This window comes from Nomascus leucogenys, chromosome 12 (assembly GCF_006542625.1).
Source record: "Nomascus leucogenys isolate Asia chromosome 12, Asia_NLE_v1, whole genome shotgun sequence".
In the NCBI taxonomy this organism is placed as follows: Eukaryota; Metazoa; Chordata; class Mammalia; order Primates; family Hylobatidae; genus Nomascus; species Nomascus leucogenys.
In genome coordinates this window covers 75,729,225-75,873,403 of record NC_044392.1, presented here as the reverse complement: position 1 = coordinate 75,873,403, position 144,179 = coordinate 75,729,225, and positions in this window count along the sequence as shown.

Sequence of the window (144,179 nt, the reverse complement as noted above, 5' to 3'; positions counted from 1 at the left end):
TGTTATTCATTTTTAAATTCTTGAGCTGATTGATTTGTTTATACTTTGCTTAATAATGAGGACATCCAATATTAAAATATTTTCTCTGAGAAATGCTTTTTGTTCTATCCCATAACTTTAACTCTTGAATTTTAGAAAAGCTTGAACCTACACAGAAGTAGAACAGTGTCATGACCCTTCCTGTGCATCGATTACCCAATTGGAGCTATATCAATTGATAGCCAATCTTCTTTCCTGTATAGGTCTCCAGATAGATCTCCCACCATTGGATCATTTTGAAGTGAGACATTGTATCATTTTATGTAACGAGTCTTATCTTCTTACGTAGGTTGTTATGTCTTTTAAATATACTCTACAGCTCTCTCTCTCTCTCTCTGTCTCTCCCCCTGCCTTTCCTCTCTGTGTCTCTTTCCCTCCCTCCTCCCCTTTTTTATTGAAGAAAAACTTATTCTATTATTCAGTAGCATTTCCCTCAGTGCAGATTCTGATGATTATTTCCTTTTGGTGTCAACTTATTCTATTATTCAATAGCATTTCCCACAGTATAGATTCTGATGATGATTTTTTGTGTGTGTGTCATTTGCTAAGTTTTCTCTGTTTCTTATTTCACTGTAAATTGGTTTTTATGTTGAGAAGCTTAAGCATATTCATTTCATAGGTGGAGTAATATGCTTTCATCAAGAGATACATAACATGTTGATTATGTTTTTACCATATTAGCAGCCATTAATGATTACTGCCTAGATTGTTTACATTAGATTTACATTAGAAGTTGCAGAATGGCCATTTGCAATTTTATCATTCTTTATTTATTAGCTGCAAAATTTCCACAAAAGACAAACTTTCACTCATCAATTATTTGATTATTCTGAGATATAGTCCCTATGGGAAAAGCAGGTTGATTTATTCCTTTTGCTTATTTTTTTCAAAATATTGTGTTGCTTCCTTAGTGTTTTCATAGGTATCCAAGGAATATTTTGGGGAGTTGGAGAGGCACTTCACCTTATAGATTCAGGGATTTAATTATATATGATTTGTTTCTATCCAGAGCAGATATTATTATTATTGCTCAAAACACTCATCTTTGTCCAGTGGAGACCTCTTCATGTTTACTCCTGAGTCATTCTGATATGAAATTTGCATACTATGAGAGCTTCCTTACTTTCTGTTATGACAAATGTTCCAGACTTATATTATGAATTTCCTCACCCAGACCTGAAATTAGTTTTCTTCAGTGAGTCCTTGTCCTAAAGGTGGAAAATGACATTGAGATACCATAATCACAGTACTGAGGTAATATCTCATAAGTTTTAGTGGAAACTCCTTATCATTGTTTTCTAAATAATCTGCAATTACAACTTTAATTTCTTCTTTGACCTAAAAAGTATATTTTAAATTTTTTCAGTTTGTTTGAAGTATCTATTTTCGTTTTTGTTACTGTTTTCTTGATCAAAGAAAACCATTTTTACACATTTTTGCTTTTGTGGTTTAATGAGTTTCTTATGACCTAACATATTTTAAAATATTTTATCAGCTGTTGAAGAGAACGTGTTGTATCTGTTGTAGGATCCTTAAGTTGTTTTATATCAGTTAAACAAATTTACACCTATATTATTGAAAGGCTGATTCTTTGCAGTTTATCTATACACCTATGTGATAGTAAGACCCCAAAATAAAAGTATCTTAAACAAGTCCAACATTTCTTTCTCTCTGTCTTTCTTTCTTTCTGCAATAACCCCAGAATAAGCAATTCAAGGTTAATGTGGAGGTCTTTTCATCTTATTGCTCTGACATTTCCAGAATGTTGCCTTATCCACATCAAGGAGGGCTCCCCACCATGCTCACATCTCAGCCAGCTGGAAGGGGAAAGAGAGCAAAGTGGTAGATACACTTCTTCCCATTAGGGGAATGGGAATGGACTAGAAGCCATGTACAAATTCTGCTTATATCATTGGACCAGAACTTGATCACATGGCCACACTGAGACACAAGGGAGGCTGAGAAAGGGAATCCTTACTTTAGGTAGCTCTGTTAAAATATTCTTACCACAAAAGAAGATGACAGGAGGTATTTGGAGCAGGGGGGTGAGGAGAAGGGGGAGGTGTCAATTAGCAGCCTCTAATATGACCGAAAAGATGCTTTGTCCTTGAAATTAAAATTTTTCTAACAATTGTAGAAGGGGTTTGGTCTCTTTCATTAATTTTGGCTTTTGAAACATAATGATTTTCTTTGCTATAGATACAGGTTTTATTCTGAATCAGGTAAATTTTCTTCTGTATCAGGTAAATTTTCTTCTGTTTCACATGTACAGTTCTTTTCTTCAGGCTCATTTATTTCTCTAAGATCTGGACCTCTTAAGTTCAGATGACAAGCACCTAAGTGCATAGTTACAAAGAACATCATTTCTCTCAGTGGAGGGATTCTGGCTGGATGATTTTTATGGGTGAAGAGGAATCTCTAAGTCTTGGTAGAAGCTTTGACCGATGACTTCTGAGAATCTTCTCAACTTTAGGATTCTGACACTATAAGATGTTCATACAATGTTGAGCTTGTTTTCTCTTTTGTGTGCTTCATAAGGAGCTTATAGACCCTGTGAAACCTACAAAGCGCTCTAAAAGAAGTCAAAGCTGCAATGACCAAATCAAGGTGCAGGTGTATATTTGCAGGGAAATATTTGCCTGCATAGAGCATTTGATCTTGACTGAAGTACTTACGAGTCCTCTGGAGCATCATAGGACAAAGTCTCCTGGCCTCCTATCCCTTTTCTTTTCCAAGGTGGTGTCTCATGAACACATGTTTGGATGTCCCTTAGTGTGGAGAGATTTGAATCAGGTATATACTCATTCCTATTTGGCTGTGTCCTTACCACATCCAGACTCTGTGTTGTAAAACAAAGCTATAAAAGACTTGTCTGTGTCCTTGTGGATCTTATGGCCTAGAGACCATGATCTAGGCATCTGATTAGAAAATTTATCTTGAAAAATGTTTTACCGCTGACTGCATATGTACTATAAATAGCTGTGAACAGTAGAAAAGTATTAGTTCTGATAAAGTGTTAAAAGTTAGCTATCGCCAGATGTGGTGGCTCATGCCCATAATCCCAGCACTTTGGGAGGCTGAGACAAGTGGATTATTTGAGCCCAGGAGTTCTAGACCAGCCTGAGCAATATGGCAAAATCTCATCTCTACCAAAAAAAAAAAAAAAAAAGTTAGCTATTGGTGAAGCACAAAAGTAACGTTTACATAAACCAGTGTTAACGTTAGTTCAGCTTACTGAGGAAATAAGGTATCCTAAGATCATCCTGAGTTACCGATTAAATAGATGAATCACCAATAAATCAGTCTCCAGAATTTTGGAAGAAAATAATACATTATAATTTTTAAAAGTGGTCTTTATGTAGATATGGAATTATAGGGGTACAATAGTTTAACACCTATCTAACATATACAGATCACTAGATTTTTCCCTTCACTGTTTTGGAAAGAAATTATATAACAGTTCCAATGCTCTTTCTAAGGAAAAAATCAGAGGCGAATTTTCAAATTGAGTGAAAGTATTAGTTCCATAAATCATGTGATTTTATTTTTGCAATATATAAGTGGTTATTTGAGTACTGCTTTGTGAGATTTCACACAAAAGACATTTATTGAGACATAAAAATGCCCTAGGTCTTAAAGAAAAACTTAGTAAAGCACTCACAGTCCATGCCCAGTGGGCATGCAACCTAATTAGACTGATAGACCTAATGTAATCCTAGGAACTCACACTACATTAACAAATCAGTTAGTTACATTTTAAAACTGGGCCGACAGTGTTAAAATCACATGAGGTTTATTCTGCCTTAATGCAAACTGGGCATCTCTAAAATTGTAAATAACTTGAGAAAATGAAGACTACTGACCACAATTTGTATACTACAATGCGGATCCAGACACCTTTTCACCTGCCAAAGGATATATCTCTATTATGCTTGTTTGCATCAACTGCTCAGTTAGCCTCAATCAAAAGCTTTCGCAGCCACTTGGTGGTGGTGGTTCTGCTTTATGGGCTATGACAAGCTCATCTAATCCTATGTACATCACTAAGTTAGGTCAGTTCTTAAATGGAAAACTCCAGGGGAGATTAAAGACCTTTTACAGCACAAGCTGGGAATATAGGATTTGTATCATACCTGACATGTACATGTGGCTATCACACCAAACACCAAGTGTGATATGGAGAGATAAATCAGCTGCACTGAGTCCTAGGTCAAGCGCTGTTTAAACAACTCTACCTCAAAGAGGACATAGCCTCAGAGCATGTTCCTTCTGACCTCCTCTTGGAATCTTAGGCAGAATAAGAGCCTTAGATAAAACTCTCAAGTCACTCTTAACTCCCACATGCCATGGAAAAGTCTTGGAAAATACCACATGCCCACAGAGCTGGGTGAATGTGGGGATATAGAGATAGTTGGGAGTCCAGCTATGGTAACTGCCGGAGTTCCACAGTGATCTGGCAGGCACTGAGTGATCTAGGAGTCAAGTACAATACCCTGCAGTCACACCCAAGCCCTCTAAGCACCAGTAAGTAAAGGTAAGCTTGAGTCAAGAGGGGAGGATCTCTGGGCCCTGGTCAGATCCAGGAGGATGCAATACATTCCCCAGGCACAAACGTTAGCATGGTACACCAGCAGACAGCGAGACTTGTGAGTGGAGCAGACTTTTTCTCAACCACTATGGGCTATGTAACCCTCCCCGTTTTGCAATCTGAGACCCACTTGAACATACCAGAGGGACAGATGGGAACCCTGAAAGATGCAGAATTTACCTAAATAAGATAGTCATCTGTAAAACAAAGTTTAAATTGTTGGATCTATATAAATTACTGAATTAAACTAAATTATATTTTCTCTGCTCTCCAGCATTGTTGGTGAGGGTGGCAGGGAGGTGGTCTTAAAGAAGGATTACATCAGTTATTGCAAGTAAGCCACATTTTCTGTGGATGTAAATTTGTGGCTCTTTTACAAACACAAACACTGATTAGTGCACAATCAAGTTGCTATGTCTTTGTTACCAATTGCCTTGTGGAGTTTATCGATGTTAGGACAGTCAAGAGTCAAATATAAAAATCCAACTGTCAAGTCTGAAGAGGTGTCAGGAAACTCTACTATGTTCAAAAATTCCAAAGATCTGAATTTGATATTAACTATCTAGGCATATCTGAAGCAGGTTGCTGAATCACAAAATAGTCATTCATTAATTATGAGAGCAGTAATTTCTGTTTTGTCTACTAATGTATCTACAGAAGCTACAATATAACCTGGAATATAATCGATGCCCAATAAATAACTATTGAATAAATGACTGAAGAATGAAATATGGATGTTGAAATTATAAATACAGAATTCAGGTTCATATGCTAGCCATGATACATAGTAGTAGGCCAATCATCAACTGGAAGTAAAGTTATGAAAGATTAAATGTCTGGCTACTCATAGCTGTTTTTCTTCTGCTTGTTTTTACTGGGAGGTAAATCCCTGAGTTTGGTTTACTGACTTTCTTTCTGGTCCTAATTGGTGGTCTAAAAAGATTCCATAGCAAAACATGGGTAAAACTGTGGCAGTGAGTTGACTCAGGGCTGCAAGGATCCACCTCTATTGTCCCATGGGTATAAGATAACTTCTCTACACACCTAGACCAGATATTACTACCCTTTAAAAAAGTGTAGAGTTCTTCTTCATTGTGACATAATCCAGCAGAGAATTTATCTTTGACCTAGTTGTTTTAACTAGTGGTTGAATAACCTGGAGATAAACAAAGTTCCCCACAAGGCAGGAAAATGTTGAAAATAACAGAATATTCTTGCAAAATTAAAGACTGTGTCTCAAAAAATGCTGTACATATTATCTTATTCGCAATTCTCTATATTTAAAAACATACAATTTAATGAAAAATATTAACAAAATAATTACAAAAGCACAGAATAATGGAAAAGTTTATAACAACAATGGAAAGTAAATGTTAAGCTAGTTTCAAACTCTTGCAAGAATTTTTAATTGCAAGATCAGTGAAACTGAATTGAGGAGCAAATCATGACTTAGATTTGCTTTGCCTTCAGAAACAAAATAGATTTCTCAGTAGACGCTCCCCCTGTCAGACACATTCTGATTTGTATGTACCAGCAAATGTCCCTGATTTTTAATACATCTTCTGCAAAAGACTAAAAAATGATCCATTTGTTCATCTTTTGGATTATAATGGGACAAATGCACAAATAAATATGTAAAAGAATATTCATCTTAGCATACATTTTAATACTAGAACGAATTTAAATGCTGATTATAGGGAATGGACATATAAATGAAGATACAACCATACAATGGACTACCTCAATTAAAAATGTTGATGTCTATATGTGTTAACACAATTTTTTTGTTTTGTTTGTTTGTTTGTTTGTTTTTGAGACAGAGTCTCACTCTTGTCCCCCAGTCTGGAGTTCAGTGGTGCAATCTCGGCTCACTGCAATTTCCACCTCCTGGGTTCAAGCGATTCTCCTGCCTCAGCCTCCCGAGTAGCTGGGATTACAGGCACCTGCCACTATGCCCAGCTAATTTTGTATTTTTAGCAGAGACAGGGTTTCACCACGTTGGCCAGGCTGGTCTTGAACTCCTGGCCTGAGGTGATCTGCCCGCCTTGGCCTCCCAAAGTGCTGGGATTACAGGCATGAGCCACTGCGCCCCACCTAGATTTTTTCCAATGATATATTATTAAGAAAAAAAAAAGACACATTCTTAAACATTAGTGAGTGCTTTAAAAGTGGATGTAAAACTTTACCTTTTCTAAGGTATGTGTGATTATAACAGAAAAAGCCCTAAGAGATTACCACCAAAATATTAAAGGAATTGCCTCTTGGAAGTAGAATCACCAAAGATTTTCGTTTTCTTTTCCTTGTTTAAGTATTTTACCATTTTTTGCAAGGACTTGTCTTATATTCTTTTAAAATCAAGGCAGTTTTTTAGGGAAAAATCCTTAATGTTTGCATATAACTGTGAAGAAATGATCAAGCACTATTATCATAAAATATAAAAGGGAAGTAGTCACATAGTCAAAAGTTAAATAGTAACACACAGAGTTCTTTCTCCACACTGTAGGAAAGACAGAAATATGATGTTCATTAATCAACAGGCTCTCCTTCCATTATAATTGTGAGTAGTCACATCCTTGGCTGAGTGCGTTGAATTTAGCTGTTGTTGAAGAGCACAGTTATTCCTTCTCATAGCTATAGAGGGTTAGAGACTTTTGCAATATTGTTGAGAAAAGAGCAGCAATTATTTCAATAATGAGAGTTAATTTATATGAAATCATTTAGTCTCCACGACAATTCAGTTAGAGAGTTTGGGCCACTAACCACAAGTAAACACTGTCTTTTTCCAGTAAACCAAATATTTTCTCATATTTCCACGTCTTCCTTTACTCATCTCTATTGCAGGAGTGACTGATAAAATGAGGTATATTTATTGTATATTTATTGGGGATAGAGATGTTCTATTAAAGTGTGGACAATGAGTAATTCGTCTCTTTCCTCTAACTTTATCTTTTAGTTTAATCTAAATTTTGTAAACTTCAAAAAATACTTTAACTTCATTTAATCATCAATACCCTCATCTGTATAACTTGGAAATAAGCATGCCTACCTTTAAATCTCTAGGCATAATATCTGGCACCTTGTAAATGCTTGATAAATGTCCATTGTTACAATTAATATTATTGTTGTTGCTTTAGACAAGAGAAGAGAAGAAGAGAAAATTTTGAGAAATAAGTAAAATTTTAAAAGCTCAGCTGGGCGTGGCTGACAGAAGTAGAGGAACAGAGAGAAATAGAACACTCTGGGGAAGTGCCAAAAAGATGGCAAAGAGCAGAATTTGGGATGACATGTAAGGAACCTAGGGATTGAAGCTCTACCAACTCCAAAATTCCAAAAAGGCAGTATTGGGCGAAGTACACAAAGGAAGGAAACATTTGTCCTCTCTTAATCCACTGAGGCACAAGCTTTGTAAAAATCAATAGCTGCTTCAGTTCAAGAATCTCCCGAAGGAAAATCTCCAGCTAAGGCAATTGTGATGCAGAGACAAGGGAAAGAGCCCTCTAAGGCACAGGATTCCTAAGCCCAAGGAATTCTAGAGGGGGAGGCAGTAGCAGCAGACAAATGGCACACTGCTAAAAATGCCTCTAGATATTTTTGTGGTTGAAGAAATCCAGAAAAAAAAAGCAGAAGATTGACATTGTGGAGAATACAATGCAATGAATTCTGGAGGATAGACTCTTTAAATGTGGGACGCTCAGCTCTCCAGAGGAAGAAGAGGTTGTATCCCTAGGCAGCATGCTCACCCTTCAGCATCCACAAGCCAGAATCATAAGGCTCCGAGGAGATATGGAAATGAAAAAATGTGAAATGAATATGAAATGAAAGAAAAGAGCTTCAAATAAGGCCTGAAGGCTGGTGAGGCCATCACAACAAATTTATATGTATATATTATTGCAAAATGAAAGAATGCAATAAATGTAGAAGCAATGCCATAATTAACTTCTTAATTAAAATATTCTCATACTTAAATTTAAGTTCATAGGTTAAATATTCAATAAACTAGCCTAGATTATTTGGCATTCTGCTAAAGCTGAATTCAAATCTATTCTCTTCTGGTATTCTATGGTTCAATGCTGGCAATTGCAATATTGCATTATATTATAAACAGGAATAACTGCTTTGGGAGAATTGAAATTATTTTGTCTATTCTAAATCGCATGGGTGAGGGCCGCAGCTGAGATCATCATATGTATCCTATTGACTTTTTGGATTCTTTGTCTGATGGCATGTCACACATGATGTGCCTTGAAATTGAGCGACTTGAAATTGGAGTAATTAAATTTTGAAGTTGCTACACTTATTCTCATGGAAAAGGGCCAATCTGCTTCTGAAAGAGCCCAGATTCCACATGAGTGAAATTGTTCTGGCCGAAAACAGAAAACCATTGGATAGAAAAGATTTTAGATTTTAATTTCTTTAAAATCTAATGAATTTTAATCCGATTTTGTTTTGGGTTCACAATTTCTCTCTGAGAATATAATAATACAGGGAACTCCATGTGATTTAAGTTGGAATCAACTATAAAGTTATACTGTATTATTGGAGGTATTTTTGTTCGAATATTTTTGGTATGTTCTCTAATAAGAACTATGTGACAATATGGCTGGACATAACTTAAAGTTGGAAATTGAATAGAGAATGAGCTGTTGGCTAAAAGTGCATTGTACCCTGCGAGTTACATCAGTTAATGGTTTATTCTGAGCTGTATTAGAAATTTCTGGGAACAAAAATGAAACTATGCACTAATGTCCCAGAAGGAGGTCCAGAGGGGCAGTGGTAGGGAGTGAAAAGAGGCTTCCCAAATAGGGAGTGGGGCTCCTCTGATACCCTGCTAGTCACGCCTCTGAAGAGTTACAGCCACAACCTTGCTCGACCATATGCTTGGTTGTGGTCAAAGGTTAAGGAAACAAAAAGTTTGAGAGTGTTCAGGAAGAAAGCTCATTTCCTGCCTTCTTTTTCTATTATTCTTTATAGAGAGGGGAGTTTGAACATAGTCACATAGGAGCAGAGGTAAAATATCTAACTGGTGAGTTCTTGAAGAGCTTAATATCCGTGAGCCACACTGGAAGGCAGGGGGTCACTAGTTGAAATGCTGCATTGCTAAGGGTGTTCCTTTTCCCTCCCTCATTCCAAAAATCCATTTACCCTCAAGTGCTAAGGGCCTGACTTGTACTTCCTTCATCCTTCTGTAACCAAACCAAAAAAGTCCCCTGGCAAGCCCAGCTTGTCCTCTGCTCTCGCCTGTGACTGGGTGAATACATCCCTAAAAGCTAGGTAGCCTTAGTTCAGAAGAGAGCATAGGAAGCGCCAATCTGGCCTCAAATCTATACAGGTCTCTCTGTCTAGCTTTACCAATAATAAAGTTAGCGCTGAAATTTGTTCTTTATTTAGTCTCTTGATTCTATTTCTCAATTAGCTAGAACCAGGAGTTATACAACACATATGCCCGTTTTAATTGAAATATTGCTATTTTAGTTCTCAAAGAACCATTTTCAAAATTAAACCAAAGAGAGAAAGGGATTTAAGAAAGAATTTTTAAATTAAGATTATTAAAACAAGACAAAGAACTTTAAAATGTAGGAAATTATATAACAAGCACAACCACATGGGCAAATAATTCTGTTTCTGTCTTCAGAGGGAAGAAATAAAGGCAGTCTCTGAATATGTATAAAACATATACATGTATGTTTATATAGCTGGATGACTGGACAGATGCAGAGAAGACTTTAAATTTTAAGGAGAATTTAAGCTTTTTATCCTATTATAAGTCAAATTACCCTGGCTACACAGAAAAATCCAACCTCTGAAAAAAATCTAATTTCCTATCAAAGCACCCCCACCCTAACTCCGCATACCCGGCCATAAATGATTCTGAGATTACCCAAGAAATGTCTCATATAACAAGACCTAATTCAGCATCGATGCTGCTCCTCTGACTGTATGCTCCATATGGTGCTTCGTTGATTCAGCTTCTCTGCTAGTGGTCTTTGCAGTTCCAGAGTGTGTCAGAGGCTACTTGCTGATCACTACACAGCTTGTTGGTTATGAGACACTCTCCTCTTGCTTGTCTGGGCACCCAAGGTGTCTGAATGCCCACACTAAGGCCTCAGTTACAACAAAGCTGGATGTGGCCTGTGAAAGGATTTGAGAGCTGTCCTGTTTCCCTTCAAATATTTTTTAAATAGGTTTTTGTTACAGTGGTGAAAATTAGTGTCGCCTGTGCCACAAAGTGTTTACACTTTGTGTAAACACAGCAAGCAGCCTCTGACACGCCCTGAAATTGCAAAGACCACTAGTAGAGAAGCTGCTGCATCAAGGAAGCATCATACAGTACTTTACAGTGTTTAGTGAAAAAAAAAACAAAAATTTTCCCGTTTTAACGTTTAGATCCATGAAGCTGAGCCTAGAAGGAAATCATGCAACAGCCAAGACGTTGTATCCAGAGTTCCTTCTCCTCTGATGGCTTTGTTGTTGGGTCGGGACCATTTGCCTGGTTCCTTCGAATGAGTTCCCTAGAGCTCTTAATCTCTTGCTCACGATCAGACTTCTTTGGGGCCAACTCACCAGTTCATCAGACAGGATCAGATATATCTGAAACTCAGCAGAGGACACAGCTTGTATTCTTTTGTAGAAAGCTCCTTAGTCATGAAAAAATTTCTAATAAATCTGTTCTACAACTTATGTAACCTTAACTAAGCCCTAGCAGTGGACAATGAGAAGACAATAGTTTATTCTGAGATTCCTCCAACACTATTTATAATTATTTAAAAGCAGAATATGGAATCATGTGGCTAAAGGGACTCAGGTAGCAGCACCGCAATATCTCATTAACTGCTAGCAGTGTCACCAAGACATGTTTTTTGTTTTGTTTTGTTTTGTTGAGATGGAGTCTCGCTCTGCTCTGTCGCCAAGGCTGGAGTGCAGTGACATGATCTGGGCTCACTGCAAGCTCCACCTTCCGGGTTCACGCCATCCTCCTGCCTCAGCCTCCAGGATAGCTGGGACTACAGGCGCCCACCACCACGCCCGGCTAGTTTTTTGTATTTTTAGTAGAGACGGGGTTTCACCGTGTTAGCCAGGATGGTCTCGATCTCCTGACCTTGTGATCCGCCCGCCTCGGCCTTCCAAAGTGCTGGGATTACAGGCGTGAGCCACAGTGCCGGGCACGACATGTTTTTATAAATTCATGTACCAGGGAATTCAATTGCCTGCTTGTAGACCCTTATTGCTCTTTAGTTTCTAAATCAATGGTATTCCCACAAGCACAGCTGCAGGTACAATACTAAACTGTAGTACTCATAACCTTCAGTTCAAGTAATTACTATTTTGATGTGGTGCTATGATAGGCAAAATCCCAGAAGTATTAATCACTTTGATTGTCCAAAGTGTATGAGGACTGTCAACTCTTAAGTTGATTTAGGAACAAGTTGGATAATTCTGTATCTGTGAAAATGATCTTGAATTACATTGATTATTAAAGACCTTCTATTTTAAAGCATTTAAAAATGGTGTGGTTCTATGACCCTTTTCTCTAGGGAAAATAACTTTTAAATTTCTGGAAAATTAAACTCATACATAAAATATAACTTTCTATCAGAGTGGAATAATTATACCTAAGAGTTGCTTTGGGATCCTAGACTGAGTGAAAATGGGTGGTAAGAGGGGAAATACCATTGATGCAGAAACAAGTAGAGCCTGGTCCAAAGGAAAGAGGATTCACAGAAAGAAAGAATGATGAAAATTATTCAAATAAAATTTGAAGATGTAAGGGACTTTGAAATCAGCTACTGATAAAACTCCCATGAATCCACAGAATAATGCTTAGAGCCTGTGGTGAATAAGACAATGTAGGATTGTTGAAAGCTTAATACTTCTGTATTTCAATGATAAGAAGGCTATGAAAGCATTAACTGTGAAAGCAAGTGCTCTTCCTTTATTTGGCAGCATAGACTAACAAAGGATTGTGAACATATTGATGAAAGAAAAAGATATTCGAATTTGGAAGTTGTCTAAAAGTAAAGGAAACAAAAAGACAGTATAGATCAAAGGCTTAAAAAATTTAGAGAGTAAATATAAGAAATAAACATATCCAAAAAATAGAAATTGACACCTCTTCCACCTACAGAATGACTGTGATGAAAATACAAACAAAAAATGCCGAGTAACTGGACTTGTCATTAATTGCTGGTGGGAATGAAAATCTGTGCAATTACTTTGGAAAATGGTTTGGCAGTATCTTCTAAAGTTGAACATATGCGTGTCTTATGGCCTAGCAATTCTACTTCATATCTCCAAATAGCATGCACTAGAATGTTCATAGCAGCACTATCAGTAATAGTTCCAAACTGGAAATTACCCACATGTCCATCAACAGTAAAATGTGTAGGAAGAAAGAGTAATTTTTCCTCTACCCTTCTGAGTTCTTGGCTGGGATATCTGCAACAAAAGACAGATTAACAAAGGAAAAGCAAATGGAAGCTTATTAACATGTATATTTCACATATACATGTGACATGCCCAAGAAATGAGTAATTCTCAAAGAGATGAACTAGAATTTTAGTTTATATAACATCTTTAGTTCAAAGAAAGAGGGAGGCAAGTTACAGGAAACTAATGGTAGGTAAAGTCTAGTTAATAAAGGTTTGTTTTGTTGATTCCTCTGGTTCTGTCTCCTGGCTTATAAGAGTCTAAATTTATCTCTGGTGATCAATCTTTGTTTTTCCTGGTAGAGGTGGAAGGAAAGACATCTTTATAAATGTATGCCCTGCTTTTAGGCAAATGTGGGAGGACAGAAAGTTTTTCTTGTATCTGCTTCTTTTCAATTGCCTTCAATTCAAAATAACCCTTATGCCAAAATGGCATATTTTGGGGTGACATACTTTGCTACCCTTCAAATGAGTAAATTAATTTTGATAGACTCACTGATTGAATGCTGTAACAGCAATGAGATTAACAAATTATAGCTGCATGCAACAAGATGGAAAAATCTTAAAATATGGAAAGATGGGAGTGAAAGACACAAAAAATTATGATTCCAGTTACAGAAATTACAAAACAAGACAACACAAAACATCCCAACAAAACATATCTACCTATGCCGTTAAAAGTGAGTGTAGTGGTGGTCCTTATAAGAAGAGAGGGAGCGCCTCTGCCCAGCCCCCATACCGTCTGGGAAGTGAGGAGCCCTTCTGCCAGGCCGCCCCACAGTCTGGAAAGAGAGGAGCCCCTCTGCCTGGCTGCTGTGCAACCCTCCAAGTGTGAAGTGGCAGTCTTGTGGGTGATCTTTCTGCCCTCCCCGAGTTTGCATTTTTGACATTAAAGTTTACTTTTAAATTAGGAGTTTTAAATTGGAAAAAAAAAAAAAAGAGAGGGTGATCATGCCTGGAGAAGTGAGGGGGGTTCAAGAGTACTGGCAAGACTTTCAAACTGTAATGACGCTCTCCTCTTTGCTCCTCTCCTTCTAGCTGCCATTACCTTTTACCTAAACCATGAAGACAGCGTCTTAACCAGTTTTCTTCTGTTCTTTGCCTATTCACAAACTATTTTCCACTTCATGACCAGGGTGACCTTTTTACATATAAATAAAATTATGTCACTATCTTGTTTTAAACCCCTTCTGTGGCTTCTCTTTACACTCCAGATATTTCCCAAAGCTCCTCATGAACTGAATGGTCCTGCATGATCTGGTCTCTGCCCACCTCTTCAAGATCACTGCCTACCATCAAAGCTCCACCATACTGGCTTTTCATTTGCTTCCCAAGCATGCCTGTTTTTCTTCTGTCTTTGCACTAGTTATTTGCCCTGCCTAAAATCCTCTTCGTCCCTAGATCTTTCTGTGACTGATCCCTCCATACTATTTACCTCTCAACTCAAATATTACCTCCTCAAAGAGACTATTTCTAATCTATTGTTCCAAAAGTAGTCCCATCATACCCATATCATCAGTGTATTTCCACCATATTATGTATATGCATATGTATATGTATGTATATGTATGTATATGTATATGTATATGTATTTCCACCATATTATATCCTGTTGTCTTTTTCAGAGCACTTGTCATTATCTGAAATTTTGCTAATTTCTGTGTTTTCATATACGTTGTCTCTCTTCATTCATATAATATGAGGTCCACAAGAGCTAAGACTCTGTCTTTTTGTCTTGTCTACTGCTTTATCTCCAGCTCCAAATACAGTGGCAGGCACATAGAAGATGTTCAGTAATTATAGAATAAATGGAAAGCCTTAAGAAACTTTAAGGGTTTAAAAGCTCAAAATGTTGAACAGAAATTTTCTGGGAAAGAGGTGATGGAATGAATGTTAAGTTGGAGAAAACTGAACAGGCAGGGAACTTAGGGTAGAAAGAAGGTTGGGGTTTGAGCAACTTGGAGAACTATAAAGCTTAAAGAGAAATAGTAGAGTGGTCCAAGGTAGCTCGGAAGTGTTGGCAAACTATTAAGGTCCATTATAAATAATTTGGATTTTATCTTTCATCTTAAGGAAAGAGTGTAAGGTTTTAAGCCCTAACGCATTCCTATTACTTTTAACAGATTACTTTTAACAGATTACTTGGCTTTTAACAGATTTTAACAGATTACTTGGTTGCTGGTTGAAAGAGGATACTTTTAACAGATTACTTGGCTGCTGGTTGAAAGAGGAAGATCAACTTGAAAGATGGGCCTTAATGAAAGATGATGGCAGCTTGAATTAGAGGCTCATAAGAAATATGGAGAGACCTGGATGGATTCATGACCTGTATCACAGGGAAAATATTTAAATTTGCTGATAAATTGTATGTATGTAGGGTGTATGGTTAATGGAGAGGAAGAAGTCAATTATTTTTAAATTTCTCATTTGGGCTATTGGGTAAATGCAGCAAAACTGAAGTAAAAATATATCTCAGACTTTATATCCCTGGAGTTTTGTGGGTTGCATAAAGCAGTTAACAAACATAGGTCAAAGGAGTAAGTGAATAAATAAATGAATGAATGAAAAGTGCAATTCAGAGAGAGAGAGTAAGATGTAACTACTATCTTATACTGTTTAAGGGAAGCATATCACTATACAGGGTCCTATGGCAGGTATTATATTTTATTACATTTTCACATAGTTAACACATTCACACATATGTAATGTAATGGTTATACTTATGAACTTAAATACTTTTAATATATGAAAAAAGTTAGCCTTGGCGGTCTCCAGATTCCATGAAGATTAGTAGTACTATTCCTCCCAGATCCCTCTTAAAACAAAAGAACTTTGGGTATGTGTAGCAAACAAACAGGAAGCCTCCGAAATGTAGAAGGAAGATGTTCTGCCTAGGGATCTCAGGACTTGAGGGAAGACATAGCAGTGGGTCCACTGGATTTCTTAGTGCCTTCCATATATCCTGGACAGGGAGATCCAGAAGCCTCCAACCCCAAACCTCCAATAGGCATGGACACAAAGCTCCAAAGAAAACCTGTCCCTTTAGCCAAGAGACATGAAAAAAGATTGCCCGACAGCAGATTTTTTTTTTTTTTTGCAATATCCTCCCTAGTCCAGCTAAACACCAATAAAAAATCTCATTCATCCCAAAGAAGTAGGGAACAAATTTTCACTCCCCCATAAGGTGGTGTTGGAGTGTAAAGCACAGTCTGACAGAACCAGATGGTGCCCTGATTCCCTGCTGGGGTAGTGTTAGCACTAAGCAGGGCTGTGTGTCTCTTTTTCATGCTAGTACCATACTGTTTTGATTAATATAGATTTGCAATAAAGTCTTAAATCAGGAAGTGTGATGCTTCCAACTTTGTTTTTATTTTATGAATTGTTTTGGCTATTTGGGGTATTTTTGGCTCCATATTAATGTTAGGATGGATTTCGTTACTTATATAAAGAATGCCATTGAGATTTTGATAGGGATTGCATGACTCTGTATATTGCTTTGCATAGTATGGATATTTTAATAATATTAATTCTTCCTGTCCATGAGTACAGAATATTTTTCTATTTATTTGTGTCTTCTTCAATTCCTTCCATCAATGCCTTATAGTTTTCAGTCTGTAAGTCTTTGGTTAAATTTGCTCCTCAGTATTTTATATTTCTTGATACTTTTATCAGGAAATATAATGGGATTGTTTTCTTTTTTAAGTAGGTTGTGATTTCTGTATAAAAATTCTCCCGATTTTTGTATGCTAATTTTGAAACATGTAATTTTATTGAATTTAACTATTAGTTCTAACAGTGTGGAATCTTTACGGTTTTTTAACATATAGGATTATATCATATAAAGACAGAGATAATTTTACTTCTTCCTTTCTGATTTGGACAATTTCTTTCCTATACGTATTAAAAATGAATATGTGGAAACTGAAATTAAAGGATCAATACCATGTATAATCTCTCTAAAGAAAATGAGACACTTAGGTATAAATTTAACAAAACATGTACAGGAACTGTATGCTAAAAATTCCAAAATGCTGATGAGAGAAATCAAAGAAGACTTAACTAGATGAAGAGGCATACCATATTTGTGGGTTGGGAGACAGCATAATGAAAACGTCAGTTATCTCCAAACTGATCTATAGGTTTATGCCATTCCTATCAAAATTCCAGCGAGGTTTTTTATAGACACAAACAAATATATTCTAAAATGTATAAGGAAAAGCACCCTAGAATAGCTAAAACAATCTTGAAAAAGAAGAATAAAGTAGAAATAACCACTCCACTTGATATTAAGTTCTACTGTATAGCTATAGCAATCACAACAGTGTGTGGTATCAGTGGAGGGACAGATAAATTGATCAACTGAACACAATAGAGAATTCAGATGTAGACTCACAAAAATATGCCTGCATTCATCTGTTTTGTGTTGCTATAACAGAATACCACAAACTGGGTAATTTATAAAGAAAATAAGTATGTTTCTTACAGTTGTAGAGTCTGGAAGTCTAAGGTGGAGGAGATCACATTTGCTGTTCTTGCTGTCATTTCATGCTAGAAGGTGGAAGGACAAGTGGGCACAAGACTGCAAGGGGGCCAAACGCACTTGAAACAAACCCACTCTGTGATAACTAACCCAATTTTGTGATACTGGTATTAATCTATTGATGAAGGCAGAGCCCTTATGATCTAATCACCTCTTATTAGGCCCACCTCTCAATACTGTTGCATAGAGGATTCAGTTTCCAACATTTGGACTTTGGGGGACACATTCAATCCGTAGCAATACCAAACTTACTTTTGACAAGGGTGCAAACACAATTCAATAAAAGAAAAGTAACCTCTTGCACAAATCATGCTGCAAGCCAATGGACATCCATAGACAGAAAATTTAAACCTTGGCCTAAACTTCACACCTTTCACAAAAATTAACTCCAACTGGATTGTGAATTTATATGTAAAACATAAAGCTATAAAGCTGCTTGAAAAATATAGGAGAAAATATTTGGATCTAGGACTAGACATAAACTTATTAACCTTTACACCAAGAGTATGGCCCATGAAAGAAAAACCTGACCAACTGAACCTCATCAAAACTAAAAACTTTGATCCTGCAAAGACACGGTCAACATGTTGAAAATATTACCACAGACTGAAAGAAAATTGTTTCAAACCATATTACCAACAAAAGACTAATATTCATCACAAATTAATTATCATCAGCATAAATATATTAAGGAATATTAACACATAGATGTTCATTAATATATTAATGAATATTAATATAGAGAACTCTCAAAACTCAATAATAAGAAACCCAATTAGAAAATGGACAAAAGTATGAAGAAACATTTCAATAAAGAAGATATACAAGTGGCAAATAAGCATATGATAAAATATTTAACATCATAACCATTAAGAAAACTGCAAATTAAAACCACAAAGAGGTGTAATCATACATCTATTTAAAGTGCTAGAATCAGAAATAGTGACAACACCAAATGCTGATGGGGTATGGAAAAACTGGGTTTCTCAAGCATTGCTGGAGGGATTGTAAATGTTGAGCTGTTTTGGAAAACTGATAGTTTCTTTTAAAACTAAACATTCAACTACAATGTGGTCCAATCATTGTACTTCTAAGCATTTATTTCAGAGAAATGCACCCTTATGTTCACAAAAAGCCTGTAGATAGATGTTTATAGCAGTTTTATTTGAAATAGACAGAAACTGGAAACAACCCATATGTCTTTCAATGGGTGAATGTTTAAATAAACTGCGGTACATCCAAACCGTGAAATACTATTCAGCAATAGAAAAGAATGAACTACTGTATTGATACATGCAACAACTTTGATGGATCTCCAGGAATTATGCTGAGTGAAAAAAGCTAATTCTAGTGGGTCATATACTATGTGATCCCACTTCTATGACATACTTGGAATGTCAAAATTATAGAAATGAAGAGAAGGTTAGTTGTTGCCACCTGTTGGGGACAGCGTTGGAGAGATGGAAGTGGCTGTGGTTTAAAAGGCAACACAGGGAATCCTTGCAAGGATGGAACTATTCTGTATTGTTCTGTATCTTTACTATACCGATATCAAAATCCTGGTTGTGATATCATACTAGAGTTGTGAAAGATGTTATCTTTGGGAAAAACTAGGTAAAGGGTATTTGGCATCTCTCTGTACTATTTCTTACAACTGGATGTGGGTCTATACTTATACAAAATAAAAAGCTTAATTTTAAAAAGCTAGCACTGGAGGGGGAAAAAAAACAGCTCTCCTAAAGAATATTCCAGAATTCCAGAGTTAAAGGGAGTGCATCTACTTAAGGGAGAAGGGTTCAACACTGGTTCCTGAGTGCACACTAGAAAAAAACTAGATGACAACTGGCAACGTTTGGGGAGAAGATTGTGAACATATGGTTTTAAGAATTATATGTGAATTTGGTATGAATAAAATAGGATGGTAAACAAAAATATTTGGTGTACATTCTGAGAAAACAAATATGCTATCATGTATAAATACATAAAAAAGAAAAAATGACAAGACATCTCATTGAAACAGAAAGAGAAGAAGATATAAGAGGAAAGAATAAAAAATTACTTACTGTGATTATATGAAATGCATTAGCTGAAGCTTAAAGGATAAGAAGTCAGCTACATTGACAAAGGGACAGAAATGAAGAGGGTATATGTTCTAGTTAGAGGAATAACAAATGCAAAGCCCAGGGCTGTGACTGAATATTTGAGGAAATGCCACTAATTGGGTGTGACTGAAGCTGAACATGAGGTGTATTTATAGAGGTTACAGAGGTTCCCAGAGCAAAGAATTGTCTTGTAAACCATGCTAAATAATTGGAAGTCTATCTGTACTTAAAGAGGTAGGAAATTATTGGAGAAATATATCTCTTTGCCTGCTTGCTATCTCTTATTCTCACCCTTCCTGCTTGTTTTACTTTCCTTCCTTCCTCCCTCCCTCCCTCCCTTCCTTCCTTCAATTTCCCTACCCTCTCCCATCCTCCCCTCCTCTCTTTTTCTGCATTCTTCTCATATTATTTTCTACTATTCAGTAATACACTAAACTAGGCACCAAAAGTGCAGAAAAAAATGGCTGCTCTAAGTGCTTATAGTCTAGTAGAAAAAAGTACACATGCAATTAGCTTATTATCTTTGGAATTTTTTTTTCCTTTTGGTGACATAGAAATGAAATATATTAAGCCCTATAATGTTTCAGACTCTGTGCTTAACATTTTGCCTGTGGTATCTCATTTTATCCTCATATTAGGAAAAATTATATGTAAGCATATTAACATATTATATAAATGCTTTTTATAATTAAACTCTGTGGAATTTTGTCCATGAGGTGTTCAAAACAGTCTAGACATCCTTCTGTTGTGAGTACTCCAGTGAAACCTTGAGGGATGCTGTAGCCCTTGACTCAATGAAATTGTCAGTTTCCATCTATTTCAAAAGTTCTATAATCAGATGGAAGTGATAGTGAACTCTTGCACTATTCTTAGATGATTTAAATATGATATATATTTTTTGAAGATAGAAACCAATGTTTTACCATATCTTCTTATTAAAAATGCTATGCCATTCTCTCTGGTGTGGTGGTGGCTATGCTCGTGCCAGGACCAGCTTCCAAAAGAATCATTTTATATGGCTTGCCTAAGTTCCCTAGGAATTTCAGAGGCTTAAGACATTCTTTTGTTCTGGTTTCAGTAGTTGCATAGTTGTATTGGTCATAATTACACGGAAGTTTAAATGGGGTTAAATGTCCATATGTGTATGTATTTACATACATGTATATAAAATTGAATCATCCTATGTCCACAGCAGTCATAGCTAACAAAATAATAGAATTTGAAGAAATCCAAGAGTCCTGCAAATGACTGCTGGTGCCCTGGCACACGAAATTCAGAAAGAAAAGGGCAGTGTTATTAAAGGATTCTTGGACATTTCTAGGACCAAGAAATGTTCCTAAGTGTGAAATGTCATGTTTCTGTTTCCTGAAAACTGTATCCTCAATGGGAAAATTTTGATTCATTTTGCTACAAAATGCTTTACTAAATCAGAGATATTATCTCTAAGCAAAATTCTATTAAATTTTGGTTTATGATTAATTGATGAAAGTCAATACATCATAGAATATATCATTAATATAGAGCAGTGAAAATTAATGTTGTAAATCTTGATATTCTAGTATAACTTTTGTCTCCACTGAACTATTTGGCCTGAAGCAAGTAGCTTTATGCTTGTGGGTCTCTGTTTTCTGCTCTAGAAAATGAGGAAGCTGGAAACATTGACTTTTAAATTGTGTTCGATGTCCCAGGAATCACTGGGTCAGGAAGAGGGTACTGTGTTCAATGGATCCCATTTTCTGAGGTCAGAGACTCTCTAGGCTCTAAAGACCAGAGCCCACTGGGTGGTCAAATGCAAAAGAGAAGTCTGAATAGTAGTCCTGTTCAGGCTTATGATTGTGTCATGGCTGATGAGGGGTTCATATCAGACATAATCTCTAATTTATAAAGAAGCACCTCTAGACCACGCATTTCTGAAAATCAAATCATCCACCCTTTTACGGAAGCAGAAGCAGGAGTGGGAGCAGGAGAAGGAAAAGAAGAAGAGAAGAAGAAGGAGAAGGAGAAGAGAGGATTAAACAAAGGAGTGTCAAAGTTATGCTCATGCATAGTGATCATAAAGGCAGAGATTTTTTTTTCATTCTATGAACTGTCTCATTTTGGGGAATCTTCGGAAACTACTTTGCTATAAGAGATTGAGAAACCAGATCCCTTACACATTGGTGAGATCACCTGATCTGAAAGCATGTTTCAGCCAGGGTGGCTGCTACCTCAGAAATTCAAATATCGTGCAGACCAGAGTTTATTTTAAGAAAATCTGAAAGAAGCTGCCAATCAATCTAGTTTCTATAAATCCCAAAATAGAATTTCAAAAGTCTAGTCAGATTTTTAGGGTAGTGAAACTATTCTGTGTGATGCTTTAATGGCAGATACATAATCATTATATATTTGTCAAAACCTACAGAGTGTATGACACCAAGAGTGTACCACAAAGTTAACTATGGACTTTAGGTAAAAGATGTGTCAATATAGGTTTATTAATTGTAGCAAAGTTCCACTCTGGTGCAAGATGTTAATGGTAGGGAAGCTGTGTGTTGGGGCAAGGGGTTATAGGGCAATTCTACTTTCTGCTCAATTTTGCTGTGAACCTAAACCTGCTCTAAAAAATAAAGTTTAGTTTTTTAAAAACTCTAGCATGACTTCCTCTTTATATACGAACAAATAAAATGTTTTTGTCAACTGAACAAATGCTTATAAAGCACCAACCATGCATAGGTCTGTAAGATCCATGGAGCAGGAACCAATTTCCTCAATGCTATTTCCCTGTCGTTAGAACAGTGTCAGATACAGAGGGAGCATGCATGTATTCAACTGAATGGTGAATAAATGCATGCCTACATACATGTACGAATACAAAGGAACTGTGATAGGTGTTTGAGATACAATGGTGAATGTGAGATCTACTGTCCACACTGTCTTGGCAGAACAGATAGAGGCAAGTTCACTTTTAGTTGTGACCAACAACTTGAATGGAATCAGGTTGTGTGTGTTTGTGTGTGTGTGTGTGTGTGTGTGTGCATGCGAGTACATTTGAGTGACAGATAATCATAATTAGGGCAGGAGTGCATCACAGATGGGCTTCTAATTTTTCAGATGACATCACAGATACCAGGACTGGATACCATGAATTAAGGAAGGCTCTCTACAGTTTAAAAATATCAAATGGAGTTCACTGAGATGAAGACTAGAGTTATTCTTATAACCAAGGCAACTAAATTTCTTTCCATTATCTCTATGTGTTGGGACAACTTATATTGCTGCCCTGGAAATGAGTAATATCTGTCTAATGGTGCCAAATGGGAAAACTGTATCCAAATTAGTGCAAGAGGCCATAAAACTGTCAGACTCTGCTCGAAGTCATTTGTATCTGTGTGACAAATTTCCAGGAGTTAGGTCTTAGTAATGTTGAACTCTATTTAAGCAATCCCAGGTGCACAGTTCCAGTTTTAACAAGCTTATTTGCTTATGCTTCAGCTTAAAATTTCATTTAACATAATTCATAAAAAACTTTAAAACTACCAGGGTGTTAAACATTCCAGTTCTAATAGATATTCTAGCTCTAGTAGAAATTAGAACAGACTCTAATTTCTTTATTGATGCACACAAGGAAACATTCTAGAATGTATTAATTTGTACCTTATTAAGTTCCAACTGTAAACATTACCTTAATATTCTGTACTATTTTTTCTTAACAGTTATATTATTAGCTTTATTTTTCAGCTGAGGAATCTAAGGCAAAGATTGACTCAGCTAGAAACAAACCAAGTGTCATATCCAGAAAGAGACCCAATTTGTGTTAATGTTAGAACTGACAGTCTCTTTGAAGGCAGGAAATATGTCATTTTCTCCAGAGAATCCCTTCATTCCCTAGCAGCATGCTCTGAATTTAATTGACTTGAACAAAGCACCAGATAACACCATAGTCTCAGAATGAAGTAAACAATATTGACCTGGACACTCATGATAAATGATGATAAATGAATTGCTTAGCTGAATTTCTGTAAAAGCCATAAATACCAACCAAACAACAACTATGACTTTTAAAAGTAATTTAAATGTTTCATGTTGTTTTGATTTAACATAAAGATTCGAGAAAATTTATCAAACCAGTGATATGAATACAAAATATAGAAACCTGGAAAAATTATAGAATTTAAGAACGAGGCCGCCAAAGACATTTCCTAATGCTTGTAAGGCTTCCAAGTTCATGTCTGATTAATATTTTATCTGTTATTTAATCATTTCATCATTATTTAAATAAATTATATTTATTGAGTATTTTGGTCACTAATTAATTGTATGTAGTCAGCCACTAATGCATGTTTGAGTTTGTCAGATGCTACGCAGCCTAGTTTGTAAGTGCTTATATCAGAAATGATGTGTTTGAGTCCAGTTTAAATAAGACAGTTTGTTAGTAGTAGAGAAGAAAGTCTGAGTTTCTATATAAAACTTTTCTTCCCCTATCCAAGACCCACCTCTGAACCACTGTGGTTCATTCCTTCACTTAATACTATGCCCTAGGCACTCTTCCAGGCACTAGACATATAACCATGAAAAAGAAAAATTAGAGTCTCTGCCCTTCCATGAAGCTCACATTTACATGGGGGGAAAACAAATAAATAAATAAGAACAAATATCTATATGATGTCAGATGATAATAAGCACTACAAGGAAAAAATTTAAGTAGGATTGGGATCAAAGAATGACAGATATGGTCATTTAGAAAGGACAATGAGGAAAGTGCTATTGTGGGGAAGGTATTGGAACAGGCATCTGGATTAAGTGAGTAAATGAGTTATGTGAATGTCTGGGAAAAGAATTCTCAAGTTAGAGAATGGCAAATCAAAGGCCCTGAGGTGAGAGCTCTCTTGGCATGGTAAACAAATTGCAAAAAGGCCCGGTTTGGCAAGAGAGGAAATTGTAGAAAATGAAATCAGAGAGAGGCTAGGTGATATGGTTTGGATTTGTGCCCATACCCAGATCTCATGTTGAATTGTAATCCCCAGTGTTGGAAGTGGGGCCTGGTGGGAGGCTATTGGATCAGTGGGCAGTACCTCATGAATGGTTTAGCACTGTCCTCTCGGTGCTAAGTTCTCATGAGATCTGGTTGTTTAAAAGTGTGTAGCACGTTTCCCTTCTCTCTATTCCTCCTGCTCCAACCATGTAAGACATACCTGCTTCCACTTTGCCTTCCACCCTGATTGAAAATTTCCCGAGGCCTCCCAGAAGTCGTCATGCTTCTTGTTCAGCCTGTGAAACCCTGGGCCAATTAAACCTTTTTATAAATTACCCAGTCTCAGGTATTTCTTTATAGCAGTGCAAGAACAGAATAGTATACCAGGCGTGGTGGCTCATACTTGTAATCCTGGCAATTTGAGAGGCCAAGGTAGGAGGATTCCTTGAGCCCAGAAGATCAAGACCAGCCTGGGAAACATAGCGAGACTTGGAAAATTCAAGAAAGCAAGCAAGGAAGGAAGGAAGGAAGGAAGGAAGGAAGGAAGGAAGGAAAAAAGAAAAAGAAAAGAAGAGAAAAGGAAAAGAAAAAAAGTCAGAAAAGTAAGCAAGAGCAAAATAATGGAGTCTTGTAAACCATAGTAAAGATTCTGGATTTATTTTTTCTAAGTTACCTGGAAATACCATTAAAGATTATTATTTGCCAGACAAACTATACATGTGTGATAGGTAAGAGAGGAACTGATATGCTGTGGCTGTGTCCCCACCTAAATCTCATCTTGAATTCCCACGTGTTGTGGGAGGGACCTTGTGGGAGGTAACTGAATCATGGGAGCAGGTCTTTTCCATGCTATTCTCGTGATAATGAAGAAGTCTCATGAGATCTGATGGTTTTACAGAAAGGTGCTTCCCTGCACAAGCTCTCTTTTCTTATCTGCCACCATGTAAGACATGCCTTTCACCTTCTGCTATGATTGTGAGTCATCCCCAGCCATGTGGAACTGTAAATCTATTAAGCCTCTTTCTTTTGTAAATTGCCCAGTCTTGGGTATGTCTTTATCACCAGCATGAAAATAGGCTAATAAGTTGGTACCAGCATAGCTGAAAAGATACCAGAAAATGTGGAAGTGACTTTGGAACTGGGTAACATGCAGAGAGGTTGTAACAGTTTGGAGGGCTTAGAAGAACACAGGAAAATGTGGGAAAGTCTGAAGCTTCCTAGAGACTTGTTGAATGGCTTTGACAAAAATGCTGATAGTGATATGAACAATAAGGTCCAGGCTGAGGTGGTCTCAGATGGAGATGAGGAACTTGTTGGGACCTGGAGCAAAGGTGGATCTAGTTATGTTTTAGCAAAAAGCCTGTCAGCATTTTGTTCCTGCCCAAGAGATTTGTGAAATCTTGAACTTGAGAGAGATGATTTAGGGTATCTGGTGGAAGAAATTTCTATGCAGCAAAGCATTTAAGATGTAACTCGGGTGTTGTTGATGGCATTCAGTTTTATAAGGGAAGAAGAGCATGAAAGTTCAAAAAATCTGTAGCCTGACAATGTGATAGAAAAGAAAATCCCATTTTCTGAGGAGAAATTCAAGCCAGCTGTAGAAATTTGCATAAGTAACCAGGAGCCAGGTGTTAATCCCCAAGACAATGGGGAAAATGTCTCCAGGGCATGCCAGAGGGCTTCACAGCAGCCCCTCTCATCACAGGTCTGGAGGCCTAGGAGGAAAAAGGGGTTTTTTTGGACCGGACCCAGGGTCCTTGTGCTGTGTGTAGTCTAGGGACTTGGTGTTCTACACCCCAGCTACTCCAGCCGTAACTAAAAGGGACCAAAGTACAGCTCAGACTGTGGATTCAGGGGGTGCAAACACCAAGCCTTGGCAGCTTCCATGTGGTGTTGAGCCTATAAGAACACAGAAGTCAAGAATGGGGTTTGGGAACCTCTGCCTAGACTTCAGAGGATGTATGGAAATGCCTGGATGTCCAGGAAGGAATTTGCTTCAGAAGCAGGCTCTCATGGAGCACCTCTGCTAGGGCAGTGTGAAAGGAATATGTGGGATTGGAGCTCACACACAGAGTCTCTACTGGCGAACCACCTAATGAAGCTGTGAGAAGAGGGCCAGCATCCTCCAGACCCCAGAATGGTAGATCCACCAACAGCTTGCACTGTGTGCCTGAAAAGCTGCATACACTCCACACCAGCCCATGAAAACAAATGGGAGGGAGGCTATATCCTGCAAAGCCACAGAGGTGGAGCTGCCCAAGACCATGAGAACCCATCTTTTGCATCAGTGTGACCTGGCTGTGAGACATGGAGTCAAGAGAGATAATTTTAGAGCTTTAAGATTTGACTGCCTCGTTGAATTTCAAACTTGCATGGGACGTGTAGCCTCTTCATTTTAGCCAATTTCTCCCATTTGGAATGGCTGTATTTAGACAATGCCTGTACCCCATTGTATCTAGGAAGTAAATAACTTGCTTTTGATTTTACAGGCTCATAGGTGGAAGGGACTTGCCTTGTCTCAGATGAGACTTTGGGGCGTGGACATTTGAATTAATGCTGAAATGAGTTAAGACTTTGGGGGAATGTTGGGAAAGCATGGTTGGTCTTGAAATGTGAGGACATGAGATTTGGGAGGGGCCAGGGGCAGAATGATATGGTTTGGCTGTGTCCCCACCCAAATATAATCTTGAATTCCCATGTATTGTGAGAGGGACCTGGTGGGAGGTAATTGAATCATGGGGGCAGGTCTTTCCCGTGCTCTTCTCATGACGGTAAATAAGCCTCATGAGATCTGATGGTTTAAAAAAATGGGAGTTTCCCTGAACAAGCTTTCTCTTTGCGTATTGCCATCCATAAGACATGACTTGCTTCTCCTTGCCTTCCACCATGATTTTGAGGCCTCCCTAGCCATGTGGAACTCTAAGTAAGTTCATTAGACTTTATTTTATAAATTGCCCAGTTTTGGGTATGTCTTTATCAGCAGCATGAAAATGGACTAGTATAAGAACCAAATAATTTTTTGGCTATTCTGTAATCTTTGGGGAAATGATGGTAATGATGTTGGAATGGAGGTGTAATAAGTGGTTGGATTTGGAATATATTTGTCATCATTAGAAACAGTAACAAGAAAGGTTTATGATATCCATGTTTCTCAAGATGAATTTTCTACTATTAGCTCAGACTTTTAGAGCCAAAAGGCACAAAATTGATCAGTCCCATTGCTGTACTGTAGCAGAAACCATGGTGTATAATATAGAGAGAATTTATATAGAGGAGCAAATCTTAACAAGGAGATAGAAAACTCTTTCTAGTTTACCAAGTAACAAAGCTAGCTCCCATCTACAGAGCAAAGTAGAGGGAAGCAAAACTTACCTAGTTTCTGTTTTTTCTAAAGCTTTTATTTTAGGTTTAGGGGTACATGTGCAGGTTTGTTATACAGGGAAACTCCTGTCACAGGGGCTTGTTGTACAGATTATTTCATCACCCAGGCGCTAAGCCTAGGATACAACCGTTATTTTTCCTAATCCTCTCCCTCCTCCAATCCTCCACCCTCAAGTAGAGCACAGTGTGTGTTGTTCTCTTTCTGTCCATGTGTTCTCATAATTTAGCTTCCATTTGTGAGAACGTGCTGTATTTGGTTTTCTATTTCTGTGTTAGTTTGCTAAGAATCATGGCCTCTAGTTCTGTCCATGTTCCTGTAAAGAACATGATTTCATTCTTTTTTTAATGGCTGTATTGCATTCCAGGGTGTATATGTGCCACATTTTTTTTTAATCCAGTCTACCATTGATGGTCATTTAGGTTGATTCCACGTCTTTGCTACTGTGAATAGTGCTGCAGTGAACATACATATACATGTGTCTTTATGACAGAGCAATTTATACACCTTTGGGTATACATCCAGTAATGGGAATCCTGGGTCAAATAGTAGTTTTGTTTTTAGCACTTTGAGGAATCACCACACTGATTTCCACAATGGTTTAACTAATTTATACTCCCACAAACTGTGTATAAGTGTTTCCTTTTGTCCACAACCTTGCCAGCGTCTGTAATTTTTGACTTTTTAATAATAGCTATACTGACTGGTGTGAGATGGTATCTCTTTGTGGTTTTGATTTGCATTTCTCTAATGATCAGTGATACTGACCATTTTTTTCATATGCTTGTTGGCTGCAGGTATGTTTTCTTTTGCAAAGTGTCTGTTCATGTCCTTTGCCCACTTTTTTAGGGAGTTGTTTGGTTTTTCTCTTGTACATTTGTTTAAGTTCCTTATAGGTACTGGATATTAGACCTTTGTCAGATGCATAGTTTGCAAATATTTTTCCAATTCCATAAGTTGTCTATTTACATTTTTGATCACTTATTTTGCTGTGCAGAAGCTGTTTAGTTAGATCAACTAACCAATTGATTAAATTGTCAATTTTTGCTTTTGTTATGATTGCTTTTGTCATCTTCATTATGAAATCTTCACCAGTTCCAATGTCGAGAAAGGTATTGCCTAGGTTGTCTTCCAAGTTTTTAATAGTTTTGGGTTTTACAGTTAAGTCTTTAATCCATTTTGAACTGATTTTTGTAAAAAGTGTAAGGAAGGGGCCCAGTTTCAATTTTCTGTATATGGCTAGCCAGTTCTCCCAGCACCATATATTGCATAGGGAGTCCTTTCTCCATTGCTTGTTTTCTCAGCTTTGTCAAAGATCACATGGTCATAGGTGTGTGGCCTTATTTCTGAGCTCTTTATTCTGTTCCATTAGTCTATGTGTCTGTTTTTGTACCAGTACCATGCTGTTTGGTTACTATGGCCCTGTAGTACAGTTTGAAGCTGGGTAACATGATGTCTCCAGTTTTGTTCTTTTTGCTTAGGATTACCTTGGCTATTTGGGCTCTTTCGTTATTCCACATGAGTTTTAAAATAGTTTTTTTCTAGTTCTATGAAGAATATTATTGATAGTTTGATATGAATAGCATTGAATCTGTAAGTTGCTTTGGACAGTATGGCCATTTTACTGATATTGATTCTTCCTTTCCATGAGCAGGAAATGCTTTTCCCATTTGTTTTCGTCCTCTCTAATTTCTTTGAGCAGTGTTTTGTAATTCTCATTGTAGATATCTTTCACCTCCCTGGTTATCTGTATTCCTGGTATTTTATTCCTTTTGTGGCAATTGCGAATGAAACGGTGTTCCTGATTTGGCTCTCAGCTTGGCTGTTGTTGGTGTAGAGGAAGGCTAATGAATTTTGTACATTGATTTTTGTATCCTGAAACTTTACTGAAGTTGTTTATCAGCTGAAGGAGCTTTTGGGCTGAGACTATGGGGTTTTCTAGATATAGAAATATGTCATCTGCAAACAAGGATAACCCGAGTTCCTTTCTTCCTATTTGGATATCCTTTATTTCTTTGTCTTGCCTGATTGCCTTGGCCAAAAACTTACCTAGTTTCATTAATAATGAAGGCTTTTCATAAATTTGTTAGTCAATGATCTTGGCTACAAAGAAGAGGAAATGATTCTGACTTGTTTAAGCTGAAAAAGAATTTATTTAAAATGTATTAGATTTTTCACAGTATTTATGACAAAGCTGGAGAAGTAGGCTTTTAATATTGTGCAGAAGCAAAGGAAGATAGCAGCAATAAGAACCTCAGCCAGAATCACAGCACAGAGAAGTCTGGTAGAGATACTGCTGCCACTGCTGCTTTTGGCCACTGGAAGCCACAGCATGTGTTATAACTGCCACTTTCACAAAGGCCAGTGCTGGATACTGGACATTTCCACTGGAGCCATGGTAATAGCCGTTTTTGAAAGGATACTGCTATTTCTACTGCAACCACCATCACAATGTCCATATCTGCTTCTATCTGTTACTGGCTTCTGTCTGAATACCTATAGCATTTGCTTGGTTTAACCTAGATCAATTGTGTGTTGCTGTGCTATAAGAAAGTTTGGAATAAAGATTATGTAACCATGTAGACATTTAAAATGGCTTCACCACTCACCAAGACCAAGACTTATACAGTGGTGAATTCACACAGCACAGGAGGAGAGATCAAATGCAAGGAAAACAAAAATATAGAAAAAAATGTATTGTAGAAAATGGCAAATATATAAGCTAAGGTCAATAATTTTCTTCAAGAACTAGTAAGGTATCTTATGAAAGAACATTTTATTCTAGTGCAAACCTTGACAGGAAAATGGTGACAGTCATTACATTAAAAAAGTAATAAAGAGAACCTGGAAGAAAAACAATTCAGACTGCAGATAATTCCCTGAATTGAGAATTTCTATCAGTTCGTTAAGGAGGAATCAAAAATTTGTGTCTGAATCTCTGGTAAGAACTGAATTATAGCTCCTCGAATTTTATATGTTGAAGTCCTAACTTACAGAAGCTCAGAATGTGACTATATTTGGAGACAGGGTCTTTAAAGAGGTAATTAAGGTAAAATGAGGACATATAGGTAGTCCCAAATTCAATATGACTGGTACCCTTATAAATAAAAGAGGACTAATGCAGACAATACAGACACAGACACAGGGAGAAGATGGACACCCACAAACCAAGGAAAGAGCTCTCAGGAGAAACCAAACCTGCTGACACCTTGATCTTGGACTTCTAGCCTCCAGAACTGGGAAGAAACAAATTTCTGTTGTTTAAGCCCCCCAGTCTGTGGTATTTTGTTATGGCAGCTATAATAAACTAATAAAAGAAGGAGTCAATAATTATTATCCGAATCCCTTCATCTTTTACAATCTAGTCCAAAAATGGCAAATGTACACCATATGAACCTTCACTCCATGTGCTGAGCTAGTTTAGATATTGATAATAAAGAATCATATTCTTTCATGTTGAACCCAATCTTGATTTCAGATTTCTTCTCCACACAATGTTCAGGCAGCCACTGCTAATAGATTAGTGTTGGTGCGTTGGTGGAAATCCATTTTTGTCTCTGTTAGTGGACCTGTTTGGTAAAATGCCTAGTTCCCCCACGAAATTATTTCTGCCTTAATTTCGCTATTTACCTAAGGGACATTCAGGAGCAGATTGTTCAATTTCCATGTAGTTTTGTGGTTTTGAGTGAGTTTCTTAATCCTGAGTTCTAATTTGATTGTACTGTGGTCTGAGAGACTGTTGTGATTTCAGTTCTTTCGCATTTGCTGAGGAGTGTTTTACTTCCAATTGTGTGGTTGATTTTAGAATAAGTGCTATGTGGTGCTGAGAAGAATGCATATTCTGTTGATTTGGGATGGAGAGTCCTGTAGATGTCTATTAGGTCAGCTTCGTCCAGAACTGAGTTCAAGTCCTGAATATCCTTGTTAATTTTCTGTCTTATTGATCTGTCTAATATTGACAGTGGGGTGTTAAAGTCCCCCATTAATATTGTGTGGGAGTCTAAGTCTCTTTGTAGGTCTCTAAGAACTTGCTTTATGAATCTAGGTGATCCTGTGTTGGGTGCATATATATTTAGGATAGTTAGCTCTTCTTGTTGCATTGCTCCCTTTACCATTATGTAATACCTTCTTTTTGTTGTTGTTGTTGTTTTGTTTTGTTTTGTTTTAACTTTGATAGTTTAAAGCCTGTCCTATCAGAGACTAGGATTAAAACCCCTTGCTTTTATTTTTCTTTCCATTTGGTTGGTAAATCGTCCTCCATTCCTTTATTTTGAGCCTATGTGCATCTTTGCACATAAGATGTGTCTCTTGAATACAGCACACCAATGGGTCTTGACTCTTTATCCAATATGCCAGACTGTGTCTTTTAATTGGGGCATTTAGCCCATTTACATTTAAGGTTAATATTGTTATGTGTGAATTTGATCCTGTCATCATGATGCTAGCTGGTTATTTTGCACATTAATTGATGTAGTTTCTTCATAGTGACATTGGTCTTTATATTTTGGTGTGTTTTTGTAGTGGCTGGTACTGGTTTTTCCTTTCCATGTTTAGTGCTTCCTTCAGGAGCTCTTGTAATGCAGGCTTGGTGGTGACAAATCCCTCAGCATTTGCTTGTCTGTAAAGAATTTTATTTCTCCTTCACTTATGAAGCTTAGTTTGAATGAGCGTGAAATTCTGGGTTGAAAATTCTTTTCTTTAAGAATGTTGAATATTTACCCCCACTCTCTTCTGGCTTGTAGGGTTTCTGAAGAGAGATCTGCTGTTAATCTAATGAGCTTTGCTTTGTAGGTAACCTGACCTTTCTCTCCAGCTGTCCTTAACATTTTTTCCTTCATTTCAACCTTGGAGAATCTGGTGATAAGGTTCTTGGAGTTGCTCTTCTCAAGGGGTATGTTAGTGGTGTTCTCTGTATTTCCTGAATTTGAATGTTGGCCCATCTTGCTAGAGTGGGGAAGTTCTCCTGGGTAATATCCTGAAGTGTGTTTTCCAACTTGGTTCCATTCTCCCTGTCACTTTCAGGGACCCCAAACAATCATAGGTTTGGTCTTTTCACACAGTCCAATATTTCTCAGAGGCTTTGTTTGTTCCTTTTTATACTGTTTTCTCTAATCTTACCTTCACACATTATTTTAGTAAGTTGATCTTCAATATCTGATATCCTTCAGTAGAAGGATTACATATCATTCTACTGTAAAGACACGTGTGCACGTATGTATATTACAGCACTATTTACAATAGCAAAGACTTGGAACCAACCCAAACATCCATCAATGATAGACTGCATAAAGAAAATGTGGCACATATATACCATGGAATACTATGCAGCCATTAAAAAAATCAGTTCATGTCCTTTGCAGGGATGTGGATGAAGCTGGAAACCATCATCCTCAGCACACTAACACAGGAACAGAAAACCAAACACTGCATGTTCTCACTCACAAGCGAGAGTTGAACAATGAGAACACATGGACATAGGGAGGGGAACATCACACACTGGGTCCTGTCAGGGGGTAGGGGGAATGGGGAGGGAGAGCATTAGGACAAATACCTAATGCATGCAGGGCTTAAAACTTAGATGATAGGTTGATAGGTACAGCAAATCACCATGGCATGTGTATACCTATGTAACAAACCTACATGTTCAGCACATGTATCCCAGAACTTAAAGTAAAAGAAAAAACAAAAACAAAAAAGCAAACGCAAACTATTCCTGGCCTTATGTTACTATCAATTGTTTCCCTTACTTCTTTTAAATAATCCTTTTTCTAGCTTTGAGTACTTTTCTCAAATGCATGTACTGATCCATACTCAGCTAGATATTCAAAGAGGATCCTCTGCAGATCTCTCTCTCTCTGTCTCTCTCTGTCTCTCTCTCTCTTTACTAATACCCTGCTCCTGGACTCTCAACTTCAATGCTTCAACTCAGAAAGAACATGGGCTGTGCTTAGGTTTCCCCTCTGTTCTGTGGACCCTATGGAACTGCTGGGACAGTCATTTGACTTACCTTATCATTTCATCTCTCTCCTGTATAATTTTCTGGCACTGTCTGATTTCTAATATCTGAAAACTGTTGTTTTACATATTATGTCTGCTTCTTGTTTCATATGGGACTGCAAATACAATTTTTGTTCCTCCATTTGGTCTGATGCAAAATTCCATGTAAGCACTTTAAATAAAATGTGGTATATTTGTAAGTAAATATATTATAAAATATTTCATATATATATACTTTAAGTTCTGGGATACACGTGCAGAATGTGCAGATTTGATACATAGGTATACACATGCCATGGTGGTTTGCTGTACCCATCAATCCATCATCTACATTAGGTATTTCTCCTAATGCTATCCCTTCCCTAGCCCCCCATTCCCCATTAGGCTCTGATGTGTGATGTTCCCCTCCCTGTGTCCACGTGCTCTCATTGTTCAACTCCCACTTATGAGTGAGAACATGCAGTGTTTGGTTTTCTATTCCTGTGTTAGTTTGCTGAGAATGATGGTTTCCAGCTTCATCAATGTCCCTGTAAAGGACATGAATTCATTCTTTTTTATGGCTGCATAGTATTCCATGGTGTATATATGCTGGAAATAGGAATGGTTTTACACTGTTGGTGGGAGTGTAAATTAGTTCAACCATTGTGGAAGATAGTGTGGTGATTCCTCAAGGATTTAGAACCAGAAATCCCATTTGACCCAGCAATCCGTTACTGGGAATGGACCCACAGAATTATAAGTCATTCTACTATAAAGACAGATGCACACATATGTTTATTGCAGCACCATTCACAATATCAGAGCCTTGGAACCAACCCAAATGCCCATCAATGATACACTGGATAAAGTAAATGTGGTACATATGTAAAATAGTTCTAAAAGCAGAAAAACTTTTCCTGGAAAAGGAATTCTTAGATGGTAAAGCATTTGACATCTTTTCCAAATTTGTAAGATTTTAGGTAAAAATTGTTGTTATCTCATTCAACTTATACCTAAAGGAGTAAATTTGGACCTCTCTTCCTTTGGAATTGTTTCTTAAATTTTTCAGAAATTAAGCCCCAATATGAGAAGTAAATATTTCTGACATTCAGCAACACATAAAAATTAGAATTAAGGATGCATTTGCATAAAATTGGTTTTACTACTGAGGAAAGCTCCTCTTTAAGTCTCAAAATAATCTACATATAATTCATGTTTATAATTTTTTAATTAAATAAAATTAGAATCCCAAAAAATTGACATTAACTAATAACTATAGAATTAGCAGAAGGTAATTTACATGTTTTATTTGGGTTCATTAATGTGTATCATTGGTATAAAATATTACCTTACATTCTCAAAAACATTTTCCAGGAACCCAGTATATATTAATTATGCAAAATATAAATTTTAATAAGCAATTACTATATATTCACTACTGTATTCCACATAGAAAATACACTAGAACATGAGTCAGGGCATTGCTGGGGCACACAATTTTGAGGCAGGAATTTCTATCATTTTACTAACAAATATTATTTGCAAGTTATAGTATCAATGAACTTTGACCACTACTATTATTATAAGTTCCACAGTTTCATAGCTTAGATTTCCATAAGGAAATGGTTGAGAGTCTGCTGAGAAAGCAATAATACGTTCAACAAAATTTGGTTTGGGTCCCGGGCATGCACTAACTTTGCTACTCAGTTTTCACTCCTCTCTTCCTATAGCTTCTCTTTTTATGACTAATAACAAATCTTACATCAGATTGGACTTGGTTTCCAGATCTTTAAATATTAGTTCACTCCTTCACATCAAATCATGTGTCTTAGTTAAAGCACTTTGGTTTTAAGCAACAGAAATTAAATCATACAAACTGAAAAAAAGATGATTATGATACAGATTTTTAAATTTAACCCACAAACAGCAAGTACATTTTGCTTTTACAAATAAATGGAACCAGAAATTGGAAAACTTACAGAAAGCAAAGCAACTGTACTCACAGTCTTTTTCACTCCTACCTTTTCAAATTTCTCTGATTCATTTTGGAATTAGCTGACCATGAATCCCATAATTTCTGACTGTGCTTGTCCTCAATTCAGGTAATAATCAGAGGTCAATTTTCGTTTTTGAATGTCAACTCAAAATTACCTAAAGCCATAAACTGACTGGTTCACTTTGAATCGAATAGCAACACCTGGTACAATCACCTGATCAAAAGAGCAAGATTACAAAAAACAAATACAGCCCCCAGGACTTGCCACTATAGGTCCTGCTCATTTAAATGACTTGTCTGTGAAGTTATCTTTTACATTAGATTGCAGACTCCTTGAGTGCAGAACTGTTCAATTTGTAATATCTAGAAAGGATTATAACATGAAAGTTATTTATTTTGAATAAATAAAAAAAGTAACTAACACTAAGGAGAACCAAATATGTATCAGGCATGTTGATAAGTACATTACATAAAATAATTTATTTATTCCTTACAACAGTCCTCTGTGGTAGCCACTATAATTATTTTCATTTTACAGATGTGAAAACGGAGTCTCAGAGAGAGATTGCAGTAACTTCCTAAGCTTTCACTTCTATTGAGATGAATTTGAATCTAAGACTCTAACTCCCAAATTATCGACAAATCAAAACTTATTCTGTACCAAGTGATCCCAGGTTTCCCAGGGATCTTGAGCATCTCAACTTAGCGGTCTTCCTCTCTAACGCACTGCCCTTTCATCATTTGTATTAGTATTTAGTAGTCTCATTTAAATTTACAGCTATTTTTCTTCTCTAAAAAATGAACTGAGTAAAAGCAAGCATTCATCACTATACAGAAATCCAGCTACTTATACAGAACTTGACAGATTGCCTTTCTTTGGTGAAGTAGATTTTACAAGGTGTCCCATTACGTCTTTCATCAGAATGAAGAAAAACTTTTGTGTGGAGGTTGTTTTTTTAATAATTGTTTTTTAACTGGCCAATTTTTATAGAGATTTAAAGGCCAAATCTTCTAAACATTTCTGCTCTTATTATTTCTCTGGGAAGTTAGCAATGATAACATCAAGTCATCTTGTGATGAATATAAGAATCACAGCAGGGTGTTACTGGGTCCAGGAGTTGTGATTGGGTGGAAGGCCTGTTGTCAGAAGTTGTCTTCATACATGATTGAAAAAGCAATAAGCCTGCTGTGGAAGATGCCTTAGTGGAGTCCGAATGCTACCTGAAGGGAGTGAATGTAAATTGCTAGGTTACCAAAGCAATTCAAATTGTCTGATGGAAAGAGTATTGTATATGGCAACAACACTGCTCTTTGATGCTTTGAAAGTAAATTTTGAAAAATGTCTTTCCTCTAAAGATAAAAAGAAACATGAGAGAAAGAGGTGAAGGATCAGTAGGAGTCACAAATCATTTTCAAGAGCCAACTGAGTTTAAAATGTGTCAGATGGAATATAAATAAGATAAATATCCTATTGTCTTATAGTAAAATAGAATAGAAAGCACTATCTACTTATTCGTGGTGAATTTTTGAGACAGTATGTGTTCTAGTTACCTAGTAAGTTGAATAAACATAAGACAAATTCAAACACATAAAAGTAGTCTGTTGGAAATGTTGCTCCATTTCCTCATTTATTTTCTTTGCTTACACATTCCTCTATTTTGACAGTTTTGAGGAATTAAGATATGTAAGATTTTTCTGGCAGAGAATACAGAGACAATTTGACTTAAGACTTAGTTTTAAAGAGAAGGTTGGGATTTAATATAAGCCATGAAAAGATATATTGGCCTCAGGCAACTGTCAGTAGTTGTTTGCCATCTTAGGTATATATTTTTTCTCCTAATCAACTGTACCCCTAGCGCCTGGTACTATACCATGCATTAGTAGATACCTGGTTATGTTTATTTTGGGGAATGATGGCACCCACTAATCTATAGTATTCATGACATTTAGGTATAGTCACTTGCTCATTCCACAAATATTTATTATGTGGTGCTAATGAAACTTGGGCATAGGACTAAAATAATTAATACTGTTTAGCAATTTAACCCATGTTAAAAATAGGAGGGAAAAAGATGGATTTTAAAAATATTATCAAATTATAAAAACTTGCATAAAAAGTATATATTTCTTAGTTTGGGAATTATCCCATATGAAGAAACTGTGTTATAATATTCAAATCACTATATGATCTGAATAATAATTTTTAAATATCCAGAAGTGAATAGAAATTATGTGGGCATTTCATTCATACAGACATACAGAGTGTTAAGTAATTAAAGAGTTGTTATTTTTAAGAGATAATACTTTTCAAGAAGAAGCCAGAAACTTGGTCATAAAAATGGAGATGAGAAAGAGATAAGACTAAATGGAGAATGACTAAAATTTTTTAAATGTAAACAGGAAATGCTGAGAGTGTAGATCACCTATACTCTATATAATAGCACTATTAATGGTTTCAGTATTAGAATGCTACCTAATACTGAAAATATTTCTTAGCACACAACTTTCTTAAAGTTGGTTCTAAGCTTGAAGTTTTTGTTATCTTTAACTTCTCTATTCTCTTTCCTAGGTACTTAATCATTGAGTGACTATTGATAGTTCCCTTAGAAACAACATCTTAGATGCATCATTTCCTCTTTATATACTATGCCGCTTAATAGTTTAGGATTTTATCACTACAAAAGTTAATTAATAAAATATTGTTCTATGTGGTCTCCCTATACCAGACTTCACTTCACAGAAAAGAATCTGGAATACCACCACCACTCTAATTTTTATAAAAAATATCCCACCAATAAAATTACTTTCAGGGACTTGAAGTGGAGCAAGTTGGTGGAATAGAATTCTCCACTGAGAAATTCCCCCACCTCAAGGACACCAATTTAACAACTATCTACACAAAAAAAGAATCGGAAAAAAAAAAGAGGCCGGGGTGGTGGCTCATGCCTGTAATCCTAGCACTTTGGGAAGCCTAGGCGGGTGGATTACCAGAGGTCAGGAGTTAGAGATCAGCCTGGCCAACATGGTGAAACCCCAGCTCTACTAAAAAAATGCAAAAGTTAACGAGGTATGGTGGCACATGCCTATAATCCCAGCTACTTGGGAGGCTGAGGCAGGAGAATTGCTTGATCCTGGGAGACAGAGGTCGCAGTGAGCCAAGATCCCACCACTGCACTCTAGCCTGGCCAACAGAGTGAGACTCCGTCTCAAAAAAAAACCAACAACGAAAACAATTTTTGTCCTTCATAAGAACCAAAAAATCTTAGTGAGCACGCACAGTACCTGGTTTTAACTTCATATAATTGAAAAAGACACTGAAGAGATAGGAAAAACAGTCTTGAATTGCCAGTGCCACCCCTCTCCTTCTCCCGGCAGTGACAGAGTGGGGTGGAGAGCATTTCTGTGTTCCGGGGAGAGGGAGAGCACAGCAATTTTGAGGCCTTAAACTCAGCGCTCCCCTATTATAAAAGAAACAAACTGGACCATACTCCACTGATGCCCAGCCACAGAGACAGTATTTAAATCAGCCCTAGCCAGAGGTGAGTCACCAATCCCAGTAGCCCAAACTTGAGTTCCTGAACTTGAGTTCCCGAAAGCCTCACCACCATAGGCTAAATTGCTCTGGGGCTCTAAATAAACTTGAAAAGCAGTCCAGACCACAAGGACTGCAACTCCTAGGTGGGTCCTAGTGCCGAACTAGACTCAGAGACAGTGGACTCCGGGGACAAATGACCTACTGAGACACTAGCCAGGGCAGCTAGTAGAGTGCTGGCATCACCCCTCCCCTAACCTCAGGCTGCACGGCTCCAAAAGAGACTTCCTTATACTTGAGGAGAGGAGAGGGAAGAATAGGGAGGACTTAGGCATACATCCTGGATAACAGCTCAGCCACAGAAGGATAGGGCACTGGCTAGAGTCATGAGATCCCCTTTCCAGGCCCTAGAGCCTAGAAGACATTTCTAGACATACTCTGGGCTGAAAGCGAACCCAGTGCCTTAAAGGGAAAGACCCAGTCTGGGAAGGATTCATCACCTGCTAACTGAAGAGCCCTTGGGCCCTGAATACCAGCAGTGATAGGCAGGTACTACGTCGAGGGCCATGGGTGAGACTCTGAGACTTGCTGGCTTCAGGTGAGACTCAGCACATTTCCAGCTGTGGTGGCTAACGGGTGAGACTCTTGCTTGAGAAAAGCAGAGGAAAAAATAAAGAGGACTTTGTCTTGCACCTTAGGACCCAGCTTGGCCACAGTGCGGGTAGAGCACCAACTGGGCTCTTGGGGTCCCTGATTCCAGGACTTGGCTCTTGGACAGCATTCCTGGACTTCCCCTGGGCCAGAGAGAAGCCCTCTACGCTGAAGAGTGAGCCCCAGGCCATACCACAAGCTGACTGAAGAGCCCTTGGGCCTTAAGGGAACCTTGGTGGTAGTCTGAGAGTATTCCCCATGGGTCTGTTGTGTCAGTGGCCATGGGATGAGGCTTCTTTGCCTTTGGAAAGGGGAGGGAGAAGTGAGAAGGGCTGCATCTTGGGTTTGAGTATCAGCTGAGCTGTAGTATAACAGAACACCAGGAAGGCTTCTAAGGTTTATGACTCATCCCTGGCTCCTGGATGATACCACTGAACCCACCTGGGGCCTGGAAGAACTTGCCACCCTGAAAGGAGGGACACAGGCCTGAATGGTTTTGCCACCTGCTGATTATAGACCCCCCCCAGGGCCTTCAGAGAACAAAGGATGTAGCCAGGAAGTGGTTACAGCAGGCCTTGGATGAGACCAAAGCTGCGCTTAGTTCAGATTGGATCCAGTGCAGAGTCCTAGTTGTGGTGGCGATAGGGCTGCTTGTGACACTCCACCCCCAGCTTCAGGTGGCTCAGAACAGAGAGACTCCATTTGTTTGAAATAAAAATAAGAAAAGAGAACAAGAGTCTCTACCTGGTAAACCAGAGAATTTCTCTGGATCTTGTCCAAGACCATCAAAGTGGTACCTTTAAGAGTCTACAAGAACCACAGTGTTACTGGGCTTGGGAGGCCCCCTAAAGCAGATACAGCTTAGATCACAACACCCCCATCCTTTTGAATATCTCAAAATCCTTCCCAAGAAGGACAGGCACAAACAAGTCCAGACTGAGAAGACTACAATAAATGCTTAACTCTTCAATGTTCAGACACAAACATCTACAAGTATCAAAAACATCCAGGAAAACACGATCTCACTAAATGAACTGAATAAGCTACCAAGGACCAATTCTGCAGAAACAGAGATATGTGACCTTCCAGTGAGCCAAGATCGTGACACTGCACTCCAGCCTGGGCAAAAGAGTGAGACTCTGTCTCAAAAAAAAAAAAAATTGCGGAAATAAATGAAATTAAGAGCAAGTGGAGACAGTGCAGGACACAGAAGAAAATTTCAAAAAAAATTTTTTAAGAGACAACATTGTATCTCTAAATCAAGAAAAGAATGAGATGAAAAAGGACAGATCAGGGATTAAGTGCAATTCTTATAAATCACACATTTTACAATTAATTTATTATTTAAAATTCAGTGAGAATGCTGGAAGATAAAACTTAGGAAAATTTTGGAAATCTTTCAGAAAGCAATGAGTTAACAATTAACAATAAAACAACAGAGAATGTGGAATGTGTGTGTGTATATATATAATTTCTCCTTTTTTATATTTATATTTATATTTATACATTGTGTGTATGCATAGGTCTCTGTAACATCTCTTCTATCTCATATATGTGTGATATGGTTTGGCTCTGTGTCCCACCCAAATCTCGTGTTGAAGAGTTCGTGTTGAACTGTAATCCTCATGTGTTGAAGGAGGGGTCGACTGGGAGGTGATCGAGTCATGGGGATGGACTTCACCCTTGCTTTTCTCATGATAGAATTCTCAGGAGATCTGGTTGTTTGATAAGTGTGTGGCACTTCCTCCTTCACTCTCTCTCCTGCTCCACAGTGGGAAGACATGCCTTGCTTCCCCTTCGCCTTCCACCAGGATTGTAACTTTCCTGAGGCCTCCTCAGCCATGAGGAACTGAGTCAATTAAACCTCTTTTCTTCATAAATTACCAAGTCTCAGGTAGTTATTTATAGCAGTGTGAGAATGGACTAATACAATGTGTGATATTCAGGAAGTCCAACACCCAAACTGTTAGAGCTCTAGATGGAGAAAATAGAAAAGTGATGATGAAGTCATTAATAATTGCAAATAATTAGAAAAACTTCAGAATGAAAAAATGTGGAAGAACCCCACTTAAGTGCCCAAAACAATAAATAAAAAAATATACACCAAGACTGATGTTTGTGAAATTTCATAATACCGATAATAACAAGGCCTTGAGATTTAAAACTTATTGAGACTCAGAACGTTGTCTTGGTTGAGCAATTTGCAAGATACAAGAGATGAAGTAATGCTTTATAAATTTTTATTGGAATTATTTTCAACCTAGAATTGTACACCCAGCCAATCCATTAACTAGATGTGCATGTACAATGGAAACTTTAAGACACATTTTCCAGGCACATTGTGGTATGCAGAATAATGGACTTCCTAAACATATCCATGTTCTCATCCCTGGAATCTGTGAATATGTTACTTTAAATGGCAAAGGAAAATTAAGGTTGCAGATGGGATAAAGTTTACTAACAAGCTGTCCTTAAAATATGGAGATTATCCTAGACTATCCAGATGGGCTTGCTGTAATCACAAGGGTCCTTAAAAGTAGAAGTGGGAGTGCAGAAGAGGAGGTCAGATGTAAAGTGAGAAGAATCCAGGCCACCATTGCTGGCTTTGAAGATGGAGGAGAAGGTCACCAGTCAAGGAATGTGGGGAGACTCCAGACACTAGAACAGACAAAAAAAAAGTGATACTCCCCTTGATTTTAGCCCAATGAGATCTAAGACTTCTAAACTACAGGACCACCTGGTAATACATCTGTGTTGTTTAAGCCACTAATTTGCACTAATTTGTTACAGAAAAAAATAAAAAACGAATACATATGCTTTTGTGAGAACGTACAGTAAGATTTTCTCCACTAAAATGGAAGAATAAACCAAGAACAAGAGACCTAGGATACAGGTCAATACAGGCACTATAACACAGGAGAAAGGGAAAGAAAAGGTAATTCCCAAGATGGCTGCAAAAGAAAATTTCAAGACAACTTTTGTGGACCAAACCTAGAGACTGAATAGACCAACCTGAAACAAGGGGATAAAAGACACTTGGATGGAGCTGGAAGCCATTATCCTCAGCAAACACAGGAACAGAAACCCAAACAGCATGTTCTCACTTATAAGTGGGAGCTGAACAATGAGAACACATGGACACAGGGAGGGGAACAACACACACTGGGGCCTTAGGGGTGAGAGGGAGAGCATCAGGATAAATGGCTAATGGATGCTGGGATTAATTCCTAGGTGATTGGTTGATACGTGCAGTGAAACATGATGGCACACGTTCACCTATGTAACAAACATGTACATCTTGCACATGTATCCTGGAACTTAAAAGAAAATTTTTAAAAAGACACTTGAAGGATTCAGAGGAAAAAAGTAATTAATAGATTATTTGATATATTTGATCATGCAGAAAATTGTAGCAAGATATTTTTAACAGAGTGATTAAATTGTGTGTCAAGAGTTAGCCGGATATTTAAAGAAAACTAAGCAAAAAGTTGTGAAAAAAAGGAAGTTCATTCACCCATAGTACAGTACTTGAGTAGAATCTATGCAGTCATAATAATAATAAAGACGTTATATATATTTTGCCAAAAATTGTAATCCATCTGTTATAAGAGAATGGTTAGGAGGAAAATGAGTAGGGGTAAAAGCTAGAGACTTAATTCCCTTAAAAAGAAATCAATAGATAATATTTAACATTTGTAAGTCAAAACATAGCAGTCTACACATATTACTTGGAGAAATATATTAAGTTATTTCATAATAGGGGGATACAGAAGAGGTAAAGTTATTTTATAGTAGGGGGACATAGAATTAGTATACTGTAATTTTTTGTTTTAATTTTCAACACTTTTTTAACCTTTTAAGCTATGTGTGTTAATAGATTAAAAACTAAAATAAATGGTAAAAAGAAAATATATGGTAATTTATAGCTAAAATATTAACAGATAAGTAGCAATATTATAAGGAAAATTATGAGGCCCCATCTGCCATCACCAGACCTCACCCTCATCTCCTGATTTGTTTTTCTCCATAGCATTTATCCACAATTACTACCATAAATACTCTGCTCACTTATTTGCTAATTGTTTTCTCAGATCATTGGAATGTAACATTCATGAGGAGACAGATTACATAATTTCACCACCATTGTATTCCCAGAGCCTAAAACAATGTCTGCTACCTAGAAGGCATTCAAATAGAAATGAATAAATGAAATTTTAAAAACTTTGCTATAGTATTTTTTAAACATTACAAATATTTATTACTTTAAAATTAGAAAAAGAAGTTTCTTTTTTTGTAAGAAAAAGAAAAAGTGCTGTCTAGGAAGAAAACAGGGGAGTGGGGTGGATGATCCAGCAGAGGTTGCTGGTTTTGTCTCATTGCTTTGAGAGACCAAGGACATGGAGCATGGAAAATGCACGTGGGCCTGTGAAAGTCCAGAAGTTGAGCTAACAAAGGAGGGGCCAGGAAACCAGGTTAGAATAGGATTTTATATTCTCACCTACCTAATTAAGTATAGAGTGGATGGAGCTGGTGCAATAGTTGGGAAAGAAGGGACATGCCTGGATTTCCCTTCTTAGTTATGCAAAGTTAGGTAGATTAGTGAATGCTATGCAACATGTTCTTTTTTTAATCCAGTCTCTAGTTTACCCAACTGGGGCATAGGTTAACATCACTGAAAGTAGATCAATAGACCAACAACCTCTGTTCCTACATAACATCAGTCAGAATACCATTTAAACATAATTTAAAACACCTAGTCCCCATTTCTGCCTTCCCCACTTCAGTCCCAACTATTTTCTGTCTCTGCTTAACTGTCTGGATTCGTGGATGTACTCCACAGATAATTTAGCTAGCATCCCCAACTCAGCCTAAAGCATTTTTATCAGTTGTTAGAATCCTTCTAAAGAACATCCATTGCTCCCCAAACACCAGAATTGTTTCAGTTTAGAGAGCAACGTGATTTGGCATTAGAGGTTGTCATTTATCCCGCTGTGCTCCAGTTCTCTTGCTCTATATAATCTCGAGAACTTTCAATAGCAAAATCTCTCATATCTGTGCTTCCCATTGCCAGCCCTATTCAGCTACCTAGGAGCTTCTTCCTGTTTTACTTGTGGTCTAAAATTAAAATTTCAAATTCTTCCCACTGCCGTAATCTTTTTTTTTCCCCCAGATTAGAGAAAAATGATTGGTAGAAATAGCATATTAGATATCTTTTCACACAACCACAAAGAAAGCATTCTCTACAGTCCATCACTTGTAAGTTTGTCTTTAGGTAAATGTTGCTCATGCTAAGGCTAAACTTCTTTGCCATAAATACTAAAAATACTTCATTTTACCTTACTTTCAGATTTTTGCTAAATTTTTTTTCAAAACATAGTTTCTTTTTTTTTTTTTTTTTTTTTTTGAGACGGAGTCTCGCTCTGTCGCCCGGGCTGGAGTGCAGTGGCGCAATCTCGGCTCACTGCAAGCTCCGCCTCCCGGGGTTCACGCCATTCTCCTGCCTCAGCCTCTCCGAGTAGCTGGGACTACAGGTGCCCGCCACCACGCCCGGCTAATTTATTTTTTGGTATTTTTAGTAGAGACGGGGTTTCACCGTGGTCTCGATATCCTGACCTCGTGATCTGCCCGCCTCGGCCTCCCAAAGTGCTGGGATTACAAGCGTGAGCCACCACGCCGGGCCCAAAACATAGTTTCTTAAAAGAGTTTCACTTCCTGTAGTTCTCATTACCCACCCTCCCCTACTATCCTGGTATCGTTGCCTCCCAATACACAAGAGTGCCTTGGATCATTTTCTAGAAGGATACTAGAAAAGTATTGCAATCATAAAAAAGGAGACCGATGCCAAGAAAGTAATTGTAATGACTGAGCACTAAGCTATAATCTTGTTAAAGTCATTGTTGAAAGAAGCTATTACCAATTTAGCATTTATGGCTTAATTAAATTATTAATTTTACTCGTTATACCATGGGAATAACATACATACCATAAAGGTGACATCACTGTAAAAGTGTGTGTGTGATATTTCTGTTTTATATACACTTAAAAAGAAAGGAAATATACAACAGTAGTTTGGGCTGGCCAAACATTTCCAACTTGGTGTCCCTTGATTATTGTTGATGCACTACTATGGATATGTTGCTTATGCACACACAATCTAAAAAAGCCAATATAAGTAATGGATTTATAATTATAATTATACGTTATATAATATATATATTATATAATATATTATATAATTAATTATAAATTATATTATATAATATAATTTATAATATTATATTAAAAAGCCAATATAAGCAATGGTTTTGTAATTATAATTATGTAATTATAATTATATATTATAGTATATATTATATAATATATAATTATATATAATTACAAATAATTATATATTATATAACATATACTATAATATATAAGTATATATTATATACTTATTATATAAGTATATATTATATAACTTATTATATAACTATATATTATATAATATAATATATAAGTATATATTATATAATATATAATCATATATAATTACAAATAATTATATATTATATTACATATTTTATAATATAATTCTATTATATTACATATTATATAATATAATTCTATATTACATTATATTACATATTATATAATATAATTCTATATTATATTAAAAAGTAAATATAAGTAATGGTTTTATAATTATAATTATTATATATATTTATATATATATTTATATTACATATATTTATATATTTATATTATATATATTTATATATATTTTATATTATATATATTTATATATATTTTATATTATATATATTTATATATATTTTATATTATATACAATATACTATTATATTACATATAATATATATTTAATATAATATAATATAATATATAATATATAATATAATATACTATTATAATATATATAATATATAATATATAATATAATATACTATTATAATACATATAATATATAATATAATATACTATTATAATACATATAATATATAATATAATATACTATTATAATATATAATATATATATAATATATATATAATATATAATATAATATACTATTATAATATATAATATATAATATAATATACTATTATAATATATAATATATAATATAATATACTATTATAATATATAATATATAATATAATATACTATTATAATATATAATATATAATATAATTACTATTATAATATATAATATATAATATAATGTACTATTATAATATATAATATATAATATAATGTACTATTATAATATATAATATATAATATAATGTACTATTATAATATATAATATATAATATAATTTACTATTATAATATATAATATATAATATAATTTACTATTATAATATATAATATATAATATAATGTACTATTATAATATAATATATATATATAATATAATGTACTATTATAATATATAATATATAATATAATGTACTATTATAATATATAATATATAATATAATGTACTATTATAATATATAATATATAATATAATGTACTATTATAATATATAATATATAATATAATATATTATATTTAATATAGATTTAATATAATATATTATATTTAATATAGATTTAATATAATATATTATATTTACTATAGATTTAATATAATACACTATATAATATATATTTAATATAATATACTATATAATATATATTTAATATAATATACTATATAATATATATTTAATATAATATACTATATAATATATATTTAATATAATATTATAGTATATATAATATATATTTAGTATAATATTATATATTCTATTATATATTATAATATATAATATATTCTATTATATATTATAATATATAATATATTCTATTATATATTATATAAATAATATATACATTATAAATTATATAAATATAAGTATAAATTATCATTATATAATTGTATTTATAATTATATTATATTTATTATATATAAATATATTATATAATTATAAATATTACATATATATTATACAATTATAAATATTACATATATATTATACTTTAAGTTCTGGGGTGCATGTGCAAAACGTGCAGGTTTGGTACATGGTATACACGTGCCATGGTGGTTTCCTACACCCATCAACTCACCGTCTACATTAGGTATTTCTACTAATGCTATCCCTCCCCTAGCCCTCGACCCGCGGGCAGGCCCCAGTGTGTGATGTTCCCCTCACTGTGTCCATGTGTTCTCATTGTTAAACTCCCACTTATGAGGGAACATGCAGTGTTTGGTTTACTGTTCCTGTTTTAGTTTGCTGAGAATTATGCTTTCCAGCTTCATCCATGTCCCTATAAAGGACATGAACTCATCCTTTTTTTATGACTGCATAATATTCCATGGTGTATATGTGCCACATTTTCTTTATCCAGTCTACCATTGATGGGCATTTGGGTGGGTCCAAGTCTTTGCTATTGTGAATAGTGCTGCAATAAACATACGTGTGCATGTGTCTTTATAGTAGAATGATTTATAATGGTTTGAGTTTATACCCAATAATGTGATTGCTGGGTCAAATGGTATTTCTGGTTCTAGATCCTTGAGGAATTGCTACACTGTCTACCACAATGGTTGAACTAATTTACACTCCCACCAATGCTATAAAAGCGTTCCTATTTCTTCACATCCTCTCCAGCATCTATTGTTTCCTGACTCTTTAATGATTGCCATTCTAACTGACATGAGATGATATCTCATTGTGGTTTTGTTTTGCATTTCTCTAATGACCAGTGATGATGAGCTCTTTTTCATTTGTTTTTGTTGGTCCCCTAAATGTCTTCTTTTGAGAAATGTCTGTTCATATCCTTCACCCATTTTTTGATGGGGTTGTTTGGTTTTTTTCTTGTAAATGTGTTTAAGTTCCTTGTAGATTCTGGATAATAGCCATTGTCAGACAGATAGATTGCCAAAATTTTCTCCCAATCTGTAGATTGCCTGTTCACTCTGATTGTAGTTTCTTTTGCTGTGCAGAAGCTCTTTAGTTTAATTAGATCCCATTTGTCAGTTTTGGCTTTTGTTGCCATTGCTTTTGGTGTTTTATTCATGAAGTCTTTGCCCATGCCTATGTCCTGAATGGTATTGCCTAGGTTTTCTTCTAGGGCTTTTATGGTTTTAGGTCTTACATTTAAAAGTCTTTAATCCATCTTGGGTTAATTTTCATATAAGGTGTAAAGAAGGGGTGCAGTTTCAGTTTTCTCCATATGGCTAGCCAGTTTTCTCAATGCCATTTATTAAATGGGGAATCCTTTCCCCATTGCTTGTTTTTGTCAGATTTGTCAAAGATCAGATGGTTGTAGATGTGTGTTGTTATTTCTGAGGCCTCTGTTCTGTTCCATTGATCTATATATCTGTTCTGGTACCAGTACACATGGTTCTGGTACCATGTGGTTTTGGTTACTGTAGCCTTGTGTAGTTTGAAGTTAGGTAGCATGATGCCTCCAGATTTGTTGTTTTGCTTAGAATTGTCTTGGCTATACAAGTCTTTTTTGGTTCCATGAAGTTTAAAGTAGTTTTTTTCTAATTCTGGGAAGAAAGTCAATGGTAGCTTGATGGGAATAGCATTGAATCTATAAATTACTTTGTACAGTATGGCCATTTTCATGATATTGATTCTTCCTATCCATGAGCATGGAATGTTTTTCCATTTGTTTGTGTCCTCTATTATTTCCTTGAGCAGTGGTTTGTAGTTCTCCTTGAAAAGATCCTGCACATCCCTTGTAAGTTTTATTCCTAGGTATTTTATTCTCTTTGTAGCAATTGTGAATGGGAGTTTACTCATGATTTGGCTCTCTGTTTGGCTATTATTGGTGTATAGGAAGGCTTGTGATTTTTGCACATTGATTTTTGTATCCTGAGACTTTGCTGAAGTTGCTTATCAGCTTAAGGAGATTTTGGGCTGAGACAATGGGGTTTTCTAAATATACTATCATGTCATCTGCAAACAGGGACAATTTGACTTCCTCTCTTCCTATTTGAATACACTTTATTTCTTTCTCTTGCCTGATTGCCCTGGCCAGAACTTCCAATACTATGTTGAATAGGAGTGGTGAGAGAGGGCATCCCTTTCTTGTGCTGGTTTTCAAAGGGAATGCTTCCAGCTTTTGCCCGTTCAGTGAGATATTGGCTGTGGGTTTGTCATTAATAGCTCTTATTATTTAGAGATACATTCTATCAATACCTAGTTTATCGAGAGTTTTTAGCATAAAGGGGTGTTGAATTTTATTGAAGGCCTTTTCTGCATCTATTGAGATAATCATGTGTTTTTTGTCATCGGTTCTGTTTATATGATGGATTACATTTACTGATTTGGGTATGTTGAACCAGCGTTGCATCCCAGGGATGAAACTGACTTGATCATGGTGGATAAGCTTTTGATGTGCTGCTGGATTCGGTTTGCCAGTATTTTATTGAGGATTTTGGCATCGATGTTCATCAGGGATATTGGCCTGAAATTTTCTGTTTTTGTTGGGTCTCTGACAGGTTTTGGTATCAGGATGATGCTAGCCTCATAAAATGAGTTAGGGAGGAGGCCCTCTTTTTCTGTTGTTTGGAATAGTTTCAGAAGGAATGGTACCAGCTCCTCTTTGTACCTCTGGTAGAATTCAGCTGTGAATCCATCTGGTCCTGGGCTTTTTTGTTTGTTTGTTTTTGGTTAGTAGGCTGTTAATGACTGCCTCAATTTCAGAACTTGTTGTTGGCCTATTCAGAGATTCGACTTCTTCCTGGTTTAGTCTTGGAAGGGTGTATGTGTCCCGGAATTTATCAATTTCTTCTAGATTTTCCAGTTCATTTGCATAGAGGTGTATATAGTATTCTCTGATAATAGTTTGTATTTCTTACAATCCTTCATGTACATAATGAGACTGAAAGAAGAGAACACTAGAACTCATAGATCTTGTCATGTGTATGAGGAATGAATGTGAGAGAAGCAAAGTTAAGTGGAGGGAACTGAAACAGGTGAGTGGTGCTGATCTAGGAGAGAGGAGAAAGATCCCAAAGTACTTGACATTAACCTCAGGGTTTGCTGGTTAAATAGGGGTCAATTTTAGCTGTATCATCCAATCAAGTGAAGGTAACATTATGGGGTTTTCAAACAACGCTGAGAAGTTCTGGGATGAGGAAGAGCTTGTGAGAAGAGGGATAGATACTAGAAAACGGGGACAGATAGAAAAAGATGTATCAGTAAGGTAATACGATAATAACTCTGGATCTAAAAAGACATTTGTGCATGATGCAAATACTGCACCTGTGTTCCTAACTACAATGACCATAAAACACTTCAGATGGTAACAAGCCTATGACCTTACATGTTTCTATAGTTAAATCATCAATGTGTGTCAAAAAGGATACATGAAGTATGTATTAAAAGAACAGTATATTTCTTTTGAATAATACATATTCTAATGGTAAATGTCCAGAGCTTTCTTACCTCTACAAAGATGAAGCAGGGAAAAATTGTGTCGCTTCTACTAATCTCTTGGCTTTGATGATTTGGAAACATGTTATCCTGTTGAGATAGGAGGAAAAACACAATGATTTTGTAATCCAGTTTGCACATGGCTACATGCTCTGTGGAAGTTCAATAAATTCTCATTACAAAGCTAACTTTGTCTTTACCGGGAACTGACATCTGGCATCCTGAGTAATTGTTTGAAAACATCAATATCTTCCACTTACATTACATCTAGCATCTACAATGATCCTTCCTTTTTAAATGTTCCCTCTGGCTTGAGAGATCGTCAAACATTTTCACTTCTACCCTAGTGCACACATAATCAGATAACTAACATTTGACTATATCTGTTGGACAGAAACACATTTGACTAGAAACAGTATGTTGGAGTTCACTGGGTACCATGGCAACATCATCCCCTACAGTTCTGCACCTGTCCTTCCCCTAGCCCTATCACAATTTTAAGCATTTTCTTAGATGGCCTTTTATTAAGAAGCTTGTCAATAACCCCTTCAAAGGTATTCCTGCCTCCAAGATTATGGGAAGGAGGGAGAGGTTCTGAAACCTAAGCTGAAGCAAGAACTCAAATTCCAAGGAGTTTCCACATTATCCCCGCTATATAGCTTAAAAATTTCAAAATAAAATCTTAATATGAAATAACTGATTTAGGTATACATGGGTCGAAACAGTAGAATCATCTACACAGAATTATCAATTAATACTTTGATTATAATCCTTATGAAAAAAATACACAAGTAAATAATTTGACCTCCTTTCAAACAGCCAAGTAGGCAAAACCAGAAGAACTTACGTAGTCAAAATTAGATGTCTGTATGGAATCACTAGCTGAGAATGATGTGCAAAAATGAATATGATCCTATAACCCATCAAAACAGAAAACATATATAAATTCCTCTGTAGATGAAACTGAAGTGGTCAGTGTATTAGTCTGCTTTCACAGTGCTAATAAAGACATAACCGAGAATGGGTAATTTATAAAGGAAAGAGGTTTAATGGACTCACAGTTCCACGTGGCTAGGGAGGCCTCACAATCATCATGGAAGGCAAAGGAGAAGCAAAGGGATTTCTTACATGGCAGCAGCAAGAAGTGCATGTGCAGGGGAACTCCCCTTAATAAAGCCATCAGATGTCATGAGATTTATTCACTATCATGAGAACAGCACAGGAAAGACCCGCCCCCATGATTCAATTACCTCCCACCATGTCTCTCCCACAACATGGGGGAATTATGGGGGCTACAATCGAGATTTGGGTGAGGACACAGCCAAACCATATCGGTGAGGAAGTGTAATTTTTTTTCCTGCATTGCAATATCATGACCAGGCCCAAATGTGGATGTATCCCATATTCTAAGTTCAATTTGCTATAAACATTTGAGATCAGCCTCCTTCCTGAGAGAAGCCAAAGCACCACTCTCCTCATAGTTCAGTAGTTCTCAGTAGAATGTCTCCTTTCAGAGAATATTTGGAAATTGTATACAGAAAGTGGGTTTTCATAATGAGTTAGACCCTTTATTGATAGCCAGGCACAATGACCAAGGGTGTTACATGCTCTACAATGTACAGGACAGTTCAACGTGTAGTATAGAATTGTTCCCTCATCCTGTCCTACATTCTAATGTCCAATTATGAAAATATGTCAGTAGTAGTTCAGTTATTGGAATAATAAAAGTATAAAAACATATATGAAAATCCTGGTAATTTAAAAGAAGGCTATAATGCATGGGGAAGCTTAAATGGAAAAGAGTAATGGTTTTGCAATTATAAAAATTATGCTTACATGGAATGTATTTTCACCAAAAATTATTCCCCACTACGTACTTAGTTTAAGAGGTTTTCATTCATGGTGCAGTAATGCAGTTATGGCAAAAGCAAAGAAGTGATCACAGACATGTAATATTTAAAGATGTAAGGTTTTCAAGATATAAGGCTTTTAAAGGATTCATATCTAATCCAACATTATTTAGCTAGTGAAGTTTATGCCATGCATTAGCATGACATTTGAATTTCGTTAATAAAATTCATTTTAAAACATTTTATTTTACTTCTTTATATGTATGCTTTAATTTTTGAGTATAATGATAAGAAATCTGTGTGATGACAATTAGATATCCAAATTATCCATTTATTTTGGGGATGCACCTCTTTTTCAGTTTTACTCTGACACTTTCACTAGAGTCTTAGAAAGAAATGGTAAGGCTGAAGAAATGGGCTCGTGGAAAAGTGGCGTGTATTCCCAGGGACAATTGAACAGAGGGCGAACGGAGCTGTCACATGAGAAAGTAGCTGGACTTTGGGCTTTATTGCTAGCACTATATTAGCGACAGCCACTTTGCCAAGCTACAAATTCCAAGAAGCAACAGAATGCAGGGAGGGAGACTTCAGTGGGGACTGAAGGATTGGAAGAGATGGAGGGGTTTCTGAACTTCCTTGCAAACCACTTTCATATAAGCCTTGGAAGAAAAGTAGAGCTGACTGTGAAGTAGTTCTACAATAAAAGATTAATCCTGACTGACGATGATGAAAAACAAACAAAATGAGAGCCCCAAAAATTTAAGATGAAGGAGAAAAAGGTGGGAGAGAGAGGGAGAAGCTAATGACTGGGACTCTTGCTTCAGCTGTGGGTCATGTAGCCCTTAGACACCTGCTACAGTGCAAGTGTTGTCAGCCCATGTCACCCAGGGCATTCATTCCCGTAGCCTCCCTCTCTTCTCCCTACATGTAACACAATGTAATATTTTACAAAATTAAAAATGTACAGTGAATGAGTGATGAGAAAGGAAATGTGATATTTATTAAACTGGAATGAAAGTAAGGATTGATACTACAAGGGCATATTGCAAACATCATTTTAAATATCTTTAGATCTTAGTATAAGGTATCAGGGACCTCCTTTGAAAATGAAGACATTATTCTTCGGCTCTTGGTGCTGTCTTTTGGAGAGCTGGAGCAAAGGTAAGGGGGAGTTTTTGATAACTTTTGTACACTGATTTGTCATACTGCTCATAAAACTATACATTTTGATCTATTTTTTAAAATTTTGTACCAGTTACCCATGCCTTTGGGATTTAAATAAAATCAAAAGGTGAATAGAAACAGAACATGTCAGCAAGGGCTGAGCTAACCATAAATAAAAGGCCAATGTTGTCTAATGTGTACAATGTTTTAGAACCAAAAAATATTTTTGTACTTTTAAATAGGCCAAGACAAATTACTGCTGGTGTATTTCATTTTGTTGACATACTTTTCAGAAATGGTTCAGGCCTATTTAACTTATTTAATGTATTCCATTATATGTGACAAGGCTAAGACCTAAATAAGCCCATCCTCGAACTTTCATTGCTGTTTGAGAGCCATTGAATTTTCTGAACTTCATTGTTTTTTCACACCGTATATGGGCGGTAGTTACAGACAAATTCTATGATGGTCCTCCTTTTAAGAAGTGAAGCCTAATTCCCCTCCTCTTAACTGTGGCCTGAACTTAGTGACACTTCAAATGGATAACGTATAGCAGAAATGATGGGGTTTAACTTCAGAGACTGGGTCATAGAAAGCACTGTGGCCTTCTGCTCACTGACTCACTCTTAGATTTCTGGGTCTAGAGCATGTCAGCTGCCATGCTGTGAGGAGAGACCCACGTGGCCAGGAATTTTGACTTCCTGCCACAAGCCAGTGAGAAAGTGAGGCCTCCTGCCAATAGTCGCATGAGGAAGGAACCTTGGAAACAGATCCTTCATCCACAGCCAAGCCTTCGGATAACAGCAGCTCCTGCCAATGTCCTGACAGCATCAATGTGAGAGACCCTGAGTCAGACCCACCCAGCTAATCTACTCCCATATACCTGGACCACAATATCTGTGAGATGTTAACTGTATTAACTTAAGCCATCAAATTTTGGGGTAATATTTTGCACAGTAATAGATAACTGCTATAAGTATTGTTGGTGATGCATTATCATATTGGATATCAGTCAAAAAGAAAGTTGTCTTGGTATGTTTTTGGTCAGTTTGTGTTTTGTAAAGAAATAACCATCCTGGGAAGGGGAACACCCAACAGTAATCTTAGAGGTGGTTCCTGTGTTTTACTGTTTGCTCATGATCCACTCACCTATTTACTCCCCAACATACATACTGTCATGTCTGCCTTGAACCTTCTAGTTTGGTCTGAGGTTGTTATCATGGAGGGCACAACTGGCTGACAAATGGCTAGGTTTGAGATGGGGTCAGATGAAAGGCAAACAATGAGGGTAAATCTCAAGTGAACGCGTGCAAAGGAGACAAAACCAGAAAACCGAGTGTTGGCTGTAAATTATTTCTAAACTGACTCATATGGAATCATGCTTTTGTAGGTCAAAGCTGGTTGAATATTGGCACTTTCATCTGGTGCTTTCCTTTGGTTTAAAGACCAATCCTTGTTGACTCTATAGCATTTGAAAAAATAAAAAGTTAAATAGAGCATCTAAAACACCAAAAAAGAAAAAAAATAGACAGGAAAGAAAGTAGAAAGGAAGGAAGGGAAGAAACAGAGAAGTTGGTTGGTAAATTCCTTGCAGCAGGTGCAGTGTCCTATGATTGCCTGAGTCCTAGCTTTATCAATCGCTACAAACCTTGTGCAAGGCATTTAGCCTGCATGGTTCTCAATTTTCTCATCTATTTCATGAGTGTAATAATAACACCTACCACACAAGTTCATGTTGAGGCTCAAATGCAATATTGTGTATGAAGAGGACTTTTTAAAGTACTGTCCACTCCAAATAGTTTGTGAATATGGACCCTGATCCTCCAGACCTGAATTCCCAACCAAATGGATTAATTGCACGCTCCTGTCTCAGAAACTGTTTGAGATATATGTGATAGAAAAGAAAAAAGGGAGACTATATTTTCTAGGTGTTATGAGCTAAATTGTTTTCCTCCAAAATTTTTATGTTGAAGTTCTAACCCCCGGTACCTCAAGATGTGACTATATTTGGAGACAGGGCCTTTAAAGAGGTAATTAAGGTAAAATAAAGCTGTTAAGTTGGGCTTTAATTCAATTTTCTGGTGCCCTTATAAGAAGAGGTGATTAGGACACACGCACATACGTAAAGAAAATCATAGAAAATGACTATCCGCAAGCCAAGAAGAGAGCTCTTGGAAGAAACCCACCTGCTGATGTCTTGATCTCAGATATCCACCCTCTAGAGCTGTGAGAAAATGAACCACTGTTGTGTAAGCAACCCAGTCTGTGGTACTATGTTATGGCAGCCCTAGCAAAGTAATACATTAGGTAATAGCTACCAAGGTGTTAAGAGTGGGGCCTCACATGCTATCTCAGATTGAATACTTGTCTATATACATTTGGTACTAGCTGGTATCTGGGTAGCAGTTTTGTGGTGATAAAAGATGATGAGATTATTGAGGGGAAAATCTTAAGAACTGTTACTAGCTGTGTAACCTTGAGACAATTTCTACATTGCTATAACATAGACAAAAATTTGAAGGAATTATTCAAGTTATTCAAATGTAATTTATTCTGGAAGGTTCTTTTTCCCCACTTAGGGGAAATTTAAAAATTTTTCTCATGGAAAATAATATACACAGAAAAATCTACTTAATTTGCACATAGCTTAACTTGGCAAATTTAAATTCTAGAATCATTTTCCTTGTAGGTGCAAATTGAATGCTAACTAATGTTAATACTAGTCTCAGAAAAACATAATTAGGAAGGTAAATCTGCTGCTTTTCCCATCCCTCAAACCAAATAATGTACCCCATTAGCAATTATTTAGGGGGAAGATCAGAAATTTGCCTTAACTTCACTACATCTATTCACCATTAGTGCAAAAAATTGAGAGGGGAATGGGCAGCATTACTACTTTTATAATATTATTTTGTTCTTAAAGTATGTGATTATCAGCAGAAAAAGTCACATAATGTTTGCAAGGCAAAATTAATGTAATTGTGTTGCACCAGTACTATTTTATTATTGCCAGAGATCCCTACAATAGTATTCTACATTTTATTACCATTTATATATTGTTTTAATACCACCTTCTGTATTAATTGATTTACATTAATTGCCCCCTTGTGTCCCAAGCACTTGCCTAAACATGAACACACCTTCTACAATAAAATAACTGCATTGGTGATTGACTACAGCTTCTATTGAGGAATTTCACAAAAGGAGATTAAAATCTTCAATAACTCCAATAACCTTGTGTGCTCTAGAGGACTGTCATAATGGGTTGTGTCTAATTTCAGAGAATATTTGGCTAGATTATCTTTTCACCAGCCCATAGTAATTAAACTGGTAGCTTATATGATGCATTTTCTTGGAGAGGAGAGCGGAGGGGGAAAACCTAAACATACAAGTTTCCTTCTTGTAAAGTTCTAACCTCGATTTTTAAATTATGAGGTTTTAAAATAGTAAGTGAATGTGTTAGCTTTCCGGCAGGTAAGGAAGCAGCATGTAAAATCCTACTGGTTTCAGAGTGAGAAAAGAAAAGTGACTCAGAGCAGCCCGAGCTCCATGAGGAATGCAGGCCCAGAGAGACAGGAGCATAGGACCTCCGTCATGTCCCCACATGCATGGCTGGGGGCAATTGTTTAAAGTTACTTTGTTCTTGACTATCTTCTTCACCCACGATCTTCATGTTCTTAGAATTTGTGATACAAGGAATGAGGATGGCCAAACAATACTTATGTTATTTTACTGTGAATTCTTGGTAAACAACTTAGGTACTGCCTCCTCTTTTCCCTTAAAAACCTGCATGTAATGGTTGCTAATTGGAGTGTATATTCAAGGCCACTTGAATCTATGCTTCCAGGTTGCAATCGTCAAGCTTGGCCCAAATAAACTCTCTGCTTACATTAATTTTGCCTCAGCTTCTTCCTTTTAGGTTGACAATAGTGAGTCCTTAAATATGACAAAAGTGTTTAAAAACTGACTCTCCCAGGAAAAGGCTATTCCCTTGTTATTCCAACAATTTTGAACATAAAAGTGGATCACTTAGGAAAGGCTTAAAACTTTCATGGCTTTACTTTTCCATTTGTGATGAGTTCAGTATATAAATTAAAGGACTAAATTAGAAGACTAAAATCACAATAGTTTAAACAAAACAAAGAATTGTATTTCCCACTTAGTAAGAGTCCAGGTGTACATAGTCTAGGGCAAGTAAAGCTGCCCAGTTCTGAAGATCTAGGCTTATCCTGTCACATTACTGTGTCATCCCACGGTGTCTCCTTCATCTAAGTAGCCCAGTATGGCTCATTTTCACCAGGTTTGCTTTCTGGGAAAGAAGAATGAGGAAAGGGGTGGGAGGAAAGTGTGTCCTATCCTTTTAAAGATATATGAACATCACTTCCAGATTGGCCAGACCATATTCAGAAGGCCACAGCCAACTACCCGTGAGGCTGAGAAATCTGTCCCACTGAAATTTCTTATATGGAGAAGAAGTTAGGGGATGAGTAAGTTCTTCCACCTGAAAGAATATGTAAATGTCTTTTTTTCTTTGGAAATCTTAATTCAGAACCCAGACATTCCACAAACACCATGTTGGAAACTGAGGCCATGTCCTAAGGCTTTGTGTGATATTCAATAGTCCACTGTAAAATGTGGAGCAGCAGAGCTGATATCCAGCAGTATACCTTGGGTGCTTCATAGTGAATCAGAAAGTCTCCCCGTGCATTTCAGAGCTGTGGTCATGTCATGTAAGAGCTGTGACAGTATGTTTTTCTCTCGGTGGGAACATAAATTGTGAGATAAACATATGCTATAAAACTTTGGAGTGAAAAAAGCACTCTAGGTTGTTACTGATCATTTCCACTTTCTTTTGGTCTAATTGGACTACTCTTAGCTCCTCTAGCAGTATGTTCATTACAGCAGCCTGAATTTACCATTACTAACACAGTTCTAATTTCTATTTTATCAGTTGGAAATAATTACTTTATTTTTTTCTGAATATAAAAGTATTTACTTCTCTTTATAAATGAGTGTAAACAGAAAAAAAGTAAAAATATTGCGTAATTTTTTTTACACAATCCATCCAGAGATAATTCCTGCTAGCATTTTGTCAATGCATAGGGACCATGAACTAGTAAGTTCATTACCACACATTATCTTAAGCACATGCTATCATGCTATTTGGTAACTATGATACTATTTCAAGTTTTAAGGGAAAGTTGCTACAGGGGTTACTTGGAAATCCTCTGGCTTTCTTGGTCCTCTACTTCCTACATGTTCCATCAGAGTCTCATCCCTAACTATCCCATGGTAATCTATCAACTTGGTTTGGGGATGCTCAAAACTTTTATGACTTTACTTATACATCTGTGATGACTTCAATATATTAATTAAAGTCTGTGGAAAGGTTTGCTTTTCTCCAACATTCTGATTTGTAGTAACTGAGAGAATAGGTCTTGTGATGCAACTACTCTGAGTCTTTCTCCCATGGGTCCTGAGTGCTTGTTGCTGGGCTGTTCACCTCTTGGCTGAGAAATATTCCATGTATTATTTATATAGCTACAGTCTCTTAGGCATACTCAAGAAAAGAAAGAAATTTTACTCTCCACTTTTTAACAGAAAAGTAAACCATTTATTAAGGACTTCACTGCCACAAATAGGCTATCAAGGAGTAACATTCATAAGTGTAATTTTAAAAAATGTATATATATTTTTAAATATATATATTTAAGGTGAGAGCGGTGAGAGAGCAGTGGCTCTTACCTGTAATCCCAGCACTCTGGGAGGCCGAGGCAGGTGGATCACAAGATCAGGAGTTCGAGACCAGCCTGACCAAGAAGGTGAAACCCTGTCTCTACTAAAACTACAAAAATTAGCCAGGTGTGGTGGTTGGTGCCTGTAATCCCAGCTACTCGAAGGCTAAGGCAGGAGAATCGCTTGAACCCAGGAGGCAGAAGTTGCAGTGAGCTGAAGTTGCAGTGAGCTGAAGTTGCAGTGAGCTAAAGTTGCACCGCTGCACTCCAGCCTAGGTGAAAAAGTGAGACTCTGTCTCAAAAATAAATAAATAAGTAAAAATAAATAAAATTTTAAAAATATGGTGCTATATTCAACAAAGTAAATGGTACAATCAGGAGAATCTTAGTTTCCATGTTCAGAGAGCAGATTTCTGATGGAATCTCTCCTTCCATGAAGATACAGGAAATGAGAAAAAGGGATAACATGGTAGCAATGCGGATGACACAGCAGAACTCTCTTTATGAAAAAGAAAGAGTGCCTTTAGGAGAAATAAAGTATCTGGCCCGTATATACACGTTAATGTTTGTTAGAATTTTTTGTTTGTTTGTTTTTGTATTTGTATTTTAATCAAATGCTCCCAGGTCAAGCAGGAAATCGTAGAGAGGATGATGAGATCCCAGTTGGTGCCTCCAGGGAGGGATGAGTGGTTTTGCCAGCAGCTGGGAAACCTCATGTAACAGCTGATAGGTCAAGATCACAAATGGATAAATCCACCTCTACTCCTATCCCATAGGATTTTAATTCATTGAGGTCTTAGTTTGTTTCCGACCCAAATAAAATACACAGGACTCTCTTCTTACTTTCTTCCTTCATGTTTTATTTCCTGTCTTTCTTTTATTTCTATGATTCATGTATTCACAATAAAACTGGCTGATTTGAAAAATCCACATACTCCAAAATGTAATTATTCCGTTCAACAACAGTCTTTTCATACATAAAGGCTTACTTCATCTTCCTATTGGGGTCACCCATCTGGCTATCCTGGTGAGAGAAAAAGAAGCTTTAACAAGAAGATTCTCTTTGGTCAGAGTAAATGAAAACCATCAAGAGAAAACTCAAGCAGGGTCAAGTGTAACTGACAGTGCAGTTTCCCTTTTTGATCTTTCCTCCACCCCCCCCCCCCGTAAGCCAATTCATTCTTCCAGGTGTGGAGCACTGAGATGAATCCTAGCACTGATCTGTAGCTCTTCTCTAGAATATCACAAAGTGTTTACAAATTCATTTCCATCCACCCATTGTCTGTTGTCCTTGGACGGTTTTCCTCTTTTCATTTGTTACCCATTGTGCTTGTTTTGTTTCTTGGTTTAATTTTTCTTTTATCAGATTCCATTATGTTTCCGTAACTCCCACTTTATCTCCCATTCCTTTTTAAACAGGCATCTAAGTGGAAATAACTGTGTTTGCTTCTGTAGAATATAATGGTTATATTTATAAGATTTTAAAAGAATAAGTACAAGATCTCTGGTTTAGAAGGCTCTTCAAGAACAATGCTTATCGTAAGGACAGTCCGTAAGTAAGTGTTCTGTAAACATTTGTTGAAAAAAATAAATGAAGCAGACAGAAACTCAGTTTTTCTTTTTCCTCACTGTCAATCTATGCCTTCTGTCTTCAAAACTTAACCCCTTCCAAATGCTATCCAGGCAAAACCCACACAGCTGCATGTATCTCTACTTGACATCCCTTGATACCAAACTTAATGGAGAAAGGATATTAATACTTATCAGGTACCACCTACCAATGTCAGGCTCCAAACTAAGTAGTTTTCACATGACATATTTAAATCCTCTCAAAATTTTCCCTTACAGAGAGAACAAAATAGTGACTCAGAATGGTTAAGGTAAGATTCTCTCAGTTTGTATGTAGAAAATCACAAATAATCATTGCTTCCAACAGAACACCTAATGAAGTTTTTGGAGAGAGTACAAAGAAATTATAATTTTTAATACCCATCAGAGAGATAAGGTGAACAAAAAAGTTAAAGGAACTAAATTTCAGAGCTCTACAAGCTCCTCCTAGGAGAAAAGGCAACTCCTGATAAGTTCATCCATGGAAACATAGTGGGAGAAGATGCAGGCCCAACATAGATGGTGAAATTTACAGGGTAAGGAGAAGCCAGCCAAACTTTTAAAGGGCACACACAGGCTGGCATGACATTAAAATCTTGAGGAGCTCCAGATGCAGAGCAAGTTTGTACCCACCTGCCAATTCTTTCTCAGAGCAGAAGGTCAGAGAAAGATGTATAGAATGATGAAAGCTGGAAATAGGACTGGAGAGCAGAGAAAGTTTCCTGTTAATGTTAAAAGCAATACATATAAAGCACTAAGACATCATAAGATTTTATGAGTGCCTAAATCAGTCAAGTTCTGCTTGAGCGAGAGTCCTAAGAGGGCCCTCAAATTACTTGGAGCAAGTAGTGCCTTGAAATTTACTCAAACTGTAACCCCTCCAGATGCAGCTAAATTATCGATTAGAAAAAAGATCATACTAGACTAGGGGGATAAATATCATTTACTTCAATCTCTATACCATCTCTATTGAGTTGCTTTCAACCAGAAGTCTTCTAATCTAGATCACAAAATGACTGTGGGCAAGATCTGCGTCCTCTAAGTCAATTCCATTCTGTGTAATCCCAATTTGAGGTATCTTCATACAAAAATCCTGACATACATGTGGTCAAAATTGAATGAGATCTACACTGAAAGTCAATTCAGATGGACAGGTGGATAGATGCAAAGACAGATATAGACATAGATGTTCTTTAGAGCCTTTTTGGTTGGATTTTCAACTAGTCAGTGATCCTATGTCCTTTCATTTTCCCTCCCAGATTCCAAATTTACTACTTCTTTGATCCAACAGAGCAGGAGTCTCAAAAATCAAATGTCTTCTGTAACCGGGAAGGCAAACTAACTGTATTGAGCCAAATCAGCTGCTTAATAAGGCAATAGAGAGTAACAAGAAATGCAAACATGTAAAGAGATGCAAAGTAATGCCATGCCAAAATGTGTTCAAATTCGTGTATATTTTTAACAGTCTCCTGACCAAGAAAGATCTGTTTCCTACACCACCAGTTTGTCCTATGAAAAGAGCACAGTGGTTAAAAACCCACAGTTTTTGATGACAGACAAAACTGGTTTCAAAGTCTAGCTCTGCCACTTGCTGACAGTTTTAACACAGGTCCTGTCATTGACCACTATCAGTCTTAGATCCCGTTTTAGTTAAAGGATAGTAATAATAACACCTACTCCATATGTTGTAGTATGGAACAAATAATGAGGGAATGTGTATAAATTGCTTTGAACAGCACCTGATACATAGTGAATCCTCAATATATATGAACTATTATTAGTATGAATGAATCATGCTGAAAACATCTTTGCAAAATTATCACAGTAAGAGAAATCTGACATAGTTGACTCCATCTTGCTTCTAACCTCCAAGCTGTCCTTGGTCGTTCCTGGGCATAGGCCAAGCTCATTTGGAGAGGAATTTAGTTTATAGTTTATCCTTAAAGCAAGGATGACAATAGTGCTTGCCAAAACTAAATCACTTTTGTAAAACTAATAAAAGGCTCAAGGTTAGGATTATGAGAGGAACCTAAATTCTGATAAGATGTAGGTATATTTTCTATTAATTCCTTACTGCTCAGGAGTCATGTGGCCAGAGGTCACAAAATTTGTGACTTCCCCAATTCCTCCTATAGATAACATCACTATTGTAGAGCCTGAGATTAGTCTTTTGAGATTTTTTTTTTAATCAGACTGTGCATTCTTGCAACTAAGGGACCCCACCTGGACACGTGACTCATGACTCAACTGGTCCTGTGGCCCCACCCAGAGGTGGACTTAGTGTACAGAGATAATTTTTCTATGCCCTTATGATTTCATCCCCAACCAATCAGTGGCAGCCATTCCCTACCTCCTTGCCCACCAAATCGTCCATAGAAACCCCAACCTCTGAGACCTTGGGGAGGCTGATTTGAGTGATAAACCAGTCTCCCATGTGGCTAGCCTCGTGTCAATTAAAATCTTTCTCTACTACAATGTCACTGTCTCAGTGAATTGATCATTGTCTGTGGAGCGGACAGGAAGAACCCATTGGGCTATTATTATAACCAAGTTTTCCAAAAAGGTTTTACAGTTAAGTTTTCAAATGTATTCTTAATAGGATCTAGAAAGATTTGTTTTAAATGTTCCTGGGATTTTATTATTATGATTTATGCTTGCAGTTATTCATACAAATATAGTATATATGATCATGCAGGAAACCAGAATATGCCACCCCAAAATATGCCTCTTTGCCATAAGAATTATTTTGAGCTGATTATTTTTAGAAATAGCTAACACATAAGAAGCCCTGAAAAGAGAGTAGAAATTACCCTTTTGTAAGAGCAACTTACATTTATAAAGGAAATCTGCATTTGTAAGGATGTCTCTCTTTCTGTATCAGCAGAAGGATGACTAAATCACCAGAAAATCTTATCAATGGAAAAGTAACCAATTTAAGTCTGCATAACAAACCTTACTCTTGATTTACTCTACTTTTTCTGGTTACCTCCCTAACCAGCCTTCCCTTACCCTCGTTTCTTTGTTTCCTCTGAGGATAGTATTTAAGTCTCAATTCTAAGCTACCTCTTTGAGATTTACTCACTTCTTTGGGTATCTCCCATGTACAGTCATACACCACATAACAACCTTTTAGTAAACAACGAACCAGTATATGACAGTGGTCCTACCTTTGCTGAAAAATTTCCATTGCCTACTGATGTCATAACCGTCATAACATCACAGTGCAACACATTGCTCATGAGGACTAAACTCAGAGTTTTATCTTGCCCAAATTCCTATCTAAGGGGTCTGGGGAGTCATGCCCTACAAATCATAAATTCTCATCAGATGAGTTTTATTTAACCCTATATATCGTGACTTACTTTTCCAACCCAACTCTGGCATAACATTACGAGACAAGGAAGAAAATCAAAATATTTTACCCCAAACATGTTTCTTTGCCATATCTTGAAATGGCTCTGCAAAGCTGTCCTTTGTAGGGGGAAAATCTGCATCTGTAAAGAATCTCTAGTAACATAGCTAGATCTTTTTCTTCCAGGCCCTCCCAGTCCTAAAAAGATTAACTAAAAGTCTAGCACCTTTTAAAGATCTGAAGAGGAAACATTTGTCATCTATTGTCTCTAAGGACAGCCACTATAAGACTTCAAAAGAACCCTGGTCTCCACAATCTTTTATCTTACCCTGAACATTTCCATTCTACCAAACGCCAGTCTTTAGACAAACTCAACCAACTGTCAACAAGAAAATGTTTAAATTTACCTATAGCCTGGAAGCCCCTGCTTTGAGTTGTCCCACCTTTCTAGACCAAGCCAATGTATTTCTTAAATGTATTTGATTGATGTCTCATGCCTCCCTAAAATGTATAAAACCAAGCTGTGCCCCAAACACACTGGGCACATGTTCTCAAGACTTCCTGAGGGCTGTGGCATGGGCCATGGTCATTCATATTTGGCTCAGAATAAATCCTTTCAAATATTTTACAGAGTTTGACTCTTTTCCTTGACACGTACTTGTGGTGATGCTGGTGTAAACAAACCTACTGCATTGTCAGTCATATAAAATTATAGCACATGCAATTAGGTATGATACATAATACTTGATAATAAATGTATTACTGCTCTGTGTATTTACTATACTATACTGTTTATCATTATTTTAGAGTGTACTCTTTCTACTTATTAGAAACATAAGTTCATTGTAAAACAGTCTCAGGCAGTTCTTCAGGAGGTATTCCAGAAGAAGCCATTCATAGGAGATGACAGCTCCATGCATGTTATTGTCCCTGAAGACCTTCCAGTGGGACAGGACATGAAAAGACAGTGATATATATAACCCTGACTCTCTGTAGGCCTAGGCTAATGTGTGTGTTTGTGTCTCAGTTTTTGACAAAAATGTTTAAAAATTAAAAAGTAAAATAAAAAAATTTAAAAGTAGAAAAAAGTTTATAGAATAAGGACATAAAGAAAATAATTTTGGCTGGGTGCAGTGACTCACACCTGTAATCCCAGCATTTTGGGAGGCCAAGGTGGGTGGATCACTTGAGGTCAGGAGTTCAAGACCTGCCTGGCCAATGTGGTGAAATCCTGTCTCTACTAAAAATACAAAAATTAGCTAGGTGTGGTGGTGCACACTTGTAATCCCAGTTACTTGGGAGGCTGAGGCAGGAGAATCACTTGAACCCGGAAGGTGGAAGTTGCAGTGAGCAGAGATCGCACCATTGCACTCCAGCTTGGATGACAAGAGTGAAACTCCATCTAAAAAATTTATATATTTTGCACAGCTGTACACAGTGTTACAGACCCTATCATTAAAACAGATATATTCAATAAAAAAATCTAAATGCAATGACAAGATTTCTTCGGGAAGTAACAAGTGAAATAAAAATGAAGCAGTATTATGGCTCATTTTATGTTATTTTATCCAGCTGTCATGTTAATAAATTGCTGTTGACACAGTAAACCTATGGCTGTTGTTTCAATGGCTAAAACCTATTTATATGCACCCTATCAATGTTTTATGAATAGATTTCCCATCATATTTTGACTTAGAGCAAAATGTGTTACTTTGCTGAAGGATATCTTCTGTGATCACGGTCTCTTGATGACTTTTAAAATAAGGACTTTAGGCCAGGCACAGTGGCTCACACCTATAATGCCAGCACTTTGGGAGGCAGAGGTGGGTGGATCATGAGGTCACAAGTTGATTGATGTCTCATGCCTCCCTAAAGACCAGCCTGGCCAAGATGGTGAAACCCCGTCTCTACTAAAAATACAAAAAATTAGCTGGGCATGGTGGTGGGCACCTATAGTCCCAGCCACTCAAGAGGCCAAGGCACGAGAATGGCTTGAACCTGGGAGTTGGAGGTTGCAGTGAGCTGAGATTGCACCACTGCACTCCAGCCTGGGCAACAGTGCCTCCTGAGTAGCTGGGATTACAGGCACAGGCCACCACGCCCAGCTAATTTTTTGTATATTTAGTAGAGACGGACTATTCTATTTCATTTGTTACTTCCCGAAGAAATCTTGTCATTGCATTTAGATTTTTGTATTGAATATTTATAGTTGTTTTAATAAGAAAGGGTCTGTAAAATAATCAATAATTCTGAAAAATAATATTCCAGGGGTATATATCCAGATTTATTCTCAACCCAGGAGGCAGAGGTTGCAGTGAGCCAGGATCGCGCCACTGCACTCCAGCCTGGGCGACGGAGTGAGACTTGGTCTCCAAACAAAAATAAATAAGTAAATAAATAAAAGGCACAGTAAAAATACTGTATAAAAGATAAAAATGGCACACCTATATAGGGCATTAGGGCATTTACCATGAATGGAGATTGCGGGATTGGAAGTTTCTCTCAGGTAAGTCATTGAGTGAATGCTGAGTGAATGTTAAGACCTAGGACATTACTGTACATTTTGTACAGTATTGGACATTACTGTATAGTAAGCTTCATAAACACTTATTTTTTCAAAAAAAAATGTAAAAAATAAGGACTTTAAGGACTCCTATTATTAAACAGGATTATTTTCTGAAATGTGTATTGATCATTTATATAATAATTTTTCTATGCAAATGTTTCACGTAAACATTTGCTAAGGTCTCATAATATCCCTAAGAAATAATAACAATTCATTTGATAAATTTTTTTTGACAAGCTACTCTGTTCTAGAACCAGACAATACAATGGTAAACAAGATTGACATGGTCCCTGATCTCCTGGAGCTTACTATCTAATGAGAAAGATATTGTTTTATTTTTTAAAATAAGCTTAGTTGCATTCAAATTTTAAAAAGTTTATTTGAGCATTCAGTGATTCATAAATCGGGCAGCACTGGACTGCAAATAGTTTGGCACTCCACTGGAGAAGTGAGAAAGGAAACTGATGAAGTGTTGGCACAAGCAAGACCAACACTTATATAATTGGTTAGAGTGGCAAGTTCCTAGTTAGAGGTTAGTTGATAGTTTCTCAGTGGCTAGAGGTTTGATTTGCTTTGGTAGGAACTTAAAGTGCTAGAGCCATGCCAATCTAATAGCCCCCCAGTTACAATTATTTTTAACAGCATTCTTTAAAAAATAGAATAGTTACATAAAGTTTATTCTCAATTGTGACAAATATTACAAAGCAAAAGCAATTTGTATTTATTACATTCATTCATTTATCAAATGTATATGTCAGGGAATATGCAGGGTGAAAAAAAAACCATGAATATTACAGTTCTTCTATCAATAGCCTAACTTGTTATCTCTAGGAAGATAGATAAATAAAACACAATTAAAGATGATGAGGATAAAATAGAGACCAATAGATAGTAACACAGCATTCTAGAGGAGAGGCTAAGATTCTACCTGGGAAAGCATAAATGAAGGCTTCTCAGAGGAGTTTAAATTCTGTGTAGTTATGGCAGAATAAACAGAATATGGCTGATAGAAAAGTTAGAGAACAGGAATCTAAGTAGAGGATACTTTTAAAAAGGCACTGGTGTACAAAGAATGATATATTCTTTAAAAAACTTGTTGTTTCAATCACAACGTAGGTGGGAACTATTGTATAAAATGCAGAACTGAAAATAAGTCCTCCTTGTCCTTTTGGAGCTCAAAGTCTAGAAGTTGAAGGAAAAAAAGTACAAATAAGTACATGTTATAAAGTGTTTATTGTATTAGAATCCTATGCCACATCTATAATCTGATTTCAAAATATCAGAAAATTATTACTTTTAAATGTAGGAAAATGATCACATAAATATCCATCAAATTAGTGTAGGAAAAGAGCAAGAGGGAATAACGATCTACTTAAATATTTAAAATATAATCTTCAACACCTCTATAATTTAAACAGTTGGGAACTGGTGAATGAATGGACAATTGTAGGCCTATGAATAAAAATAAATGAAGTAATTGAAATGTGGTACTTGGAATCAGTGGGGAAAAGTGTGTTTTAATGACAGATGCTTAGAAAAAAAATAAATCTGAACCCTTACTTTGAGGGATCAGTGAGACTCCTCCCCCTTCCTTCTGAATTTCTCTAAGCACTTCGTGCCTCTCAACACCTCCTCACAGTCATTAATAGATTTGACAGGAAGAACTGGGTTGAGCTCCACCTATTACTCTTTTCTTTCTCCTTGAAATTGGCTTGCCTGCAGAAAGCATGCAATTGATCTACTCTCAAATATGCAGTAAACTGGTAGTAATTGCCTTCTCCCTCCAGTAGGCACCTATACTGTCTTGTGCTTCCTGTGACTGGGTGGGTAAGGCTACCTGAAAGATCAACAAGGTCTGGTATTTAGCTTAAGGAAAGAAAAAAAAAAATATAGACTTCTAGTGTTGTTAGAGGGAATGCTTTCAAGCTTTGCTGAGGCTTGACAAAGTACAGAGCATGTGGGTTTGTGACTCTAGCCATTGTTGCTGGTGTATATCATGCCGTATTTTTCCAGGTATACCAATGGCTGCAGCCTGAGCCAGTGGCTTTAAGCCTTGGACATCAAGCAGGCAAACCAGGCAAGATTTTGACCTTGCTGCATTACTGCAGGTATGGCAGGTTTGCCCAGAGGTGAGTGGCTGCTTTTATATAGAAAGGATTGCGGGCAAGTGGCCTTAACTAAAAAGCATGCAGGGCTCACAGCCCCTAAGCTGCTGCAGCTTATCCTCTTGTCCCCAAAGGGGCAGTCTGCTCTGCCATTGCTGGAGAGGCTGACATAGAATTCAATTTATTTTCATGCATTGGGAGGCAGCATCATAGTTGCTACTTTTAATTGCAAAGAAGCTGGTGTCCCTGTGAATTAGTGAGTTTCTGATTTGAAATTGTTGGTACTAGCCCTAAAGAGTGTTAGAAAACTGCTCCAAATGTCATCCTACACCCATAGTCCTGGGGAGGGACAAATCTTGGATTCATGTGACTGGTTCAGACACTCCAGTATGATGCCCCTGGCATGTGGTCTCCAACTGGTCTGGATTAGTTAATAACACAAGCTCTGACCATGGCTTTAGGGTTACCGAATCCAATGTGTATGGAATCTTGTGGGCACATGGCAGAGGTATTGATTCTTTTCAGGCCCTCAGGGACACAGCTTCAGAAGCATACATAGCAGCAACAATTGGCTGGCACAGTGGCTCACATCCGTAATCCCAGCAGTTAGGGAGGCTAAGGCCAGAGGGTGGCTTGAGCCCAGGAGTTTGATACCAGCGTGGGCAACATAGTGAAACCCTGTCTCTACAAAAAAAAAAGAAAGAAATTAAAAATATTAGCCAGGTGTTGTGGCATGTGCCTACTCAGGAAGCTGAGGCTAAAGGATTGCTCGAGCCCAGGAGTTTGAGGCTGCGGTGAGCTATGACTGCAGCACAAACAAACGAACAAATAAATAAATTTCTAAAAATAGCATCAACAACTTAAGAATCTGAGGAAAGGATTTCTCCATTTAAACAAATGTAGGGATGAAGAGAAAACCTTCCTAGGAGATAGATTTCGGGAGATAGGTCCAAACAGGTGCGTGCAAAAAGCAGTGACAATAGCCATGATGGAAAAAGTCCGCCAAAGCCTGCTCTTGAGGGTGTGTGGATAGATCCTACACCCACAATCAATTCAGTGTGAGGATACCAGAAACTCAGTGTTCAAAAGCAAAATGGAAATTAAGAGATTTTACACAGAGAAATCTATTTTATTTCCCTAGAGATGAGAATTTCATAATGTCAAAATTAACTTCTTGTAGAGGGATTTCTCTCCAGTAAGTTTTATTCCACCGGCCATTGATTCTGGCAAACTGCATAGAATCAGCCTAAAATCAAGATTTGTTTTTATCTATCCCCTTCACCCATATGCCACTGTGCTCCTGCTGCTGTTGTGGCCAACATGAAGTACAAGCAGGTGTCTAGGATCACAGCGTTGCCTGAGTTAACTCTTCAGGGGCTAGAGAGTCACTCATTTGAAATCTGGGAAAGGGGAGCACAGCTATAAAATCTTTCATGTCCTTCTTAAATCTTTGAGCTTCATTAGCATAATGTCGGTGACTAAATAGTTAATTCTGAGACTCTGGAATAATCCCTCATTCCATTAAAATAATCCCCCATTCTGTTAAGAGACAGTCTAGAATGCAGCAGTTGAAGAAACCCCAGATCCACTCAACATGAATTTTCTAGCTGAGAGGGGGCAGAATTAAATGTTTCAGAGGACACATGGAAGACCTTTATTTCCTTGAACATTTTATTCGTAAGACAAGATACTTTGATCAGATTTGAATTCATTTTAGACTTTAATTTTGGATTTATAAAGACAGCCAATCTTTAGAATTAATTTCTCCCAGGAAATGCGGCAATATGACAAAGTTTACAGTAAAAAGTTTTAGCATCTCGAGAATGTTTTCACTGATTATTAGAAGATCTTAATTTCATTGTTATGCTAACCACATGGGTAGTCATATTTTAGAAGAGAACATAAATCAAAAATAAACATTTGGCTTTGAATTTAGCATTAACTTGGATTCAATTTAATTAATTACAATAGTGAGTCACTTCAGAGTCTTCCTGAGTAAAATGTGTACTATCTACCAGGAGGATCTAGAGAGGGGCAGTGGTTGGAATAGAAGGAGGTGGCTTATGAAGGTAGAAGCCGAATTGCCTGACAGGCTGCGGACCTCTGTCTTTGAGGAACTGGTGGCAGAGGCCAGAAAGCCTGCTTCTGCCATCACCTGGCTGCAGTGGGGAGGCGCTGCCCAGGCTGCATGCTTCATGGAGCCAGCGGGAGCCCCGCCCCATCCAAGTTGGGGTGGGAACTTCCTGGGTGCTGCTGCAGCCACCCAAGCTAGGGCTGCAGACCCAGGTCTCCTGCTCCAGGGACCAGGCTGGAGCCCTGCCCTCCTCGGAGGGGCTGCAGCTGCCCAAATTGCAGCTGTGGATCGAGCCTCCTTGTGCTCTTGGGGGCCTGGGAAGGTTCCCACTGTTCTCACAGGCTCAGAAGTGCCTGCTCCCGCTGCCTGGCTTATCCCTGCTGTCGGCACCTGCTCGATATTAGGGCAGAGTCCTGCTGAGTCTGGGCGGTGATGAACAGCAGCAGGAGGCAGACAGATTTCCTGACAGAAGGGGCAGGTCCCTCATGAGGCTCCACCTTCAGGCCAGGGAGGGCCTGAGGCTAGGGTCAGGCTGCCAGTCCTGTGGACCAAAGTGAGAACTTGTGGTGCCTTTTCCAGGCCCCCCACGGCTACTCATGGAGCAATTGGCATCCACTTCCTCCTCTCTGAGGCCCACAGAAGATCCGTGCTCAGCCAGAGCTGAGCAGATAATTGGGTGACCGGCTGCAGAGAGGAGCTCTCTGCTGAGAACTTCAGAGACCTGCAGAGATGATGGGACTACCAGTTCCAGAGAGGAGCTACCCTCTCCAGGGCTTCTTCTCTGCTGAGCGCTGGACACTCATTGGGATGATCTGCCTGCAGAGAGGAGCCTTCTCCTGCTCACTCACTCCAGGGCCTCCACTCCTCCTCTTCCACTCACTCCAGGGCTTCCTCTCTGCTGAGACCTGAACGCTCAACAGGACAACCGGCCTACAGAGAGAAGCTACCCACTGTGTGTCTCTTCCGAGCTGTTTCTAACACTCAGTAAAGCTCCTCTTCACCTTGCTCACCCTCCATTTGTCTGCATATCTCATTCTGCCTGGACACAGGACCAGAACTCAGGCAAAGGTGCCACCGGCCACAGAGGTTTCCGGCCAGAAAAGTGACACCCCAAGGATCCCATAACGGAAATCGCTCCTGCTCCTGCTTGACCTATGCTTAATTGTTAAGTCCAATGTATTAAAAGCACAAAGTGTGTATGTTTGTGAAGAGGGTACACTTCATCTCTAATTTTCTAGTTTCCAGGAGGAGGGATTGTCCTTAAACATGAATAACCTCTTGATTCACTTCCTTGATTCCTCCCACCAAGATAGACTGAGTTACCTGCTGTTTTTGGTTTTTGTTTTCTCACCTGAGTAAACTTAAATTTTCCCAAATCTTAAACCAAGAGCATTTGTTCTTTTACCCTTACCTGCCCTCCACTAAGATAAGTGATTTGGGTGCTAGTGTCTGCTCTGAAGACCCAAAACTTCCCTCCAACTCTAAAGACTACCCTACTAATACTACTCTAAAAATTAGGCTGGGGAGAAGTCAGAGGCTCATTTAGGGCTTAGTAGTGACTAATTATGATATTAATAATTTGCTATTGTCATAATAATGCCACCTAACAAACACTCCAAAATCAGTAGCATACAACAATAGGCATTTAGTCACTTGCTTGCAGATCTGCAGATAGGCTAGGGAAGATATTCCATTGCATGTGTCTCGTTTTGCACCCAGACAGGAGGTACCGCAAAATCCTGAGGTATATTTTCTCATAAGGAAAATCGAAGGCTCCCAGATAGGGTAGTGGGAATAGTTGTTCATAAGGATTAGGTTTGGCACACTCTCACTCTCATCTATTGGGCAGAAGTCCACAGGCCAGGGCAATATCTGGGCTTCAGGTAGTATCTGCTTCCATAGAGGTATTAGGTGTGGGAAGGGAATAAATATTTGTCAAACAATAGCATATCCCACCTGGAAATAATTAAGATATAAGTCACTATTTTTGATGCAATTAATATGAAAAATAATAATTTGTTGCAAAGCTTGCTTTCTTTTATATTTTCCTATGCTGTACACAATAAAAAGATATTTTTTCTTCTTTTATACATGCCTTAGTTTAAGAAAGCTTAATTTGATTGAAATACACCAGAAAGAACTAAGATTGTATATATATCACACAGTTGGGTGTAGAAGTCATTGCATTACATTTTTATCCTCTGAAATTCTCATAATTCTGCCCTCACTTTCTAGAGATCATTTGTTAATTTATGAAAAGGTAATAATATAAGAAATCAATCACAAATTTATGCTGCATATTTTGCTCTTTCAAAAAGCTTATATATTTGTAATCTATTTGACTCTTACATCAATCCTATAAGTATAGATACAGATATAAATATAGATAGAGAGAATGGAAATTTATATGTTTAAAAATAAAGGAAATCCAAGAAGTTCTGAAAATTTAAATGACCAAAGTCATTCCACTAGGCTTAAACTTAAAACTTTTGGCTCTAATCCTACACTTTTCTTCTACTCAGCAATCTTTAAGACAACTCAGTAGATCCAATAACAGGCACAAATTGTATACATATGAAGACTACTTACCGTAATATTGTGAAATTGTAAAAATTACTTTGTTATTCATACAACTTTTCAAAGAAATAAAAATATATTCTATATTTCCAGTTGTGTTTTTCATTGAATTTTCCATGTAGCATTTTTAGAAAATGTTTTGTGAAGTACTTTTGCTCTGAAAAATATAGAAATTGAACTTTGCATCCCTCTATTGAATCCTTTACTGATCTGTATCTTTACCTTGATTCCTCTTTCTGTATCTCTACTCCTCCCCCTACCCATATGTATACCAGTATAGTCTATGGTTTTATTTGCTAAGAAGATTGTGAAGTGCCTGGAGTGGTAACTGTCTATTTAAAATATTAATGGATTAAAAGTGGGAACTTTGCAGTTCTAAATTTCTTTTAAAAAGAGACTGTAGAGAAATGAGAGCAGTTTGGCAACAAGTCAGAAAACCCAGGTGGTAAGTGAATCATTTCAGTAAAATTCGGTAAATGGCAGTTTTTTTGAAGTGTAGTTTCCTGTAACATAGAAGTCTTGGTGGCAAACACTGTAAGATGAAGTGGCAGGACCAATGCAAACGAGTGGTGAGTGGCCATGGAAAACAACACTTCTGAAATCATCACCATCTGCTTTTGAAATGAGGGACAAATAAGGTGATTCTTTGTTTTGAAAAACAGAATTATAAGCAGTTTTTTAAAAACTCTGCCCCAACTAATATTCCACACTACAGCTTCCCCTAAACCTGGGACTTCTGAAGATCACGGATTTGAGAATGTTTGACATTTAAGCCATTCTTGGACCAAAGCTTTTGTACCAAATCAGTTCTATGTTGAGGATAGAAAAAATGAAACAAAAACAAAAAACTAAGAATCCTCTTATTGTTCACCTTCACAAAATAAGTATTTAAGCCAAGAAATGGGATAAATATTTTTTAAAGGTTGTCATATTTTAAAATTTGAATAACTACATTAATAAGCCTCAGCATAATAGCTTATGACTACCACCACAACAACCCATTAAAACCAAGCAGTGCAAGTTGTAATATGCTATCTTTTAAATTGAGTGGGTTATACTGTATTTTTTAAAACTAATTATGTTTTTATATAATTTATAATAAAATGTTCTTTAATCCAGTTTTAATCCAATTTTCTAAAGTACAACAGCCCTCCCTAACCATGGTGCTTTTCATTACAGATGCATGCCTAAAAGGAATCTGCCTCAAGAGAAATTATGTCTTTTATCTACCTCCATCTAATAAAGAAAACCCTGCACTTACGAAGTAAAAAGAAATTTCAAAATACCACTAGGTGATTTCTGACATCTCAGCCATTTTCACACAGTAAACACTGTGCATCCTTATCAACAGAACAGACCAGAGCCTGGAAAATAATGAAACCTAGATTGTAGGAGTCAGATTTACAGAAATTGTATTGTGGGCCAATCCTCTCTTCCTGGATCTAGCAAGAAATAGGAGGAAATGCTCAGAGCTAAACTGGATTTCTTGGAATGGAATGGAAAAAAAAGAAAATGTAATAACAAATATGTGTATTACAGTTTACAGATATAATCTGTACAACAGCATTGTATTTCACCTGGATGGTTGCAATAACCTTCCAACTGGTCCCTCCACTTCTACTCATGACCCTATGCTGTCTATTCTCCATAGAACAACCTTAGTGGTTTCTGTAAAATATGTCATTGTATGTCACTTCTCTGCTCAAAACCCTTCAATGATTTCCCATGTCTCTCATGATAATATCCAAAATCCTCACCACAACCTATAAACTGTACTTGGTCTGTCCTCCCACCCCCCAAATCAACTTCTTCTCTGATGCCATTTTCATCCTTTGGTCACTCTGCTTCAGATATCCTGGCTCCTTAGATTATACCAAGTAATCTCCCATTTCAGAGTGTTTGTATTTGCTATTCCCTTTGCTTGAACTATTCTTACCTTAGAAAACCACACGGCTTGGTGCATCACTTCATTCGAGTCTCTCCTCAAATGCTAACCTTTCAGGGGCCCTCTCCAACTGCTATTTGTAAAAGGACATATACCACTCCACTGGCCTTCAGAACCAAACCACCATTACTCTTTTTCTTTTTTCTTTTTTTTTTTTTTTTGAGACGGAGTCTCGCTCTGTCGCCCAGGCTGGAGTGCAGTGGCGCGATCTCGGCTCACTGCAAGCTCCGCCTCCCGGGTTCACGCCATTCTCCTGCCTCAGCCTCTCCGAGTAGCTGGGACTATAGGCACCCGTCACCACACCTGGCTAATTTTTTGTATTTTTTTAGTAGAGACGGGGTTTCACCGTGGTCTCGATCTCCTGACCTCGTGATCCGCCCGCCTCGGCCTCCCAAAGTGCTGGGATTACAAGCGTGAGCCACCGCGCCCGGCCTCATTACTCTTTTTCATTTTATTGTCCTTATCACCAAGTAGCATGGTTTACATTTTCTATTGTCCCTATTTGCCTCCTGGATGTAAACTCTCCAATGGCAGCCTAGTTAATACAAATCAGCAATTGTCACAAGATCTCTTTGTACATAAGAAAAGTGAAGTTTATAAGCATAAATAGCTTACCAATATCACAATTACATAGCACAATCATAATGGAATTCTGGTTTTCAGACTTCAGGACTTACTCACTTTTCTTCTAACCTCCAGTTATTGTTCTTGAAAAGGGAAAGCATTAATAAAATGTTGGGACACAGAAAATGTGATTTGGGGATGCTGTAGGAAAATTCTTTACATCACTACCTCATCCTTGTGATTGAATTTCATTTACAGTCTCCTTTTACCTGGAGTTGAGTTTCCTCTTTTTGTCATCTATTTAAACCCCTTTCAATGCTTCCCCTTTTGTAAAAACTTCTGCAACCTTCTTGTTTGTTGCGATCGATTGGCTATTTTTTTTAGCAGCAGAGCCCTTTCTTTAAGCTAAGCCTGAAGCAGAAAACAAAAAGCAAAACAAACAAAAATGGAACTTCTCTGCAGAAGCAGATTTGCAGGATTTATTGTGCATCATCTGATCTTTACAATGACTTAGGTACCACCCAGACTTAGAGGAGGGAGAAAAGAAATAATCCAGGTCTTTCTCTTGAGTTAAAGAGATGTATTAGTCCATTCTCAGACTGCTGTAAAGAAATACCTGAGATTGGGTAATTTATAAAGAAAAGGGGTTTAATTGGCTCATGGTTCCACAGGCAGCACAGGAAGTACGGCTAAGGAGGCCTGGGGAAACTCACAATCATGGCGGAAGGCAAAGGGGAACCAGACACGTCTTACATGGCCAGAGCAAAAGGAAGAGATGGTGGGGGGATGGTGCTACACACTTCTAAACAACCAGATCTCATGAGAACTCACTCACTATTACAAGAACAGCAAAGGGGAAATCCACCCTCATGATCCAATCACCTCCCACCAGGCCCTCTTTCAACATTTTGGATTACAATTTGACATGAGATTTGGGCAGGGACACAAATCTAAATCATATCAAGGAACAAGAGATATTCTCTAAGTTTGCAGGTTATCCAGCCTGGCTCCTCTGGGTAGGTAATCAGGTGGTGCAGAAGAAATTAACATTTTCCACAGGAGTTCAGAGAGATATGAATATGATCAGTATTTCTCTTAGGAGTCATATTTTTCAATCCAGAAATGTAATATCTGAAACTTTGCATTAGTATTCTGCTTTTATTTTCCTATTTCTAAAATATACAGCTATAATACAGAGACTGCATAGCCAAAAGATACAGAAGAATTTCATTGCAATTCTGTATTTGTGATCAAGATTGATAGTTGTGTAAAGCAGCTTTAATGGTATTTTATCTTGCTTTTCCCTATCTGACCTTTTAAGCTACTTAATTGTGAAACGTGGTTTGTCTGACCCTTGTAACATGACATCCTTTAAACCAATATATTTCCCAATTGCACATGAAACAAACACTAATAGTAATAGATAACCTCTTGAGCTATTTATCCTGTAGACATTATTTCTGCTTTACTGGAAAAGATGACTGTACTGAATGGAATATCCCCAGAAGCCATGCATGTCTGTTTTCTTCTTCTAACACTCACCATAAATAATCAGTCTTTTGGTAGATACCTGGTCCAAACCAGGCAAATTATATTTTCCCTAGGAATTTGAAATCTAACAAGGAGAGACACTGAGCCTGCATCCTTGGATTTAAGTGACATGATTGCTCAACTCTTTCTAAATTACTGAAGATGTCCAGTGTCTTGTCAATAAATTTTCTCTATCTCCTCCACATCCTCCCCTTTGTTTGCAAATGTAATGCAGTAGTTGTTGGCAACTAAAATAAATTTCATCTATCTATCTATCTATATGTATCTATCTATCTATCTATCTATCTATCTATCATCTATTTTATCCAATAAAGGTACAGTCCAGTCTTCATACTTTGAAATGCTTTATTTTCTTATTGATAGCAGCGTTTAAATTTTACTTAGAATGAATATTATTCCACTCCAACTATAACTCCCACTAGAGAATCAGATTCTTTTTTTCCCTATGTACTAGAACAAATAAACATGTTTATAATAGACTGCCAGACAATACACAGACTCAGACAATAAAACACCAACACTCCTAATTAGCCAGTAGCTTCTTGTTGGTACAGGGCATGATATAGAAACATTTTCTAGCATATGAGCCTCAGTTTCTCCACCTGAGAAATGAGATGGATTCTGAATTTAAACTTACTACTGACAATTCAAACTGACTACTCAAAATAAATTTAGTAAAATTTATTCCCTGAATGTAAGAACCATGTATTGTACTTATTTTTGTATGTATGTATGTATGTGAGAGAGACAGAGTCTTGCTCTATCACCCAGGCACAAGCAATCCTCCTGCCTCAGCCTCCTGAGTAACTGGGACCACAGGCATGCGCCACCATGCCCAACTGTCTTTGCATTTTTTGTAGAGATGTAGTGTCGCTATGTTGCCCAGGTTGGTCTCAAACTTGATCTGCCTGTCTTGGCCTCCCAAAGTGCTGGGATTACAGGCATGAGCCACCAGGCTTGGACTATTATATTTCTTTTAATCTTTATGATCCCTAGTATGTAGAAGGTGTTGAGTTATTATAATTCTGTTGAATGAATTTGAATATTTAAAACAATTGGGAGATTTAAATCAGTATATTAAATTAAAATTTGTAGGTTAGATATAAATGTGAATTTTATACTGGTGAAGCTTTCAAATTTTATATAGCAAAAGAATATACTTAAATGTTAAGCATATTCTGAATAAATATTTTTATACGTAAACATAAGTGTTAGTTTTGAGAAGTAGTAGAAGACATAACATCAACAGAAAGCAGATTGGTGAATGCCAGAGGCTGGGAAGAAGGAAGAATGGGAGTAAATGCTTAATGGGTATGAGATTTTCTTTTGGGGTGACAAAAATGTTTTGAAACTTGATAGAGGTGATCATTGCACAACATTGTGAATACAACAAATGCAACTTAATTCTACCCTTTAAAATGGTTAATTTTGTATTATGTGCATTTCATTTAAAAAATGTTATCAGGAAATAATGTGAAAAAGTCAGACAGGAGGAAAGAATCTTTGCCTTCTTAAATTTTCATTATCTTGAGATTAACGTAAGAAAGCTGCAAATATGTGCCACTCATTGCATAAAATTTCTCCCTTTGCTCTCTCCAAAGGATAAAGATGGCTTATAACGAGAGAAAACAGCAGATGAGAGTTGAGGCAAACAGCGTCGTTTTCATTCATCATAATTACTAGCTAAGAAGATTTTCATGGTCAGAATGAATTATGGATATGCTTTTGTGAGGAAAATTAACAAGATTAACTTGGTAAACTTATAGCAAGTAAATATCTAACATCAGCCAAGTGTATAAAAGAGTTTCGATATATAGAGGATGTATCTGCCTTAAATGCAAAGCACTGTAAAATAAAGCCCTCAAAAATAAAGTAATACCTGGAATTATGGTGTGAGCTTTAAAACTTCATTTAATTTTACGAGGTCACTGTGCAGTGACCAATACAATATATTGTTTTGGAAAGCAGTGTGACATTACTAAATGCACTATCTTACCTATGTAACAAACCTGCACATCCTGCACATGTATTCTTGAACTTAAAATAATTAAAAAAAAAAAAGAAATCACATAGAAAAGACCTTCTTTGACAGAATATTTCCCAATTGCACATGAAACAAACATTTTAGACAGATTTTTTTTTGGCAGAATATTTTGTCATTAAATAAAATCTTTAGCCCAGGTCTAAAGATTATACCATATGTCATTAGGGGATAATTTTATTCTTTCTTAAGGTAGAAGGTACTATAATAATAAACCAGTCTTTTTGTTATAAGAAAAGTCTAATGTGTGGTCATAAACCTCAGTCATTTTAAAGACTGATTTTTATAAATATTGTTTAAAAATCCTTCCTGTCGGTACTCTTCATACTTTCTTATTTAAATTTGTTAAGAACGACAACAAAAATAAATGCCTCATCTTAGTGAAGGGAAACACCATCCTCTAAGGTATAGGTGTCAAAGATGATTACCAGCTCCCTGGTTTGTGACTACACAAACCAGGTTATCATCAAACCAGGTAATCACAAACCAGGTAATCATCTTTGACACCCCTATCTTCCTAAAACCTTCATGCAATATATCACCACATCTGGTTGACTTAACCATCTATACATCTATGCATTTATGTAATATCAAATTTATCTACTTCTTCACAGTCTCACCACCAGCATTCCATTCATCTACCAGAGGTCTTTGTACTATGCAAACCTCTTATCCCTATGAAACCTGCTTTACGCTCTCCCAAACCTATTGAATATATACATGCTAGAAGATCCTTAAAACATGAGAATCTGTTCATGACATTCCCTATGTAGAATCCTTCACTGGCTTTTCACTACTCTTCACATGGTTATGAGAACCTATTAAACCAGGCTTTGCTTGACTCTCCTTCTCCAGCCAGGCATCTAGTACCTCCAGTCACAACAGCCTCCTCTCACTTCCTCAAGTACACCATGCTTCCAACAATCCAGAGGCTTCACCCATGATTCTCTGGAATCAATGCTTTTCCTCCCACCTCTATCCCCTATCTTCTCTTCTTCTCTTCATTCACATTCAACTCAAATGACATTTGAGCACAGAAGTTTTTCCTGATAATAGATTAGACCAGGCCCCTCAAATGTTTTCATAACACATAGAAGTATTTATTTCGTAACAATCATCATAGTTTTAAGTCACAGATTTTGTGTAAATATTTTATCTTTTACTATATCATAAGTTCCATGAGAAGCGGACCAGGTCTTATAGACCAGGTCTATTTTCCTCGATACTATGTTCCAGTTACAAAGAATAAATGAATTTGCAGTTGACAATAACTAAATTAGAAAAAGAATCTGGCAAAGTAACATTAGCTGTTATTTGACAACTAACACTAATACTAATCATCCTCTTCCCCCAGTTCTTATTGATGAGATTATCAAATTTAGCACTTAAATGTACTATAATTAATTTGTGATTTTAGCAATACTTCTAGTTAGCTTGCAAGTTTCTTAGAGAAATAAATATGTCTAATATATCTCCTGTATTCCTCTGGCATCTCACATTGTGAAGAGCACATAGACGGTACTTCATAAATACTACCTGATTAATATCTTTCATTTTTTTATTTTTTATTATACTTTAAGTTCTGGGGTACATGTGCAGAACTTGCAGTTTTGTTGCATAGGTATACACGTGCCATGGTGATTTGCTGCACCCATCAAACCTTCACCTACATTAGGTATTTCTCCTGATGCTATCCCTCCCCTGCCTCCCCACACCCTAACAGGCTCTAGTGTGTGATGTTCCCCTCCCTGTGTCCATCTGTTCTCCTTGCTCAAATACCACTTATGAGTGAGAACATGCGGTGTTTGGTTTTCTGTTCTTGTGACAGTTTACTGACAATGGTGGTTTCCAGCTTCTTCCATGTCCCTGCAAAGGACATGAACTCATCCTTTTTATGGCTGCATAGTATTCCATGGTGCATATGTGCCACATTTTCTTTATCCAGTCTATCAGTGATGGACATCTTGGTTGGTTCCAAGTCTTTGCTATTGTGAATAGTGCATAGTATTTCATAGTGCATATGTGCCACATTTTCTTTATCCAGTCTATAATTGGTGGACATTTGGGTTGGTTCCAAGTCTTTGCTATTGTGAATATTGCTGCAATAAACATACGTGTGCATGTGTCTTTATAGTAGAATGATTTATAATCCTTTGGGTATATACCAAGTAATGGGATTGCTGGGTCAAATGGTATTTTTAGTTCTAGATTCTTGAGGAATCACCACACTGTCTTCCACAATGGTTGAACTAATTTACACTCCTACCAACAGTGTAAAAGTATTCCTACTTCTCCACATCCTCTCCAGCATCTGTTGTTTCCTGACTTTTTAATGATCGCCCTTCTAATTGGCGTGAGATGGTATCTCATTGTGGTTTTGATCTGCGTTTTTCTAATGACCAGTGATGACTAGCATTTTTTCATATGTTTGTTGGCTGCATAAATGTCTTCTTTTGAGAAGTCTCTGTTCATATTCTTCTCCCACTTTTTGATGGGGTTATCTGTTTTTTTCTTGAAAATTCATTTAAGTTCTTTGTGGATTCTGGGTATTAGCCCTTTGTCAGATCGATAGATTGCAAAATTTTTCTCCCTTTCTGTAGGTTGCCTGTTCAGTCTGATGAGAGTTTCTTTTGCTGTGCAGAAGCTCTTTAGTTTAATTAGATCCCAATTGTCAATTTTGGCATTTGTTGCCATTGCTTTTGGTGTTTTAGACATAACGTCTTTGCCCATGCCTATGTCCTGAATGGTATTGCCCAGGTTTTCTTCTAGGATTTTTATGGTTTAGGTCTTATGTTAAAGTTTTTAATTGATCTTGAGTTGATTTTTGTATCAGGTGTAAGGAAGGGGTCCAGTTTCAGTTTTCTGCATATGGCTAGCCAGTTTTCCCAACACTATTTACTAAATAGGGAATCTTTTCCCCATTGCTTGTTTTTGTCAGGTTTGTCAAAGATCAGATGGTTGTAAATGTGTGGTGTTACTTCTGAGGCCCCTGTTCTGTTCCATTTGTCTATATATATGTTTTGGTACCACTACCATGCTATTGTGGTTACTGTAGCCTTGTCGTATAGTTTGAAGTCAGATAGCGTGATGCCTCCAGCTTTGTTCTTTTTGCATAGGATTATCTTGGCAATGTGGGCTCCTTTTTGGTTCCATATGAAGTTTAAAGTAGTTTTTTCTAATTCTGTGAAGAAAGTCAGTGGTAGCTTGATAGGGATAGCATTGTATCTATAAATTACTTTGGGCACTATGGCCATTTTCACAATATTGATTCTTCCTATCCATGAGCATGGAATGTTTTTCTATTTGTTTGTGTCCTCTCTTATTTCCTTGAGCAGAGGTTTGTAGTTCTCCTTGAAGAGGTCCTTCACATCCCTTGTAAGTTGGATTCCTAGGTATTTTATTCTCTTTGTAGCAATTGTGAATGGGAGTTCACTCATGATTTGGCTCTCTGTTTGTCTGTTATTGGTGTATATGAAGGCTTGTGATTTTTGTACAGTGATTTTATATCCTGAGACTTTGCTGAAGTTGCTTACCAGTTTAAGGAGATTTTGGGCTGAGGTGATGGGGTTTTCTAAATATATAATCATGTCTCTGCAAACAGGGACAATTTGACTTCCTCTCTTCCTATCTGAATATCCTTTATTTCTTTCTCTTGCCTGATTGCCCTGGCCAGAACTTCCAGTACTATGTTGAATAGGAGTGGTGAGAGAGGGCAGCCTTGTCTTGTGCCAGTTTTCAAAGGGAATATTTCCAGTTTTTGCCCATTCTGTATGATATTGGCTGTGGGTTTGTCATAAATAGCTCTGATTATTTTGAGATACGTTGCATTGATACTTAGTTTATTGAGAGTTTTTAGCATGAAGGAGTGTTGAATTTTGTTGAAGGACTTTTCTGCATCTGTGGAGATAATCATGTGTTTTTTGTCATTGGTTCTCTTTATGTGATGGATTACATTTATTGAGTTGAGTATATTGAACCAGCCTTGCATCCCAGGGATGAAGCTGACTCGATCATGGTGGATAAGCTTTTTGATGTGCTGCTGGATTTTATTTGCTAGTATTTTATTGAGGATTTTGGCATCAATGTTCATCAGGGATATTGGCCTGAAATTTTTCTTCTTTGTTGTGTTTCTGCCAGGTTTTTGAATCAGGATGATGCTGGCCACATAAAATGAGTTAGGGAGGAGGCCCTCTTTTTCTGTTGTTTGGAGTAGTTTCAGAAGGCATGATATCAGCTCCTCTTTGCACCTCTGGTAGAATTCAGCTGTGAATCCATCTGGTCCTGGACTTTTTTTGGTTGGTAGGCTGTTAATTACTGCCTCAATTTCAGAACTTGGTATTGGTCTATTCAGGGATTCGACTTCTTCTGGTTTAGTCTTGGGAGGCTGTATCTGTCCAGGAATTTATTCATTTCCTCTAGGTTTTCTACTTTATTTGCATAGATAATATATTTATTTTATCTTTTAATATATTATTAAAATAATAATAATATTTATAGTATTCTTTGATGGTAGTTTGTATTTCTGTGTGATCAGTGGTGATATTTCCTATATCATTCTTCATTGCATCTATTTGATTCTTCTGTATTTTCTTCTTTATTAGTCTGCCTAGCAGTCTATCTATTTTGTTGATCTTTTCGAAAAACCAGCTCCTGGATCCACTGATTTTTTGAAGGGGTTTTCGTGTCTCTATCTCCTTCAATTCTGCTCTGATTTTAGTTATTTCTTGTCTTCTGCTAGCTTTTGAATTTGTTTGCTGTTGCTTCTCTAGTTCTTTTAATTTTGATGTTAGGATGTCAATTTTAGATCTTTTCTGCTTTCTCTTGTGGGCATTTAGTACTATAAATTTCCCTCTAAGCACTGCTTTAAATGTGTCCCAGAGACTCTGGTATGTTGTGTTTCAAATAACTTATTTATTTTTGCCTTCATTTCGTTATTTATCCAGTAGTCATTCAGGAGCATGTTGTTCAGTTTCCATGTAGTTGTGCAATTCTGAGTGAGTTTCTTCATCCTGAGTTCTAATTTGATTGAACTATGGTCTGAGAGACTGTTTGTTATGATTTCTGTTCTTTTGCATTTGCTGAGGAGTGTTTTACTTCCCATTATGTGATCAACTTTAGAATAAGTGCGATGAGGTGCTGAGAAGAACATACATTCTGTTGATTTGGGGTGGAGAGTTCTGTAGATGTCTATTAGGTCTGCTTGGTCCAGAGCTGAGTCCAAGTCTTGAATATCCTTTAAAATTTTCCATCTCATTGATCTAATATTGACAGTGGGGTGTTAAAGTCTCCCACTATTATTGTGTGGGAGTCTAAGTCTCTTTGTAGGTGTCTAAGAACTTGCTTTATGAATCTGGGTGCTCCCGTATTGGGTGCATATATATTTTGGATAGTTAGTTCTTCTTGATGCATTGATCCCTTTACCATTATGTAATGGCCTTGTCTCTTTTGATCTTTATTGGTTTAAAGTCTGTTTTATCAGAGATTAAGATTGCAACTCTTGCTTTCTTTTGCTTTCCATTTGCTTGGTAAATATTCCTCTCTCCCTTTATTTTGAACCTGTGTGTGTCTTTGCACATGAGATGGTTCTCCTGAATACAGCACACTGATGAGTCTTGCCTCTTTATCCAATTTGCCAGTCTACGTCTTTTACTTGGGGCATTTAGCCCATTTACATTTAAGGTTAATATTGTTATGTGTGAATTTGATCCTGTTATCATGAGGCTAACTGGTTGTTTTGCCCATTAGTTGATGCAGTTTCTTCCTAGTGTAGACGTTCTCTACAATTTGGTATGTTTTTGCAGTGGCTGGTACTGGTTGTTCCTTTCCATGTTTAGTGCTTCCTTCAGGAGCTCTTGTAAGGCACGCCTGCATTTGCTTGTCTGTAAAGGATTTTATTTCTCTTTTGCTTAAGAAGCTTAGTTTGGCTGGATATGACATTCTGGGTTGGAAATTCTTTTCTTTAAGAATGTTGAGTATTGGCCCCCACTCTCTTCTGGCTTGTAGGGTTTCTGAAGAGAGATCTGCTGTTAGTCTGATGGCTTCCCTTTGTGGATATTCTGATCTTTCTCTCTGGCTGTCCTTAACATTTTTTTCCTTCATTTCAACCTTGGCGAATCTGACAATTATGTGTCTTAGGGTTGCTCTTCTCGAGGAGTATCTTTGTGGTGTTCTCTGTATTTCCTGAATTTGAATGTTGGCCTGCCTTTCTAGATTGGGGAAGTTCTCCTGGATAATATCCTGCAGAGTGTTTTCCAACTTGGTTCCATTCTCCCATCACTTTCAGGTATGCCAATCTATTGTAGGTTTTGTTTTTTCATATAATATTTCTTGGAGCTTTGTTCATTCCTTTTTATTCTTTTTTCTCTAATCTTGTCTTCTCACTTTATTTCATTAAGTTGATCTTCAATCACTGATCTCCCTTCTTCAACTTGATCAATTCAGCTATTGATACTTGTGTACACTTCACAAAATTCTCATGGTGTGTTTTTCAGCTCCATCAGGTCATTTATGTTCTTCTCTAAACTGGTTATTCTAGTTAGCAATTCATTTGACATTTTTTTAAGGTTCTTAGCTTCTTTGCATTGGATGAGAACATGCTCCTTTAGCTCCTTTATTACCCAACTTCTGAAGGCTACTTCTGTGAATTCGTCAAACTCATTCTCTGTCCAGTTTTGTTCTGTTGCTGGGGAGGAGTTATGATCCTTTGGAGGAAAAGAGGCATTCTGGTTTTTGGAATTTTCAGCCTTTTTGCACTGGTTTCTCCCCATCTTTGTGGATTTATCTACCTTTGTTCTTTGATGTTGGTGACCTTCATATGGGGCCTTTGAGCGGTCATGCTATTCCTTTCTGTTTGTTAGTTTTCCTTCTAACAGTCAGGCCCCTCTGCTGCAGGTCTGCTGGAGTTTGCTGGAGGCTCACTCCTGACCCTGTTTGCCTGGGTATCACCAGCAGAGCCTGCAGAACAGCAAAGGTTGCTGCCTGTTCTTTCTTCTGGAAGCTTCGTCCCAGAAAGGCACCTGCCAGATGGCCAGATGCCAGCCAGAGCTCTCCTGTATGAAGTGTCTCTCGGCCCTACTGGGAGATGTCTCACAGTCAGGATACACAGGGTTCAGGGACCCACTTGAGGAGGCAGTCTGACCCTTAGCAGAGCTCGAACGCCATGCTGGGAGGTCCGCTGCTCTCTTCAGGGCCATCAGGCAGGGACTTTTAAGTCTGCTGAAGCTGCACCCACAGCCGCCCTTTTCCCCAGGTGCTCTGTCCCAGGGAGATGGGGGATTTATCTACAAGTCCCTGACTGGGGCTGCTGCCTTTTATTCAGAGATGCCCTGCCCAGAGAGGAGACATCAGGCAGTCTGGCCACAGCAGCCTTGCTGAACTGCAGTGGGCTCCGCCCAATTTGACCTTCTTGGCTGCTTTGTTTACACTGTGAGCATAAAACTGCCTACTCAAACCTCAGCAATGGCGGGTGCCTCTCCCCCCACCAAGTTAGAGCATCCCAGATAGATCTCAGACTGCTGCTGTGCTGGCAACGAGAATTTCAAGCCAGCAGATCTCAGTTTGCTGGGCTTCTTGGAGGTGGGACCTGCCAAGCCAGAACACTTGGCTCCCTGGCTTCAGCACCTCTTTTCAGGGGAGTGAACGGTTCTATCTGCCTGGCATTCCAGGTGCCACTGGCATATGGAAAACAACAACCACAACAACAACGACAAAAACTCCTGCAGCTAATTCAGTGTCTGCCTCAACAGCCGCCCAGTTTTGTGCTTGAAACTGAGGGCCCTGGTGGGGTAGGCACCAGAGGGAATCTCCTGGTCTGTGGGTTGCAAAGAAGACAGTGGGACAAGTGCAGTGTCTGAACCGGAGTGTGCATGGTTCCTCAAGCTCAGTTCCTCACGGCTTCCCTTGGGTAGGAGAGAAAATTCCCCAACCCCCTGTGCTTCCTGGGTAAGGCGATGCCCCAGCCTGTTTCAGCTCGCCCTCCATGGGCTGCGCTCACTGTCCAACCAGTCTCAATGTGATTAACTGGGTACCTCAGTTGATAAAGCAGAAATCAGCCGCCTTCTGCGTCAATCTCACTGGGAGCTGCAAAAAGGAGCTGTTCCTATTCGGCCATCTTGCCAGCAATCTCCATCTTTCATTTTAACAAAATTGTAGCCATAGTATTTTCCTAGAACTCCAGGATATTTAATGATTATATATGGATATTTTATATGTGCATCATACCAAGGAGAGCTGAAGCAAAGTTCATGATTTTCCTCCAAAGCAGCTCCTTCTCTCAACTTCCTAGTCTCTATAAATAGCACTACTGCATGACTGAAGTGATTCTTGAAAAATACTACCTGCTTAAATACTTTCCCACTTAAAATTCTATGAAGTCTTCCCATCAGATGTAGAATAACACCTAAACTCTTTACCATAAACCGAGTTCTCACATGATCTGGCCCTTGCTTATCTTTCCAACTTTATCTAAAAACTTTGCTGCTCTTTGTCCTCCTTGTTCTGGCCACATGATGTTCTTGTAAATCAAAGGTGTCAAGCTCATTCCGATTTTAGACCTTTTGCCTCAATTTCCACTTGCCTAGAAAGCATTTCTTCTGATTTTCACTGACTGAATCCATCTTTGTCATTTGCATATGTATCAGTCCATTCTCACACTGCTATAAATACCTGAGAGTGGGTAATTTATAAAGAAAAGATGTTTAATTGGCTTGTGGTTCCTGCAGGCTGTACAGAAAGTATGGCTGGGGAGACCTCAGGAAACTTACAATCATGGTGGAAAGCCAGTGGGAACCAGATGTGTCTTCACATGGTTGAAGCAGGAGGAAGAGGAGGAGGGCAGAGTTGCTACACACTTTTAAACAACCAGATCTCAGGATAACTCACTGATATGGTTTGGCTCTGTGTTCCCACCGAGAACTGGAACAAAAATGACTCTTGTTATGCTTTAGCAAAGAGATAGGCAGCATTTAGCCCGTGCCCTAGAGATTTGTGGAAATTTGAAGTTGAGAGAGATGACTTAGAGTATCTAGCGGAAGAAATTTCTAAGCAACAAAGCATTCAAGATGTGACTAGGGTGCTGCTAAAGGCATTCAGTTTAAAAGGGAAACAGAGCATAAAAGTTAAGAAAAATCTGCAGCATGACAATGTGATAGAAAAGAAAAACCCATTTTCTGAGGAGAAATTTAAGCTGGCTGCATATATTTTTATAAGTAAGGAGGAGCTGAATGTTAATCCCCAAGACAATGGGGAAAATGTCTCTAGGGCACCTCAGAGCCCTTCATGGCAGTCCCTCCCATCACATGCCTGGAGGCCTAGGAGAAAATGGTTTTGTGGGCCAGGCCCAGGGTCCCCATGCTGTGTGCAGCCTAGTAACTTGGTGCCCTGTGTCCCAGCCTCACCAGCTGTGGTTGAAAGGGGCCAACGTAGAGCTGGGGCCATGGCTTCAGAAGGTGAAAACCCCAAGCCTTGGCAGCTTCCATGTGGTGTTGAGCCTGCAAGTGCACAGAAGTCAAGAACTGAGGTGTGGGAACCTCCGCCTAGATTTCAGATAATGTATAGAAATGCCTGGATACCCAGGCAGAAGTTTGCTGCAGGGGCGGGGCACTCATGGAGAACCTCTGCTAGGACAATGCAGAAGGGAAATGTGGGGTCGGAGCCCCCACACAGAGTTCCTACTAGGGTACTGCTTAGTTGAGCTATGAGAAGAGGGCCACTATCCAGACCCCAGAATAGTAGATCACCAATGGCTTGCACCATTCATCTGGAAAAGCCACAGACACGCAATGCCAGCCCATGAAACTATCTGGGAGGGAGGTTGTATCCTGTAAAGTCACAAGTGCAGAGCTGCCCAAGACCATGGGAATCCATCTGTTGCATCAGTGTGAACTGGATGTGATAAATTGAGTCAAAGGAGATCATTTTGGGACTTTAAAATTTGACTGCCCTGCTGGATTTTGGACTTGCATGGGCCCTGTAACCCCTTTGTTTTGGTCAATGTCTTCTATTTGGAATGGCTGTATTTACCCAATGCCTCTACCCCTATTATATCGAGGAAGTAACTAGCTTGCTTTTGATTTTACAGGCTCATAGGTGGAAGGGACTTGCCTTTCTCAGATGAGACTTTGGAAGGTGGACTTATGGGTTAATGCTGAAATGAGTTAAGACTTTGGGGGACTGTTGTGAAGGCATGATTGGTTTTGAAATGTGAAGACATGAGATCTGGGAGGGCCAAGGGTGGGATGATATGGTTTGTCTCTGTGTCCCTACCCAGATCTCAACTTGAATTGTACTCACATAACTCTCATGTGTTGTGGGAGGGACTCAGTGGGAGATAATTTGAATCATGGGGGCAGTTTTCCCCATACTGTTCTCGTAGTAGTGAGTAAGTCTCATGAGATCTGATGGTTTTATCAGGGGTTTCCACTTTTGCATCTTTCTCATTTTCTCTTGCTGCTGCCATGTAAGAAGTACCTCTCACCTCCCGCCATAATTCTGAGGCCTCCCCAGCCATGTGGAAGTGTAAGTCCAATTAAACCTCTTTTTCTTCCCAGTCTCGGGCATGTCTTTATCAGCAACATGAAAATGGACTAATAACCTCACTCACTATCACAAAAACAGCACCAAAGGGGGAATCCACCCCCATGATCCAATCACTTCCCACCAGGCTCCACCTCCAACATTAGGGATTATAATTTAACATGAAGTTTGGGTGGGGACACAGGCTCAAACCATATCAGCATCTCAGCATAAGTGTCAGCTACATGGAGAAGCCTTTCATAAATTATCCAGTTTAGGGATGTAAATACCCAGTCTGTGTTTATAAATAAAATTGAGATCCAGGAAGAGGACAGATCAATGGGGTGAATGGGGGTAGGGGTGGAGGCTCAAAAAAGGCTTCTCTGAAAATATACTGAGGAAAGACCAAAGAGCAAGCCATGTGGATATCTGGACAACAAACCTTTAAGGTAAAGGGAACAGTTGTGTAAAAGCCATGAGGCAAGATTTGGTGTGCCAAGGAAGCCATGATGGCTGGAGATGAGTGAGCGAGGAGGAGAAAGCAGGGCATGAAGTCAGACAGCAGCAGACCAGATCATGGGCTCGTAGATAGGGGACTTATAGGCCATGATAAGGATTTGGGATTTTACACAGAGAGAGACAGTAAGCCCTCAGATGGTTGTGAGGCGAGACATCATAAAATCAAGCATATATTTGTTTAAAAAATAGCTGAATGGATAAATGAACAAAACTGGAAAATGAATTAGTCCTGAGACACAGGGCTGTAATGATATCTCCTATAGATATGGACAGGGAGAATCTTTTATCAGCATTCATCTAATAAAGCACAGGGGAACTCTGAGATTCAAATGGTGTTGAACCGATTCTTGAAGAGTGGCTGACCAGCCATATACAGTGACCCCTCCTAATTCTGCCTGTGCACCACCCCAACTTTACTCTTTTCTCTTAACTCTTATTTTCTAATATTCCACTTTTTGGTTGATTTATTTTTGTTTGTCTTCTTTCACTAGAATAGCAGCTTCTTGAGGGCAGGCAATTTTGTCTGCCTTAATGAGTGCTTTTTCTTGAGTGTCTAGAACAGCTTTAAGTGTTCAATGGAGAGTTGCTGAGAAAACAAATGAAGAGATGCTGATAGAGTGTAGCCAGCGGGTATCCCATTGTACCTGAGGCCACAACATGAGTGCTATGTGATGCCATCTCCTCTCCCAGACTCACCCTGCACCACCACACTGTGGCTCAGAGACCAGCAACACTGCCTCCCTTTCTCCTCCTTCCATGAAGTTCTATGTCTCCTCTACAGGAATTACTCAATATGAAGTTTCCCTCTGGAACAAAGAGGAGATTCTTCCTTCTTTCATGGTCTAAGAAAACACATTGAGAAAACTCCAGTGGTTGAAAACGAGAGTTTTAGCATTGTTATAAAAAATAAAAATTATTGTGTACCTTGAGATCCAGGAGAGCAGCATATATTTGCAATATCCAAATCCCTAAAACAATGGCAGCTTGGACAATTTTGTAAGTACCTTATTTTCTCAACATATTTTCTGTTTAGGATATTTTTGTCAGGCTGCCAGCATATGGTTAAGATTTATCTTGTTGCGTAGGTCATCTGCTTTTAAATGAAATACACAATACCAATAAGCAATTTCCTGCTGTGACAGAGAAAGATTAGAAAGTACTTATGTCTCAAAAGTACACCCATAATTATTGTTCAGTTTACTTTGAAAGAATGAAAAGAAAAACAATTTGTCTCCCCAAGTAGGTAGATATATGTAAAATAGACAAGTTTAGAAGCATAGTCTCAAAATTTGGGATACGGGTTTCAACTTCATGCTACTTTCAAGGTCATTCATAAACTGTAAAGTCATATTTGTTGCCAGGAGAGACTATAAATGTCATAGAGAGTAGTAACACATGCACATACTGACTGAACCAAATTGTTTCAATGTTTTCATCTTTGCACAATGCTTTGAATTGTAAATTTAAAAATATAAATAGATGTCATTGGTGATTAAAGAAAATAGGTTGGAATTGGCAATGACATCTAGCTGAGAATGATTAAATGCAAAATATCATTTTTTGTGAAAGAAGAAAAATATACTACTTCTTGTGACATTAACATTTATGTTTTGGGTAAGTATATTTGATGCTTGATTAAGCTTAATATTATGGAACATAGGGCAAAACATCCCTGTCAATTCTCATTTTCTGTGATATATATTAATTTTTACATTTGGTGAAGGGGTAGAAAAGAGGTAGACAAACAGAAAGACACACTGAGCTGTTTATTCCTTGTGATTTCATGTATTATGGAAAGAAAATTTCAAATCTGAGATTATCCCAGAAGACACTCTGGTTCAGTGCTTCTTAAATATTAATGTTCTTAAGAATCACATGGGGATTTTGTGAAAATTCAAATTCCGATTCAATAGTTACAAGATGTTTCTTGGGATTCTTCAACATTCCATGCAAGTCCTCAGGAAAAGATGATACAGCTGGTCACAGAATCATACTTTGTAAGTGCTAAGGTCTGTCCCTCACCCAGTGTGAACCTATAAAAAATGTGACTGTTGCAAAGAAAAATCTACTTCCAAAAATAAATATAACCTACTCTGAACCAAGGGAAATGTTTCCGTATCATCTAATATTGTATATTATTTGCATCGAAGTTTACTTCTTATTGTGAAATCAGAGAATAATCAAAAAGTGACTGTATTTGAACATAGAAGCCTTACTTTATTGTATTCCAAAATTTCATTCTAGGTCTGAAATCATATTATTGGTGAGATACTGTTAAAATACTGGCTTTGTAATATAACCATAAACAAAATTATGGAATTAGTAATACATCTCAGAAAACTTTTCTGAAAATTCCTATTAATATAAATATCTTACTCTGAATTTTTATTCTTTTAAACTCTGGATAGTTTGTTTTATGTTTGTTTAAATTTAAGTTAAAGAGAAAACTGGGTTGGGAAGAGTTGCTAGAAGACTCTTCTAGTCCAGGAGAGGTGATGATGGCTTCTCCTGGTTACTGGCAGTGAGCAGTAGAGAAATGGAAGAGCCAGGAGCCAGATCAATAGGCTTTACGTCTGTGCTATTACAGACAATTTCACTTCCTCCTATGAGGCTAGCTAGTTATCTCAATGCTATTTATTGAATAATCTATTTGTCTGCCATTAATTTGAAATGCTACTTTTATCATATACCTTATGAGAAAATTATCCCACATATACTTGATTTATCTCTTACATCTGGCCCTTTCTGTTGATTTTCCCATTCTGAGGCAGTACCACACTGCTTTATTGCTATATACCACATTACTGCTATATTTAAAATTTTCCCCATGCTTACTCTTCCAGATGAACTTTAGAATCATGTAATAGAGTTCCAAACTTTCTGCTGGGATTTTGAGTAGTATTACATTGCATATTTAAATTAATTTAGTAAAATCAACATCTTTCTAATTTAAGAATTTCAAATGAAGAATAGAAGATGTCTCTATTTTCATTCAAATTTTATTTTATACTTCTTAGTAAAGTCTGGCTTATACATATGCATATTGGACAATTTATTTAAAGTTTTTTTCCTTGGAAGTTATCATTGTATTATTATTGTAGATGACATCTCTTTTTCCTTCATTTCCCTCTATCTGGCGGTTGTTGGCCTTACAGAGACTTTTACATTATCTTGTACATTATTTAGATTATTTGGCAATTTAATTTACCAAACTCTCTTATTTGCTTCTATTGGTTTTTCAGTTAATTTCTTGGCATCTCTAGGCATAGCATATAACAATATCATTTAGAGACATTCATGTATTATATTTTCTTTTCTAGTGCACACACATTGTATTTCCTTCTTTAACTTCTAACTCCTTTAACATTTCTCTGACAATATTAAATAACAGAGATGGTAGCAAGTATCTGTGTCTTTCTAGTTCATGACTTTAATAGAATACTTTTATGGCTCACTATATAGCATTTTGCAAACCATGAGATATACCATAGTTACACATTAAAGAGCATTTAATATAATGATACTTTTAAACATAATATCATTTTAGTGTATAAGAAATAGAAATGATATCCATCTTGTGTTTACGATTTTATTTTTCTTTGAGACAAAGTCTCACTCTGTTAACCCCAGGCTGGAGTGCAGTGGCACGGTCCCGGCTCACTGCAACCTCTGCCTCCCGGGTTCAAGCAATTCTCATGACTCAGCCTCCAGAGTAGCTAGGATTACAGGCACCCACCACCACTCGCAGCTAATTTTTGTATTTTAGCAGAGACAGGGTTTCACCTTGTTGGCCAGGCTGGTCTCAAACTCCTGACCCCAGGTGATCCATCCACCTCGGCCTCCCAAAGTGCTGGGATTACAGGTGTGAGCCACCGCACCCAGCCTGTTTATGATTTTTTAAAAAGGAATCATAGTTGAGTTTTAGCAAATCTGTTTTAGCACTCATTGATAAGATGATTTACCTACTCTTGCAACTTCTTAAAATAACTAATAAAATTAATAGATTCTGGATGTTGAACTATTCCTTAATTCCAAGAATAATTCCACTAGGTCATGTACAAAAATATTAAATACATTATGATATTAACCATTTGGGGAATATGCCATATTTTTGCATCAATATTCAAATTTTGTTTTTAAATTATTATTGTTTTACTGGGGTTTTTTATTTGCACAGATTAGAGAAAGATTTGTTTTTTAATTCTATATTATCTCTATCAGATTCCAGTGTATGTGTAATTCTCACTTTGCAAAATAATTGAAAAGATTTCTTTCTTTTTATGAAATCAGGCACAGTTTAAATACCAATGTTTCTATTTCTATTCATGCTTTGAAAGAATATGTCTTTGAAATCATTTTGATTGGAAATATTGTTCAAGGATCTCTTGACAACTTTCTCAAAATATTTTCCAGTTATTGGAACTTGGAAACTATATGTTTCTCTTCTTGTATCAAATTATATAATTTGTATTTTATCAACAAAGCAGTTTATATTGGATTTTAGTTATTATTCATTACATATTATTGAATTTACTATTCATTAGTTGAGAAAATTATGAGTTTCTAATTTCTAAAATATTCCTATCTTTCATGATCTAATTTTCTTGTTATTGTCGGTTTTGTTTTTCTGTTTATTTGGATTATCAAATTTATTGGCAATAGAAGAAAATAGGCTGGAGTTAGCAATGACATCTATCTGAGAATCATTAAATTCAAAATATAGGTTTTTTGTGAAAGAAGAAAGGTATACTACTTCTTGTGACATTAACATTTATGTTTTGGGTAATTATAGTTGATGCTTGATAAAGCTTGATATCTTACTGTTGTTGTTTTTACTGCTGCTGTTTTCCAAGAATCAAACCTGGGGAATTTATGTTTGATTCTGCCTTCCTCTCTTGTTCCAAAATTCATTAATATTCTTATTAAATCATTCCTATTGCTTTCCTCACATATATTTTGGTGATCTTTCCCAATTTCTTGGCTTGGACGCTTAATTAACTGATTTCAATTCTTTCATATTTGGTGGTGAAGCTATTTAAGATACCTGCCATTCTGTGTACATCTCTGATTTCATCTCCTACTATCTTTTTGCCTGTATTTGACTCACACAAAATTAGTCATACTTTAACTAGATTTAGATATGACTCATCCACATAGGATGCATTGTAGTTGGACTTTGTTTCTTTAATAGAGCTGACACCATCTTTTTAAAATTTAGTTCTGTCCTTATGTTATTTTCCAATCAATATTTTTAATAATTATGCATGGTTTCATTTCCCTCATTTATTTAATTATTTTTGCTTGTGTGTTTGTGTGCTTGTTTTTGTGCTCCTTCTGATCCTTTAATAATGTATGTGCTATATGGTCTATGTGCTTTTCCCTAAATAATTTGGAGGGCATAGTCTTTTAAAAATTATATCAATGAATACCTACCAGACTTCTTAAGGCTAATTAGAATTAACGTACAATATGAGTGCTATGGTGGGTATTACTAGTGTTCACCAATGAACAGTTCCCCTGTTCTTCCCTGCATAAAAGAAGCTGTGCTCCCCTAAGACCATATGGTTATATGGGGCCCTCAGACTTGTTCTGGACAATAAAATGTGAGTAGAAGTGACTGCGTCATTGCAGGTGAAGGCACTGAAAAATCTGTGGCACACCCCATTCTCTCTCCCTCTCTTGAAGCACCTGTGAGGTTCCAGAAGGTGGAGCCTCAGTCTTCCTGGGACCTTTAGTGCAGAGCTCCAGTTGTCAACTTGACAGCGTACATGAGTAAGAAATAGACCATGATTACTGTTAAGCCATGGACATTTTAGAGTTAAATTGCTACCACGACAAATCCTAGTCTAGCCTGACTGATCCAAATAGAAAAGAGACTACAAGCACATGCAGTGCAACCTAAAATTAAAGCTAAAATGGTTGGCACTGGCTGAAAATAAACATGCTGATTACAGGAAAGACAGTCTAATAGTAAAAGCACAGGCTTTGAAAGCAACCTTGAGGTTGATTAATGAATTGTATGAGTTTGGCTATTTTCTTAACCTCTGGATGTTTATGTTATTCTTATTTGTAAGATGGGGTTAATAACTACCTTGGAGAATGTCATGGAGAATTATTAACCAAAATTAACAGATGTTAAGCACTTGGAGTCTAGTTGGTCCCAATGAAAACAGATACAATAATTATTATGAGTTTCTTTTATTTATTCAAAGCATATTACAAAACGAAGCATTACTAAAATTTTCTGCTAATAAAATCTTATGAATATTAATGAAATTTGTCAGATAAAGTCAATAAAACTACTGGCCCAACTTTCATTATTTAGTAACTCATTCCATGTCCACAGAAAAGCCCCCAAATCTTGAGGTTCTTCAAAGAAACCATATTCTCACATGTACAATATATTAAATTCTCTTTGTGGACATAATCAGAGCTTGAAATTTGAGTTCTTTATATTGCAAAGTTTATGCTAAGGTATTTTCTTATGAAACGAGTACCCGTGAGATAAACATAAAATACAGGACTTATTTTAAAATATAGAATTAGAAACTTCTATTCCCTCTCCTCAATATCAAATAACTTGAGGAACATTTTAAAAGACAGAAAAGTGTTTTGATATTCCTAGCTTAGATGGCTAAATATCCTTATTGTTTTTTTTTCTCATTTATTTTCCTTCTTTCTTAAAAACAAAACTCTTAGGATCTTGGGTACATGTGCAGGTTAGTTACATAGGTAAACATGTGTCATGGGGATGTGTTGTGCAGATTATTTGTTCACTCCCTCCTCCCACCCCTCACCCTCTGATGGGCCCCAGTGTGCGTTGCGTTGTTCTCCTCTATGTGTTCAGGTGTTCTCACCATTTAGCTCCTACTTATTAAGTGAGAACATGTGGGATCTGGTTTTCTGCTCCCAAGGTACTTTGCTAAGAATAATGGCCTCCAGCTCCATCTAATTTTTTATTTAATTACTGAGAATTTTATTATATTTTAGTCACACTTTGGAGGCAATTGAGTCAATTTTTATTTGTTTAGAAATTAGAAATACATGGATGTAGTGGTAAATATATATACATTTACGTGTGTGTATACATACATATGTGTATCTGTGCATGTTTGTATAAAACAAGATTTTTTTTCTTACATCATTGACAAGGAAATCTTTAACATATTATTATCTACATCAGTCTCTTATTTCTTCTTTATCAAACAGGGCTTTTTAACAGTTTGACCAATAACAAAACTTAAACAAATTCTAAGGGATACATGTTAACTCATATACCCACTCACAGTACAGTTTGGGAAATTTAAGTATTTCTTATCTGACAAAAATAACAAAATGATCTCAATGTTTTAAAAGTTCCTTGAAGCAAAAATTAAAACCACTGAAAATAGGTTTCACAAATATTTTTGCTAAATCTTTTCATAAATATTTGTCTAATTAAAATATTTAGATATCATTTTCTATATCTTTTTTACTTCTAATATCAGAAATAGAATCATACTCAGCAACTTCAATGGATAAATTACTTCAGGAATGTCAACTTGATTTTAGAAATGTGATTCAAAATATATTCACCTAAATTTTAAAATCCAAACATATACCAAAAGACTTCTATTACTAATAATTTAAAGGAAAATAAGGTGGAAATATAAAGGTAATAAAGGTAATTTGTTTAATTTGGGAAACCAGATGCTGTTATCACATCAACTTGAATTTTCTTTCCATTTTTAAAATACATCCCAGAAATAGGTCAAGGAAAAAAAAAAGCATACACATGATAAAATGAAAAAAAATGTAACTATGACTATGGCAACAGGATAGCAATATTTTGCCAAGGAATTTTTTTTTTAACTCAGATATACCAGTTCCAAAGAATACACTCCAGATGTCAAATCCATAGTTTATGTGGGTGATTTTATCTTTACTACCCAAAAGAATCTTGCAGGCTGCCGTCCTGAAACTTACATCTGCTATGAATGAAAGTGATTAAGATTTGAAGTTGTAGCTCTCTTGCTTTCACTTCCTACCTGGTTGACTATCTCTGGCAACCTGGGAGTCAGTTACATTTCCTCGGAATGACTCACAACAAATGTGTTTCTACCTATGAAAGATAGTTACTAGTCAAGGGGTTGAAAGTGATCTTAAACTCGAGATTCCATGTTACACTTCCTGGTGGTAGCCATGATAATGGATGTTCCTAAGGGATAGAGATAGAGATCACACATAAAAGAACCTGGATAGAGACATCTACTGGAGATGGGAAGTGGGTGTATTTGATTGTTTGTTTAATGTAGTACTCAAAACACAAATTCCTGTGGCTGATTTTAATAGTAGTAGTCACATTTGAGGCCTTTTTTAGAGGTTTTACAGCAGAAGAAAAAAATGTGGGCTGTATCATAAAATGGCGAAGAGGATTGACTCTCATTATCAATATCTGTTGGCTCTGTGACTATGAGAAAGTTACTTGGCCTGAAGTCTCAGTAGACTTATCTATAAAACAGAGATAATAATTAACTAGAAGCAGGGTGTGGTGGCTCATGCCTGTAATCCTAGCACTTTAGGAGGCCAAGACGGGCATATCACCTGAGGTTGGGAGTTCAAGATCAGCCTGACCACCATGGAGAAACCCCGTCTCTACTAAAAATACAAAAAATTAGCCAGGCGCAGTGGTGCACGCCTGTAATCCCAGCTACTTGGGAGGCTGAGGCAGGAGAATCGTTTGAACCCGGGAGGTGGAGGTTGCGGTGAGTCGAGATCGCAACATTGCACTCCAGCCTGGCAACAAAAGCAAAACTCCATCTCAAAAATAAATAAATGAATAAATAAATAAACAATAATAATTATCTTGAAAGGTCGTTGTGAAGATCAGAGATAATACTCTTAAATACCTGGTCACCTAGTAGTTACTCAATAGTGAGAGCTATATTAATATCCGTTTTTGTAATTTCAAAGCTTCTCATGCACTATACTAATCTAGCGTAGGATGCTTTGTCTTTCGATGTAGTTATGTAAAAACTGAGTTTCTTCCTTTTCCCTTTCTTTCTTTCCTTTCTTTTGTTTCTCTCTCTCTTCCTACTACCTCACTTTTTAATTCAATTCACCTTCTTAACATAATTTCTGGGTGTGTTTAGTTCCATTGCTAATGGTAAATGACATCAAATGTTGAGATTTCCAAGCCATCTTAACCAGGTTGTCTTCCTGCTTATTTCTCTAGCTTCGTCTCTTTTGACATACACAGGAAGAAAAACTATAGCTGTGAGGCTTTTCAGAAAACATACCATTTGTTTTACTCAGGGTTTATCCCTGTAATAAATTGAGCCTCCAAGCAATAAAACTGCCATGTACAAGTCTTCTTTAAAAGAAATTCTACTTGAAGATGTATCGGGAACTAGAATATTAGAAGAAAGTGACAGGCTTCTGATAGCAAAAGCAACTATTCCCTTTACTAAAGAGAAATAAAATAAATTTCCTAAGTAAATTTATTGTCACTGCATTTAGTGCAATATTGAACTATGCCTCTATGGGGTTTCTCTATGAGCCTAATCAGACACTTGGCCATGGAATCATATTTTGTAAACTAGAGCACTAGAAAAGAACTTAGGGGGCTCAAGGGAAATACTCAGCAATACTGATGGTTCAGAGGAGAGCACTGAACAAGTCATTTAGCCCCTCCTTGAATTACTATTCTCCCTTATGGAGTAGTCGAATTTAGGATTTTCCTTCTTCTTAGGAACAGAAGGTTTCTATACTCTTTTAGTTCCATCAGAACGAAATCAAGATGAAAGGACCTGAGAAAATGATACTTGAGAGATGCTTAGGATAAGATCCAGATTCTTTAACCTGGTCACCAGGATTCTGCCTCCCTGCCAGTCTCATTTAAGGTGCTTCTCCAACCCATGCTTACTTGTAGCCCCAAGACTTTCCCACCAGTAATTTTACTTATTTATTTTAATATTTTATTTTGAGTCAGGGTCTCTACAAAAATAAAAATAATTAGTCAGGCATGGTGTTGCACACCTATAATCCAGCTACTCTGGAGGCTGAGGCAGGAGGATTGCTTGAGCCAGGGAGTTTGAAGCTGCAGTGAGCTATGATTGTGCCACTGTACTCTACCCTGGGCAACACAGCAAGACCCTGTCTCAGAAAACACACACACACACACAGAAAGAACATTAGTAATTTAACTCTCATTTAGCACTTTAATGTATGAATTTCATGGGGTAGTCCATTTAATCCTCAAAATAACATGAATGCTATTATCCCTATTTTATAGATGGGGAAATAGATTTCTGAGAGATAACTAACAGGTTAATATTAGCTGGATATTCCACCTGGTCTTGGAACCCAGGTGTGGGTTCCTTTTCCTATTAGGCCCTACCTCTTCATTCTCTAGCTTGCATCCCAAGTGTAGCTGGAAGAGAAACATGGGTAGAACTTCAGAGCTGTAATATACTTGGGTATGTTATACTAAAGCAAGCTAAATCAGAACTCAAGAGAAAACCTATAGTGAAAGCCAGGAAGATGGAAAAGGGGGATGGTGGTGATAGGAAATAAAGTCACTGAAGGGAACTTCTACCCCTCCCTATTCAGAGAGATAGAAATTAAGAGAGAAGTATATGTAGTTAGAGTGGTGTTCATCTTGTTTTTAGTTGCGGAACTCTTTTACTCTTCTGCAAATAAAACATTTCAGAGAACCTCAAAATGTGAAACATTAAAAAAATTTCGCTGCAACATGCTGAAAAACCAAGTTGTACCTGCTCAGACACTTCTCAGATCCTTCCCCAAAACTTGGAAGCACCTGAGATGCTTCCTGGTCTCTAAGGCATCAAGGAAGCCATTGACAAATAGCTAGGAAACCACTAAGTCAGACAGGTGTGGGTTCCAGTCTCAGCTTTGCATTTACTTTTTATAGGAACTTGAGAAACTTAATTACCCTGATTGATGGTGTCTTTTTATTGTAAAGATAATAAGAGATAATGGCCATAAAACATTAGTACATTACCTGAATAACAGTATAGATGCTCAGTAAATATCTTTGTTGGAAGCACATTAGAAGTTAACATTGAGCTCTTCCTAATAAATTAAATTGATGAGGTTTGAAAATTACTTAAATAGTAAGCTTGTATTTAAAAGATCCTTTGACCACATAAAATTTCATTTGGAAAGAATTGCAAGCTTTTCATATCATCTCTATTTTTAGAGTGGAGATGAGAAGAAAAAAAAAAACACAAGAAAAAAGCACATGGCTAGGACCACTCATTATGATTCAGAAACATGAGTTAGAAAGTGCAGCTGTCTCCCTGCTTTCAGAGCAGATAGCAGCATCATTTTATAAATGAAAGTAGAGATAAAGTCACTGTGATACACATTTCTGCAATAACAAACCAGGGAACATTAGAGACAAATAAATACTCATTGCCAGGGGAATATTTTCTTCTGGGTAAAAGGCATGCATTAACTCTCACAATAGAGTCATCTAATAAATGATTCATCTAGACACTAATATTTAATCAGTTCATGTCTTCAATTGCTCTAAGAACCTTTTAAACACTATAGCATATTTAAGCATATTCAGGTTTATTACTTATTCAAGGTTAATTCCTTAGTCAAACTTGTCTTAAAATGAATAAATGACACAAAAGAAAAGAATATTATCGCTTCATACTAAATGCTAATGTTGTATTATTTTCTTTAGATAAGTAGATTTTTACCTGTAATGTTTTCACTTAGAATTTTTCTGATAAATTTAAAAGTTAATAGGAACTATTTGTTAAGCCATGCAGTTTGCTCTGCTGTTACTTACAAAATGGATTTCAATTTTTCTGTGGAATTGCTTTTTAATTTTGTACAGCACTGCAATGTTTTACCTACTTAATTTCATAATGTGAGTCATCAATAATATATTTCCTACATTCAGTGAAACCAAGTGTGATGCCAGATTGAAAAAATAATGAATTTTCTTTACATTTAGGATTTCTTTTCACATATATGACAATCCTTAGATAAATAAAAATGCTATCCTGGATTATTATACTTTCCCACAAGAGGGCTCTTGAAAGTCAAAAATATTGCCCATGATTAGTAATCTGCTTACATCTATTGGTAAAAACCAGAGAAACAAGATTTTGAAATATTTCCTGGATAATTAAATTAAAAAAATACTTAATTAAAGAGTTAACTAATAGTAATCAAAGCCAAAATTGATTGAATGCTTCCTGTGTGCAGGCCATGTGGTTAGTGCTGGATATATAGCTATTATTATTATTCATTGCACTATAGAGAGTCAGTTATGGTTCAGCATGAAACTTTGGAGATAAGATTACCTGAGTTTGAATCCCAGCTCTGCCATTTGTATTATTTCTTTGACTTTGGGCAAGATACTTGGTATTTAACTTTATCAGTCCTTGGTTCCTTTTCTATAAAATGCGGTTGTTGTAAGGATTAAGGGAATTAAGATACATAAAGCAATTAGAAGAGTGTCTGGCACCTAGTAAGTGCTTTGTAAGTTTTAGCTACTACTATCATCACAGAGGACAAAACTGAGGCACATAGAGATTAAAAGATACGCCCTAAATCGTGCGCCCAGTGTCTGGAAAGATACAAGGTTTTGCCCAACCAGTGTGCTAGAACATGTACTAGCCAATATGCCTCTAATATAAGAGAAGATTGGCGACACCATCTGCTTATTTCTACCCCCACTGACAGCACTGGGGGACCCACCCCTGCTTGACCACACTGCCCACCTGTCCGTGGTCCTGGATTATCCGTACCTCTCAGTGTTACCTCTTATCGTAATAATCATTGACTTATGTATTGAACTCCATCACGAGTCTACTTGAGTTCCAGGACAATATCTTATTTATTTTTGCTTTCCTAGCACATTTTGGTTAGCAAGAATTAACAAGGATGATTTAAAAAAAAAAAAAGGGTGTGCTAATATTTCCAACTGTCCTATAAAACGATTTTTATTAAACCCATTTAACACATGAAGAAATCAAAATTCTAAGATCAAGATCTCACGATTTGAAATAGCCATGCTATTGGAAACCAGATCTGAATCTGAAGCCTGCATTTTCTTCACTATAATGACCCACACACACGCTCAGGGTTGTTTGTGCATTTACTGACTGAAGAGAGACTGTGAAATTTCTACCAAGAGACGTAACGGAGTGTTTTCAATATATAGATGGGCTAAGGGGAGATTCTTTTTGCAATAACTCAAGTATTCAAATGAGGATTGTTCCCTTCAAATAGTTTTGGTCTAACTGTGTGTTTTTTTTCAATAAGGTTAAAATTTTTTCAAATTGATTTTATAACTTCTCTTTTATAATTATTTTTGTGGAAAATTTTTTAAATGTTATGAGCACTAAGAATAACAATATTATACGATGAAAGTGTATAATAAGGAGAATTACCTGGTCAGGGACTGGGTTAAAGCTTCCTTCAAAGGGAGATATCTGAACTGAGAACCAGAGGATGGGTCTGTGTTAACCAGGTGAAAAAGGGGAGTAAAGAATGTTATTCCAGGCAGATGAAACCACTTGCAAAGCCCCTGTCGCAGGGGACACCATCCTAATGAGGAGGAATAAAAAGAATAAAGGTAACAGGAAGCAGAATGGTTCAGGAGGGGGTGAAAAGTAAAAGGCAGACAATTCATTAATTTTGTAAATATTTATGGGAAGCCTACCACACCCCTGCTAGTAATGTAAGTACAGAGGAACAAAAAAGTAATAAAGCATTTTTCTCTCAAGGAAATTCTTAATCTGGCAAAAGATGGCTAAATGCACACACACGCTTACCTCCAGATATAACGCAATGGAAGCGGTATTGTAATAGCAGTAAGAACAAAAGGCTGTGGGAGCACAATTAGAAGGAGAAATTAATTGTGATTAAGGAAATATCAAAAGAAGGGATTGGCCAATATTTTATTGGGTAATTGACATGTGAGCTGATCCTTAAAGGTATTCCAAGCAACAGCATGAAGAGAAGCACCAGGTGTAAATAGTGGCCAGAAGTCTATTAAATAATAATTTATTTGACGGACCTGTTTATTTATTTTAAATCTCAGAGGAGGTTCTATTCTCTGCGGAAAGTAGAATTAAACTAGAAAGCAGTAACAAAAAGATAAACAGAAAAAAACCCTTAATAATTGCTATCATGTATATAGGTGTTAAAACATGCTTGCAAAAACAAGTAATCGCAATGAAAATTAGAAAATGTTTGGAAATAAATGATAACATGGTTGGCATATCAAAATATATAACTAAAGTTATGCGTAGGTAAAATGTGCAGGCTTATGTGCATATGTTAGAAAAGAATATTGAATATCAATACTCTACATATCTATCTGAAGAAGCTATGAGAAAAGCAAATTAATACAACAAAGGTTGAAGAAAAAGATAATGACACAGGCAGAAGCCCAATGAAGAGAAAACAAACATAAAATTAATAAAGAAGACCAAAAGTTGGTCCTTCAAAAATAAAACACAATTTATAAGCCCCAAGATCAAGAAAAAAAGAGAAGTCAAAAAAGTCAGAAATAAAAGCCAGGATATTACTTTAGATTCTATCATTGTTAAAATATAATAGAAAGATATAAACAATGTTATGTCCGTAATTTCAATATTTAAATGAAATAAGCAAATGCCATTAAAATATTATTTTTTAAAATAACGAAATAAGGATAGGAAATCAGAACTGTTCTATATCTTAAGAAAAAAAAGAAATGAAGCGTCTCTTTATAGAGGTAGTTATTCTCTTTTCTTTCTGCTTCCTACTAGCCAGAAGGTAACAATGTTTACTATCTCTCAGCATTTCTCAGTTGCTGCCACTAGGTGGCAAACGTTTCCAAACTATTGCAGGAGGCTGCAGTGAATATCAAGAGTCTGTTGGACCCCATTTTGTGTGCTCTCCAGCAATCAGAAATAGAATATTCTAAAACGGTCTCATTATTGTCATTATAAGCACTCTCACTGTTTTCATGAAACAAAAGATAGCAACAGGAACAAAATTGCACTGAAAAAAATCTAAACACAGGTTTTATAGCAAGAAATTGAAAACCTACTCTAACAATAGAACCTTCCACTTCAGGCTCAGAACAAGGCCAGCGAAGTGGAGCAGGCCTACCACAGATTCCCATCTCCATGACAACCTTTTCAGTTCCATGCACAATTAAAGCTACAGTATCAGTCTTTTTTCAGGAAAAAAAAATCTGAGTCCTGGCTAGTATTCATTTTTTATAATAGATTTGAGAAATTAAATTGATTCTAATTAGTGCAGCTGACTTAGTGGGTAATAATAATTCATTACTCAAGCAGCCCTAACTCTCTTCTCCAAAAGCAAATGAAAATATATATTTTGTGTGGTTTAATGTACTATCATTATCAGTATCCTTTTTAGCTTTCTTTGACAACAGCTCTTTTGTGCCAGGCATTCTCGAAAATCCTGGCTTAATTCCCCTTTAGGCTATACTTGTGGATAAAAAAAAAATCTGTTCATTTCATTAGCAATTAGATTTCAGCCAGATGGTCTGGAAAGTGTTGGGACTCCCTCAGAATCCTGGAATAACCTTTTCTCCAGACACATGCTTGTTTTCATCTTCTGAAGACATTTCAGGAGTTTTTAGTTATTACTGAAAAAATGGGTAGAGCTCAGATTTTTGCTGCCCTGAAAGAGATTGTTCAGAAATTTTGAAGAGTTAAAATATATATATTCAAAGTGTTAAAAAATGCAACTAGTAAAGAAAACTTAGTGGATCAAGAGTTTAGCGTATGGAGAACAAATGATTGGTGGAGGAATTTCTGACAATAACATTTTCAAGTACCATATATATGAAGGTATTTAAAAATAGAGTGACCAGCTATATTTTTCCTTTTTAAAAAATTAGTAAAGATAGAAAAATGGGACGTGAGTTTTCATGTTATTTCATATAAGCAATAACATGAAAGACTAGTTGGATTTAAGACATTTCTGAGATTCCTAAGAATGGAATCAAGGTGGTAATACATTACCAAGCGTTATCATAGAATACTATGCCATGAAAATCATAAACATATATTTTTTTCTTCTTCCTAGAAATGTGCAAGTGTGACTTTTCCTGAAATCAGAGGGCTGAGGCAGGTGGCGCTTCATGAACCCTTTCATTGCTAGCATCCTATGATTTTTATAGGTATGAAATGTAGATACTATGGCACTGTCGCTTCATTCCTTTTAACCATCTCTAACATCCTATGATGATGGCTGGGAGAAATAAAGCAGCCAGTTTGCAATCCAGCTTACTTGTGGATAGATGTTGTCATTGCTTGAAGAAAGTATGATTATTACTACCTTTTTGCGTGGTCAAATTGAGACAAAGAAAAGTTCAGTGTCTTCCCCAGCACTAAGTCCAAGAGAAATGACATATGTTTTATGTCTGTCCAGCATGCCTTTGGTCAATCGCGTTTACTTCATTCTTGCCTGGAAACGAATGGGGCTGGCTCAACAGTGGACATAAAATGGATGCCTAGACAAAGAGAAAGCTCTGTCTCCTCACCAAATGATACATTGAGGAATGGACGTGGGACATAGCTTTGCCAAAGAAATTGTTTCCTCCCAGAGAACTCTGAACCTATTGAGAAAGAGATAATTTCTTCTTTTCTTTTCTTTTCTTTTCTTTCTTTTTTTTTTTTTTTTTTTTTGACTGAATCTTGCTGTGTTGCCTGGCCTGGAGTGCAATGGTGCAATCTTGGCTCACTGCAACCTCTGACTCCCGGGTTCAAATGATTTTCCTGCCTCAGCCCAGCCTCCCGAGTAGCTGGGATTACAGAAGCGTGCCACCACGGCGGGCTAATTTTTTATTTACTTTTTATTTTTTATTTTTAGGAGAGATGAAGTTTCACCATGTTGGCCAGGTTAGTCTCAAACTCCTGACCTCAGGTGATCAACCCGCCTCAGCCTCCCAAAGTGCTGGGATTACAGGCATGAGCCACCACACCTGGCCAGAGATAATTTCTTTTTGCTTGTGGGGCAAACATAAACCTGAAATTATTGTCATCTTATAGGGAGAGCTTTTCAAAATGAAGCCAACACAGATAAAGGGGAGAAAATATAGCTTACGCAAACAATATTTAACATATAGATTTAACACATGGAGACATAGAGGCCTGGTTAGATTTTCAACTGTAAGGTCGAGCAAGAGAAAATACCTCTAATGTTATTGTAGAAGCTCCTTATAGCTAGAACCTGACAAACTCATCCAGATCTTTGTAAGTTGTAAGCATGGGATTTAAAAAATATTAATTTTGCTTTTAAATTATCATGTAGTCACAGACTTTCTTGTACAGGTCTTTGAATTTCGATACTTTTATATATTCAAATAACTACCACCATTATCAGGATATGAAAAGAGTTCCTTCTATCACCTCAGACTCCCTGGTATCATTTCTTTATAATCACAGCACTCCATTCCCCTAATCTTTGGCAACCCCTGATCTCCTGTTCATTTCTTTTATCTTTTTGGGAATTTCATATAAATGGAATCATGTGATATGCAACCTTTTGAGACTAACTTCTTTTTCCCATTATAATACTCTTGAAATTAATTCGAATTCTGATCTGAATCAATAGTTTGTTCTTTTTTATTGCTGAGTAGTATTTCATTGTACTGAGGTATCATAGTTTCTTCCTCCATTACTCACTGAGGGACTTTTGTGCTGTCTCCAGTTTTGGGAATATATTATGAAGACAGCTACTATATTAACATCTGCGTAGAGGTTTTTGTTTGAACACAAGCTTTCATTTCCCAAAAAATCAGAGTTGCTGAGTCATAACTACATGTTTAACTTGATGAGAAACTGTCAAACCATTTTATGTAATAGCTGTACCATTTTTCACTACCACCAGCAATGTATGAGAGGTTTTAGTTGCTCTACATCCTCGTCAGCACTTGGTGTTGTCAGTATTTTTTATTTTCTGCATTCTAATAAGTGTGCAGTGGTATTTCATGAATGCTTAACTTTGCATTTCACCTATGGCTAATGATGTTGAACATTTTTAATATGCTTCTTTGCTATCCTTATAACCTTCTTGGTAAGTGTCCAAGCTTTTGCCCATTTTAAAAATTGATTTCTATGTTTTCTTACAGTTGCATATTGAGTTTTTTGGGTTTTTTTGTTTTGTTTTGTTTTGTTTTTGATGGAGTTTCACTCTGTTGCCCAGGCTGGAGTGCAGTGGCACAATCTCAGCTCACTGCAACCTCTGCCTCCCAGGTTCAAGCGATTCTCCTGCCTCATCCTCCCAAGTAGCTGAGATTATAGATGCCCACCACCATACCTGGATAATTATTTTGCATTTTTAGTAGACACGGGGTTTCTCCATGTTGGCCAGGCTGGTTTTGAACTCCTGACCTCAAGTGATCTGCCCACCTCAACCTCCCAAAGGGCTAGGATTACAAGCATGAGCCACTGTATCTGGCCTGAGTTTTATATATATATTGGATGAGAAATTTATAAAGGAAAGAGCTTTAATTGATTCACAGTTCCACATGGTTGGGGAGGCCTCACAATTATGGCAAAGGAGAATGAGGAGCAAAGTCACATCTTACATGGTGGTAAGCAGGAGAGCATGTGCAGGGGAACTCCCCTTTATAAAACTATCAGATCTCATGAGATTTATTCACTATCATGAGAATAGCATGGGAAAAACCTGTCCCCATGATTCCATTATGTCCCACTGGGTCCCTCCCATGACACGTGGAAATTATGGGAGCTACAATTTAAGATGAGATTTGGGTAGGGACACAGCCAAACCATATCAACATGTATATTTGGTCAACTTATCAAACAGACCTTTGGAAACCTAACTATTTAAAGGACTAAGGAACGTCCAAGAGAAGCTAATTCTAAAACACAGACAGGTAGACACACACATCTAGTAACAAATTTCTGAATTTGAGTAGCGGAAGATTTTTTAGTACAACGTACTGTCACTCAGAATTGTTTCTGATACTGTCCTTCTTTGAATTCTAGGAGAAGGCAGAAAGTCAAAAGTAAAAGATATATTTCACTCAAATATACCTGATTTTATCTTTAATGGAAAAAAAATGAGAGTATATTTTCCCCCCAATTTATTGTAGAGTGCCAGAATCTATTTGCCCTGCATTTGCCCAGTGCATCACCAGCAGCACCCAGTGGAATAGGTGATAGTGTTTAGCTGAGATGGCCCTGCTGATTCCCAGGAAAACCAGCAGTAGCGGTGCCCCTTTGCAGTGGCAAAGTTTGGAGAAGACTGTTGTCCTCAAGAGTAGAAATGGTTATCATGCCTATTGTAAATGACACCTCATAGAAGTGAAAGCAATATGTGACAGCTGCCAACTAAAGCAACTGCCCAGTGGAAAGGCCAAGAAAACAGAAGGCAGGAAGGAGAAAAACATGGCCAAAAGCACAATTGCTCCTCGGATTATTCTGAGAGCTTGGGAGACACAGGGTCCTAGTTTATCATGTCAGTGCAAGGGCCAGTGAATCATAGGTTACTTATTGACACTGAATTTGGTGCCTATTTTAATCACTAATTGCATTGTAATAAGCTGTACATTTGAATAGCTTGTTTCTTTTTAAGTAGTTTAAAGAATAATAAACCAATGGAAGCTGGAGCTTACAACTAATATCTAGGAGTTGATCTTGCCTTTCAAAAGGCCTGTGCCATTTATATGCTTTTAAAAATATTATTTCCCAGGCTCTACTCAGGAACTTCTGTTTCAGTCACTCCAAAGTGCAGCCCATATGTCTGTATTTTTAACAAGCTCCGCAGAGTATTCTGATCCAGAACAAGACTTGAAAACTCTGCTTTGAAATTCAATAAAGAAAATTCAACAGCTTATATGATGATGAAATAACATAGAATTCAAGAAGCATTCAATTTTAGTAACTACTTTTGGAGTACTTTAAGTTAACTTTAAAGACACATTCACAAGTCCTGCAGGTGAACTTGTGTTTTTTTCTGTAGACCTGAAACCCATGCAGATAGAAAGGATGTGAGATGGACTATGGGAATTCTGTAATGGGCCACCCAGATCCCCAATTCAGGAAGGGAGAGTTTACTCCCCCAGCTGCTGCGAGTATGGCCAGGGAATGACCCTCAACTGCCACCCCACTTCAGTGATTGCCTTCGTTGCAGAAAAATGTCTCACCATAAGTTACACACTCTTTCTAGCATGGCTTACATCTAATGACTACTGAATGTCAGGGGAAAACATCTCCTGCCCCAAATTAGAACAGACCTCTAAGGACATTCCAGGTTCCAGGCTGTCTTTCAGGTCAGCTGAGGTCTTCATTGAGATTGCATTACATCTCAACTTCTCCTTCTATCCAATCCTGCTGTCTTCTCTTCCCTTCACAGAAGTTGATCCCAAGAACACGCCTGAGCAAATGTTCTGCATGCCAATCATCATCTCAGAGTTTGCTTCCTAAGGAACTCAGCCTGTGTCAACCCCTTAGCTTGCCAATGGTCAAAACCAAACTAGCTTAAAGTAAAGGGAGAAATTCATCACAAGGATACTGGGCTATCTCAGGTTGAACTACAAAGAGTGGACAGAGCAGAGAGGCAACCCAGCTTAGAAACAACTAAAATGACAGGAGTGAAGACGGCCAGATAGCTCTCTCATGTCCTCTCATTCTCTTATGCTCTCTTCTCTTTCACTTGCTCTTTCTGTAATCCAGCTTCTCTTTGCCTACCTGGTTTATTCTCTCACTGTGGATGGGCTACTTCTACTGGATGAGAAATGAATATTCTGTTTGTCCAGACTTGAGTCAATTTCCAAGGACTGGACCAATCACTTGTTAGGCAGCAGGGCAGGTAATATACCAACTTTCCCTGAAATCACATTGGGAGAGGAAGGAGATAATGTCCCTAAGAATGAAGCTCTTCAATGCAGAAGGGTTTAGGAAATGGTGTGTGTAAGAGTGTATGAAACATATATAAGACTTGCTCTGAGTGGAAGTCTCTACAATATCTCCCTGCACACACACACACACACACAACTATATATTATTATAATAACATACAACAATATGCTTTGTTTGAATGCTTTCCAGTTGAAAAACATCTTACTTGCCTCATTTTTATCTTTACAAGATATTTAAATATATAAGAAAATTAGTCATAAATTATATTCTTGAAAATTACATGCCTATTATGTGTTAGATCTGGAATTCAAACCTGATCTTCTGATTTCAAGTCTAAGTCCAAAAGTTGTCCACTTTTGCACCTACTTACTTATGGCTATTTCTTTTTTGATTTTTAATTTCTGTGGGCACATAGCAGGTGTATATACTTATTAGCATATTTTTTCTAAAAACATGTGAATCCTACTTGGTCCCCCATTAAAGTAAGACACAGTTATCTTTTCCTGAGGTGAGTATGTAATGCAAACAAATGATTTCCAATTGTTTATTGGCCATTTTAGGTGGGTGTGCTTCTTGATGGCTATATTAAAGCCTTGTCAAATAGCTGATGGCTTAGAATGGTGATCATTAAAAAGTCAGGAAACAACAGATGCTGGAGAGGATGTGGAGAAATAGGGATGCTTTTATGCTGTTGGTGGGAGTGTAAATGAGTTCAACCATTGTGAAAGACAGTGTGGTGATTCCTCAAGAATCTAGAACCGTAAATACCATTTGACCCAGCAGTCTCATTACTGGGTACATACTCAAAGAATTATAAATCATTCTACTATAAATACATGCATACGTATGTTTATTGTGGCACTGTTCACAATAGCAAAGACTTGGAACCAACCCAAATGCCCATCAATGGTAGACTGGATAAAGAAAATGTGGCACATATACACCATGGAATACTATGCAGCCATAAAAAGGATGAGTTTATGTCCTTTGCAGGAACATGTGTGTAGCTGGAAATCATCATTCTCAGCAAACTAACACAGGAACAGAAAACCAAACACCACATGTTCTCACTCATAAGTGGGAGTTGAACAATGAGAACACATGGACAGAGGAAGAGGAACATCACACACTGGAGCCTATCAGGGGGTGGGGAGCTAGGGGAAGGAAAGTATTAGGAGAAATACCTAATAGAGATGACGGGTTGATGGGTGCAGCAAACCACCATGGCACGTGTATACCTATGTAACAAACATGCACTTTCTGCACATGTATCCCAGAACTTAAAGTATAATAATAAAAAATGCATTATTTCTTCACAAATATACTCATTAGACCAAAACAGTTTTGTCCAGGAAGTAACCACTTTTATTTTAATTTTCTAGCACTTTTTCCTATATATAAGGAATCATATTATAATACAGTTTAGAATCTTGAATTTGACTTCACGTAATTGTAACCTGAGTATTTTTTATAGTTGTTATTTACATTTTTAACTGAGGCATAACATAGATAAAAAGTATATATGCTTAAATTAAAACCTGAACGATTTTTATATAACTATATCCCCATGCAACCAACACTTAGATCAAGATACAAAACAAAAGTTTCTGTTTGTCCTCTGCCCAGTTTACCCCATCTCAGAAAATAAAGAATATTCTGACTGTTACCATTACTGATTTGTTTTGCCTATTCTTAAAGTTTATAAATTGAATTATACAATACACACTCTCTTATAATTGACTTCTTTCAGGCAGCATAATGTCTCTGAGATTCAACCATATTGTTACATGTGCCATTAGTTCATTTTTTTAACTGCTAGGTAGAATTCATTATATGAACATATCACAATTTATTTCTTCATTCTATTGATGGGCATTAGAGTAGTTTCTAATTTTCAGCTACTATAAATAAAGTTACTAGAAACATTTTTATCTTTAGTGTGTGTATGAGAGAGTGTAAATGTATGCACTCATTTCTTTATTTTATTTTATTATTATTATACTTTAAGTTTTAGGGTACATGTGCACAATGTGCAGGTTTGTTACATATGTATACATGTGCCATGTTGGTGTGCTGCACCCATTAACTCGTCATTTAGCATTAGGTATATCTCCTAATGCTATCCCTCTCCCCTCCCCCCACCCCACAACAGTGCCCGGTGTGTGATGTTCCCCTTCCTGTGTCCATGTGTTCTCATTGTTCAATTCCCACCTATGAGTGAGAACATGCGGTGTTTGGTTTTTTGTCCTTGCAATAGTTTACTGAGAATGATGATTTCCAGTTTCATCCATGTCCCACAAAGGACATGAACTCATCATTTTTTATGGCTGCATAGTATTCCATGGTGTATATGTGCCACATTTTCTTAATCCAGTCTATCGTTGTTGGACATTTGGGTTGGTTCCAAGTCTTTGCTATTGTGAATAGTGCCGCAATAAACATACGTGTGCATGTGTCTTTATAGCAGCATGATTTATAGTCCTTTGGGTATATACCCAGTAATGGGATGGCTGGGTCAAATGGTATTTCTAGTTTTAGATCCCTGAGGAATCGCCACACTGACTTCCACAATGGTTGAACTAGTTTACGGTCCCACCAACAGTGTAAAAGTGTTTCTATTTCTCCACATCCTCTCCAGCACCTGTTGTTTCCTGACTTTTTAATGATGGCCATTCTAACTGGTGTGAGATGGTATCTCATTGTGGTTTTGATTTGCATTTCTCTGATGGCCAGTGATGATGAGCATTTTTTCATGTGTTTTTTGGCTGCATAAATGTCTTCTTTTGAGAAGTGTCTGTTCATGTCCTTCACCCACTTTTTGATGGGGTAGTTTGTTTTTTTCTTGTAAATTTGTTTGAGTTCATTGTAGATTCTGGATATTAGCCCTTTGTCAGAGGAGTAGGTTGCAAAAATTTTCTCCCATTTGTAGGTTGCCTGTTCACTCTGATGGTAGTTTCTTTTGCTGTGCAGAAGCTCTTTAGTTTAATTAGATCCCATTTGTCAATTTTGGCTTTTGTTGCCATTGCTTTTGGTGTTTTAGACATGAAGTCCTTGCCCATGCCTATGTCCTGAAGGGTATTGCCTAGGTTTTCTTCTAGGGTTTTTATGGTTTTAGGTCTAACATGTAAGTCTTTAATCCATCTTGAATTAATTTTTGTATAAGGTGTAAGGAAGGGATCCAGTTTCAGCTTTCTACATATGGCTAGCCAGTTTTCCCAGCACCATTTATTAAATAGGGAATCCTTTCCCCATTGCTTGTTTTTGTCAGGTTTGTCAAAGATCAGATAGTTGTAGATATGCGGGGTTATTTCTGAGGGCTCTGTTCTGTTCCATTGATCTATATCTCTGTTTTGGTACCAGTACCATGTTGTTTTGGTTACTGTAGCCTTGTAGTATAGTTTGAAGTCAGGTAGCGTGATGCCTCCAGCTTTGTTCTTCTGGTTTAAGATTGACTTGGCAATGCGGGCTCTTTTTTGGTTCCATATGAACTTTAAAGTAGTTTTTTCCAATTCTGTGAAGAAAGTCATTGGTAGCTTGATGGGGATGGCATTGAATCTATAAATTACCTTGGGCAGTATGGCCATTTTCATGATATTGATTCTTCCAACCCATGAGCATGGAATGTTCTTCCATTTGTTTGTATCCTCTTTTATTTCATTGAGCAGTGGTTTGTAGTTCTCCTTGAAGAGGTCCTTCAAGGCCTTTGACAAAATTCAACAACCCTTCATTCTAAAAACTCTCAATAAATTAGGTATTGATGGGACGTATCTCAAAATAATAAGAGCTATCTATGACAAACCCACAGCCAATATCATACTGAATGGGCAAAAACAGGAAGCATTCCCTTTGAAAACTGGCACAAGACAGGGATGCCCTCTCTCACCACTCCTATTCAACATAGTGTTGGAAGTTCTGGCCAGGGCAATTAGGCAGGAGAAGGAAATAAAGGGTATTCAATTAGGAAAAGAGGAAGTCAAATTGTCCCTGTTTGCAGATGACATGACTGTATATCTAGAAAACCCCATTGTCTCAGCCCAAAATCTCCTTAAGCTGATAAGCAACTTAGCAAAGTCTCAGGATACACAATCAATGTACAAAAATCACAAGCATTCTTATACACCAATAACAGACAAACAGCCAAATCATGAGTGAACTCCCATTCACAATTGCTTCAAAGAGAATAAAATACCTAGGAATCCAACTTATAAGAGACGTGCACTCATTTCTTCTGAGTGTATGCTCCAGAGTTGAATTGCTGGGTCATAGGAAAGGTTTATGTTTAGATTTAGCAAAAACAGCTAATTTTCTAAAGAACTTATATCATTTCATATTCCCCAAAAGCAAAATATGAGAGTTCTAGTTGCTCATCTTCACCAGCATTGATATAGTCAATCTTTATAAATTTTAACTATTTGGTGTCAGGGGAAATATTACCACTCGTTATGCTAATTTGCATTTCCATGATGAGTAATGATGTTCCTTACCTATTCATATACTTACTGATTATTTAGATATCCTCCTGGGCTAAATGCCTCTTCAACTCATTTGTAGTTTTAAAATTTGTTATTGTCTTTTGCTTATTGATTCGCAGGTTTTCTTTATATATTCTGGACATGTTTTAGATATATGTGTGCAAGTATTTTCTTCTATTCTGTGGCATAATGTTTCCTTTTCTTTATGGTAGTTTTTGATGAACAGAAACTTTACCTTTTACCTTTAGGTACTTACTTTCTCTCAAAACTAATTTTTAAGTGTGGTATATGAAGTAGAGATCAAAGTTCACATTCTCCCCATATAGATATCCAGTTGGCCAACGTTACTTTTTCAAAAGACAACCCTTTTACCCACTGAATATATTGATGTTTTTGTTTTAGATCAAGTGACCAGACATGTATGAGGCCACCACTGGATTTTCTATACTGTTCCATTGATCTCTTTGTCCATCCTTGTTCCTATACTATATTGTCTTATTAGCTGCATCTTTACTGATAGTCCCCAACTTTTTTTGCTCCTTCGAGATTGTACTGTTTCTTTTATATCTTTGACTATTTCATGTAAATCTCAAAATCAACTTGTTAGTTTACACAAAAAACCCTGGTTGAATTTTTATTGAGGTTGCAAGAGTATGTGTGTCAGTTATGAACATGTACATATTTTCATCTATTTGGCCCTTCTATGATTTCTCTAAGCAGTATTTTGTAGTTTCCAGTGCTCACGTCTTGCTGGCACTGACCCTCTCCAGTTGGAAAGCATGGTGATGAGCCAGGCTTGAGAAGAGCCCTCAGGACACAGAGGAGGCCAGAGCTGAGAGGTATGGATGAGCCCCAGGAAAACTAGACTCACCTAGGAATTTAGAATCTTTCTTCACAAGCTCCATTGACATTAACAATATATTTTTCTAATTGAAAAAATAGTATTGTACTACCCAGTCTAATAATCCTCTTTACTTAAGGCCAATTGATTGTAAATATTAATCATATCTACAATATACCTTCACAGCAACACCTCAGTTAAGTGTTTGGTTAAATCACTGGTTACTATAACCTCACCAACTTTACACAGAAAACTAGCCATCATACCAAGAAATGCCAACGGCCCCCAGAAGCAGGAAGAGATAAGGAATGGATGCTTCCATAGGGCTTCTGGAGGGAGTGTGGTTCCGCTGACCCCATTACTTTCAGATTTCTAGTATCCAGAACTGTGAGAGAGTAAATTTCTGTTGTTTCAAACCTCCCAGTGTACGGTAATCTGTTGCGACAACCATAAAAAATTAAAACAGGTAGTTCAGGTCGACAGATTTGGGAGTCATAGGCATAACGGAAGGAGGAAGAAGAATAAGATGGAAGGTGTGGCATCACAAAATTCAAGAGAAAAACATTTCCAGAGGTGATCTAGGCCATCACATGCTAAAGAAAGATCAATAAAATAGAGACTAAAAGATTTTTATTAGATAAGGCTACAAGTATGGCAATGAGAATCTTTGTGAAAACAGTTCAATTTGAAAGATAAAAAGCAAATTTTAATGTCCCAGATGGTAAATGGTTAAATGAGGACTTTACCTCATTTAATGGCTGTTCTAGATACCTCTTTTCTTTCAAAATGTTTGAGTTTGAAGAGAAAGAAATAAGTAGCTCTGTGGTTAAATTGATTTGTAGGGTTAACTTAAGGGTCTTGTTCACTTCCTTAAGGTAAAAAAAAAAAAAAGATTAGACTATCATGTGTTTAAATCTTCTTAAACAATTGAAATATCAAGGAGAAAAATGTTAGCTATACAAGTAAAAGAGTGTCAAACACAGGAAACAGGCAGGTTTAGAATCCTCAACTTTAGACATGGGAAATGGCACCTCTTCCATTGCAAGCACAAGCATCAGGGAAGAATGAGTTCAGGCAAATTGTATATGTGATTTAAGGAAGCTGAAGAAAATCCTGTGTGATGGTTTCTATTTTCTATTTTCCGTGCAAAATTGAAGAATAAGTTATTTCCTAAAAGCAAAGGGTGAAACCTGGAATTAGAAAGTTTTGAAATGAATAAAAAAATTGAAATAGCCAATCTGGACAATGAGAAGACAGCCAGTGAGAAAAAAAAAATAAAACAATAGGATATTTATATGCAGACCTGAATACACATTTTTGGTTAAAAACTATCAATTTATAGTGGCATCAATCTGCAGTTCCCATTATAATGCTCAGATTCCAGGGGAAAAAAAAAGAGGACATTTGGATTGGTCCAGTATTCATATTGAATCAGTCAGGGACAATGGAAGAAGAAATAATTAATGGAGATGAGGACAAGAGCAAAGAACGAGTGAAATAAAGGGAGACATTATATCTAGGCTCAATAGGGTTTTTAAAAATATTTGTTTCCATCCTTTTCCTCCAACACCTCATCTTAACAAATGAGAAGGAATGTTGTCCAAGGAAGAAAAGTAATCATTACAAGAAAGACATATAATCCCAGCACTTTGGGAGGCTGAGGCGCACAAATCACAAGGTCAGGAGTTCGAGACCATCCTGGCCAACATGGAGAAACCCCGTCTCTACTAAAAATACAAAAATTAGCTGGGGGTGGTGGCACGTCCCTGTAATCACAGTTACTCGGGAGGCTGAGGCAGAAGAATCACTTGAACTTGGGAGGTGGAGGTTGCAGTGAGCTGAGATCATGCCACTGCACTCCATCCTGGGTGACAGAGTGAGACTGTAAAAAAAAAAAAAAAGAAAAAAAGAGAAAGAAGGAAGGAAGGAAGGAAGGGAGAAAGAAAGAAGGAAGGAAGGAAGGAAGGAAGGAAAGAAGGAAGAAGGAAGGAAGGAAGGAAGGAAGGAAGGAAGGAAGGAAGGGAGAAAGAAAGAAAGAAGGAAGGAAGGAAGGAAGGAAGGAAGGAAGGAAGGAAGGAAGAAAGAAAAAGAAAGAAAGAAAGAAAGAAAGAAAGAAGAAAGAGAAAGAAAGAAAGAAAGAAGAAAGAGAAAGAAAGAAAGAAAGAAAGAAAGAAAGAAAGAAAGAAAGAAAGAAAGAAGAAAGAACGAATGAACACAGGCCAAAAGGAATCAAAATGGAAAACAAAATGGAGGTGAATTGAGGAGAAAATAAAGTGAAGGGACAGAAGAAAATGATAGATATGATAGTATTTGATTGTGGGGATGGCTATACCATTTGCTTCAGTAAATTTAAATGTTAAAAATGTGATTATTTATGAGGGCTTTTAAGAAATATTTCTAAAGAGCTGGAACAGGAATGGTGGGAGGGAAGTAAAGTCAAGAGAATCTAACAGCGTGAGAAAGCATTCCTAGAAACAGATTTGATGTATCCCCTCTAAGATTACCAAGTGAAATATATGATGCCCCGTGAAATTTGAATTTCAGGTAAACACGATGTAAGTTTTTCCATATAAGTACATTCCAAATATTACATGGAATATACTTAAGCTAAAAAAAGTACTCATTATCTGTCTGAAATTAAAATTTAACTGAATACCTTGTGTTTTCATTTGCTGAATCTGACAACTCTATTACCTGTCCCATCATGGAGATGGCCTATAGTCAATTTTGCCAAGGAGTAGCATTGCACAAGCTGAGAGGGATTAAAGTGCTAGATCTTTTTAAATGTTGTATTTATAATGTCTGTACCATGAAGTTTCTTGAAGAACTACTCAAACAAGATTTGGGTCAGAAGTGTGTATGATAGCAAAGACACGGAATCAACCTAACTGTCTACCAATGATAGATTTGATAAAGAAAATGTGGTATATATAAACACCATGGAATACTATGCAGCCATAAAAAAGAATGTGATTATGTCTTTTGCAGGAACATGGATGGAGCTGGAAGCTATTATCCTTAGCAAACTCACATAGGAACAGAAAACTAAATACCACATGTTCTCACTTATCAGTGGGAGCTAAATGATGAGAACTCATGAACACAAAGAAGGGAAAAACAAACACTAGGGTCTACTTGAGGGTAGAGGGTGGGAGGAGGGAGAGAAGCAGAAAAAGTAACTAAGTGGGCACTAGGCTTAATACCTGGTTGATGAAATAATCTGTATGACAAGCCCACATGACACAAGTTCACCTATATAACAAACCTTCACATGTACCCCCAAACCTCAAATAAAAAATTTTTTAAAAAGTGTCTCTGTATGTGTGTGTGCCCATGCGCTCATGCACAGGTGCACGTGCACGTGTGTGCATGGTGTATTTTATTTTGAAGTATCTTCACTTATTTTCTTTCTAAAAGAAATATTGTATTTGATAGTACATCCCAGAAACAAATTCAATGCTTATTAATGTATAACTGGTTTGAAACTATTTTCAGAGTGACTATTTGCCCTCATCATGGAGATAGCTAAATTAAATGTCTTTCTCTAAGTCACTAATGAGTGAGTACAATGACAATCTTTATGGCAGTCCATGAAAATTTAACCTAGGAGAAAATGTTGAGCATCTGAAACTGAAGATAAAGAGAAAATGCCTAATGAGGTCTTTTAAAATGCCACGAAAAATGACAAAATAGAAATTAATACATTTAGAGTAATTAATCAATATCAGTGTACTAAGTGCTTCACATGTATTAATCTTACCACAATTTTATGGATCAGAAATCATTAATATCCATATTTTGTAAGTGATGAAACTGTGATGTTACATCCAAGATCCCTCAATCAGAAAAGGGCAGAGCAAGGATTTGAACCCAAGCAGCTTAGCACGAGCATCTCTGCTCTTAATCACTGAACTACATTTCGCCAACATATTCAGAAAAGCAATAAGATTAGAAGACATTTAAATACTTTATTTTTACAAAAGAAAAAAGTTCTGTGTAATGACAGCACCTAGCACAGTGCTTAGCTCATATTGTTGGCCAATAAATATTGGTTAATTGATGGTCTGAAATAGTCTTCTATCCTCAGTGCACCCATAGCACTGTTTATATTTCTATCACAGCATTTATAACACTCCACTGAATTTGTTATTTAAGTGTTTTATGTAGTAAACTACAAGCTCCTTTGTGTTAGGGATTAGGTATTTATCTTCCCAATCTTAGCTCCTAGCAGAGTGCCTTGTACATAGCTTTAGCTTGGTAATATTAAATGAAGGCGTAAATGAATGCATACAAAATGATGAATTATAAAGTTAGGATTCAAAGGGTTTTTTGCTGGTTTGGGGGCATAAATTTTCTATAAACATTTCTAAATATGCCATGGAATTGTAGAAAAGAAGGTAGCTTTCCAGTGTGAAATGCTGGATAACTAAAAGCATTGCAGTGATGAATTTCCAGCTTGACATACTTAACATTTATATAGCAAAACTACCTTTAGGGCCTTTTGTAAGTTTCCTGATTTTGGTAATTTTATCTGATTAGTTGTGTCTTAGAAATTGATAGGGTAAGAAAGACTATTTGGGCAAAAATATGATGTTTTTCTTAGTACAAATCGCAGAGGAAATCCTCAATTACTTTTCTAGTATTTCATCTGTAAGTACTAACATGGAAAATTTGCAAAGGGCAAAATACCAAAGGATACCCACCACACTGATAATCATCATTACCTCCAGATAATGATACAACTGGAAGTGGTGAACAAGTAAATCATGAGTTGTAACTATAGCAGAATTCTTTTGTTTGTTTTTAACATAAGTATATTTAGGCCTCATTTATGTAATTAAAATAATTTTTAAGGTCTAATAGTATCTCAGTTATCAATAAGAGAAGCATTATATTTAACATAGGAATGCAAATCCTGGCCAGAGCAATTCAGCAAGAGAAAGATATAAAGGCATCCAAATTGGAAAGGAAGAAGTTAAATTGTCCCTGTTTGCAGACAACATGATGATTTTATATATGGTAAACTCTAAAGATGACACAACACACACACACACACGCGCGTGCACACACACCACTGTTAGAACTAATAAACAAATACAGTAAACTGAAGGATACAAAATTAACACACAAGCATCAGTAGCGTTTCCACACACTAACAACAAACTATCCAAAAAAGACAATTCTAAAAATCCGATTTATAATAGCTACCAACAACAAAAAAGTCTAATGTCATTAAATTATTTGACAATCATGGGAAACAAGTGAAAAACTGATAAATGTTAGCTCTTAAAGACTTAAAAACAGGTTTACGTAAAAATATCTGATTGTAAAATCAACATATACTTATTAAAAATTCCAACAACACAGACAGTAAGGTACACTAAGGTAAAAAGGGAAAGTCTTCCTTATTTGGGAAGTGGAGGGTGGAAAGAGTGTGTAGTATAAAAGGAGAATAAACTTGAGAGGTGTGTTGTAAATATGATTTGGTATTAAAATTCTTACATTTTGGTAGCACTACTTTGACTTGGATGCTTCAAAATGGCCTTATCAAAACTATCTGTCACTTCAAGGTGAATTAAAGCACATGACTGACCTTTCTCTTTTCTAAAGCAAACACATTGTCTAAAACCATTTGTATTTTTTAAACTGATATTATCCTCTGAACTATTCTCTGTACCCAATGAGCACTCTATTTAAATATCTTCTCTTTTTATTGGCATTTAAAACCTGTCATAATGAAGAAATGTCTTTCTGTTGTTTCCAAATTGAATAACTAGAAGCTATTGATGCATATGTATTTCTGCCAAACATCTGGAAAACTAATAATAAGGAGTTCTAAACATATCTTCTCTAAGATTATTTATTGGCATATGTTACTTCTGAATCCAGAGATCACTTTACTGCTATCAAAACACATCATCAAAATTATGGTGACGCACAGCATAACGGCGTTTCAGTCAATGATGGATCACCTATACACGAGTGGTCCCATAAGATTACTATGGAGCTGAAAAATTCTATCGCCTGGTGACATCATGTAGTGCAACGCATTATTCATGTATTTGTGGTGATTCTGGAGTTAACAAACCTACTGTGCCTCCAGTCATATAAAAGTATAGCACATACAATTAGGTACAGTACATAGTACTTGATAATAACACACAACTATGTTACTAGCGATGTATTTACTATACTATACTTTTTATTGTTATTTTATAGTGCACTCCTTCTACATATTAAACCAATAACTAAAACAGCTTCGGGCAGGTTCTTTAGGATGTATTCCAGAAGAGGGCATTTTTATCACAGGAAATGACAGCTCCATGCATATTATTGCCCCTGAAGACCTTCCAGTGGGACCAGATGTGGAGGTGAAAGACAGTGATACTGATGATCCTGACACTGTGTAGGTCTAGGCTGATGTGTGTGTTTGTGTCTTAGTTTTGAATTAAAAAGTTTAAAACGTTTAAAAAATAGAAAAAAATGCTTATAGAATAATGACATAAGAAATAAAATATTTTTGTACAGTTGTACAATGTGTTTGTGTTTTAAGCTAAGTGTTATTACATAAAAGGCAAAAAGTTGGCTGGGTGCTGTAGCTCACACCTGTAATCCCAGCACTTTGGTAGGCCGAGGCGGGCAGATCACGAGGTCAAGAGATCAAGACCATCCTGGCCAACATGGTGAAACCCCGTCTCTACTAAAAATACAAAAATTAGCTGGGCATGGTGGCGCACGCCTGTAATCCCAGCTACTCGGGAGGCTGAGACAGGATAATCGCTTGAACTCAGGAGGCAGAGGTTGCAGTGAGCAGAGATTGCACCACTGCACTCCAGCCTGGTGACAGAGCGAGACCCCATCTTAAAAAAAAAAAAAAGTCAAAAAGCTTGTAAAAATTAAAAAGTTTATAAACTAAAAATTTCAGTAAGCTAAGGTTAATTTAATATTGAAAAATATTGTTTTATAAATTTGGGGTAGCCTAAGTGTACAGTGTTTATAAAGTCTTCGGTAGTGTACAGTAATGCCCTAGGCCCCACCACTCACTACTTACTCATCTGGAGAAGCTTACAGTCCCATAAGTTTCATTCATGGTAAGTGCACTACACAGGTGTACCACCTTTTAAAATCTTTTACATCATCTTTTCACTGTACCTTTTCTATGTTCAGATATGTGTAGCTACATCATGCTTACCATTGTGTTACAATTGCCTGTAGCATTCAGTACCATAACATGCTATAAAGGTTTGCAGTCTAGGAGCAACAGGCTACACCATATCGCCTGGGTGTGTAGTAGGCTCTACCATACAGGTTTGTGTAAGTACACTCTATGATGTTTGTACGGCAATGAAATTGCCCAATGACCCATTTCTCAGAGCATGTCCCCATCATTAGGCGACACAAAATTGTACTTGTTAAATTAAGACAACAAAGGAAGAGCCTATTAATTTGCTTGGTTTAGCAAATCATCTACACTGACTGGGCAGTATAGTCAATGGTTGTTTAGTGAGTGCCTCCTACATGCTTAGTCTTGTTGTATGTCTTGGGGATACAACGGCAAACAAGACAAAGTCTCCATCTAGCTATAACAATCAGAATCATCTTGTGTGGGTATCTAGAGATTGACTGTATGGTAGAATGAGAAGTCTCAAAATCATTCCCTTTATTGGTACTAAGACTTTAAGAAGACCTCTACTAATTGCTATCATTCTTCGAGGTTGAGTCTGGAATTCTTAATGATTTACCTTTTAAAGTCTGCAATCTTAAGATGCAAGTTTTTCAAATTTTTGATCAAGACAAATTCCTCTCCAATAAATTGGAATATATATAAAGAATTATAGTTGTAGTTGTATATATGTAGTTACATGTACAGTTTTTCATACATACACAGTTATATATAGTTATCAGAACCTATGGTCAGTAAATGTTTCTGAATGCTCATCAGTGTTCCAAACATGCACAAAAGTAATCAGCTAAAACTAGCCCATGAACGCATACGTTAACTCTGTAATTGTTGAGCCCCGTGCTAAGGGCTGGGCTGAGTATTGCGTGGTGAACAAATATTTCCAATCCCTGTCCTCCTAAAGCTAACAGTTTAGTAGGAACATTAAAAATATAAATCACCAAGTAAACCCATAACTCTGAGCTGTGAAGATAAACAGATAATAATTGCAGAGAATGACAGTGAAGGCTAATTTAGATTTTGGGGGGAGGGGGCCATAAGAGACTCATATTTTTGCCTGACCTATCTCCGTGATAAGGAAATACTTTTAAAAACCATGGCTGAAACTTACCATGTTAACATTATTACCTGGTTATAGCTTTTAAAATATGTCTCAAATGACACATTCCAATTGTACATTTCACTCTCAAAATTATTTTAAAATATTATGTTTGTCATAATTACATCAAATATGATTTAGCTTTTAAAAATTTCTTTCTCATTAATAAAATGAATGTGAACATGTAACACATCACTCGAGTTAATTAGTGATATGAGGTTGAAATCCAAATGATCACACTTATATGTGCATTAGTAAATGTCTCATAAATTATAATGCCACATAAATCTTACTCTAAAACTGTGTGTAGGGATTACCCTATTAATATATTTCTCCTCTGTCTTCCACAGCTTTCCCCAGGAAAGGATGGACCAGTGTGGAGATTTTAAGCCTGGGCAATTTATATTCCCTTCACTTCGTGTTTGGCAAGAAGTAAAACATAAAGAAGGAGCTAAAATTGTGGACAAAAAATGGTAGATAAGCAGAGATAAAATGGGAGATCAGTGTAAATTCAGGGGCGATTGATCTGTTATGATGTTTGAAAGCTTTTTAGAAGAGTTTTCATAACGTGAAAGGGTTTTTGAGCAATTACAGTAGCTTCTGTTTCTTGTCCACTGGCAATGTGCATAGCACATTGCTTCACAAAGAATGTCTCATTCCATTTTCTTGACAATGCCAGGAGATTAATTATCACTGCTTTACAGACAAGGAAAACCACTCAGAGAGGGAAGTGACTTGCCCAGTGTCACACAGCTCGTAAAATGCAAAAGTCAGGCTTCAAATTTATATCTGTTTGACTCCATGGTGTTTTTGTTATATTGTAGCACCTCTTTGCTGAAGGAAAACTGTTCACAATTTTCCTAGGCTTTCATAACAACATGGAAACTATTTTTGCTGAGCCTAAAAGATGTGGTATAGGTCATAAAATCTTCAAATTGATTTATGCTCAAATCAATGAATTTTGAGCTAATATTCCCCAATGGCTTTTTATAAGGTGCTATGTTCGGTATTTGTAAATCACTATGCTATGCCATACTTTGGGACAGAACAAATAAATGTATGCCTGTGAAAAATACTTATTGAACACACCAGTGGCAACTGAAACTCCAAAATGTTCTTATACTTTCACTGGTGATTCTAAAATAGAGGTTTGTGGGTTTCTTCTGATTTGAATAGGAGCATAAGTATATTACAAAATTCAGCTCTTTCCAATTTATTCTGAGATAAGCAGTAGATGATTACCTAATAATGGAAACTGTTTAATATGAAACGTACAGAGAATACCTAATGGATACTTTTAAAATTAAAAGGAGGAAAAACACCTCCTCCCACTTCTTCTGCTGTTGCAAGTCCTTTGGAGGCACTGAGGGAGGGAAGTAGCATTGAAAATTCAAGCGAGTCCTTTATGAATCTGCAGCAAATCTTCACATCCCAGATGTTTAATGTGCTTTCCTAGGTGTATTAGGTATCTGCTTCTGCATAACAAATTCCTCCAAAGTCTTAAGGCTTAAATCAGCATTTATGATGTCATAGTCTCTGTGGGTTAGGAATTTGGGTACGGCAAATGAGATTCTCTGGCTCAGGGTCTCACACAAGGTGGCAATCTCAGTGTCAGCCAGGGCTGCAGTCATCTCGAGGCTTGACCCAGAATGGATCTGCTTCTGAGTTCAATCACAGGGCTGTTGGCAAGCCTCAGAGGATCCATCCACTTCCAAGCTCACTCACATGGCTACTGGCAGGACTCATATCCTTACTGGCTATTAGATGGAAACTTCATTTTCTTCCTACGTGGGCTTCCCCCAACCAGGACAGCTTGCTTCTTCCAGATCAAGCTCTCCAAGCAGCAGAGGATGAGGAATGGTGGGCAAGATGGAAGCTATAGTCTTTTTGTAATCTAATGTCTGAAGTCACATCTCATCACTTTGCCCTATTCTTTTTGTATTTTTTTAAAAATCATACTTTAAGTTTTAGGGTACATGTACACAACGTGCAGGTATGTTCATAGGTATACATGTGCCATGTTGGTTTGCTGCACCCATCAACTCGTCATTTATATTTGGTATTTTTTTTTAATGCTATCCCTCCCCTGCACTCCAACCCCCAACAGGCCCCGGTGTGTGATGTTCCCCGCCCTGTGTCCAAGTGTTCTCATTGTTCAATTCCCACTTATGAGTGAGAACATGCAGTGTTTCGTTTTCTGTCCTTGTGATTGTTTCTGAGAATGATGGTTTCCAGCTTCATCCATGTCCCTGCAAAGGACATGAACTCATTCTTTTTTATGGTTGCATAGTATTCCATGGTGTATATGTGCCACATTTTCTTAATCCAGTATGTTATTGATGGACATCTGGGTTGGTTCCAAGTCTTTGCTATTGTGAATAGTGCCACAATAAACATATATGTGCATGTGTCTTTACAGTAGCATGATTTATAGTCCTTTGGTTATATACTCTGTAATGTGATCGCAAGGTCAAAAGGTATTTCTAGTTCTAGATCCTTGAAGAATCAGCACACTGTCTTCCACAATGGTTGAAAACTAATTTACACCCCTATCAACAGTGTAAAAGGTTCTCTATTTCTCCGCATCCTCTCCAGCATCCATTGTTTCCTGACTTTTTAATGATCGCCATTCTAACTGGCGTGAGATGATATCTCATTGTGGTTGCGATTTGCATTTCTCTAATGACCAGTGATGATGAGCATTTTGTCATGTGTCTGTTGGCTGCATAAACGTCTTCTTTTGAGAAGTGTCTGTTCATATCCTTTGCCTGCTTTTTGATGGGGTTGTTCGTTTTTTTTCTTGTAAATTTGTTTAAGTTCTTTGTAGATTTTGGTTATTAGCCCTTTGTCAGAAGGATAGATTGCAGAAATCTTTTCCCATTCTGTAGATTGCCTATTCACTCTGATGATAGTTTCTTCTGCCATGCAGAAGCTCTTTAGTTTAATTAGATCCCATTTGTCTACTCTGGCTTTTGTTGCCATTGCTTTGGTGTTTTAGTCATGAAGTCCTTGCCCATGCCTATGTCCTGAATGGTATTGCCTAGGTTTTCTTCTAGGGTTTTCATGGTTTTAAGTCCAACATTTAAGTCTTTAATCCATCTTGAATTAATTTTTGTATAAGGTGTAAGGGCTTTGCCCTATTACTTTAAATTGAGTCACCAGATCCAGCCCATGCTTAGGAGAAATGATTATACAAGGATGTGAATACCAGAAGGCAGAGATCATTGGGGATCCTTTTAGAGGCTGCCTACCACACAAACTAATACTCGCTGAATTATAAGACATACATTAATCTCACATGATTATAGTTATTCAACATTAGTAATGTATACTTGTATAGTAATTTACATTTTTCAAAGTTATAGACAAAGCCTACCACACCAGAGTCTGATGACAAAGATGAGTAGACATAATGGGAATGTGCGAAATCCATCCTCTGGACTAGACTTAACCCTGTGAATATGGCCAATGCTCATGGCCTATGCCTAAAAGTGGGCAGTAAAGGAATAGTGAATCCATACTAACAGGATGTTAATACATGCTGGTGTTCTTGTGCATACGCCTTTGCAATATAGCTGACTTTACTAAAAATAATAATAATAATAATAATGTCTGTGACCTTAGGACTGGATAAAGCCAACGTGAACCTCAAGATGGTTAAGCCAATGACCTTGACCTCTTTAACCCCAACCAACGGGATACTTGATCCTAAGGTTAACAATGCGCAAGTAACATAGTGACTGTAGGTGTCTAAGTCAGTGGTCACTAATATCAAGGAATAAACATGTGGAAATGATAAAGAACACTGCTTATTTTCCCTTTAGGAAAATATTTCCTAAACTATGTTAAAGTGATCTGGACTCTGCTGAACACCTAAATTCTAAATGTCTGAAAAATGAAAATCATCATTCAACGTTGTGTTCTTTTCATCAGCTTCTTGATGAATTCGCTCAATTCCAACTGACAGCAGAAGGATTACTCACACTGATAAAGGAAATTGGCTGAAGCTACCCAGAAGGGCCACACCTCCAAAAGGTTTTTTTTAAGTACTTGAAACATTGATGCACGTGCCTCACCTGGTAAGTAGCTTGTCTGTTACTAGGGTGACATGTTGCATGGGGTATGAGCAAAGGTTTTTGATGCTGAACTCCATCTCTTCCATTTGTTAGCATTGTAACTCTGGGAACGTTTCTCAAACTTTCTGAAATGCAGTTTTCCCTCCTGTGAAATAAAGATGATGCTCAGTGGAGGTCTTGAAACTGTGCTTGCCAGTCCCCTTGGTACAGGAAGTACACATGCTCCTGCTGCTGCTCCTTGAAACACTGGCTGTGTTTGCCCTGAGGCCATGCCTCAGCCAGCGACTGAGTGTGACAAGGATTCTCAGCCCTGTTCCTGGGAGTTGTGAGATTCCTTTGCTGGCAAACTTCAGCTTGAATATTCCCCAGGTGTCTTGCCAAACCTTCTTCAGGCTGCTTGATTCTCTAGAACATTTCCACACAACCTTCTCTCTCTCTCAGGATCAGACTCAGGTCGCAGTCTGTTGGCTCCTTTCTATATTAACCATGTCTTTTTATTTTCTGTATTCTGATGCTTTGGTATCTGGAGTCCACTAAACCTGGAGGGATTCCGCCCTCTTCCCCCAGGGTTAGCCAATTCCCAGAGATAATACAACAGCTTGCTACACTAGCATGATTTTCAGATTCATATCTACCAATTCAAAGCCCTTACACCCAACCACCTACTTTATCTGGCTCTTGCACTCTGGGTCACTATCCACTTGCCCTAATCACCTCAGGACCAGGTACCAGACAACTAAAGACAGCCCTTTTACCCTAGAGCCCACTGACATTATTGAAACAAACCAGCCTGCTCACCCTGCCTCAGCCATTGCTTCCAGCAGAAACCACAATAAAGGGTTTTGCCCACATTTTCCTCTGCTCCCTCTGTCTCCCAACCCAACCTGGTGCTTACCTGGTAAGAACATATGGAAATGATACTTAAAGTTTCTTGGAATCAGGAGGCATGTCACACTGCCCAGGACCCTACAGGGGTGTGCCAGGTTGTGGTAGAAGACAGAAGGAGCATAGAAAACTGTGGGCATAAGCCTTTATTGTAGTTTCTGTGGGAAGGAATGAGTGAGTCGGGGTGAGCAGGTGTAGGATTGGTTTGATTGAATGATTTCAGTGGGATGTAGGGTTTAAAGGTTGTCCTTCATTATCTGGTACCTGGCCCTGGGAGAACACCTTTGTGGAAGGAAATAAAATGTTTTAAGGTGCTCAGGATATATTTTAATCAGGTATGGCAAGGTAGGCAGTCTCCCAAATAACAAACTTGCACATTTAATCCCCTCTTAGCGTTTTCTTCTTGAATAACCTGGACTAATTTAAGCTGCCTGCTCAAAATGGTATTTTTAGGCCGGGCACAGTGGCTCATGCCTATAATCTCAGCACTCTGGGAGGCCAAAGTGGAAGAATCACTTGAGGCCAGGAGTTTGAGACCAGCCTAGGCAACATGGTGAGACCCAGTCTTTACAAAAAAGAAAAAAAAAAAAAAAGCCCGGCCTGGTGGCACACGCCTGTAGTCCCAGCTACTCAGGAGGATAAGGCAGGGGGATCGGTTGAGCCTGGGAGTCCAATGATGCAGTGAGCCTGTTGTGACAGTCTAAGTGACAGAGCAAGACCCTGCCTCTCTTAAAAAAGAAACGTATTCATAAGGGATAAATGAGGGATCACATAGTTTAATCGTTGTTGAATTCCTGGTGCCTAGCCCAGTGCCTGGCACAGGGATGGCACTGAAATGAAATAAATTGTGCAAATACTCTATCACAAAATAGCTCTCTAATACAAGTGACTTTTCTTTCCTGAGAATAAAATATTTTTAAATGATTGATCCTCTTCCTATCTCAGAGAAATGTTTTTCTCCAAGTTTTTCAAGTGACAAGTAAAAATTCTATTCTTTGTTTATATGTTTATAGATGTTTATGCCTTGCAAAACACATTAACACATAATTTTCTGATTTGATCTTTTCAATAACCTTGGGCTTGAAAAATATTACTATCCAATTTGACAGATGAGGAAAGTAACTCAGGTTAAGTAAGTCATCCAAGGTAGCGCAGTAAGCCATGGCAGGATCTAGATTAGAACTTGAGTTTTAAAACTCTTATTCAAGACTGAGCCTGAGAAACAGCCATAATATAAATAAGTATCAAAAGTATTTTAGGATTGCCTAAAACTTGCTTTACGTGTGATATACAACATTTTCTGAACTTGCTTTTTTGTACTATGAAGTCAGTCACAAGAATTTTCTGAGCATATGAAATTGGAAGACCATGTGTATTTTTAAAAAGAGCAGAATTAGCCTCTAAACTCTTAGTGATAGGATAATTTGGATGCCCATACCTTTCCATCAACCCAGGCATTGGTTCAGGCCCTCAGGCCTGACCCCCAGTTTGAGGATCATTTAGAAAACACTTTAATACATCTTACAATATAATGATACATTTGTCACAATTAATGAACTAATACTAATATTTAAGTCATTAAGTATAATTAATACTTTACTCACATTTCTTTAGTTTTTTACTGAATATTTACCTAATTACTAAAAAATAATGCTGAGGAAAATTAAATAATATGTAAATAAATTAGATAGTTGTGTTCATGAATTGAAAGACTCACTACTGTTAAAATGTCAACTCGTTCCAACTTGTTCTGTAGATTCAATACAATCCCAAACAAAATACCAGTAACTATTTAGGAGCTATGGCAAACTAATGTTAAAGTTTATATGAAAAGGCAAAAAACAGTATAGACAAAACAATACCTAGAGAGAACATACTTGGAGGTTTCACACCACCTGATTTCAAGTGTTACTATAAAGTAACAAAAATCAGGTAAAAATCAAGATGATGTACTGGCAAAAGAATAGACACACAGATCAATGGAGCAAAATAGAGAGCTCAGAAGCTGACCTGCACAAATAGAGTCAACTGATCTAAGCTGCAAAGGAAAGGAGATAATCTTTACAAAAAAATAGTAGGGGAACAATTGAACATCTAAATGCAAAAAGCTGAACCTAGATAGAGATCTTACATCTTTCACAAAAATTAAATCAAAGTGTATTGAAGGCTTATATGTAAAATGAAAAACTTTAAAACTTCTGAAGAATACAGGAATCTACATGAATTTGGAATTCAGGGACAAGTTTTAAATACAACACAAAAGCACAATCCATGATAGAAAAGATTGATAAGTTGGACTTTGTTAATTTCATTTTTTATATTTTCGCTCCTGTTTTTATAATTCTATTTTCAACAGGTATAACATAAACTTTATATAGTATGTGTTCTGTGTTTTCTACCATTAGTATATATTTTTCTGTATCATTATAAAAAGAAAACACTGTTAATAATATAAAGAATTTCTTTTTAAAGAATGATATTTTCTGTGAGATGCATTGTTCAGTGGGATACTACTATGGTGGTATATTTCCTTTTTGGGTTTGCCCTACCCAAAGCCACTCCCTATAATATGAGTAATGCTGACCCACCTCTCATTAGAGGGAAGACAAGAAACTTGAGGTTAGTAGGTAACTCTGACCATGGTGGTTGGTTCAGGGAGGGCACATGTACTATGTTAGGTCCCAGGTCATTTTCTGGAGCTATTGGGACTGTTAGCTTCCAGCTTCCAGTAGCCAGTGGACAAGCTACGCCTGAGAATGAAACCAACCAGGAGAAAGCCAAAGTGAAGAAGTTGAGAGTAAGAGTTCAAATCTAACAATAGACTTTTCAGTCATCTAAACCAATACATTTTCCTTATTTGAGAAATGTAGTTTGAATTGGGTTAGTATAGCCTGCCAGCAAAAGAGTAAAAGTTCTGATTAACAAACATTAAATAAATTTGAAGCAAAACTCTCTTTAAAATGTATTATCTGTCTTTGCTAAAAATAAAAATGATTGGTAAGAATCAAGACAAAATCATTACTTGTTTTCTTAACCTCTCTTTTCCTCAGTTTCTATAAGGAGTGAATTTATAAGTCTGTTTGTGCTGCTGTAACAGAATACCACAGACTGAGTAATTTATGAAGAACAGATATTGATTTTCTCATCATTCTGCAGGCTCAGAAGTCCAGGACCAAGGTTCCAGCTGTCTGGCTGCATCCGCATATGGAGGAAGGCAGAAGGTCAAGCTCCCTGCATGGTGCATAAAGCCTCTTTTATAAGACCCTTAATCCCATTCATGAGGAAGGAAACTTCATGGCCTGTCATCTCTCTCTCTCTCCTTCAAATTTGATTTTTTATTTTAGATAGAGGGGGTACATGTGCAGGTTTGTTACATAGGTATATTGCACCCAAATAGTGAGCATAGTACTTAATAGGTAGTTTTTCATCCCATGCCCCATCCCTCCCTCCTCTAGTAGTCCACAGTGTCTGTTGCTCCCATGTTTGTGTCCATGTTATGTACTCAATGTTTAGCCCACACTTATAAGTGAGAATATGTGGTTTTCTGTTCCTATGTTACCTCACTTAGGATTTTGGTCTCCAGCTTCATCCATGTTGCTGCAAAGGACATTATTTTGTTCCTTTTTATGACTGCACAGTATTCCATAGTATATATGTACCATATTTTCTTGATCCAATCCACCACTGATGGGCACCTCGGTTGATTCTATGTCTTTGCCATTGTGAATGGTGTGGTGATAAACATGAATGCATGTGTCTTTTTGGTATAATTATCTATTTCCCTTTGAGTATATACTGAGTAATGGAATTGCTGGGTTGAATGGTAGCTCTGTTTTAAGTTTCTTGAGAAATGTACAAACTGCTTTCCAAAGTGGCTGAACTAATTTTCCTTCTCATCAATAGCATATAAACATTCCCTTTTCTCCATAGCCTCACCAACATCTGGAATAACTGGCTAGCTATATGTAGAAGAACGAAACTAGACCCTTACCTTTCACCATACACAAAAATTAACTCAAGATGGATTAAGTATTTAAATGTGAGACTTCAAACTATAAAAATCCTAGAATAAAACCTAGGAAATACTCTTCTTGACATCTGCCTTGGCAAAGAAGTTTTGGTTAAGTCCCCAATAGCAATTGCAGCAAAAACAAAAATTGACAAGTGGGAGAATGAAACTAAAGAGCTTCTGCACAGCACAGGAAATTATTAACAGAGTAAAACAGATAACCTACAGAATGTGGGGAAATGTTTGCAATCTATGCATTTGACAAAGGCCCAATATCTAGAATCTATAAAGAACTTAAATCAGCAAGCAAAGAAAAAATAATAACCCCATTAAAAAACAGGCAAAGGACATCAACAGACACTTCTCAAAAGACATTCCAGCAGCCAATGAACATATGAAAAAAAGTGCTCATTATGACCAATCATCAGAGAAATGCCAGTCAAAACTACAATGAGATATCATCTCATGCCAGTCAGAATGGCGATTGTTTATAAGTCTAATCACCTCTTAAAAGCCCCACCTCTTAATACGATTACATTGGCAACACCTTAATTTTGGAGGGAACATATTCAAACCACAGCAGGAAATAATAAAAATACTTACCTCGCTGGGTTGTTTTGAGGATTACATGAGTTAATATGTGGCAAGTACCTGGATAAAATTCAATGCTAGTTGTAAATGAGTTAATATGTGGAAAGTATCTGGATAAAATGTAAATGCTAGTTGTGTTTTTTGTAATTGTTTTTGTTGTTATTTTGCTAATCTTGGGACCCAAAAATTAGATTTACATTGAAGTATCACTTAAAAATGGGGATGTGTTCTGGGAAATGCATCCTTAGGAAATTTTGTTGTCATAAAAATATCAGAGTATACCAACACAAACCTAGGTAGTATAGCCTAGTGCACGTAGAGGCGATGTGATAGAGCCTGTTGTTCTTAGGCTACAAACCTGTATAGCTTGTTATGTGCTGAATACTTCAGGCACTTGTAACACAATGTAAGTATTTGTGTAGCTAAACATATCTGAACATAGAAAACGTACAGTAAAAAGATATATAAAAGACAAAATATGGTACATCTGTATAGGGCACTTCCTTGAATGGAGCTTCCAAGACTGTAAGTAGTTTCCCTGGGTAAGTGAGGGAGTTGTGAGTGAATGTGAAGACCTAGGATATTACTATACACTACTATAAACTTTCTTTTCTTTTCTTTTTCTCTCTCTCTCTTTTTTTTTAGACCGTTTCACTCTGTCACCAGACTGTAGTGCAGTGGCGCGATCTCGGCTCACTGCAACCTCCGCCTCCCCAGTTCAAGAGATTCTCCTGCTTCAGCTTCCCGAGTAGTTGGGACTACAGGTGTGTGACCACCATGCCTAGCTAATTTTTGTATTTTTAGTACAGATGGGGTTTCACCATGTTGGCCAGGATGGCCTTGATCTCTTGACCTCATGATCTGCCCACCTCAGCCTCCCAAAGTGCTGGGATTACAAGCGTGAGCCATCGCACCCAGCCCTACTGTAAACTTTATAAACACTGTATACTTAGCCTATACTAAAGTTACAAAACAATATTTTTCAGTAATAAATTAACCTTAGCTTAGTGTAACTTTTTATTTTATAAACATTTTTAAAAGCCTTTTGACTCCTTTGTAATGACACAGATTAAAACACAAACACATTATACAACTATAGAAAAAAATTTCTTTATATAGTTCCTCAATAAGCTTGTTTCTATTTTTAATTTTGTTTCTTTACTTTTTAAACTTTTTGGTTAAAAACTAAGACACAAACACATGCACTGGCCTAGGCCTACGGGTTCAGGATCATCAATATCACTGTCTTCCTCTTCCACATTTGGTCCCACTAGAAGGTCTTCAGGGGCAATAATACACAAGAAGCTGTTATCTCATATACTAGCAGTACCTTCTTCTGGAATACCTCCTGAAGGACTTTCCTGGGGCTGTTTTACAGTTAACTTTTTAATCTATAAGTAGAAAGAGCACACTCTAAAATAAAAATTAAAATTGTAGTATAGTAAATACATAAATCAGTAGCATAGTCATTTATTATCATTATCAACTATTATGTACTGTACATAAATGTATCCACTATACTTTTATACTACTGGCAGTGCAGTAGGTTTGTTGACACCAGCATCACCACAAACACATGAGTAATATGTGTTTGTGACTTTACAATTGCTACAGTGTCACTAGGTGATAGGAATTTTTCAGCTCCGTTACAATCTTATGGGACTATGGTCATATATGGTCCATCACTGACCAAAAGTCCTTATGTGGTACACAACTATACTTTAACATCTTATAGTTGTATATCATTTTACATAATAGAAAATATATACAATCTTATTTAGTTCGCATAGTGATCTGGTGATATGGAAATTATTACACCCATTTTATCATAAAAAACTGAGGTTCACAGAGGTTAGATTCCTGGCTTAAAGCCAAAGACCCAACAGTGCAGAGCCAGAACCAATGTACTGTGATGACAGGGAAAAAAGATCTTTCCCTTTATACCAGTTTACAATCCAGCATGGGTCAATATCTGCTATGGGCTGTTTCTGTTTTTCCAAAATTCATATACTGAAACCCTGATTCCCAATGTGATAGGGTTGGGAGGTGAGACCTTTGGGATGTAACTGATGGATGAGGTCATGGTGGTGAAGTTCCCATGATGAGATTGGTGCCCTTATACAGGGATGAAGAGACCCCCAACTCTCTCCACCATGTGAGGAAACCAGGAAGAAAGCCCTCACCAGAACCTGGCCGCACTGGCACCCTGCTCTTGGACTTTGCAGCCTCCAGAACGATGAGAAATACATATTTGATGTTTAAGCCACCCAGTCTATGGTATTCTTGTTACAGCAGCCTGAACTAAGACAATGTCAAAGCATGAAATATTTTATTTCCTTCTGGATACAGAATCACAACTGTAGGTCCAAGTTTGGAATAGGATTAATAATGTGTTCTGACAACCAGTGAGACTATGGTATATAAGTAGAGCGTAACTGCTTCAGTGAAAATTACGTTAAGAAGAAAAGGCCTTAAACCATTGAATTTATAGGGAACATTCCATTCTCTTCGCTATAATGCAATTTTTGCCCATATCTACCTGCTCTGATTAATGATAAGGCTTATGAAATGGACATTTGTAGTGTCACAAAACCTTTCATGCATTTTACAAAGGATATCATTAATAATCAAGTTAAAATAACCCCAAAGGAAAATATCACATTTCTTTAAAAGATTTAGTGATGCTCAAAGAATGCAATCTTGACTTTTCTGCTAATGAAATAGCTCCCAAAGTTTACAAGCATTTGTAATGCTATATGTTTAAAAAATGAAATAGAAAGTATCACTTATTTTTTGGAAAGTTTGTGTGCATTATACCAGTTTGGCTTGGAATAAGTTTGTGTTTATTTATTCTTCAATTTATTAGGTCTTCTTTGAATAATAATTATTTTCCCAAATGTGCACTGAAGTTACAAAATAAAACAGACACAATCCTTGCCCTCAAATTTCTTATACTATACTGGGAAAGATAGATATTAGGAGGGTAATGTTAACATTCATCAATAAAGGACATTTCAGATGTAAGCAAGGATACTATGGCAGCCTAGAGAAAAAGCATCTAACTGTGTTTAGGGTGTCAGGAAAGTCTTGAAGGAGACCTAAACTTGGCTAGATAACTTAGAGTCCAAAAAGGTCAGGGTAAGAGTTTGGAATTCCATGCAGAGGAAAAAGCCTAAGACCAGAGATTGGAGACTGGAGTTGTTGGTGAATCATGGCTAAAGAGATGAGCACAGCACGGGTTAACAGAGGTCTTGTGAACCATTTATGGAGTACTGGCTTTGACTTTTTAAGTGATTTAAGCAGCGGAATTATATAGTTGATTTACCCTTCAGTAAGAGCTTCTTGGTTGCAATGTGGAAAATGGATTTGGGGGTGTCATTACTATTAAATTTAAGACATTATCTCTATCTCTTCAGAGATATTTTTTCTGTGACAATATGATAATGAAGCGTGTTTCAACATATTCCTTTTGACTATCTCTACTCCCATACCCCTCTCCCAAACTCAGGCCCTACGCAAACCCAGTAGTTAACTCTTAATACTCCAATATAGTGAAGACAGCCCACCATAGGAAAGAAATACACACATACACACCACACACACACACACACACACACACCCCTTTGACTCTGTATTAGTTATTTATTGTTGCAAAACAATTATCCCTAAACTTAGCAGCTTGAAATAACAACAAATATGTATTATCTCACAGTTTCTATGAATCAGAAATTCAGCTTAGCTGGGTGGTTTTGGCTCAGTGGTCCTTAAAAGTTTTGTAGTCATCAGTTTAGCTAGGCGGCACTCATCAGAAGTCTTGGCTGGAGGATCCACTTCCCTGATGGTTCACTCAAATGGCTGTTGCCTAGAGGCCTCAGTTTCTTGCCATGTGGACCTCTTCACAGGACTCCTTGTGTGGCTTCATGACATGGTGGTTGAAACTGGACACCACCTCAGCCTCAAGATGCCCAACTAGTGTTCTTAAAACCTTTATGGTTTTAGAATTTACCCAGAGGAAGGAAACACAAGTTCAGAGATGACAATTTAAATCACCTGAGACTGAGTTAATTATCTCAAATGTGACCAAAAGTCATTATGTTTGTCTAAACTTACATGGAATCATCTGAAAAGAGGTGCCTACCAGAAGAAACCTGGGGGCTAAGTCTGAAATCAAAACTGGTTCTAGACATAAAATTCTACTGGATAGAGGCAAATCTTCTTAGCTGTAATTGATGAAATAGAATTAGAAGATCTATACTAGATCTAGAATTCTAGATCTAGTATAATTTGGACTCAACTCTAAGAATTCAAATCTCACATATTTACTTGGGAAACCAAGGATGATCCAAAATATTATCGTAATACTAGTATGCAGTAATTCTTAGAAGCCCAAGTGAAAAGAAGCCAAGGGAACCTAATAATAATCTGAGTGTCATTTAACTTGAGACATTCGGCTTAATAATATTGCAATAATGTGTACACCTTTATAAAGGTGTTTTATAAAGGAATTTTTATATGTATTATAAAAGAATTTTATAAAGGAATTTTAAATGTACTTATAAAGGAATTTTTAAATGTATTATGATTTCTTGCATAGAGATAAAACCTGATAGGCAATAGAATGCATGTTAAAGAGTAAAACTCAAATGAGATTTTCAAAAGCATCATGTCTACCTTAATAAATTATGTAAAAGATTGATGATCTTTTACATCATCAACTTAATTAATTAAAACCTAAATGAAAAATAAGATATAGGCAATGAAGGAAACAATTTCTCTATGAAGTCTTCCTGTAAAATTACATAAGCAGTTTTAATTCTGTTTTTGGCACAACTGAAAATTACTATACTTTCTGTCTTAAATTACTACTTCTTTCAAATTTTTATAAATTCATCATATGTAACTGAGGATGTATTATAATACCTATCAAAGCGAAAGATCCACTGGACAAAGTTAAACAAGCAAGGGAGATGTTATTCAAGGCTATTGCCATAGGGGAATGACGCCGGAGCTCAGTCTCAGCTCAACTCTGTTGAAACAAAGGCCTGGGGAGTTTTTAAGAGTTGAGAAGAGGGAATCACAGGTCAGATGTGTTTGCTAATTGGCTTTACCTAAAGGACAAGTGAATTTTCTCTGAACTTATGACAGTAAGTAGTTTTACAACTTGGAGCAAGGCATCCACTGAAATTTGGCTCCCACCCTCCCACAGAAATTGGGAAACAGGAATGCTGTCTTCCTTGGTGATTATATTTCAAAGGGATGACTCTCAGACCCTTAAGAAAGATAGTCCTGGGATGTAAAACTGGCAAAAGGATTGTCAAAGTTTTATTTTGCTTTTAATTGACACATAATTGTACATATTTATGGGACACCATATAATGTTTTGATACATGTATACATTGTGTAATAATTAAATCAGGGTAATTGGCATATCCATCACCGCAAACATTAATGATTATTTCTTTGTGGTGACAAAATTCAAAATCTTCTAGCTATTTTGAAATATACTATACAATATTGTTAACTACAGTTGGTCAATGAGCACAAATGAGCAGTTAGATAGGAGGAATGAATTCTGGCAAAAGGATTTTTTTTAAAAAATTTACATCTCAGAGGGGCAGCGAAAGAATCTAAAATTACGTTTTCTAAAGCAAATGCTCTAAGAAAAGGGAGGTCAGGAGCCTAGAGTCAGGAAGAAGCCTGCCTAATATTTGTTCAAGCTGTGGAGAACATTAAGGCTGTTTTCGTCATACCAAATCTATATTCTCACGTATGTTTTTCAGCTAGTCTGTTAACCTTTCACCAGTGACAGACTCTACTTTTGTGCCAGATTTCAAGTCCTTTTCCTTTATTTCAACTAACAAGTCAACTGAGGCAGGGGTGAGAACCAGACACCACAAACTGGAACTCAGGGCAAATAAGCACCCTTGACACCCATTTAGTGTAATCTCCCCAAGTCTCTAACCATATCTTCACAAATAGGTGAGAATCTCTTCTGTACAGAGACTTTCAAAAGGGCAGCCCCTGCCCTCAATAATCTCCTACAACATCTTACAGCCCTCACAGGCAAGACTTCTTTCACAAATCTCACTCAAATCCCTCATGCTCCATTTTAACGTTCTCCTAGCTTCTCTTGGAGATCATCTTTTTCTCACCCTCTGTGCAACTATTCTTGGTGTAGTTAAAACATGAATGTTCCCCCATCCATTCACTTTTGCATGCTAAGTTATTCCAGTCCCATTCTATGTCTTATTTTTCACAGCTGACTCATCTTTGTGCTGTCATAGTTTAGTACAACTATTTGGGAGCTAGAGAAATCTAGATTCTAATATTAGGTCCCCCACTTTTGTCTGGCTACAAGCCTTAGACACAATTACAGAGGCCCAGTTTCCTCATTCGAAACTAGAGTCAATAAAGTTTATTTTGAAGATTAAATGAGGTAATGGGTTGAATATGCTAGAGACACCTAATAAATACTAGTGCTCTTCACCTTCCTTGTTTTCTGAACTGCTTATTTGGTGTTTTCTGACCAAGTACACTAGCCCCTGTTTTTTCCTTACTGAGAAGTGAGAAAAAATAATTCAACAATACATGCAGTTTTTTAGTTTCACCAGTGATGAAATCCATATTAAAGTCATATAATATATGTGAAGAATTGGAAATATTGATCAATCCTTTATTTATTAGAGTAATTGGATAATAATATGGGAAGCAAAATTATGGTTCAATATGATTGATTTTAAAGGGGCATTAGAAAAATCGTTTTTCATTTAATCTCTCTTAAACCAGTTATGCCAACTTTCTTAAGTGCACAAGAGCCAGAAAGGCTTGCAGATTCATTTCCGCTCTCTGATTAAGAAAAATGTCACGTATAAATAGTAAGAATAATTCCTTTAGTGGAGGGATGTGGAAGAAGAAACTAGCTTATCTGATATACTAATGATACAGTAAAAATATCAGTTTTTAAAAATAATTAATTTTAATGAATTAAATAAGCTTGTAAGACCACTTGTCAATGCTTTCTGTTACGGATATAATATATTCAGCAAACACATCTATTGTTCAGCTTTCTGGGAAGAAAAGGAAAAGAAAAAGAATAGCCTTTAATTACTTACTCCAGGCTTATTTTAATTTAATTCAGTTTATTTTTACTTTGACTCTGTGTTAACTTGTAATACATAGTTGACTGTATCATTCAACCCTTCCTTAAAATTAAAAGATCACTTAGAACGTTTAATTAAGTCCCCCAAACAAATACAAAATCAAATTCTTATCTAAAAACTGAATGAATTCTGTCCTCAAAGGACACATGAGAATATTAGTCATTTTAATGAATTCAATATCTTGAAAATTGTCACCACAACTTCCTTGATATTCAGAGACGTCTCCTTTATCATGAAGGGGATCTGTTTCTGGTGCATTTCTTCTTCCAGTCAATATGACATTTATTGAGCATCTAACTGTACAAAGCAATGTTTTAGACACTTTACTAGTCACTGTGAGAGACAGATGTGGAAAACATGGCCTCTTTCTTAGGAAACTTAAAATCTATGTGGAGATACAAAATATAGAGAAGTAACTATACTATCAGGCATATTTCTCATTTTATTTCTTGTTTGAGAATTACCATATTACCATTTCATTGCTTGGAAATTATTACCTTTTGTTAGGCAGGAGAATCAAATGTTAGGTTGGGTTGTGAATGAAGGCTATAATTTGCTAAAACTTGTCAATGATATAAGAAGTAGAAGGCTCGGTAGTATTGAAGAGAGAGAATTATCATTTGGAAAGGGAGCAAATGCGAATAAATTTTGAGTGTATTTTATAAATGAATAAGAATGAAAGTGATTAACAATCAGAAATAATGTAAAGAATATAATTACATTGTCTGATGCCCAACATAAAACAATTTAGAAATTTAATACTGTCCTTAAGTCATTGGTAACTAAATATCTGCTCACTGCTTGAAGCTTTTGCTGAATGAACTTGATACAGGATAGCACAAAGTAGCTAAGGCAACTTTCGTGCTAACACATATTTATTTCATACTAAGAAATTCAAACCACTTCAGAGTAGAACTTCATAATGGCTGTCCCCCTAAAAGCATCTTCCGTTCAGCTGGGGCTTTGCACGTTGCAATTTATATTGTAATGCCAACACAGTGGTTTATCTGTGGAAAATCAATAACTAATACTGGCAATAGCCAAAGTAAAGCAGAGTTTGTATAGATGAGGGTGATGTAACTTGATCTTGCCTTATGATACAAACATCTGCTACTATCACTTGGTCTGGGTTAAATGCTTTAACCGAGCAACCGATCCGGTGGTGTAGTGTTGGGTAACAAGAAAGTTAGGACTGCAGCAAGGGTGTTAT